This window comes from Lissotriton vulgaris, chromosome 2_1, assembly GCF_964263255.1.
Source record: "Lissotriton vulgaris chromosome 2_1, aLisVul1.2, whole genome shotgun sequence".
Lineage (NCBI taxonomy): Eukaryota > Metazoa > Chordata > Amphibia > Caudata > Salamandridae > Lissotriton > Lissotriton vulgaris.
In genome coordinates, this window is record NC_141687.1 from 241740754 (window position 1) to 241884932 (window position 144179).

A 144179-nucleotide genomic window follows, 5' to 3' on the forward strand; every position below is an offset into this window, starting at 1 on the left:
TGTAAACTATGGTTATCTGACAAGAACCACCAAATGTGCATTATTGGAAATCTCGAGGGTTGTGAGCAGTTATGTAAATTTGATTCAACGTGTTCTAGTAATCTGGTGTGTTGACCAAGTATGGACTACTCTCTCACAAATATTGTTGTAATAACTCTGTCATGGTGCACGGAAAAGTCATTTCTTTATTGTGTGTATTAAAAATAAAAAAAGATAATGTTTTTTTTTTTTTAAAAGGACTTTCTGTTTCTGCCGCTGGAAGCGGGGGGGGGGGCTGGCCCTTCCCAATCTGTAGCACTTTTACCTGGCCACCCAGATTCAGCAATGAAGGGGGGCAACCGGAAGAAGTCGCTTCTACACAATATGACGAGGAGCTAGTCCCTCCCACGGCTTCTGATTACAGGGGTGGGACGGTGCTTCGATCCCATATGTTATCCAGCACACTGCTTCCTTGTGGGAACAGACCGCCAAGATGGTTTTGAGGAGGGCTCCTTTCACAAGGGAATTTGTTTTCTGTGACTTGCCCGCATTCCAGGTTGTTGTGGATGCCATGGCTGTGTATGCCTGCCTATAGGGTGGCTGTGAAATGCTGTGGGATCTGTACCCCAATGAAGAGCTTATAACATTTGAAGCAGCACATAGTTTTTGCCTTGGGTCAGGGCACTTTCTACAACATGCTAGTATTGCAGTTATAATTAGGGACATATGACCCTCCTTCCCCGCAGCCCTGTGCACATCACTTATTTTCCTGGGATTGTTGGAATTAGTAGGGGCACCACCTGGTCTCTCTCCTACACAAAGCCATAACAGCTATCAGTCGTGCACTCCATTCCCTGCCCGTGTGGCGTAGGAGAGTGAACTGGGGAGACATATCGAGGATGCACAATGGGTGAGAATGTGTGTGTTGGTAAATTCCAACTCGAATGATACCAGATTTAAAAGTACACATTTTCATTTCCTACACCACACATATGTGAAGCCCATACTCTTACATGAAATGGACTGTACTGGTCACTCACCTATCCCAGATGCCAGGACCCAGTGGCCTCTTTTTAGGTCTCGCCTGAGCCAGCCCATGTGCTGTTCTGGCAAGATATTTAGTGAGCGGGCTTTAAAAAGCCGACCACAGCTTTTTGTCTGACATAGAGCATGCAGTTATTTGCACAGTTACAAGCAGAGGCCCCAGCTGACTTTCCTCTCGCTCTCCCAAGTGTGCACGCCTCGCTCCGCCTCTGTCTTGCTCGCGCTTCAATGCCGTTCTCCCCATATCTATCGTCGGAGGCTGGGCAGGTGTGCGTTCTCCCCATATCTATCGTCGGAAATTACCTATGATGCTTTTTGGGGGGGCTGATTAACTTTGCCATCACACCGAATAGCACCGGGGTCCCTCGCGTTCACATTCCTCTTGTGTGCATAAAAGGACAGGCACGGATCAGAGAAGCTCGTGGTCACAGGAACTGCACAGGGATTGAGCTCGTGAAAGTCAATAATTCAAAGCCCTCCTCAAGCATCATAGGTAATTTCCGACGATAGATATGGGGAGAACGCACACCTGCCCGGCCTCGACAAAACTCACATTTTTGGGGGGGCTGATTAACTTTGCCATCACACCGAAGAGCACCGGGGTCCCTCGAGTTCACATGCCTCTTGTGTGCATAAAAGGACAGGCACGGATCAGAGAAGCTTGTGGTCACAGGAACTGCACAGAGATTGAGCTTGTTAAAGTCAATAATGCAAAGGCCTCCATCAAGCATCATAGGTAATTTCCGACGATAGATATGGGGAGAACCCACACCTGCCCAGCCTCGACAAAACTCACATTTTTGGGGGGGCTGATTAACTTTGCCATCACACCAAAGAGCGTCGGGGTCCCTCGAGTGAGCTGTCCATCAAGTGGGTAAAAGGCGCGAAGACGGTGCACACCACTAGTGTGTGGGGCCAAAAGGGCAAGGCTTATATGCGAGTTCACAGGCCTCTTGTGTGTATAAAAGGACAGGCACGGATCAGAGAAGCTCTTGGTCACAGGAACTGCACAGGGATTGAGCTTGTGAAAGTCAATAATGCAAAGGCCTCCATCAAGCATCATAGGTAATTTCCGACGATAGATATGGGGAGAACGCACACCTGCCCAGCCTCGACAAAACTCACATTTTTGGGGGGCTGATTAACTTTGCCATCACACCGAAGAGCACCGGGGTCCCTCGAGTTCACATGCCTCTTGTGTGCATAAAAGGACAGGCACGGATCAGAGAAGCTCGTGGTCACAGGAACTGCACAGGGATTGAGCTTGTGAAAGTCAATAATGCAAAGGCCTCCATCATTATGGTCTGCAGTAACTATTTTAGGATGTCGCCGGCAAGCTGCCAGCGCCATCCTAAAATAGTTACTAAATTAGTTTCATCAGGAAGCACTAATAGATAAAATAAAGCAGGTGCTCGAGCACCTGCTTTATTTTATCTATTAGTGCTTCCTGTTGAAGCTAACTTAGTAACTATTTTAGGATGGCACTGGCAGCTTGCCTGCGCCATCCTAACATAGTTAAAAGTTCAACAGGCTTGAACTTTTGCCCCCCAAATCCGCCGCTTGCGGATTTCGCGGATTTTCAGTAAATTCGCGGGAGTTCGCGGATCGTGGATTTACCGAAAATCCGCGAAATCCGCGAGCAGAACGGATTTCCCGCACATGCTTAGTACTGTACGTGGGAAGCGGCATTGGCGGTGCTGCTAAAAAAACAGGCGATAAAACGTGGAGCTTCGACTGAAATGGGACTTACTTATGGGCTCGGTCACATGCCTAAAGCAAAGAGTGCGCAGACTCATCCATGGAGCATTGTTATGTTCTGTTATGTTATGTTATGTTATGTTATGTTATGTTATATTGAGCTTATAAAGCGCGCAGCTACTCAAAGTGTCCCGGCGCTAGCTCCTGAAAGAAAGAATGACCGTGTATCAAATTAAAACAGCAAGGTCTTGAGTTTCTTTATAAAAAGCACTGGGTCTTGGGTGGTCTTCAGGGCAAAAGGCAACAGATTCCAGGCCACACCGGCCCGGCTCACAAAGGAGTTTCCACCAAGTGCTGGCGCTTGAACTTCGGAATCTGCATCAGCCATTGGGCAGAAGACCGAAGCACTCTACCTGGCACATAATAGGCAAATCTCCTTTGTAGGTATAAAGGGCCAGTGTCATACAGGGCCCGGTGAGCAATGGTCAGCATTTTAAATTTCAGGCGTGACTCAACTGGCAGCCAATGCAGGGCACGCAAGTGTGTCCGTACACTATCTCTAGGAGAAAGCCCCATAAGGAGTCTGACCGCCGAGTTCTGCCCGACCTGCAATTGGATAGCAAGTGAAAGACAGAGGAAAGGCAATTTTGGGCCAACTTGACCGAGTCCGCTTTCTTGGGCCAGGTAAACAGCAGCTGGATGTCATCGGCGTAAGCCATCACCTTAGCCCCCCAGTGATTCCGCCAGATACACGAGCGGAGTCACATAGATGTTAAAAAGGAGGGGGCTAAGTGATGAACCCTGTGTCACCCCCGTTGATACCGGCAGAGGCGAAGAGGCACTCGGGGGAGCCAAACTTGCTGCTGCCGGCCCTTAAGGAAGGAGCTGATCCAATGCCAAGCCTTGCCAACAATGCCGATAGCAGAGAGGCGGTTGAGGAGCATGGCTTGGGAAACCGTGTCGAATGCCGCTGAGAGATCCAGCATGACCAACGCTGCTCTCCGCCCGCATCCAAACACTCCCGGATTGACTCTGCAACCTCCAGCAAGGCAGATTCCGTGCTGTGAGCAGCATGGAAGCCCGACTGGGCCGGATGAATCCCCTTAGACTCCTCGATAAACTTGGTAAGTTGAAAAGTGACGGCCTTCTCACACACTTTCGCCAAACTAGGCAGTAACGAAATAGGGCGATAGTTTTCAGGCACTGAAGAGTCCAGACGGCTTCTTAAGCAGCGGAAGGATCAGGGCATGTTTCCTGGCTCTAGGCACGGAGGCTGTGCAGAATGACTTATTGATCAAGAAGTTCACCTCTGGATTAACGGTGTCAGCCAGGTCCGACAATAGTCTAGCAGCACAGGGATCATTGGGAGAGCCAGACTTAAGAGCTTTCAAGATTTTGAGAAAGCTGGCCGAATCCAGTAGGCCAAAGTCCAAAAAGGTAAAGAGAGGCTCTACCCTACTGATAGATGGAAATGACCCTGTATCATGGAGCCCTGGAAAGATGGAAAGTGAAGCTTGGATGCCAGCTATTTTATCCTTGAAGAAGGTCGCCAAGGAATTACACCAGGAGTCAGAAACAGGAGTGACCGCCGACTGCGCACAAGGGGCCAGAAAACTTTGAACAATGGAGAAAATCTCTTTAGAGTTGTTTTTGGCCCGCTCAATACGCGTGGCATAATAGTGACCCTTGGCTTCTCCGATGGCTGTATAGTAGAGTCTCTGTCTTGCTCTGAGAGTGTTCTTATCGGCAAGACAGTAGCCTAAGGCACGCCAGGCACTCTCGGCCGCTTTGCACTCCTGTTTCAGAGTCCTCAGCTTAGAAGAAAACCAGGGCTTAAAGGGGGATTCTCTCCTCAACTTGGACTGGCACAAGGCAGATTGTGCCACAACTGAACCTGTGATCCACTCTGCAAACTGGGCAACATTTTCCTCAAGATCCCCACAGAAGTAGGGACGAGAAGCACCCAGAGCGGTGCTCAAGCCCCCTAAGTCCGGTCTCCTAAAGGTAGGCGGGCGAAAGCAACGTGCCGGGCGAGAGGAGTTCAACAGAGTCAAAGAGAAAAAGATAGCGAAATGGTCAGACCAAGCGACGGGCTTGGTTTCTTCACCAATAAATGGAAAATGGCCCCTATAATATCTAGGGTGTGCCCACCAAGATGGGTGGGAAACAGAACTCTTTGAGAGAGGTTCGGCAGATGGAAGGCGTCCAACAAAGCAGAGGCGTCCAAGGCCTCAGCGTGGTCTAAGTGGATATTGACATCGCCAAGAAAAATTAACCTGGAGAAACGCAGAACACGCTCTGCTAGAGCATCCCCACAGGAGTCCAAAAAGTGCTTGGACGGTCCGGGAGGTCGATAGACCAAAGTGTCCCCGAGCGTGAAGTGAGCAGAAAATTGAATGCTAAAGTTAAGAACCTCACAATCACCTAAAAGCGAGGAAGACTCACAAAGCAGAGTCCATCTGTCCCTAAGCCAGATGGCGAGGCCCCCACCCCTGCCCGACTGGCGATCGAGCAGATGAACTTTATAACCAGCAGGAGTGACCAGAGCAACAATCGGATTGGAATAGGCATCAAACCATGTTTCTGTGACAAACAACATGTCCAAATCATTATCAGAGATAAGGTCCGCCACATCGACATGGTGCCTCCTCACTGACCTAGCGTTGATAAGGCAGGCCCTGATAGTCCCCTCCGTAGTGGTAGACACAGGTATGGCCGAAGTGCGCGGCTCGGCAGAGAATCTGTAACCACACTCAGCGCAAGCAAATTCGCTAGAAGAACCAGGGGACCAAGCACTATGGGGAAAACAGGTCGGGGGCCTGAAGGATTTCAAGCCCCTCACTAGTAAAATGGATGAGGCTTTTACCGGGAATGACTGCGCCGTGTTGGACAGAGTGGCTCGCCCTGAGTGCTGACTTAGCGCGGACGGGCGCAGACGGGCTTGCCTTTGGCACGCCTTTGGCGCGCCATCGGCGTGCCCGCTGCGCTTCCGGGTCGATGGGGAGCCGATTCAGCATATCAAATGACGATTCCTTAAAAAATTCTAAAACAACTCTGCTTAATAACCCATTTGACTCTTGTGTGTTGTCCTCTGTTACTTCGTATTGTACGCTTCTGCCATTGGGTTAGCTTTGTTGAGCTTTGTGTTGGGGGTGAGCCAGGAGAGCATAACAGAAGTTAGAACTTTAAAAAATGTTCATAAATGTTTTAAAATCTAAACATTAGTAATGTAATCATGTTAAAATGCAAACTGGTTAAATGCCATACAAGCCAACTTCTCAAATCTACTCAGTACTTTGACGTCCACGTCACTTTAATGGCCGCACGGCCAATGCTTGTTTACTATGGGGTTAGCATTCCTCCTTTGTACACATGGGCCTGCGATTTTCATCACGTGGATAAACGCCAAATTAAAAAAAGTTAACGCTGAAATTGGTAGCCAAACATGGCCTTGGATCGCGTGGCTACAGTCTACTTCCTAGGAGTCACAGCACAGCCTGCTTCACTACCTCGCATTGCTATCTGGTATTCAGTCTCAAACTAAACTTTCTCGCTGTCAGCCACACATACAATCTGCTACTCTTTAGGAGACTGCCGCACACAGCATCACTCAGCGCCACCACAGCATCACTCAGTGTCACCACAGCATCACTCAGTGTCACCACAGCATCACTCAGAACCACCACAGCATCACTAAGCATAACCATCATATCACTCAGGGTCACCACAGCATCACTTAGTGCCACAACAATATCACTCAACACCACCACAGCATCACTCAGCTCCACCACAGCATCACTCAGCGCCACCACTGCATCACTCAGCGCCACCACTGCATCACTCAGCGCCACCACTGCATCACTCAGCACCACCACAGCATCACTCAGCACCACCATAGCATCACTCAGGGCCACCACAGCATCACTCAGGGCCACCACAGCATCACTCAGGGCCACCATAGCATCACTCAGGGCCACCAGAGCATCACTCAGCACCACCACAGCATCACTCAGCGCCACCACAGCATCACTCAGCGCCACAGCAATATCACTCAGCACCACCACAGCATCACTCAGCACCACCACGGCATCACTCAGCACTACCACAGCATCACTCAGCACCACCACAGCATCACTCAGCGCAACCACAGCATCACTCAGCACAACCACAGCGTCACTCAGCACCAGCACAGCATCACTCAGCACCACCACAGCATCACTCAGCACTACCACAGCATCACTCAGCACTACCACAGCATCACTCAGGGCCACCACAGCATCACTCAGGGCCACCACAGCATCACTCAGGGCCACCACAGCATCACTCAGGGCCACCATAGCATCACTCAGGGCCACCACAGCATCACTCAGCACCACCACAGCATCACTCAGCGCCACCACAGCATCACTCAGTGCCACAACAATATCACTCAGCACCACCACAGCATCACTCAGCACCACCACGGCATCACTCAGCACTACCACAGCATCACTCAGCACCACCACAGCATCACTCAGCGCAACCACAGTATCACTCAACACAACCACAGCGTCACTCAGCACTACCACAGCATCACTCAGGGCCACCACAGCATCACTCAGGGCCACAAAAGCATCACTCAGTATCACCACAGCATCGCTTAGCGCCACCGCAGCATCACTCAGGGCCACCACGGCATCACTCAGCACTACCACAGCATCACTTAGCACAACCACAGCATCACTCAGGACCACAACGATATCACTCAGCGCCACCACAGCATCACTCAGCACCACCACAGCATCACTCAGCGCCACCACAGCATCACCCAGCACCACATCAGTATCACTCACCATCGCCTTTGCACTAGTACACCACCACATCATCATCACTCAGGAAGACCTGAGTATCATTCAGCATCACCTCAGCATCGCCTCCGCACCAGTAACCACACCCACCACCACTACCACCTCAGCCTGCTCTCGGAATCTGGCATCTGTTGATTCTCCGCTAGCGTCAGGCCGCTGCTAGTGTTATACTACAGGTACTAGTTCCCAACCTTCACCCTCCGATTGTTTATGCCCCCTAAAAAAAAAGCGTTAACAAACAACCATTGGAATAGGCAGAAACAAGTTGCCCGCATTGCAAGAACAAAAGTTAAACTGAGGATTTTTTTTATTGTAAATACTTTTTTTAATATGGTCGTTCAGTTGTACATAATGCCTTCTTGGTCGTATATAAGGTAACAAAAATACTTCTGACACTTTTTTAATAAAACTTTTCAGCATGCTGCACAGCAGCCACACTTCTCTACAGCACAGCTTAAAGACATTGGCAAAGTCAATAGCTCTGGCTAAACACTTATAAAGCCCCAAAGGCGAAACCCATTGGCTATGCCAATGCTTGCTTGCATTTAACATAGGATTGCCCGCCTCTGCACACATTCTAGTTGAGTATGATGGCTCGGGTGAGGGAGGTGATTCATATACCCTTTACTGCGGACCCCACTGTTTGCCTGTTAGGTAACACCCTTAGAAAGAAAGGGCAGGAAATGGCGTTTAAGTTCCTGCATTTGTTGCTACTATTGGCTAAGCTCCGTGTGGCGATCACCTGGATTGGTCAGACGGTTCCCAGAGTGGAGCACTGGGTGGCTGATGTGAGTGAATGGGCAGCGACGGAAGCAGCCGCAGTCCGTGCAGGTAACAGCGGTTGGGCCGGGTAAGGGGGGATTTCGTGGTACAATGCAGAGTGAAAATTAAATAAATAATACCCCTCCGTTCCGATTGTACGGAGGGGCTCAATCACCAGCCAGACTCACTTCCGGTCCCTGACACCGGTTAGCGCTCCATACTCACTGCTGCAGCGGTCCCGCCCACTCTGGGATAAAAGAGAGTGCGCCGAGCGAGAAAGTTTAGTTTGAGACTGAAATATCACTACAACATCGTAGGAGACAGAATTGAAAGTTAGCTCTTGACTCTAACCCCTGATTTTAAACTTGCGGCTAAACTTCAAAACTGTATTATTCTAACTGAAAGCAACTTGCAAACTGCACATACCTGCCTACTTTCACCTGGTGTACCACTGGTCCGTCACGGCGTGTGCCGATTGTACGGAGGTGCTCAATCACCAGCCCGACCATCGCCAATCGCCATTCCCCCTGCCAGTTTACAACCAGACCGCCCATTATGTCAACTCTTAGATATACCTGATCGGAGCTCCTCTCATTTAACACTTCTCCACATAATAAAACCAATCAAAACCAGAACCAGACCCCGTTATCCCATCCCAAACAGCTCAATTGCCTGTATGGCAATGCCCATTCTCTCCCAAAAAACTCCCTCGAAATATGGGCACTATTAGATCAAGAAAAGCCCGATCTTTTTTTCATCACGGAAACTTGGCTCCAAGAGACATCTACCCCAGACATAGCCATTGCCCTTCCTGCTGACTACAACATCTCCAGACTAGATAGGACGAGCAAAAAGGGCGGGGGCACAGCAGTTGTCTATAAATCCTCTATGAAACTTCACATGATCGACTCACACATAGCAAGTTGGGGCGAACTCCTCATCTTTTCTCTAGACCTAATTAACAAAGAGTCTTGGAAAGGAGCTTTAGTCTACAGACCCCCTGGTAATAAAACTAATTTTGCCGCACAACTATTAGATATCTTAGCTCCACACGTCCTAGCCTGCAAGAACTTCCTCCTAATGGGGCACTTTAATCACCATGCTGAATTGCGTCAAGATCCACACACCACCGAGTTGATCACTAGTATCAATTCATTAGGCTTGACTCTATTGGAGACCGGTCCTACACATAACGCTGGACATACCCTGGACCTCATATTTACAAATACTCAGGAAATCCAGATCACCAAGCTCTATCCGGTTATATGGTCAGACCACTCTATAATCAAGTTTAGCATTGCTGTAAACTCCACCCAACCATCCCATCGAAAGGAAGTGAAAATGAGCCGGCATTGGAATAAAATTACCCTGGAATCATTCTCAAGTCATTTTTCCTCCCCCCAAATGACCCAACTTACCGACCCAAATCAGGCGGCCAATGATCTTGATCTGGCAATTACTGCAGCCCTAGACTCCATTGCCCCTAAACAGGCAACCAAAAGTCCCAATAAACGATCCCCCTGGTTTACACTGAATTTAAAAATAGTTAAAAAGGCCACAAGAACAGCCGAGCGACAATGGCGAAAAACTAAAAATCTATCGGACAAACAAATATACAAAACTTTACATAAAGACTATATGGACCAAATAGCATCTGCAAAGAAAGCCTATCTTGGAACCAGAATTAACCAAGCTGAATACTCACATAAAGAACTCTACTCAATAGTAAAAGAGTTCACTAAACCTTTGTCATGCAACCCCCCAAGCACAGAGTCCCAAGAGTGGGCAAATGTCCTTTCTATCTATTTCAGAGATAAAATAAATGATATACACAAATGATTCCCCACACAAACCACACCCGCCACCGGCGAAAGGTCAATAACCTTATTACACAAAGAACAACAATTCTCGCAAAATGTTCTACAAGAATTTCACACTCAGAGGTAGAAGTAATGGCCACTATGAGTAAAACCAAATCAGGGTCCCCAGCAGATCCAGCGTCGGCCCAGATCCTGACCAAAATAGCTCCGGCCATTATTACTGAAATAACTGCAACCCTGAATCTCTCACTAGCCCAATCCATTTTTCCAACAATATGGAAAGAGGCTATAATCAGACCAATTATAAAAAAGAATAACGCTGACCCTAAACAACCCCTAAACTACCGCCCTATTTCCCTTTTAGCCCTCTTTGGGAAAATCATGGAATCACAAATAAACAAACAGTTAACCAAACACTTGGAAGACAACAAGCTACTGGATACTTCTCAGTCAGGTTTCAGAGCTTTCCATAGCACCGAGACAGCCTTACTTAAAGTAGTAGACAACATTCATCTGACCATGGACGCCAGACAATCTGCCATCCTGGTTCTACTCGATCTGTCGGCAGCCTTCGACACCATCTCACACAGTATTCTGTTAGAGCGTCTGGTGGTGATCGGTATCGAGGGCTCCGCCCTACGGTGGATCCAAAGCTACCTAACTGGCAGGAAATCAAGGGTTAAAACGGGACCTTTCACCTCAGCCAGTGTAGACAATGAAAAGGGTGTCCCTCAGGGGTCAATACTAAGCCCCACCCGTTTTAACATTCATCTGTCCTCACTGGCTAAGGTGATCAGAGCTTACGGTTTCGATACAGTGTCTTACGCTGATGACACTCAGCTCTGAATCACCTTAGGCCCTAACCCCTCGAATACGAAGCTCAGATTCCAACAGTGCATGCTCTCCATAAAAAACTGGATGTCAAACAACTACTTAATGCTAAACGCAGGGAAGACAGAAATAGTGCTATTCGGAAATGTGAATAAATATTGGACAGAAGAATGGTGGCCTCCGGCACTAGGCCTCTGTCCTGCCCCGAAAAACTCAGTAAGGAATTTGGGAGTCACCATTGATGACAAATTATCTATGTCCTCCCATGTAAACAAAGTAGTGCACGCTATTGTAGGAATAATGCGTAGCCTTAGAAAGGTTTTTAAATGGATACCCCAGTCGTCCCACAAACCCCTAGTGCAGGGCTTAATTATAAGCCGACTGGACTATGGAAATGCATTATTAGCGGATATCAAGGAAAGTTCCCTGACCAAACTTCAGACCCTCCAAAATACAGCAGCAAGATTGGTCTTAGACCTCCCACCTCGCACTCCATCTGCCCCATGCTTAAAGAAGCTGCACTGGTTTCCCATTAGGAAACGCATCAAATTCAAAATCTTCTGCTTAGTTCACAAATCCATAAATGGCCAGGGACCAAAATACCTGGAAAAAAAACTTAAGAAGTACTGTCCATCTAGAACCCTCCGATCCTCAGACAAACACTTGCTAATAGTGCCAAACGTACGAACGGTCAAAAATGGGGACAGATGTTTTTCAAAGATGGGCCCTGCAACATGGAACACCTTACCATTATCTATCAGAGCCGATACAAACCATAAAACATTCCGTAAGAACCTGAAACATGGCTCTTTTGGACCTTGGGCAATCTTTCTATCATATCTCTCTCCTTAATTTCTGCAAGCACTATGAGACCTATCGGTGATTTACGCGCTATATAAATTCAAAATACATACATACATACATTTTCCCTCTGCATCATCCCTCAAAATCCCACGATGCCGAGGGAAAATTAAATAAATAAATAATTTTCCCTCTGCATCGTCCCTCAAATCGCCCCTTACACGGCCCCTCCGCCCTACTGCTGTTACCTGCACAGACCGCAGCTGGGCGGAAGAGGTGCACCTGAAGCAGTGCAGACATGATGGTAAGTTGAGGAGTTGGGGAGAGGAGTTGGCCTAATTGCTAGGAAGTCCTCATCCTGGGATCATCGCCCTCCGCCTGGGACGACTCCTGGTGGCCCCCTGCCCTGGGCACCACTCCCAAGCCAAAGGACCGCGCACGCAACCTGGGCTTCATCCTGGATTTCTCCCTCTCGATGACCAGACAAGTCAACGACGTCTCCTCATCATGCTTCAACACCCTACGCATGCTCCATAAGATCTTCCGATGGATCCCCACCGAGACCAGGAAGACCATCACCCAGGCACTCGTCACCAGCCGACTGGACTACGGGAACACCCTTAACGCCGGAACCACAGCCAAACTACAGAAAAGACTCCAACACATCCAGAACGCCTCCGCACGACTCGTCCTGGACATCCCCCGACACAGCCACATCTCCGGCCACCTGATAGACCTGCACTGGCTCCCCGTCAGCAAGAGGATAACGTTCAGACTCCTCACCCACGCACACAAGGCCCTCCACGACCTGGGCCCCAAGTACCTCAACGACCGCCTGACCTTCTACACACCCACCCGTCAGCTACGGTCTACCAGCCTCGCCCTCGCCGCCGTACCATGCATCCGCAGAGCCACAGCCGGAGGAAGATCCTTCTCCTACCTGGCAGCCAAGTCTTGGAACTCCCTCTCCATCCACCTTTGGCTGACCCAGGACCATCTCTCCTTCAGGAAGCAACTCAAGACCTGGCTGTTCGAGCAGTAACGGCCCCTTCTCCCCCTAGCGCCTTGAGACCCTTCCGGGTGAGTAGCGCGCTATACAAATGCTATAATTGATTGATTGATTGGTTCGACCTTGAATCTGGAGAACTGGGTTCGAGTCTTGTCAACAACGCTGAACATCCTACGATTCTGGACAAATCTCTTAATCTCCCTGTGCCTAATAAAAAATGAATGTGTCCTCATGTAACGCAACTGGTGCTATGTAAAGCGCTCTGATACCCGATACCTTTGGGTCAAGTTTGCACTATATAAAACTCTGTAAAAATAAATGGTGCTGGACAAGCGGGGGTGGGGTGTGAGCAGCACTCCCGGCTGTTTTTCTGGACTCTGGGGGCTCCCCCACATGTATTCCTTTGAGGAAGAAGAGGACTTTGCCACCACTGTTGATGACACATGGTTTGTTGTAAGGAATTTTCTTATTCTGCTGAGTGCTGAACTGACTGGACTTCACTTCCGGTGTTCGTGTAGGAGATCGATTTGGGTATAATTTTGAAATACAGATTTGCTTAGGTTATATCAGCTTGTTCTCTCCGTGACGTGGTTGATGATGGCTATTGTTGACATGTTGGTTTCTGTTATTGCAAAAGAAACCAATAAAGAATGTTGATAAAAACTGTGTCTGGCCTTTGGCAGTGGGCAAACAGCAAAACAATAGCAACCTGTAGATTCGGGCCCCATGTTACCCAACCAGCAGTGCAAAGCCTTCAGCTGTGTGCAGCCAGCTAAGGGTGCAGTTACCAGCCCAAGACCGGGCTCTGTGGCTAACCCACCTGTTTTTTCAAACTCAGAGCCAAAAACTCCTCAGCTATGAGTGAATGTGAGTAAATCAAATTTTCGTGTACTTTTGGCAACGCAAAAGTTGTTGAAGGAAAACGCGATTACTCTGGAACAAGCAATGTAACTCAAACCTTAGCTGACTTTGTGAGATCTTGGCAGTTGTTTGCAGGTCCATAAACATTAAGCCCCTGAGGGTAGGGGAGAACAGAACTGCATTTCACAGTTCTAGGTTTCCCCCACTGCATTTCACAGTTCTAGCCTTCCCCACTTAAACCCTCTTAATATCTCCTCTTTTCTCTCTTTCTGGTCTTTTTTCCCTCAGATGCCGAACCCCCTAGCGCCAAGAAACCGCAAGGTGTACGCTGCGCTCTAGAAATATTTTAAATTAGAAATTAGAAATTAGGTGTTTGTGCGCCAAAAGATACTTTGAAGAGATGGGTGTTCAGCCCTTTTTGGAAACCCGATTTATAGTTTTGCAGAGATTGTACCCTGTTGCAATGGCTACAGAGCACCCTCTCCGCCAATCTGAAGGTCTGCCTGCCTTATTTAGGGATTGGCGGACCTTCAGTTTGCTGACGGCAGAGACTACTCTATCTTCTACATACACCTCGATGGCCTGAAAGAGTAAGGGCGGCCGGAGGTTTGGCAATAGGCAATCAATGACCAGTTTTCACTGTCCGTCACTGCCAAGTAAAACCTTGCGGTAACGGACAGTGAAAACTGTAAAATGACCCCCCCCCCCCCCGTGACGCAACGGAAAAGAAATCCCGTTGTGTGGGAGGTCATTGTTTTTTTTTATTTTTTAAAAAGATAATTAAAAAGATAATCCCGCTTTGTTGTTTTTGGAAAAACACATTGAAAGTTTGCCGCACTGCTCCATCATGTTGACAGAGCCTGTCAAATGATAGCTGCTTCTATATGTTCAAGAGATGTCCGCTGGGCCGGACGACATTTCAAAATTTGGTGGGCGGGCTTTACTCTGATGCCCTGATGAAGTAAATACATGTCTGCCAAACTATAAAGCAGGTCCTAAGGCAGGCACTCAAACTGAAGTCTAAGGTGGCAGAGATGGGAATTTGAAGGCTAGCACTTTGTGTAATGGGAATCTCCCCTCCAATCTTTAGCAATCCTTAGCCGGGGGATTATAAAAGGTTGTAGAATGCCCAATTCATGGACCTGATTCACAAAGTTAAATGTACACTTTTGTGTAAATGTAAAAATTATTTCACAAAGCGATTTACAAGTAGAATCTCTACGAGTGCGGATTCCTGGCACATAAAAAAAACTTACACAGAAGTGTGCATTTCCCTTTGTGAATCAGGCCCTCGGTGGCTGGTAGGGTTTTGGCACTATACCTCTAAAGAGCTTGAAATCTGGGCAGTGAAATAGTACAAAATCACGTCTGCGCTCTACAGGATTAATTTTCGACTAAAGAAGGATACATGGTTGTCTATAATTGCTCAATTGTTTTATAAATCTAAATTGAAGCACTGTGTCTTTGCTGTTCTAATGTTTATTTCCTTCGCATCATATTTTAGAGCGATATGAAAGAAATTAATCTCGCTAAATGTCTGGGTAATGTTAGCTACAGATTGTTATTTTGGCCGGCTGCAGTGCACGCGTCACGTGGCACAGTGTTAATTGAGACTTTAAAAGAGGCAGTGTATACATCACTACGGCAGCGCAATTAGGCCTCTGTGTCGCGCCCCTGATGCATTGCGCGTCAAAATGGGCCTAATTGAATTTCTCAGTATCATTCAGTGGTGGAGAAGAAATCCCTATTTCGCCGAGTGAAATCGAGGTGCCTACTGGGTATTAAGGCCAAAGCTGTATCTGAGTCTACTGTCAAGCGCACTTTCTCCCTCACCACACTGTAAAACAAGTTTTAGCAAAGCCAATAGGTCTGGCTTTAATGTGCCACGGCATTTAAAATCAGACATTCACAAACAATAGTAACGTGTTCCTGTTGTACATAAATTAAGTAGGCAGCAGGACACGTCTTCTAGTAGTTAGGTTGGATTTATTAAGTTACAAGGAATAAGATAAGACAGCAGAGCACAAAGCCTCACAGCTGACCAGACCAACTGCCAGGGCTAGAATCCCAACACACCAGATAGAACAATCCCAACACACCAGATAGAACACAGCTAGGTAAGAAGATAGAAACATAAAGAAAGGACTAAAGAAACTAAGAAGCCATATAAAGCTAAGTATGAATTTACAACAGTTCCATACACAATTACTGCTTTAACACATTAAAACCTGCCTTGTTTGCATTGCCAGTACTAGGGGGAAAGTAGCAAAAAAAAAAATAATCTATACATAACACATACAGGCAGTAAAAAAGATATGGGCCAGGGCTATCGTGAGGAGGCCACTGAAGCTTGCACCACACATTGCCCCTGGTACTCTGTTGTTTTAGTTATCTCAGATAGCGCCCCCTTGTGGCAAACTGTCACAAGCGCTGGTGTTGACAATTTAGTGCTGGTGCCGAGCACTGGAAACCACCGGCTCAAATTAAGCACTGCATAAGGACATAAAGAATTTAAGGTGATAAACAGCTTGATGACTGGGTGTACTTTTCAGTTCTAAAATAGTCTTTCATGCATTCCAATGGCAGCACTTCCTGGAAGGTGGCATGGGACACCAAATAGCCAACAGAATGATTCAATTTAAAATCCTTACTTTTTAGGGTAATATAAACTGTAACAATGTAACAATAAATACACAAGTATGTAACATGTAATACATGATTACACCAGATTTCATAGACATTACAGTCTCACCTAGATCTGGAACTTTCCTAGATGCTTAATGAGCATTAAAACTATCAGGATGGTCATCAATACAGTGCCATAGTATAGTAGTGCCTGAATCAATAGTAAATACAAATCATCATAAACAGCCATTTCGCCAGTAAAAGTTAAAACCACCAGGATATCACAGCTCCTAGTTATTGACAAGCTATGAAATCACCATGACTTGTTGGCAAATATCATCAATAAGATGCATAGTGCTCCTAAAGCCCCACGATCTTTTAAGTAAAATATGATCACACACAACCAATTAACAACATTGAGTCTATTGCTGCATTTGTTCTTTGACCATCCTAAGTTCTTATGGTCCTGCAGATCATGTGTATTCAGACCGAATACCCTTTTCAAACATAATCAAGTATTTCTTCATTTTGCAGCGGAGCTGAGGGTCAGCTGGATCAAGTTCTTTTATTATCGCCGTCCTGCAGGATCGAATACCCCCAAAATATTCCTCAATAATAAAAACTGTGATTATTTTTAAAATAAGGAGGGAATATACAAAATAGACAGATAAAATCCTCCTTCGCAGCACCACATAGTCTACATGTCTTCGGACCATTGTATTTCCAAGATGGTTGGTCAGCCAAGGATGGCAGAGTGTCAAAATGAGTTGCCATCAGTTTCCTCACTATATGCCCTGAGAATGTCATACTTAGGTGCAAGGCCGGTTACAGTTTTTCAAAAGTTTGTGGGACCAACCAAGCATTCATGCGGCTGGTTAGTTTGTTTTTATCTTCTCAATGAGAGTGCATTTTAGCAACTTTATTTACTAACTGGCAAAATGCTGGAAAGGGCAAGATCTTATTCCAAAGGGCTGTTGTACTTGATAGTTTCAACGATGACGGCAGATATTTGCTATGGGACGGTTGAGGATGTTTCCAATGCCAGCAATTGGGCGTTATTTAATAAACTTCTTTGATTTGACCGCATCTCATACCATGTTTTTATTGTGGGGTAGCTTCTATCTTTTGCAGAAGACCCAATTCCAAGAGAATTAGAGCAGGTGAAGCATTGTGTGGGGGGCCCAAACACCCACTTAAATGCATTGGCTTGTAATCTCTCCAAAAGCCATGCATCTTTACCATGCATCACTACACTAGCGTAAGCCACTGTTGGTAATAATTTAGCCGCTATGACCACCAACAGTGGCTTAAAGGAGGGTCCGTCCAGATTCTTAGTACGAACACAGAACACATAAATCAGGGCATTTTCTTGGCAACGTACTGTTTGTGTGTTTGGAAGTTTAATCTCTTGTCTATGTACAATCCCAAGTACTTGCAACTGCTAACCTTCTCTAGGATTTCATCTCAGAGCTTGAGCGGTGGACAAGATTGATTCCTAATAGTCATTATTTTCATTTTTGTCATATTGGTTTCAAGTTTGTTAATCGTGACATATTCTGCTAGTTCGATAAGTGATCTTTGGAGTCCAACCCTTGTTAGGCAAAGAAAGACTGTCATACGCAGAGGAAAGATGTGTCAAGCTTAAAGTGCCCACATACGGGGAGAGAGTTTGTGTGGTCAAGTCTTGGAGGCAGATCTGCCTTAAACAATTTGAACATTTGTTGGGCTAACAAGCAGCAGTTTTGTTTGAGGCCTATTTCTGTACGAAGTGTCCTTGACAATCTTGTGCCATCGGGTATTTTAACTTGAATCCAGGTACGTATGTACAACTGTTTGATGGCTCATAGTATTCAGTCTGGGAGGCCCAACTCCCTTAGTTCCCGATCTACTCTGTGTCTGTTAAATGCTTCTTTAAAGTCTCCAAAGCATAAGTGTAGCTTTTTCTGCAGACGCTTACACTTATCTGCTATTAGGGTAACAGCTAGGATGTTGTAGCTGTTCCAAACCCTCTTCGGAATCCTATCTGATTGACTGGGTCCAAGTTGTTCATGTTGGACCATTCAACCAGCTCTTCAACGATTAGTGATGTGTAGTATTTTGCTTCAGAGTCTATAAGCGCTATTAGCTTATAGTTGGCCAGGTTGGACCGATCTCCACCCTTAAAGACCGTATTTATTATTGACTCTCTCCAGCTCCTGGGAATTGAGGCTGTTGGTTCCTCCTCCTTGTACAGTGAAGACAGTGGGATTGCCCAGTATTCAGGATCACATTTGAAAATAGCCTGCGGAATGCCTTTTGGCCCTGGTGCACTATCTCATTGCCGTGCCATTCTTACTTTTGCAACATTATTTGATGGATAGTGCTGGATCCCCTGCCCGAATGGATAGTCCAGAGTAATACATAATTTGCCAATACCTGTTTTGGTGGAGAAAGTGATATCTTGTATTTCATTATCCCCAGTGTTTTAGCTGCTGTCCCGCTCTGGATTCTCTAATCTATACATTTGGGAAAAATCTTGGTTAGATGGTCGATCCACGCTTTCTCCGGCACACATGAGTTGCTTATTAGGCTTGTGGATCTACTAATACTATTTATGGGTTTCCACAACGCTTTAGTGTTGGTTTACTTAGCATTAAAATAGAGCTTTGTCCAAAATGCATCTGTTTTCGTTTTCTAATCTTCCAAAAGTTGTTTTTTATATTTCTTCCTGTGTTTTTTTAATGTTCTCCCATACGTGCATTGGGCCTTTTTAAACTCCTGACTACTCTTCTTACTTCCATTTTAAAGGCTTGGCATTTGTTTGTAAGGCCTTCTGACTTCTTGTTGACTTGCCTCCTAGTTTGTTTTACTGTGGGAGACTGTAGTAGCAGTTTCATTGTGAACTCCATCTTCATCCGTTTGGCTGCAACTGGGCCTGTTGCTGGACTCCAGAGTCTCTTTCGCCATTCCGGCCAGGTCAGGAATTGAATTGTGTGTCCACCTCAAGCGTTTTAATTTGTTTGTTTTTAATGAGCCAATTTCTACTGGGGCACTCATGTGCCTTGGATTGTTTACACTCCACTCCAGTTGCTGATATGAATTCTCCCTACGCGTGGTGTATTTGACTACATATTTTTTCGGGGAACAGTAGTAAAGAGAGGATTGACCCTGAGTTTGAAACCGTGATATGTGTACCTCGGAGGTGTGCCACTCTGAGATCTGCCATTTACTATTCTCTCCTTTTGCTCATCAGGATCAGGACGTTTTGCTGGAGGACCACAGTGTGGCTGCACCACTCAAATTTGCGTTTTCTGCGGCTAGATGTTCGAGTTGGTCTGGGGTGTAAATTAAGTTGGTGTTGAAATTCACCTGTAACAATTATCTCATAGAATGGGTATGCAAACCTTACTTAAGTTGTCATGGAGATTCGTTTTTTTTAATAGAGCAATATTTTCCTATACATTAGGGTGTGCATAGACATTAATCAGTATTACCGTTGTTGTTGGGTGTTTGTGCCAAGTGCTGAATTTGATTATTTGTAGACCGGGTGCCGAACAAAATAGCTGCTTCGAGGTGCTGTTTGATGCTGTTAATACAAATACTGCAAGGCCCCCCTTTGGTCTCCCGAATTGGTGGGATCTTATGGGCTTTATGTGATGGAGTGTATAGCCTGCCAATTGCATAGGCTCAATTAGCCAGGTCTCTAGAAGAGCTATGATCTCGTATTTCCCTGTTTAGTGGGGGGTACACCGCCCTGAAGTTCATGTTTCCCCCCTGCAATGTTCTAGGAGAGGAGGTTTAGTAAGACCTCTTGGGACTGGCTAATCCCTTGTTTAGAGGGTCACTCTTTTTTTCCCCAATTCTATTTATTAAAATTTTCTGAAACGTATATCCAGCACAGGAAGTACATACTTGTCAGAGAGACTGAGAGAACAAGTAGATGCATTCCATTGCCCGGAGTAACAAGAGCATCGGGAAGAAAAGCTGATTATTGCTCGTATGCAGCAATTCTACAGGTGGCATCAGGGAGCAAATCTGAGCAAGCTTAATACACATTAATGTTGCAAAACAGATACACATCATACAGAGGCGCACAATAGTCAAATATTGTGTTTAACGGCCAGATACGTGTGTAATGTGTATGGCATCAGCAGGGTGTTCTAGAAGATACATCTTCAGAGGGTCCCAGATATCTCGAGGGCGTGAGGCGATAGGGAGAAGTTCTGCATATGTGTACGTTTGCTCCTGCCAAAACATCATATCATTAATCCACTCCTTAAATTTAGGAGCCCTGCGGCGACCCCATCGACATGCTACTCTTCTCTTAGCTAGCAAAAGACCGAATGGAATACATTTCCGATGCGCCACAACCAGGTTTTTGGTGTATCCTAGTAGGGTCAGCATGGGAGATGGCTGGAGTTTTAGGAGAGTCATTTGCTCCAAGGCTGTAAGCACTTGACGCCAGTAGGTTTGGACAGCGTTACAATCCCAGGCAAGGTGCTGGAAGTCTGCCGTCTCTGTCCCACATCTGTCACACTTGCCATCATCTCGTAGTTTATATTTGCGCATTGTGACAGGAGTGTAATATGTGCAATGCAGAAATTTGTAATGCGTAATGCGCAAACGACTACTAGATGAGACTTGTTTTGTCTGTAGGCAGCAATATGTCCATTGCTCGTCAGTGATACTATGACCTAGCTCAGCAGCCCACATTTCCCTAGAAGCACAAGAGGTTAAAGTTGGGGGCGTGGCTTGGGCACCGATGGGAATGGCGGCGTGAGCTCGGAGCTCCGCGCCCGATCCCATAATTATCCTGAATTTACTGACGATTAGACCTGCAGATCCGACCACACGAGTGTCGGAATAATAGAGGAAGGCAGCGCTGTGCCGGCAAGTGACCACGGACCTTCCAGAAGTGGTGCGGAGGTAAAAATAGAACAGCGGAGCTCCGGTGGAGAAGCGAGCTAAGATGGCGTCCGCCCCTGGCTCCAGGGGACAATGAAGCCGAGCATCATGAAACACCGGCATCATGGGGCTCCATTCTGCCAACAATAACAGCGGCGGAAGACGGATCCGCTAACTTGGACTCGCTGTGGCTTCAATGAAGAGAGGTGCCCCTGCTGGGCCCCAGCTTATGGGACAGGGAGAGGAGCTGCAAAACCAATATGGCGGCGATACAACCGGTGACGCAATAAACGGTGGAGAGTAAGGAGGCCGACTGCTGTATAGTGCAACTACCCAGGACGGAAACGTGCATTGCCGAGTCCTGGCGACCGCTGCATAAGTGGAGGACGGTGGTGAGCGCAAACCCCGGAGAAGGCTATGCGGAAGTGACCACGCAGCAGGGAGCAGTGACCTTTGCCATGGTGCCCCATGGCAGCAGAGTAATGGGACACTGAGAGAACGCAGCGGCTGAGGTAGCGGACATCGCGACAGCCGCAGTTCCTGACGGCGAAGACCAGGGTGAGTGGGGCGCAGGGCGCCCAAGGTCCCGCACTGCGAAGGTAGTTGCAGAGCACAGGAGGATCGTGGCCTGCAGGCTGGGGGGCATGGACTATCAGGAGACTGTGCGGCTGCTGCCTACGACTTTAGAGGAGTGGGACAGTATTCGTGAACTTTGAATGACGGCCTGTGAATGCGCAACACCAACGTCACCCGTGGGGTACAGCCATGGAAAACGGGAGAGTTCGCAGACCACCATGGCAGTAGAGCACGACTAGAGCGGCGCATGCCATTACTACAAGTGCGAGCAGCAAGGTGCATTGGAGCTGAGGCTGTGTAACGTGACAATGGCAGAGGCGAGTTACTGGATGGGACCGGACTGTCCTATGATAGGAGCATGCTGTTAGATAGGGGACTGTACAGGGCGCTGTATCTCTGGAAGTGGGACTGTGCGGAGGGAGCTTGCGAACTGCTACTAGTGACACTGGGCTAGTACATACGAGGGTGAGAACAAGGAGAACAGCACTGTAATTACTCCTTACCTCGCGGGGCCCTACGTGCTTCCGGCGCACTGGCACATCCAACAGAGCAGATTGGGGCCTACATAGCTGTGCAGCAGAGTTAGGAAGCGGTTTGAGGAAGGAACTCACGTGGCTGGTGATTGCAAGTGGGGCGTCAGCAGCGGATATGATTTAAGGATACTTACAACCTGCCTCCTTGCCGTACGTTCCTGCTGAATTGGGGGCCTACGGCTGACGACCAGTGTACAAGAGCGTGTGTTGTGCACTGCCACCTCTGCGGGAGCCTGTAGAGCAGAGCAATAGCGGCGAAACCTTCAGCCTGGGTAAACCCAAGGGGAAAGCAGAGGGGACCATGGATTCGGAAGCACAAGACCAGCAGACGCAGGGTCCCACGGATCTGCAGCAGCAGCTAGACCGTATCTTGGAGGCGATCACGGCAGACCTTACATCACACGAGGGAGGCCTTACATCAAGACAGTGCCCAAGTGGCGACGGAGCTGGGGCTCCTGCGGGCGGACCACTCCAAGCTGGTGGATAGAGTGACGGCAACTGAAAACGCGCTTCAAGAACTATCTCCGGCCCACACAGCCCTCAAAGTTAAAATGGAGACTGTATTGGAGCGTATGCGAAGCCTGGAGAAGAGAGCCGAAGATTCCGAAAGCAGAAACAGACGCAATAATATACGCGTCGTAGGCCTGCCGGAAATAGTCGAAGGGGGGGACATGATCGGATATTTAGAATCCTGGCTACAAACAACAGTGGCCCCAGAGGGCTTAACCAAGTTCTTCACGCTCGAGCGGGCGCATCGTGTCCCCGCGCGGCCCCCGCGACCGGGCCAACCGCCGAGGCCTGTGGTGGCTAAGTTACTCCATTATAAGGATAGGGATTTATTACTCCACAAAGCATGCAGCGCAGGGCCGTTCTCAGTAGATAACAGCAAGGTGACATTATTCCCGGATTACATGTTTGAGACGCAAAGGCTCCGTGCATCTTTCCTGTCGGTTAAACGAGAACTCAGAAATGAAGGGACTCAGTACGCCTTGCTTTTCCCAGCCAAGCTACAGATCATACTGGACGGCACAACGCACTTCTTCAGTACGCCTGATGAGGCTTGGACATGGCTGGAAACCTACAAAGCGGGCATGGACCATCAGAAACACCACGAGTTGGCGCTTTTGAAGGCTCCGCAGGTGCACAAATCGCAGAGAATACGCCGAAAACGGCAGGGATTGCAGAAACCGTCATCATCCCAAATAGGCGTGGAGAGGCAGGCGGCCTTGCAGGCGGTGTTGGAGCTTTCGGGGGCATACAAAACTCAATCGACACAGGGAACTGAATCTGAGGGCCACAAAACATGCTCAGAAACTGAATTGTCGGAAACGGATAGCTTCCAGGGCCCAAAGATCACACCGAGGACGGCGGACGGAGTACTTGGTGCTTGACACAGGAGAAGATGCACGGCGAACAGGCCATTGCAGCTGATCGGGGCAAAGACATGCTGACCTCAAGATTATCGTTGACTGGGTATAAGGGTCGAGGTATTCCTCCACGGGATCGCAGCGAGGAGGGCTGTGGGCTGGTGTAGCTGCCTGCCGGGCCAGAGTCACACCCCACTAGCCCATAAGGCATCCCCACAGTGACTACTGCGGGATATAGTTGAGTGTATGGGTTGTTTCTTTAGCGTTTGGATGGGGGATGATACCCTGATATTGGGTCCTGTTCTGGGGGGGCGGGAGGGGAACAGAGTTGGGGAAGTTGTTTTGCGGGTGGGTATGTTCAGTGTGGGCAAATGCTTAGAAGCAATAGAAGGGGGGAAGCTCCATCAGTATGGGAGTGTTACCTGAACTGATTTGTATTTATTGGAATGTGCGAGGCTTACACACGATGACACGGCGACACAAAGTCTATGCATATTTAATTAGCAGGGGAATCCAGATAGCCTTCCTACAGGAAACTCATCTCACAAAGGTGAAGGGGCAGGCATTGCAGCGTAGATGGAGGGGTCAGGTCTTTTGTACATCATACTCAGCATTTGCTAGAGGGACACTGAGTTGGGTGAGGGCTGGAGTTCCATTTCAAGCCACGTAACACGTTGTGGACCCCGGGGGAAGATATGTGGCTGTGGAGGGCAGATTGCATGGAAGAGACATTACTCTCTGCAGTGTATATGCACCAAACACGGATCAGGCATCCTTCTTCGACCACATGTCAGGAGCTTTGGCACATTATTTGACTAACCCGATATTGGCAGGGGGGGATTTCAACTCACTCACAGATGTAGAGCTCGACAGATCTCACCCTCCGCTGGTGGACTCACTGGTACGCCGCCTCACACAGAGTAGGTTTAATTGGCAGGAACGATGGGGATTGGTGGATGTATGGCGTAGTCAGCACCCGAGGGATAGGGACTATTCCTTTTTCTCAGCCCTCCATGAGCTCCATGTTCGCATAGATGCGATTCTGTGCTCACAGGCGATAGCACCCATTGTGGGACGGTCGGAATATCTGGCCAGAACCATATCGGACCATAACCCTTTATTGATATCCTTTAACTGGGAGATGGCTTGGTCGTCCGTTCCTACATGGCGCTTACGCCCAGAAACACTGGAGGACCAGGCCTATCAGGCAGCGATAAGGGACGGCATAGAACACTATTTCGTAGAAAATGAGGGAACGGCATATACTAGAGCAATGGAGTGGGATGCCTTTAAAGTGGTGGTTTGAGGGTTATGCATTAGTAAATATGCGGGAATGAGGAAAATATTGTTACAGGATGTAGATACAGCTGAGGGGAAACTGAGGGAGATGGGACATCAACGCCCAGAGCAGCCAATATTGCACGCACAGTTGCTAGAGGCGAAGGAACAGGTAGAGCGGCAGAGGTAGCGAGGCTGCGCAGTTTCGATTATAAGAATTATGCGGCAAAGATACATGCAGAGGGAGATAAAGCTGGCTCATTGTTGGCGTGGCTGGCGGATCCGACACCGATGGGTTGCCCGATACTGGCCTTAGAAAAGCTCCCTGGTACTGTAGTATACACCCAGCGAGAGATCATGCAGCGGTTCTTGAGCTACTATGAACTGCTATACAGGAGTGGCTTAAGTGTGGAGGACGAAGCGATAGATGACTATCTGGGGAAGGTGCAACTTCCACAATTGGAAGAGGAACAGGCCAAATTACTGGGACAGGAGGTCACTTTGGAAGAGATCCGTGGTGCGATCAAGCACATGGCTCGGAAAAAACCCCGTGAATAGATGGATTGCTGGTGGAATTTTATGCACAGTATATAGACCTGTTGGCTCCTCGTCTCCTCGCAGTGTATAAGGAAGCTAGGGAACTGGGCCGGCTGCCGTCCTCCATACGCGAGGCATTGATCATACCCCTTTTGAAACTGGGTAGGAACGGAGAGGACGTAACATCCAATAGACCGTTATCCATGTTGACGACGGATTATAAAATACTGAGTAGGATACTAGCCAACAGACTATTACCGCACATGACCACTCTTGTACACCCAGACCAAGCTGGATTTATTCCGACTAGGAACACTTCCTCGAATATACGGCGGCTCATGCGGGTAATGGGCACTGATCATGGTGCTCTTGCAGCGCCGACGGTGCTGTCAGTAGATATAGAAAAAGCTTTTGATAGCCTAGAATGGACGTATTTATATAAAGTACTGGAACAATTTCGTCTGGGTGCGCTGTGTGGGGCCTGGGTCAGAGTTCTGTATTCCTCAGCGGTGGCAAGGGTGCGGTTGGGGAGACTGATCTCTGACCAATATCCGGTCCTGAGGGGGACGCAACAGGGGTGTTCCCTGTCCCCGTTGTTGTTTGCACTGGCCATAGAGCCACTGACAGTGCGGGCAAGACTGGGAGTGAGCTTTGACGGGCTATGGCAGAATGCAATACCACATCGTATCTCGTTATATGCCGACGACCTGCTTCTGTATCTGGAGGGCACGGGAAGAGCACTACAGGGAGCGGCTCCAACCCTGCCCCAAGAGATAAAATGGGAACCACGATGCCTCACCTATCTTGGGGTACGGATTTATCACGACACCACAGACATCCTGGAAGGGAACATAGAATGTTGTATACAGGCCCTAAAAGGGAACCTGGCATTCTGGGCCACGCTTCCTCTGTCAGTGCTAGGGAGGATAGCCTTACTTAAAATGCTGGCGTTGCCGAGGCTACTTTATTATTTCCGGACACTTCCTGTCTGGATTCCGCCGGTGATGCTCAGGGAGCTGAGACCGATGACTATAGGATTCCTTTGGGGCACTGGTAGGAAGCGGATAGCCTTAGACAAACTGCTACGTCCGAAACTGGAAGGAGGTCTGGCAGTTCCGGACTTTGAGCTTTATTATTTAGCAGCACAGCTGCAGGTCCTCACACAGGCGATTGCAATGGAGTTCCGGGGCCCTGACCATATGAGAGGCAGGGGGATGCAAAGACACGTCCTCTCATATATAGTGCTACAACAGGCGCTTCTACCCAGGGACCTGACACTAGAGGAGAATACTTAGTAATCCTGTTGGAATCGCAGCCAACGTAGGGCAGGAATCCTCCATCCCTATGCTCCGGAGATCCCGCTGGGGATGCTGACAGCACTTCCCCATGGGAGCAACTGGTCGGCCCTCGAGGAATGGGAAGAACTGGGAATCCAGATGGTGGGGGACTTATACGAGGAAGGGGAGTTGCTGTCTTTTCAGGAGAAATATGACCTCCCGATAGGCGACTTCCTGATCCATGCGGCGGTGGTGGCGGCGATTTGGAGACATTGGAGGGAGGGACAAGCGGAACCCAAGACTACCATGGCATACCAATATGTGGTAATGGCATCAGGGACCTTTAAGGCAATTACCTGCCTTCAATCCAGGATGTTACATGAAGGGTTGCAACCGTTAACCGATCTGAAATCGAAATGGGAAGCAGGGACGGGCAAACCAATACCGGACACGACATGGGGGCACATCCTCAGGAGGGCGTGGAAGGGCACACGGAATGCGAGACTACAACTGATACAGTTCTTCATAGTACACCGGGCTTACCTGACGCTGGGAAAGATTAAGAAGTACTTTCACGCGCAGGACGCAGCATGCCCCAGATGTTTGACAGAGGGAGCGGAACTGGAGCGCATGCTTTGGGACTGCCCACGAATAGGGAACTATTGGGAAGAAGTGGGCGCACTTTTACATGAAGTCACGGGCAGAGATCTCACCTATGACATGGCTGCGTGTATGTTACTTTGGTTTCCCCTCACACCCCAAACAAAAATAACGAGTACATTTATAGATTTGGGGGCTCATGTTGGCAAAGAGGGAGATCACACTACACTGGATGTCAAAATAAGGACCTTCCTATAAGCGCTGGAGGGCGGAGCTCTGTAAGTGGGCAAGGTGCAAGAGCACTGTCCGACTTCGGCAAGCTCAGCGTTCCAAACAAGAAAAGGGCTTGGAGCAAGCAAGACCATGCGAAACACTGGTACTGGCCCAATCGGACCCGCAGATAGACGAAGCAAGCTAGAGCACTAGGAATGCAGGAAAGACATCTAGAATTCCCAATCAGTTGAGCACTCCTCACTGACAACTGTACAACACATGATGCACTCTTTTGAAATGGCATGCCCACATCATTTGGGGGAGGGAGGGGGGGTACGTATTTGTGTTTGACTATGTTGGAATATGACTGAGGACATGTTTGGTGATTGAGGGTGTTGAATTTCGTAATTTTGCAGTATGATAAAAAACCTTCAATAAAATATGTTTTTTAAAAAAAAGGTCAAGGTTATTGTGATATAAAGGCTGTGGTATAACATGGAGACCAAATGTGAGGCAGTGTCAGACTGTAATATTGTGCACAGTGGGGCGGCCTCTAGGGGTTCTAGTGGGTATGAGGGGGTGTATTCTCTGATACCTTGTCTCATCCTGACGTATAGGAATATATCCACAGGGGAGGGCTTTTGCTTTGAAAATAGCTGTTGTAGATTACGGAATTTCCCATTTAAATAGAGATCCCCCCCAGCTGTGATGCTGTGTTTAGCTTTAGTTTTCTTAAAGGCGCCTTCTTGCAAAACTGGCTTGTTAGGATGGCAAACAAGGGGAAGTAGTGGTGAATACAGCATAGGTAAGTGTAGTTGTCTGTCAATGCGTTGCCATGCTTTCGCCGTGCAGGTGACAGAGGACGAGTCAGTCGCCCGAGGTGCGACTGTAGTGAAAATGGTGCCTTCCTACGGGATGGAATTCGCTAACCAATGTTACGTTGCCATGTGAGGTGTGTATCTAGGAGGGTGAAACCCATAGTGGGCATAGTGTGCTTGAGCGCATAGATAGATAAGTTCTAGATTAGGGACATCCAACCCCCCTTGCGAATACGGTCTGGTAAGTGTCTTCCACCTCAGCCAAGGCTGTCTGCCCCCCCAGGTAAGACGGATCAGCTCTGAACGAAGTGCGGAAAAGAAGTGTCTGCCCGGGTAATATAGGATGTTTAAAAAGAGATAAAGTAGCTTGGGGAGGATGACCATTTTTATGAGGGAGATGCGGCCTGCAATCGAGAGCGGCAGAGCAATCCATCTTGTGATACCTTTAGTAATATTCTCCAATGCCCTGCCATAGTTGAGTCGCAATAGCTCTTCAGGGTTGGCGGTGATGTGTACCCCTAATTATTTCACCTCAGTGGCGCACCATTCTATGGGAAAGTCAGGGGTGAATGGCATCACCGAAGTGGTGAGTGGGAAAATCTGGGATTTTGCGCAGTTAATGTGGATTCCAAAGAGGCCCCCGAATCGCAAAAACTCACGGAGCAGAGTGATTAGGTTGTGCTGAGGTTCTCGAACATATAAAGTGAATCATCAGAGTAGAGTTAGATGGGTATCAGTCGAAGGAAGCAGCGTAGTGCCATAGTTGTCTTATTCTGGCCGCTAGGGGTCTATTGCTAGCGCAAAAAGGAGTGGGGAAAGCGGGCATCCTAGACGGGTAATCATGAAGAGGGTGGATGTGGGCCCGTTGATTATAACCCTTGCTAACGGAGCCATATACAGAAGGCTTATCCATGAAATGTAGCCATTAGGCAGTCCCATATTTTGAAGAAAGACAAATAGGTAGTCTCATTCCACTGAGTCAAAGGCATTTGTGGCTTCTAGGAAGACCACCACTAGCGCCAACTGCGGATCTTCATTTTGAAGGATGGAAAAAAGAGTACGGAAGTTGTATGACGTCACTCTGCCTGGAATAAATCCAGCCAGATCTGGGAGGACACGTTTCTTCATCAGGAGACTAAGTCAGTTTGCCAATATTTTGGCGAGGATTTTAGTATTGTTGAGGAGAGAGAGAGGGCAATAGGAGTCCAACTGTCTGCTGATTTAACAGGTTTCAGATGCAAGGTGATGTGTGCCTCTCTCATCGAGCCGGGGAGTATTTCAAGCTCCTGAGCTTCTACAAAGACTAGTTTTAGTATTGGGAGCAAGTAATCGATGTAAGTCTTATAGAAGTCAATGGGGATGCCATCTGAGCTTCCCAGACTTCATCTGCATAATTGCAGCGCGTATCTCGTTGTCTTCAAAAGGTGCTATCGGGAACTCTTGCTGAGAATCTCCTAGCCATCCCAGAGATATCTCCTTCAGGTATTTGGAAAAGTCTGGAGGTTTATTTCTGCGAGTGCTGTATAAGTCGGTATAAAAATCGATGAAGACACGAAGGATATCGAAACTGTCTCTATGTCGTATACCTTCTTTAACTCCAATTTCTAGGATGCAATTATAAAAGCGAGGCTGACAGATTTCCATCGCTAATGCTCAACCTGGCCTCTCACCCTCCCCGTATTTACACGCTACAGCATATTTTCTCCAGAATCTAGTTTTGCACTCTGCAGTCTCTTTGTACTCAGACAATTTTTCTCTAAATGTTGCCCAATGGGAACCAGAGGTGTCCTGCCACAGTACACCCTCTAATTGCTTCAACTCCTCTTCAAGTTTCCGTAGTCTACAGCGGATGTCTCTTAAGACGCCAAAGCTTTTAGCAATACAAAATTCCCTGAGCGTTACTTTAAAGGCCTCCCACATCGTGCTAATGTGTGTAACTGAGACTGTATTTCTCTAAAAGAAATTTGTAATTTCTGCACCTAATTCAGCTTTGAATACGGAGTCCAATAGAGCCTCTGGCATAAGCCACCAACATCATGGGGTAGCGATCGAGCTGGGGGAAAAATCGTAATGCGAACTTGGGCATGGTCTGAGTAGGTTGTGGTTGGGTGTTCAAAAGTGTGTATCCATGGGACAACTCTCTGGGAAACCATCCAGTAATCAAGGCGGGCCCATGTTGAGTGTAGCGCCGTAAAATGGTTGCCTTCCATTCTATCAGGGTGGACGTTCCGCCACGCATCTGTGAGAACATGAATGGTAAACATACTTGTTAATGTGTCCCACGTTTTGGTGTAGTGGTGAGGGAGTGGGTTTGATCTGTCAGCAGAGGGGCATAATGCGGTATTCAAATCACCTCCCCATATAATATGAGTGGATCCAACTTTAAGGATTTGTCCCCACAGAGTAGTGAAATAATCCGGATCATCTACATTCGGCCCATAACAGCACACTAGTGTGACGGATTGTGTACCCAGCGTGCCCTAGATAATGCAGCTGCTACCTAATGAGTCTAGATATGTACCAACCAAAATGAACGGAGTGTTTCTTTTGAGAAGAATTACGGTGCCCCTCGAATAGGTAGAATACGATAGGAAGAGGCCCACTTATTAGCGAACCTGGGGGAAAGGTGTGGGCCAAGGTGTGCCTCCTGTAACATATTAACAACAACTAAGGAGTGACTAAGTGCAAACGAATAAAGAATATTTAAACAAAAAATCTTTTTTGCGTCTTTTTCTTCATATATATCTCTCTTACTATCTCCCTCAAGAACAAAGAAACCCCTTAAAGGAAAATATTCCTAAGGGGAACCAATGTCCCTGTGTGATTTCCAGAAGGAAAGGAAAATCTTATCTTTTTTGTAAAAGGACCCTCACTCACCAAACCCGGTTTCCTAAGACAGAACCTAGCTGTCCGCCACTTTGTTTTTAACCTAATACAGGTTGGTCGGTATTAAAGATTTTTGTACAGGCAACAACCTTGTATTTTTTAATTTTGCACCCACAGTTACACTCACACCTTAATTTGGGCACTGTTGCACTCACCACATCCCGCTCCGCTGTAAATCAGGCCTTGTAGTATGCTGGGGAGGCATTCGGCCACCCCAGCGGGGACCCAATGATGAAGCATGTCACCAACTAGTGGTGAGTGAGGGCCCTTTTACAAAAAAGATAAGATTTTCTTTTCCTTCTGGAAATCACACAGGGACATTGGTTCCCCTTAGGAATATTTTCCTTTAAGGGGTTTCTTTGTTCTTGAGGGGGATAGAAAGAGAGATATATATGAAGAAAAAGACACTACAAAGATTTTTGTTTAAATATTCTTTATTCGTTTGCACTTAGTCACTCCTTAGTTGTTGTTAATATGTTGACTGGGGTACAGCAGTGCCTGCTCATGCCCTTTCTCTCTAGTTGTTATTTGATATACATTGCGCAGCGCACAGCTGTGAGAGTACGAGTTTTCTAAAGTAGCGTAGTAGCTTTGTCTGTAAATTCAATCTACCATGGAAGACCAGGGCCTCTCCTTCTCCAAGGAAGAAGTGGATGCTTTACTAGGTGATAGTACCCTATTTTCTGACCCTTTACTAGCACATGCCATCTCGCAAGCTCAGTGCTGAGTTCACATGTAATTAATGACTCTAGTCTAACCTCAAGGCCTTGCTGGAAGAGCCTAGAGCCGGCTTTTAGCCTTGAACTGAAAAATCCATATGCCAGACACTTTTATAATCATTACACTAACTAACATCGTACACTATGAATTTAGGCATGGTTTAGGGAGTAATGTCTGACCTATAATATTTGAACAATCTAGCTCATTGGGGATTCGAACCGCGAATATAAGCATGATATTAGATACCGGCTTTTAGCCTTGAACTTAAAATTCGCTTGTCGGGCAATATCGTTACCATCACATTAACTAACACCGTGCACTATGAATTTTGGCATGGTTTAGGGAGTAATGTCTGAATTGTAATATTCACACCATCTAGCCCATTCGGGATTTGAACCCCGAATACAAGCATGATATCAGACACTACCTCTTTAAGAGCTGGAGCCTAGCGTAAATGACGTGACGTTAAGCTACCCACGTGATCGGAACTTCCTCGTACTACAAGATAAATGCGATCCCAGGAAAGCATACCTTACTTCCGGGGAGACAGCAGCCCAGAGTGCAGGTACAATTAGGGGAGTCGCGAGTGCTCAAGTAAGTCACAAGCTCTAATCCGATTTAGCGGCAACAAAGAAAAACATTTTCTGTTCGAGGGATAACATTTTCTCTCCTCTTTTTAAAGATAGACACCGCGTGAAGGCATCCCGCGCTGCCTCGACCCACGGGGAGAGTCTTTTGCTCTCGTAACGTGAGTGTTTGTGTTTGTATGTCGCCACTGAAAAAAGCACCACTGAACTCTTACAAGGGTTTTTTTTTACTGGTTTTCCTGATACTATTAAAAGAGGCACTATACCATCTAGGACGAAGTACGATAGCTACATTTCTTTTAATTATCACTTTTGGCAGTGACAGGCTGAGTAAAGTATACTCCCTTGACATTCTGCCTACATTAAATAAAAGCAGCGGTAATACAGCGTTTGAAGTCACTTCTGGGTGGAGAAGTTTTTCACTCTACCTATGGGGGACATCATAAAACCTTGAGGGCTCTCTGCGAATTCTGGAGTGCCTGTGAATGGTCACCTTAATAAAACAATGGCTATGACACCATTCTGACATTGTGCATGTAACATTGCTATGCACTATTTTTTGCTATTGCAATGAGCTTATTCTATGTCAATGTGTGCCATTATATGTTATTGTGTATTGTCTTTTTCTTTCCCTCTCCACAGGTTTTTTGTGCCCCTGCAAATCGCAGTGAGCTACCACGGCTACTAACCGTGAATAACACTATATGGTCTAAACTTCAAAAGAATTTTTCACATTTAGAGCCTCACGGGAGGGTGCGCCTCAGCGCGCGTACACCACCGGAGGACATAATTTAGGTCCTGACGAATGCTGAGCGAATTTGCAGTTGTAGCAGCAGAAACATGTTGACCAGTTGTTTGTTTTAAAGGACACAGGTTTCCGAAGACAGAACCTAGCTGTCCGCCACTTTGTTTTTAACCTAATACAGGTTGGCCGGTTTAAAGATTTTTGTACAGGCAACAACCTTGTATTTTTTAATTTTGCAACCACAGTTACACTCATACCTTAATTTGGGCACTGTTGCACTCACCACATCCCGCTCTGCTGTAAAACTGGTGTTGTGGTACACTGGGGAGGCATTCGGCCACCCCAGCGGGGACCCAATGATGAAGCATGTCACCAACTAGTGGTGAGTGAGGATCCTTTTACAAAAAAGATAAGATTTTCCTTTCCTTCTGGAAATCACACAGGATCATTGGTTCCCCTTAGGAATATTTTCCTTTAAGGGGTTTCTTTGTTCTTGAGGGGGATAGTAAGAGAGATATATATGAAGAAAAAGACACTAAAAAGATTTTTTGTTTAAATATTCTTTATTCGTTTGCACTTAGTCACTCCTTAGTTGTTGTTAATTTATTGACTGGGGTACAGGAGTTGCTGCTCATGCCCTTTCTCTCTAGTTGTTATTTGACCTCCTGTAACATAGCAATGTGAATCTGCTGTTGGTCAAGATATGAAAGGATTTGTCTGCACTTACGAGGATCTCCCAACCCCCTAACGCTCCAGGTAAGAACGTTAACCTTTAACCCCTCTGCATGTGGAGCCATATTAAACTGGAATGTGTTCAAAGTGTTGTGTATTAGGCATAACTCTGTGAATTTATCTCACAATGAATATGTGCATGTCTACCTGCTGCAAAACGAATATGGTACATATTGGAAAAAACAATGCCCATCCCTCCCCCCACAACAGCGCCCCAATTACGCTGGCATTGATTCGCCCACCCACCTCTCAAACAACCTTAGACATAATAATCCAAGTCAAACACCCCTGTAAAAGAAAACAGAACACCTGTGTGGGGGTCGCTAGTGGGTCACGAGAGTCTCCTTTCTCCCAAAGCTGACTAAGCAGCCCCCTAGTGGTATGGGGTAGAGGGAGGTATGACATAGTTCAAATACAGAAAAGAAGGAACAAGATGAGAACTGCGTCCGCCACCCAACAGTGAGCCAATAGTATGTGTATTTATCACTTATCTGTCCACATTGCACCGGCAGGCAGCCAAAGATATCGCCGTGGTGACGGGGCTCATTACATTCGAACGGAGAAAAAAAAAGAGAAAAATTAATTTAAATTAAAAAAAACTATTTGTTTTGTCACCGCTCGGGTCCCACTCAGATGTAACATGCGTTAAGATAAGTTATGGGGAGTTGTCTTCAACTCTGTCCCTTTTAGACCATCCAAGTCATGTAGTTAAAGGAGATGGAGACCTGGAGTGGTTTTCCCTGGGTTCTCGATGCAGCAAGTGTTTCTTGACCTGCTTGAGGAAATTGTCGACTTGTTGTGGAGTCGTGAAAAAATGTTGCTTGCTCTGATAGAGAATCTGCAGCCATGCCGGGTACATGAGTGCATATTCAATTTGCGCCGTCCGGAGTTTTTGTTTGACTGGTATGAATTTCCGTCTCACCTCCTGAACCGCAGCCGTGAAGTCAGGATAAATGGTGAATTCGATGCCTTCATGATGGAGTGTCTTTTATTCCCTGGCTAATCTGAGTGCTGTATCACGGTCCCAGTAGTTAAGGAGATCGGCTACGATCGAGCGCGGGTGCTACCAGGCGGTGGGTGGGGCCAAGTGATCTGTGCGCCCTTTCCACTATTAAATGGGGAGAGAAGGCTTCTGCACCCAAGGCATTGCGCAGCAGGCACGCTATGAATGGTGCTCTCCGGTATTCCGATGACGCAAATATTATTACGCTGGCTGCGCGCCTCTAAATCTTCATTTTTTGCAGCAATAACTTTCAGAAGCTTGTCCATTTGCGACATTTGCAGTTGTATCTGAGATGTTGCATTTTCATTATCCGAGATTCCTTTTCCGCCTTTTTGATTTGGCCATCGTGTTCATCCACTTCTGAACTATAAAATCCATGCGGCTGTTCATGGAGTCCATTCTGCTTGAAATGTCTGTGAGGCTGTGTTTCATAGCCAAAAGGAGAGTTTTGACTTTGTCATCTTCGGTAGATTGTGGAGGCTGCGCTTGGTCCTCGTTGGACTGTTCTGTTTCTTCCGAACTAGATTGCGTGGTGGCCTTTTTGCTTTCGAACAGAAGTTTGGATTGACGGCTATCCGGTTCTCCCATTTTAACACTGCAGGTGGAGTGACACATGGGTAGGAAATGGCAACGTATAAGCGGACCCTCAGGGAAGGGAAAACAGCAGGTTGTCAGGCCAGCAGTACTGTGACCTCTCCTCCCTGAGTGTGGGTATAGTGAGTTAATAACGCATTGATTGACAACCATCTGCATCCGAAGACAAGAGAGGGGTGGACTTTACCCCTCTCCTAGCACGTGCGTGGGTTGTTGACCCTCACATGTTCAAATGAGGATGACTGGACAGAACTGCAGCAGTGGTACATAAGTGTGATGCAATGGAGATGAGTATGCCAAATGTAGGGTGGTTTGTCTCAATATAATAGGTGGGGGATTAGAGCCACCTTGCAAATAAATGAAACGGTGCGCAGTTCTCTGACCCCCTGCAGCATGAGCCTGGTGGTAGAGTGTCGCGGGTCAATTGTCATCTGTGGTGGTGGATATCTGGTCTTCAGTGCCCTCTCACCGCATATCAATTTCAGTGTGGGGGGAGCGCTGTGTAGCATTGTGCAGTAAAATCGTCTTTCTCCAGAGGGGTCAAATGGACTGGAGGAGCGTGGCCTCCCTCAGTACCGCGCTGCGTTGTGCGCTTCTTATGGTGTGCCAGACTACAATATCCCACCAACAGTGATGTGTGTGATGGCCGGGAGGCCTTGCAGCCGCCGGCAGGGTGGGTAAATTATTTAATTTTTTTCTATATATTTTTTTTATTGCTGCTGTCCCCTCCATCAGTAAGGCTTGAAGTCACAGTAATCCAGAAGCAGCTCATTAGAGTTACACATGCGGGACCGGTGTAGCACAGCGTTAGTTTTTACTCCCCTTTAAGTAAAAAGGCAAAGTCTCTAGGGCAATTTCTGCCATTTACCGCCGTCGCCTGGGTGTCACAGGACGCGCAGCATTCCAACTACACTTCGGTGTTGTCAAAAGACACAGTGAGCAGTGCGTGTCAAGCATGGCCCACGCACCTCGTGGTTGCCCCGGGACTTGCGTCGCGGGTTACGCCAAAAAGGTCTCTCGTCGTGTTCCGCGTCAGTCCCCGCTCAAGACACAACACGTCCCAGCTTCTGTGTGCAGCGTCTTCGGTTGCCGATTTTTTAACCCGGGGTTCAGCAGGACGATGATGCACAGGAGGCGGGCAGTTGGTGTGAAAAAAGATGGGTGCTTAAGCCGAATAATTATAGGATAATGCCGCCAAGCAGCAAGAGCCTCACTGGTGTGCAGCCATCATGGACGTGCGCCACCTTGCGCCCCCTTAGAGGATCACTCTTTTCTTGGGGCGTTTAAGGCTGATGCTACCCAGCGCCACTGATCCTGGTTCAGGTCATTTGCCTGTTTGCTTTTTGTCTGTTTAGTTATTCCCATTGTGCTATGGGCACTTTGTAGAACTGAATACACAGAGGTTGGTCCCAATTCAGTACTTAGTCTCCTGGCTGGGATTAGCAGGTGTAGAGGTTTTATGGGGTTTAAAAGTGTTATACCCCATGTTTCAATGGTTGGCTAGCATTCACAATGGAGAGCATCCGCGGTCCGCGCAAGTAACAGCTGTGGGGCGGTGGGGCCGGTAAGAGGGATTTCGAGGGAAGATGCAGAGGGGAAATTAAATAAATAACTAATTTTCCCTCTGCATCATGCCTCGAAATCCCCCCTTACCTGGCCCACCTCCCTACGGCTGTTACCTGCACGGTCTGTGGCTGATGGGGAGTGCAATTTCTCCATTCTCCAGGTGCTGAGGGTTTGTTCACGCTGCTTGTAGTCCTTGTTAGGAATAAATTTGACTGATGACAAGCCTAATGATTTAAGGTGCTTCAGAGTGGGAATTTCAGTGAACAATCTGATTATATGTCTTCTATTGAGGATATCTGCTGGCCTGGCGAAACATAGTAGGAGAATTTCCTGATTTACACTCTCCTTTTGCGAGGAATATGTTGTAGGTAATGGGGAGTGGAGGAGCATCTCCGAATCATTATTTTGCTGGCCTGTTTTTTGGACTGCGCCTCCTCTGGGTACATCTTTTCTTTGCATTTTAATGTCAACCACTGTCCTTTCACTTTGGAAGTTATTGTATGGGTTGCAGCCCCACCGGACAGCTTCATGTGGTTTCTTATAATGATTATTGTTTGTTAATGTAATAACTCGAGCACCAAGTGATTGTCTTGGGTGAGTTCTTTGCTATTATCACTTCAATTATTAGATGTCAGGGGAAAGATAGTCACATGGAGAATTAGATTCACGTTGCGATTTTTGCCATGTCGCAAGGGAGACAATCCTATCTGCTCCTAAACCCTATGTGTGTTGCCGGGCGTGCTCCACCTTATTTATGTATTGCATTATCTTGCCTGGTCAGCTTGAGTCAGGGCCCTTTCAGATGCCTTCGGTCGATTCTCTTTCATATCATCGGTTGTTTGCGATGTATCTAATGATTCCAAAACTGTCAGCTTCTCCTCTATTACCTTGTCCTTGTCGGCGTTTGTTGAGATAAGATGTGCATAATTGCCATGTCATGTTGCTCCTGTTTATGTTTAGCCTGAAGGATGGGGTATAGTCTGTTCCTGCATGGGGCTTTTTTTTACTATACACTGAAGGTTCTTTCTTGCCTCCCCAGCACGTTTTTTTCTGTCTCTTGGTTGGAACAGGGATCATGGGTTTGTTTTGTTAAGAATCATTCTCTGATGACTGGTCAGTGGACTGCAGTGCAGATTCTATCAGCTCCTGATTAGTAGGAGTTTCTCCTGGGATGCTGAGCGGCTTGCTTGACTCTGACATATGGTGTTTATCTGACGTCAGAACTTGGGGGTAGTTACTAGTCATAGTTTCTAACTTGTCATTTTTCCTTTTGTTTAAAATATTTGTAAAAATGGCTGGTATAGTGCTTATCTTATTATTAATTGGGCCACACGTATAATCTGATCGTACAGAAGGTTTTGTTTCTGCCACCCTTATTATCAAGTCTGTCAATTTTCAAGTTTTGCATTTATACCGGTGATGTCAATCTGGATGTCCAACGTACCTAAGTACATATTAAGTGCTATGATTGATGTTTGTAAAATATTTAATAGAGAAGCGTGTAAGTTTGAAATATTCTCCACTTGTACATCTAAAATATAAATGTGCTGAAACATGTTGACCTCCTTTTCAAACACTAGACAGTTATTTGTTACAAACTGTCATTTGTACTGTTTTTAGTTTGGACTGTGAGAGACATTAATAAAAGTAGGGTCTGTCATCGTTCAATTTTAAAATCACATATCCCTCTTGTTATTATCCACTGCATTCATTTCCCACATATGTCACTTGCTCTCTTCTGGTAATTTAGACAGGAGTATAGTTTTCTCTTCTGTCCATAAGACCCAAAACATCCTTGGGCTCCCCGATTCTTATGTTGGGGTTGTAGCCCTTAGTGTCACTAGAGTGACTTCAAGAGGAGACCCAGATGATGAAACATGTCACCAATTAGTGAGTGATGGGAATCCGTTGACTTAAATAGGACTTTCCATTATAGTAGTCTCACTTTAGGGACTTGGCGTACACATTGAGATTTGTTCTCAGAAGTTCATAGTGCTCAGAAAATTATTATTTTAGACCCTTGGATATTTGTCGTTGAATAGATGAGTACTACTGGATCCTCTAAAAATGTGAATTTGCCACTACGATTAATTTTCCCAAATAGTGTCTGTATTGGCGACATCAGTGGACCGCCCTGGCCTTCACTTGCTTTTGTCGTACTGTCTGGCGCATTGTATGTCTTAGGCTTCCTTGTGTTTTCTTTTTTGGTCCGATTGGTTTTACATGGCCTGTTGTCTGATCTTGCCGGATCACATTTTTCTGCAATCTCCTTAAGGTGTTTGATTTATTGTATGTGGCATTTGGAAAGCAGACACTGAGCTCTCAACCACACCCCAACTTGGTGGGCCTGACTCTCGCGGTCAGGCTCAGTCAAATGTGGCTTCACTAACAACTACCCTACCATGATCCATTACAAGATACTTGTACAGGGGCGTCTCCTCCATTAGGGCGGAGGAGCGTTGCCCCACTGCTTTCTCGCAGTGCGAGTAGCAGAAACATAAATTGGTATTTTAAATACCATTTTATGTTTCTGCTTCTCACGCTGCAAGGAAGCAGAAGGGTATGCCTTGTTGGGGGCAGGCAGAAGGGCTAGTCGGGGAAGAGTGGCTTGCCCAATGCTGTGGGCACTAACTGTTTGGTCGACCCTCTGGGGCCGATCAAACCTGTCATGCGTACCCTGTATTTTCTCAATTTTGGCTGCATGCAGCCTACATAGAGAACATGACCTCCCATAGGCGCCCGGCTGGGCGCTGTCCCCACCAATCACCACACTGCCATTGCAGCGTTGTGATTGGCTTAGAGGAGAGGAGGGAGGCTGCCTTCTTCTTGTTCCTGCGGAGGCAGGAGAGCAGGAAAGTAGCAGAAAAAAGCAAGATCAGGCCAGGAGCTGGGGTGTGACGCGACCCGGTAAGGTGAGTTTTTTTATTTTTAAATCCTCCCGCGCAAACCCCCTACCCACAAGTCAAGCAAGCCGTGACTGTACTTGTAATTTGAACTTCACGTTGTTCTTTTTTCAAGACCATGCGCCAGCCCTTGCAAGCAAGCAACAAACAGCAGGTGCCTCAAGGTGTCTCAGGCAGTCACGGTTCATCGCAGTGCATCTCAGGGTCGGCCCAGGTGGTTTGGTAATTTGGCCACAAGCATAGCATGCAGCAAGCTCTCACCAAACACCGAAACACTACCCGTGAGCCTGCCCGTCTTTCCTGCTTCAATGCTTCAAGCATTTCTCTCCACGTTGCTTCTACTTTTGCAGCTACTGCAAATCGTTGAACCCCTTCCCCCAATGCTACCCCTCACAGTCCGCTACTCGCAAGGCAAGACAAACCAAGCTAACCCAGCCAAAAGCAGAGGCGGGAGCGGATGGGAGCAGACCTGAATCATGAAAAGAGGTCCCAGATACTGGCCACGGAGGACTGTGTGCTCACCGTGTTGCCTCGCTCTGGCCCGTTCTGACTACATTTTGTTACTCCCCGGAATATGGGATTGCCACTGGCAGCTGCGAGCATAGGAGAATAAGAGCGGGCGCACTTAAGGCCCTCAGGGAACCACTGAACAGTTGAGGCCCTCGGGCCCTTCGGAACAAAGACCGGTGGCCACAGGAGCCTTGATGTGTTGATGTGCACCGCTCTGCTGGTGCTCGAACATGCCCACCCTATGAACTCACAAGACATCTCCAACAAGCTCCAAAAAACACACCCTCCAAACGGTAGCCAACAGCATGAGGTTAGAGAGTAATACTCCTCTGGGTGGAGCCCATTTTATGTATATTTATAGAAATGGAAACAATATGTCTTACTGACAGCTGCCCTGCTAACCCAGACCCACACAAATAAAGACGGCTCACTGTGACACAGCTGTAGGAGGAGTGAGTTGAAACAATGTACAGGCTGACAATATTTTTCAGTAGCAAATCAATCAATTAACGATTTCTAAAGCGCTGCAAATCACCCTAAGGATCTCAAAGCACTGAGTTGCTAACTGCTTTTTTTATGAAAATGAGAGGAAAGCATGGAGACGACACTCAATAAAACGGAATGTAAAACAAGGAGAAAGCAATGAAAATGAAGGGAATGCAAGGGGAAGGCACTCAAAAACCGGGGGAAACAGTAAGGAGTAAGCAGTGAAAAAGAAGCAAAAGCAAGAAGGTACTTAGAAAACGAGGGAAAACCAGGAGAAAGCATTGAAAACAAGGAGAAATCAAGGAGTAGGCACTCAAAAAATGGGAAAAGGTAAGTAGAACACATTGAAAACGAGGGAAAAGAAAGGAGAAGGCACTCAAAAAGCAGGGAATAAGCAAAAAGAAGACAGGAGCAAGAGCGACGCAGCTGCACGCGGATAGCTGGGCCAGGGGCCTGCTCCTGTATAAATGTTGTCAGGCTCTGTTTGGGAGGCCAGAGGGTAGACAGTGGCTGCTGGGGTCCAGTCATAGTGGTTGAGGTCATTGCCACTGGAGTCCTGGGGTCCGTCCTACTTTGGCTTTGCAAACGGGGCCAAGTACACCTTTTTGCCACTTAATTCTCAGGTAAGCGAGAGCGAACTGTCAAAGGATTCTTCAGGAGGTAATGTGGGTGGCATAAGTTCAGAACTCAACAGACAACCATCAGACACAATAGCATAATGTCCAGCCCAGTGCTAATCTTTATTGAAAAAGAAAATAATATCACAGCAGGATTTAATACCCCTCAATCCAATGGATATTTCAGTTCAGCCTTGTCATAAATTGGGCTTTAACAGTGAGGCACTACTCATCCCCTTCCTTCCAATAATCATACTCGTCTTTGCTATGGTTAAGATCCTGCTATTACTATTCCCACTACACTATCAGCATAGCCCAGGATTAGGCTCAAGTGTAGCTAGTACTAAAGGTTCTCATGAGTTTAATGAGCAACTCATGTAAATGTCCTTTGTGGTAGTTTTGCAAAAAGTCTTAAGTCAGCGTAGCAGACATGCTTGCGTGCCTCAGCCCCAGACCAAGCCCTGCAGGTTACCTGCTAGTTGCAGCAGTTTTTGGATGCGTTTCTGCCCTCACAGAGTTGACTCTTCTTTTACAGGAAACCGCAGCGTCTTGCTCGCTTGGAATGAATGGTCTTCATGGGACAGTTTTTCTGAGATGCGTGGCAGCACCAGTATTCAATAGCGGTGGACCTACAGGTAGGTAGAAGACTGGCACCATGCTGTGGCGCTTGTATCTCTAAGCCAAGTCTCTCACTGGGGTGTCTTTGAGGGAGTTGCAGCCTCCAGGTTGCTCATGGCTTCCCTCTGCGAGGCCAACTCAATCTTCTCCACATAAGCAGCAACAACATATATATATCGACCCCGAGCAAGCTGCCAGGTGGCATGGCAATTTAGACTCTGGTACAGTCTTGTTACAACTCATGCGAACTGCCCAGAGAAACCAATGGGCCATTTCACAGCACAGGTCACAACTACATAAGTCTCTGGTGGCCTCAGTTTGCTCTTGGTGCTCATTACGCCTGGGACATGTTGGGCCTCTCCTTCTATACACTCTCTCCTCCTGCAGGGACGGGTACACTCCTACACTCTCAGCATGCAGGCAGGCTGCTAGACTCTTTAGACACATCCTCAGCTTTTTCAGCTGAAAGTGGTGGTGTTTGGTGATGTTCCCTCACCCCAGGGAGACTGGCTGTCTAGCAGACACCATGGTTGCACAGCAGTTCTTTCAGTTTCCTGTGGCGCACCGGGTTCCTAATGACCCCAAAGGTCTGCGGATAACACCCAGAGATCTAATTTTAAATAATTATCTTGCTTCTATACAAGCGGAGGGAAATTAGGTTACACTGTCGTGTATCATGACAGCTCCTTTTATGATTTACGGGATTCACTGACAGAATATGTTTTTAATATTGATTTCAAAAATATCGACATCCTATATTTATTAGTCTAAATACAAAAATATTGAGAGAAAAAATATTGATGTAAAAAATATAGTACAAAATATCGATTTTAATACATATATAAGATAATATTAAATATTAAATATATAAAAAATGAAATTAACAAACGAAAAAAAATTTGATTTATTGTACATTTTAATCAATATAACAAATAAATTTAATTTAAAAATGTAAACACACGTAAATAAAATGTAATATAATCAATTTTTTAAAACAATTAAAAAACTATTTTATAATTTTATTTATAAACATTTGTAAATAAATATATATATAAATACACCAATAACAAAATCTAATAAAAAACATTATATTATAAATTAAAATATTAAACTATTTAAAAGTCTTTAAAATTTAATTTTCAACTTTAGTGAATGCAACAGTGGATAAAAGGTTGGATAGTGGAGGGATAAAAATTAATATTCCCATTCTAGTGAGTGCAACAGTAGCGAAAGTGCTGGATAGCGGGGGGGGGGGGTAATAATTACTTTCCCCACTCTACTGTGTGCAACAGTAGGGAAAGTGTTGGATAGCGGAGGGGTAAAAATTTCTACTCCCACTCCTGTGAGTGCAACAGTAGGGAAACTGCTGGATAGAGGAGGGGTCAAAATTAACATTCCCACTCCGTAAGTGCAACAATAGGGAAAGTGTTGGATAGCAGAGGGGTAGAAATTACTATGGGTAAAAAATACTATTCCCACTCCAGTGTATGCAACAGTAGGGAAAGTGCTGGATAGCGGAGGGGTAAAATTGAGTATTCCAACTTCAGTGTGTGCAATAGTAGGGAAAGTGTAGGATAGCGGAGGGGTAAAAATTTCTATTTCCACTCCAGTGTGTGCAACAGTAGGGAAAGTGCTGGATAGCGGAGGGGTAAAAATTACTATTCCCACTCCGGTTAGTGCAACAGTAGGGAAAGTGCTGGATAGCGAAAGGGTAAACAAAATTACTATTCACAATGAAACACAAAAAAAAACATATATATATATAAAATCTAAAATATAATAATTAATGAATAAGCAATATCTTAAAATATAAAAATGTAATTTTTAAAACATATAAAAGACACATATAACAATAGTAATTACATATAACAAAATCATACAAATACTATATGTAATAAAATAATACATACATTTACCAATAAATATTAAAATACAAAATATTTACAAAAAAGAATTAATGACAAAATAAATGTTTTTATTTAATTTCGTACCCTTTAACACCACACCAATAAAAAAACACTTCACATTTCTTAATTACATTTATTTACATATTTTACATAATTAATAAACAATTCTTACTAATAAAAACATTATAAACATTAATCTACCACACACATTTTAACATTATAATTTGCACAACAGAGACTAAATTAAACTATGAAATAATAAAACACATTTAAACTTATCTTAAAATTACAATGAAATACTATTAACAACTAATAATTACATTATTAAAATGTATTTAATACCCACCCTTCACCCCTTTTGAAAAACGATATAACCAAAAAAATTAAAAATCACCCAACATGTATCTATTAATTAGCATTAATTAACGACTATATATTAATTAAATACAAATTACTTCCCACCATTTAAACCTATAAATACCACAGCACACACCTACAATTAATTACACAATTACCATAATTAATTAACAATGAATTAATGAAAATTAACTAACAACCAATTATTAATTCATAAATTAAAAATAAATTACTTCCAACCATTTCCCCTTGGATTCAAGATAGCCTGGCTGATGAGGGTTATGAACCCGAAACTGGTCCTAGGATGCTTGTTCCGGTCCAGGGAAGACATGGCTTGGCAGTACGGGCTGGACTGTTCCCATGAGGCACAGGGTCAGACTGATTTGCATATGGCCATGTCTGAACTGGGGTGGTGGAGTGGGCTAAAGAATGATGATGGATTAAACCCAGATCAGTTGACTGGGGGCGAGTATTTGATTTCCTCAAATGCTCTGTCCATCATCCCCTTTGGTATCGCTTTGTTCGACTTAAGTTGGCAGGGTATGCTCAGACGTGGGTCTCTTGCTCACTCTGCCACTGGATTCAAGATAGGCTGGCTGATGAGGGTTATGAACCCAAAACCGGTCCCAGGATGCTTGTTTCTGGTCCAGGGAGGACATGGCTTGGCAGTTGGGGCTGGACTATTCCCATGAGGCACAGGGTCAGACTGATTTGCATATGGCCATGTCTGAACTGGGGTGGTGGAGTGAGATAAGAATGATGATGGATTAAACCCAGATCAGTTGACTTGGGGTGAGTGTTTGATTTGCTCAAACGCTCTGTCCATCATCCTCTTTGGTATCGCTTTGTTGGCCCTAAGTTGGCAGGGCATGCCCAGACATGGGTCCCTTGCTCACTCTGGCACTGGATTCAAGATAGTCTGGCTGATGAGGATTATGAACCCAAAACCAGTTCCAGGATGCTTGTTTCCGGTCCAGGGAAGACATGGCTTGGCAGTTCGGGCTGAAATGTTCCCAAGAAACACAGGGTCAGACTGATTTGCATATGGCCATGTCTGAACTGGGGTGATGGAGTGAGCTAAAGAATGATGACGGATTAAACCCAGATCAGTTGACTGGGGGTGAGTGTTTGATTTGCTCAAACGCTCCGTTCATCATCCCCTTTGGTATTGCTGTGTTCTGAATGATCCGCAGCCTTCTGGTGAGTTTTTTGTTGATCCTGGAGTAAAGGGTGTCCGGGTAATTCATCATGCTTGTGACCAGTAAATACGGTTTTCCAGGGGCTGATTGGGAGCCATTTGAAAATCGCTCTCACAAACTTCAGGGAATGAAAGAAAGAGGAGATGGCAGCATTGACTTTGACAGTCAAATTGAGTTTGTTCTCGATAACGATCCAAGGTCCTTCATGTTGGTGGTGGGGCTGTGTGCCAGACATAGCTTTGTTGGCTGCTGGGTGGAGTCTCAGCTTCAGACAGTTGGGGGTCTATTAGGATGGCGGGCGGATAGCCGCCGTACACGGCGGTGGCCACTGCCAGACAGGCGGCGCCCATCCACCTGCGGTCGAAACACGGAAAATAGCCGCTCCAATTAGCATCGCGGTCGTGACCGCGGCTGTGTGATTTTCCGTCCCCCACTTTTCCACCGGTTTCAGTCCAGAGTTGGACTGCTACAGTTGTGGTGGATCAGGGCCAAGCACCGCCGGCATGATTATGATGCCGGCAGTAGCCAGCCTTTCAGCTGCGGTGGAACCGCCATAGAAAGGCATGCAGAGACATGCTCCGGGGGCCCATTGCGGGCCTCCAATGTGTTGGGGGGAATTGGTGCACTGTGGGGGGGTTCCCATGGTGCCCTCTTCATTTCCCTGTGCCAGGTGACAGGCGCTGTGCAGTGCCTGCCTCGCCGTGCAGGGAGATGCAGGGCATGCTCCTTTTAACATCGCGGCGGTGTTGTTGGCAGCAGCAACCACCACAATGTTAATGGCCAGAATCCAACCGCCGCGGTCTGATTTCAACTGCGGAGCATCCTAATTGGACTGGCGGTCTTGCTGTGTGCCTTTGCGGGCGGTCTTTTATCGCAACAATGGCGGTCAGGGAGGTTTTCCAACCGCTATTCTAATGGACCCCTTAGTCATCATCCAATAGCTGATTTCAGTCATGCCGGCATTGAAAGTGATCCAGGCATTGGCCATCATGTCTGTGTGAGAGAGAATTAGTTATGTGTTGGTGTAGAAGAGGACGTTAATGTTGCGAGAGTATTTGAGGCTGTCTAAAGGGATACTCAATGAAGAAGGTTGACCTCAGGTAGGATCTTTGTGCAACTTAGCAAATGAGGTGGTGGACATCCGAGGTGTACATGCCAGGCTCATTGACTGGGTCCTTTCAGTCAGGAAGGGGCAGATCATTTGAATGGTGTGTACTTGAACTCTGATGTTTTGCAGGATTTGAATGAGGCTGGGGTAGAAGACCATATCAAACGCTGCAGAGAGGTTTAGGAGGATGAGGGACGCCAAGTCTTCACTGTTCAGAGTCATGCAGATGTCATCCGTGGCAGTGATTAGAACTGTTTTCGTGCTGTGGTTGGGTCTGAAACAAGATTGAATGGGTTTGAGGAGTTGGCAGTCATTGAGGTATTCAGGGAGGCGTCTGTTGATGATTTTGTCCAAGGCTTTGATTGTGAGTGGGACATAAGCCTGTAGTTGGTGAGTGTAGTGTGGCTTCTTCTGGGGTGATGATGGGCCTTCTGGTTAGCATTGTTTCTCAGGATAAGATAGGGAGGTATTGGTCAAGGTTTATTAGATCAGGTTGCGGGTTGAAGTTGCTATAAGTAACAGTGATTTTGTTGCTGGAGAATTGAGAGAGATTGTTGCAGAGATCCTGTGAGCGGGTGATTGAGTTGGAGGCAGCCATTGGTGAGGTGAAAACCTTCACAATCCTTCACAAAGGCTTTAGGTCAGGAGAGCTTCAGCACCAGTCTCTGCTTGTAGTATGTGGTGTGCATGATCACTCAACCCCTGTTACAAAAGTGGGAGCCACAAGGCAGGACGGGTCAGCATTTGATCCAAAAACAGGCCACAGTTGTCAGTCCTATTACTTACGACGGCCATCTCAGTTTCTTTGTAGTCATCCATGTCACAGGCACTGTTGATCGCTGTCTTCATGCGATTATTCAGATAAGGAATATGATCTGTCATTTCTCTCTCCAGCTCGTCTAATGCTGGCAAGATGCAAAATGGTAGGCCAGTTGTCACTTCAGGCCCCGTGGTCAGGCCCTAACTCCCAACCTTTACAGTGGCCATTCTCATTTCAAGCGAGTTCTGCAAGAATACCATATTTGGAAGTGTCCCAAAAGTCAAAACGGCATGACAAGTCTGCAGTGCCACCACAAGCAGCCTGCCATATTGCCCCAGGAATTCAGGCTCGACACAAACAGTGTGGAGGACAGATTTCTCAACCCCAGCAAACAGATGCCTCAAGGGTGTGAACACCAGACTGGACATCTATAAAGGCCTTGTCCAATTCAGATGCCCCAATTAGCATCACTAGAGGTCATCAAATGCCAACCAACACACAGTAGGGGCTAGTGGGTCCCAGACAAAAGATATCAAATGTACTATTCTCATATGATGGTTGGTGAAACCGCCAGTGCATCGCAACAACCCCTTTTGCAACACTGGTGCCCCGCGTTGGGGCCAACCTCTATCCCTGTGTTTTGCAAGCACTGGTAAGACTGCACTACTCTTGTTCTCACCTGCTGTCTTCACCTCGCTGTGTTACAGTCCCCCCTCAAGGTCAATGCCTCCCCTCTCCGGATCAATGATTCCTGAACATAGGGTTAGCTGCAACGCTACAGGTCTAGATACTTACTTTGGTGGGGTTTGCCACAATTTCCTCCAGTCTCCTCGAAAGCCCTTAGGACCCTGTTGTCTATTTTTTCACTGTGGCGCACACCAGAGAAGCCGGTAAAATGTGAGCATCTCCCTCTGCCACACAGCCACAGCAGGTCACGTGCAACAGAATTAGTGGGGCCATGGTCAGGGTCAAATTGCAGCCATTTCTTTTGGGTCATCACATAGTTTTCCCTTGATCCCTAGTCCACCATTGCAAAAGACAAAGGAACTTGTGGGAACTGGGCAAGTTAGGTGCAAATTAAGCAGGCTATTAGCAGGACTAATCAGGGTGTGCGCTGGGGTGAGGAGAAACATGCCTTCACTGCATCCCACTTGAACATGCGCCTTGTATTTTTCTTATCTTTTAGTGCATTGGCATAAATAATTCTCTACTACATCTGAATCTCACCAATTCTGAGTTTTGTAATCATGACTGTTGGCAGAAATACTGTCTTCTAAAGTATCTACAAATTAGTATAAAGTGGGAAATCAATAAACAGGAAGGTAACTGCTGAAGTATGGTCAATGCTCATTTCAGTGGCTGTCCACTAGTGATATGCTCAGATTTAAACATGCTGTGGCCCTATGGTAAAACATTTCCCTTCCACCATATAAAACATTTACATTGAAAATAAATCATATGGGAGGTACATCTAAACAGCCTTCAACAATCATAAATGCAAATTATAATAGTGCATTTTCTTTATTAGCTTATATTAAATAAATAAGAAAATTAAATAACAGTATATCACAATAATTATTCTTTGCACATATTCATTGTTTTGTGTAAAAAGAAAAACAAACAAATCAAACTAAATATAAAGAGAAATTCACTTGTGAACTATAAATTGAAAAGAAAACATTCAAAAAATGTTATGCAACTGAAGCATACCAAAATCCAAAATTATATAATACAATAAATAACCTTCGAAGTTTGTCGCTCTCGATGCACAAAATATTGAAGAAATGAGTTTGGCTTGTAGCATTGCTGTACGATATTAATTTGATATCCTCTTTAGCCTGCTAACGTATCTCTTCTATGAGCAATTTATCAACATCCGTCTCAGAAACAATCAAAATACAGCTTTGACAGCAGGAAATGCCGACTGTATTTTGTCCTCAACTATTTTATTATATATATATACATATATATATATATATATATATTTATATATAATGTGTGCGCACTACGGATCCCAGAAGGCCATGGCAGTGGCCACGCCCATCCGGGCAGGGACTAATTATTTAAGTGGGTGAACAATATGGGCTTTCATTTCCTTGACTATGCTGCTGAAGAAGGGACATTCCCGAAACATGTTCGGCATTTTAATTGAGTGAAGATGCTTCTCGTGATGGGGAGTCTGCGGGCATGCTGTCAATAAAATTCTTAAAGCACACTTACTTCTCGAGGCCTCTTTCAAATGGGTTCCTGTTTAGCCTTGGATATATATATATATATATATATATATATATATATATATATATATATATATATATATATATATATTCTCACTGAAAAAACCATAGGTTTCACACCAGTTATAGTTAGCGCCTGCAGTGCACTGCTGATGATGTCACATATTACATCACTCATGACATGGTCAGTGACATCACTCATGACATCACTGATGACACCATCCAGTGAATGTGTGTCTTTCTGAAAAATAAATATGTTTATATATGTATATGAAAAAGGACGATGGAAGAATAAATGTTTAAATAAGTGTCTTAATGGATGTTTTTAAAAAAAAAAAATTGATTGGTTAACTGGCTTATTGTTAGCGAGTATTGTTTAAATATTTAAATGTTTGTATCAGTGTTTCACTTTGTGTATAAGTGGCTGCATGGGTTGGTGAGTAGCTACATGTGTGTGTATATGGGTTATTAGATGTTTTTTTAGTATCAGTATGAGTGTCTGTATGGTTTGGTGGGGGTGTTACTTAACACATAGATGCATCAATGATTGACTCACTGTTTCTATGTCTTTTGAAGACAGCATATGTGCAGGACTGTATGGGTGGATGTGTGTGTATATGTGTGTGTTAGTGAGTGAATGACTGTCTCACTAGTGTCTTTATCAGTAACTACATATGTTTTAATCTAGTATATGTGAGTATTGATGTATATAAGTGAGTGTATGTGAGAGTGAGAGATTGTAAGAGTTCCTGTTTACATAAGAATGTTTTTCTACAAGTGATTGTTTAAGAGAGTAAGTATGTGTAAGTTTCCTTAGAAGTAAGGTGGTAGTGTGTGTATAGCTGTATATGCAAATACATGGATGTTCAATAGTTTATTTGCATATGTGATTATGTGTGTGAGTAACTTTTGGATGACTGTCGGTGTGTAACAGGATGTATAGGTGTATCACTACATATGATGAGTGAGTATATGTATGAGTGACTATATAGAACTGTTGGTGAATGAGTGGATGTGTATCTAGATGGTGGAATTACTGAATTGGTTGTTGTAACTGGTATGGGTATCTCCATTTTTATGAAAATGTTAGTTTCTATTTTTGAATATGTGTTTCAAGGGTTACATTACACTGAAAGGAGGTCTCTCACTCTGTCACAAGGATGGTGTAATCAGTGATGTCATGAGTGATGTCACTGACCATGTCATGAGTGATGTAATATGTGACGTCATCAGCAGTGCATTGCAGGCGCGCAAGCTCTAGTGAGTCTAACTAACTATAACGTGGGAATTTCAATGGTTTTATGTCAGTAAAATTTCCAGCTAACTATAACTGGTGTGAAACCTATGGTTTTTTCAGTGAATTTAATAGGTTTTTTAAATGCTAATTCCTAACTATATTGGATGTGAAACCTATGGTTTTTTCAGTGAATTTCATAGGTTTTCTAAATGCTAATTCCTAACTATAACTGGTGTGGGACCTATGGTTTTTTCAGTGAATTTCATAGGTTTTTTAAATGCTAATTCCTAACTATATATAAGGCCCCAAACCTATGTTTTTTTCTTTGAATTTCAAAATGTTGTTAATAGCAAATGTCTATAGCGATGAAATGTAATATTTTTGAAAATGAATGAATCCTATATTTTATTTCTATTTAAAACAAATTTTTTATGTATATTTTGTTCAAATTTTTTTTTGACCCTGGAGCGCTCCCGGGGCGCGCCCCGGTGAGCGCCCCGGAAAGCGTAGTCTTTTGAAGAGCCCCAGGGCGCGCTCCGGAGAGCGTCCCGTTAGCGCTATTTCCGCGAACGAAAACATCATAGTGACGTATCGCGTAGCCGCGTCCACGTGATACGCACGGCGTAAGCGCACCCAGAAGCACTCGAGCGAATATGATCGCGCAACTTAAACATCCGACGCGCTTACGCGACGCGCCCGGGGGCGCGCCGCGCCGCGTAAGCGCGTCGGTCATGTTACCTGAAAATAACACTTTTTATTGGTGCAGAACAGTTTTGGTTTCATAATGATGAAATCCCTGGTCTTGTGACCTGAAAATAACACTTCTCATTGGTTCAGGCCTTTTTTTTTCCAAATGGTGAAAGACCCCACCTTTTTTCCTTATTCTGACTTTGTCCTTTGACTTAGGAAGACCTGTTCTGCAATCTTTGAGGTATATTTTGTACTTTGAAATGGCTTCAGTAGCAGCAGCAGCTGGAGCATCTGCACCACCACCACCACCACAACCACCAAGAGGACCACCACAAGATTACCTTGGTGGTCAACAAGAGGAGGAGGAAGAGGAGGAGGAGGAGGAGGAGGGGAGGAGAAGGTGGCTGCAAGAACACAATACCCCATACCAGCCAAGACCACACATTGTATGGGAGTTTTTTTCGATCCCAGAGGGCAAGAAAAAAGTCAATGCGGCCAAGGTGACTTGCCTAATCTGTGGCATGGAACTTTCAAGGGGGAACCCTAATAAAATATACTCTTTTGGAAACAACACCATGATTCGCAGCGCAGGCATCCAATCAACTATTCTGCTGCAGAGATGAGGGAACTGGCCAGTAACCCTCCCCAATCTTCAAGCACCTCCTCCAAAAGAAAGCAACCCACTCCATCGGGACCAGAGGCAAGGGAGACGATCCCTTGCATTCAGCCACGGTTTGCAGATTTCCGAATAACATGTATTCATTGTGGTAAGACCATCTCCTATGGTGAACTGAGCATAAAGCTCATCGTCCTTGCTGGGGACAACCACAAATGCCCCAAAAAACCCTAATTTATTTATTTATTTATTTTTTTGCTCCAGTTGATCCATTTTCAATTCCCTGTTTTTTCGTTTCTCCCCATAAAAATAACAAAAAAATATAAAATAGATCATAAAAGCCAAAAAAAGTACAAAATGTTCCAAAAACACTAAAAAAATATAGAACAACAAAAAGAACTACCTCCAATTTATATAAAAAGGCTACATTTTTTAAAAACTCTGTCATTCTTCTTTTCCCCATGGGCTGCTCCCCGGTGCACGTACCGGGCGCTCCCCCCGCGCAAATCAAAAAAAAATTTCTTTTGCACCGTGGGCCCTTTTATAGCCCCCACATCAAACCTAGGGGGTCAGGGGGGTCTACCCTGCCCCCTTATGGTCTTTTCCCCCTTTTTTTTTCCACCTCTTGTGTCTCTATCCTACCGAGACACAAGATGGCGGCCGGTCCGGACTGTTTTGAATGTTTACAGACGCCCGAGAGCCAATCAGCTTTCCGTGCGCACCTCGCGTGTCACGCCCGCTGCGCTCCCCGGTGCGCGTACCGGGGCGCGGCCATAGATATATATATTTTTTTTAACCTATATTACTCAAAATCCACTGGAGCACATATCTTGAGACATAGCAAAGGCACATCGGGCTACCAGTCCCTACAATTTTGCCAAGTTTGGTGGAAATCCATTCAGACGTTCAGGCTAAAAGTGAGTTCGACCACCCTATGGAAAGTAAAATGGAGAAAACACGTTTTGGGACCCCCCTTTTATCTCGGCCCCCGCTTGACGAATCCCCCCCAAACTTTCAAGGAAAGGCCGGACCTCCGCCAGGCAAATGTGAGGAAATTTTCAGGCAGATTCGTCAACCGGCGCCAAAGTTATTCACAATAGAATTTTGAGATTTTGCATTGAAAAAAATCCTAACTATAACTACCTACTGGCGACCGCCAGTATATATATATATATATATATATATATATATATATATATATATATATATATATATATATATATATATATATATATATATATATATATATATATATATATATACACACACACATATATATATATATGTATATATATATATGTATATATATATAGATATATATATATGTGTGTGTGTATATATATATATATATGTGTATATATATATTCATTGAAAAAACCATAGGTTTTAGGCCTTATATAGTTAGGAATTAACATATAAAAAACCATTGAAATTCCTCCTATATAGTTAGCTGGACATTTTATTGATATAAAACCAATGAAATTCCACATACTAACTATATATTTCGCGCATCCGCAATCCAATGCTGATGATGTCACATATTACATCATTCATGACATGGTCAGTGACATCACTGATGACATCTCAAATGACATCACTGATGACATCATCCAGTGTCTGTGTGTTTTTGTAAAGTTTAAATATGTTTTACATATTGAAGAATGAGTGGATGTATAAGAGTATGGATGAAGGATTTGATTGTATAAGTGAGTAAGTATGTGTTAGTATATCTGTGAAAATGTAAGCTGTTCTGTGTTTAACTGTATAGATGAAGAAATCAAAGTGTGATTGATTCTTTACAGGACTGACTAGGTGTGTGAGTAACTCCATGGATGAGTGGCAGTGTGTGAGTGTCTGCATAGGTGTATGAGCGCATATGATAGTGTTGTAATGATGAGTGACTGTATGTACGAGTGACCTTATGGGTGAATGAATGAATGTGCATGTAGACGTAGGAATCAGTGAGTGCGTATGTAGTAAATGGTATTGGTGTGTCAATAGTTTCAAAAAAGATACTGTGTATTTTTTACACTAGGTGTAACAGAGGTTATATTAGAGTGTAATGAGGTGCATTGTATTATCACATGAAGTATATCATCAGTGGTGTGATCATTGATGTTAAATGAGCTGTCATCAGTGATGTCATCAGTGATGTCACTGACCATGTCATGAATGATGTAATATGTGACATCATCAGCATTGGATTGCGGATGCGCGAAATATATAGTTAGTGCAACTAACTATATGTGGAATTTCATTGGTTTTATATCAATAAAATGTCCAGCTAACTATATAGGAGGAATTTCAATGGTTTTTTATATGTTAATTCCTAACTATATAAGGCTTAAAACCTATGTTTTTTTCAGTGAATTTCCAAGGTTTTTTAAAGACTAATTCCTAACTATATATAGTCTATAACCTATGGTTTTTTCTGTGAATTTCGTTGGTTTTTTAAAAGCTAATATATATATATATATAATAAAGGATAGAGACCAAACACACAGTGACCAGATATATTAACATAAAAGACCCAACGCACCAATGGAAATCAAAAAAGTGTGTCGGAAACATAAAATTCCTGTATCTCGCGCCTACCAAGAACATGGTCGCATGACACAGGATGAAAACAAAATCAAGCTAAAGAAAACACAAATAATCTCCATAGGCTCCCGAAAGTCCACCCCATAGTGAGACAATAGTCAAAAAACAAATATAGAGATTATAGAGGCTGTCATACAGACTGTTTAAGTATCAAACCTACCCACAAGAAATAAATCAAGGGCAACAGGTCATGAGCCACAGGTTATGCCCGTCCTGATATGGGATAGTCAGGTGTAAATAACACCCTACCAGGCATTAGGAGCGCATTGCCTGTAAGAAAAGAAATGGCAGGCCCCTTAGAACACTAAGTTAGGAGAAAGAAATGCGTAGCAAACATCCAATAGAACCTGTTACTGGGACTCTCGTAATGACGGTGTACGAGTCAGAACTTAAACTAGAAAGTTGATCCACACCAAGCCAGTATGGGGCTACTAGATGAACGTGGCCAGTGAGGAAAATGCAAAACCGCCGTGTTCCCAAAACGCGGGGAGGGTGTTCCACTGTCATAACCCCCACCGAATGGTATGCATACTAATGTCCTCTGCTGTGTGTAATGTTGCTGTCCCTCTTTCCTCGCTGAGGTCCGTGTCGTGCATTTCTTCTGCACATGGCGACCCGAAAGCGCATAAAAAAGAACCGACTATACCCTGTCTATCTTTGAGCTGCTTTACTGGCGTGATTTCACTGAGTCTTATAAATGTCCTTGTATTCTGTTTTTTTGCAAGAGGATTAAACCCCAAATTCGCACCCTCGACTTCCTTATTAGCTGCATTGTGCCCCCCCCAAGTTTTTTCCTTCCTTCACCTTATTGCGTGCATATCCCACCAGCCCAAACTCAACGCCTCCCCATTAGGTGTTGTTGTGCCCCCATAGAGTCCCCCTCTCCCTCCCCGTGGCTCGGGAGTGGAGACGCACTTTGGAGCAAAGCGTGCCCTGGACGTGTCGCGCGAACTGGCGTCCCCTGCAGAATGATTCATCACGCCCCCCTCCCATCAGACCGGGCATCATAAACTTTCAGGTTAGCGAATCCCACCACTTACGCCTTGCACCGCGGCGCGAGACATTTCTCATTCCCTGCTGCCTCCTGGGGGTTGGTAGGGGGGGGGGTTGGGGGCACTGCTGCGATTTGTAATGTTCTCACAACCTGATGATCGTGTCCGCCTTGTCTGAGCTGCGGCTGCTGATTGCTTTAGCCCCAGGCACAGCGAGCGGGGCTTCTGAAACTAGAATGCGTGGGGGTGGAGGGGGGGGGCGTTAGAAAGGGGCCTGAAGAAAGGATGCTTTGGTTTGGTCCATTACTTGTGAGCTGGTAGGTCCGCTACTGTACCTTCCAGGAGACTGCAGCGTGAGGCTGTGGGGGCGGGGTGGTGGAGCTAGGTGTTTCATTGGTGTATTTAGGTGTGCGGGTTGAGGAGGCTCACAGTCGTGTTTACCTTAAAAACCTTTAAACTGCCTCTGTAAATCCCGCACACAGACCAGATCGTGGAGTTCAGTCAGCTCTCGTATAGTCGCCTTAGATTTGAATCACAGGTGCCGCATTCAGGATGCACTCTCCAAGCAAAGCCTGAATTATGCCACAGATAAAAAGAGGAGCAAGATGGAACCTCGCCTGTTGCCGTCGTTTAGTCAGACCTCATTTTCTCGAAGACCGTCACCCTGCGGGCGAGAGATCTCTCGTAGCTTTCCCCTCTTTCTTACATATAAAGATTTATTTTGGGGGAATATCAAAATCGTTATTAACTCCCTATCATTCGATTTTAGATAGTCTGACTCCCAGGTTTGGTTCTCTAAAAACCACAATGCCGAGGTACGGTAATGAAATTGTACTTCAGGGGGGTGGCTAAAAATACTTGTAGCGGGTGCTATACACATACTTCAAATGGGTTAGTAATTGTGTCAGAGATGAGTGAATCGGTCTCTGCAATAATCTAAAAACACAAAGGCTGTCCCGTCGTTATTTAGTTTTAGCAGTGGACCGCTTCTTTTTTGAACGAGGCAAAAACAAGCCACAAAGCACGTTTATGCTTTGCATTTAGTTGAAGGGCGCGCTGCTCTACTTGTGAAGTCTCCTAGCTACCCATGCGTTAGACACTTAACATGTGAAGAAACCGCAAAACGACACTTGCATGTAAAAAAAAAAGCCAAGAAACAACACATGCGCAATAAAGAAAATTAAACGAGGGACTAAAAATAACAAGCGGCGGGCGTCATGTGAAGAGTAGCTTGATACCAAGGGAAAGTATACAGTATACCTAGTGTAGGGACCGACAACAACAAAAAATGTAAAAGAATCGGTCAGAAGACAAATCTACATAGATAAGAGGACAAAGGCTTCCCCCAGGCAGGGGGAAGCGGAAACCACGTCCTCCCGGCCCCGCCCACAACCAGGCGGCGACGGCGGCCATCTTGAGGCGGCTCGGGCCGCGGCGGTGATTTAGGGAGTAAAACGAGGGGTGGGCACCCTCGAAATTAAAATAAAACACAATAAAATATAAGACAGAAGCCCCCCAAGCCCACCCCCCAAAAAAAAATTCCGAAAATTTGCGGGGGTGCACGCACGCGTGCGCGCTTATAGATATATAATTTGTTTCTCTTTTACTTTTCTCAGGAACCACTGGAGGGATTTACACTATTTTACCAAAAGCGTGATCTGCGTACCAGACACTACAATTTTGACAAGTTTGGTGTAATTCCCTTCAGCGGTTCAAGCTGTAGCCGAGTCTAAAGGTCCTATGGAAATTAACATGGGGAAAACACGTTTTGGGACCCCCCTTTTTTCTCAGCCCCCACTTGACGAATCCCCCCCAAACTTTCAGGGAAGGAGCGGAGCGGAGCGAGCCATCTTCTTTGAGAAATTTGCGAAGATTCATCAACCAGCGCCAAAGTTATTCCCAATAGAATGTTGGGGATTTCCTATGGAAACTAGGTCTTAACTATATATACCTACTGGCTACTGCCAGTAGGTAATATATGTGTATATATATATATGTGTATATATATATATGTGTATATATATATATATATATATATATATATATATATATATATATATATATATATATATATATATATATATATATATATATATATATATATATATATATATATATATATATATATATATATATATGTAGGTTTCCAGTGACACGCTACTAAGGCTCCCGCTTTATCAAGAGACTCTGTGCATGCTGGAACACTGCTTGCAGTTTTGTTCTTCTCCGGGGTACCGGAACCTACAGAGTCCACCACGCAGCGAAGAAAGAAGTAAGACTGTGAGGATGCCCTTGTGCACCACGTCGGGCCGGTTGGATTTCTATGACTTGCCCCCTGTCAGAAAGGATTCCTGAGCTGTGGTGGTTGAAGCGGTATAGGGACTGGAGGAAGCGCAGCTGCGCATATGTGCTTTTGAACATTTGAACGTGGCAACAGACTTTGAAGTACATTTTCCCCTTCCCTCTTCACATATGCGATACCTACCAGTACACTGCTGTTGCATGCTGGACCTTGTAGGCGCTGACCACCAAGCGGACTACAAGAGGTGTATTCACCGTGATGTCAACGAAGTGGGAGGAGCCACGGTCTGTTTGGGAGAAGGCAGGACATATCTACCTCACTCACACCCGTTCACACAAGCACATGCACCTGGCGCTGAAGAGGCAGAGAACGCCGAAATGCATCCGCCATAAGAAGAGAAAGCACTTTTCTTTGTTTGTGCAGCCTATTAAAGCGCTTCCAAATTGTTCCCCAGCTGTGGCCTTACTCTTTTTCGAAAGGAAGGAGCGGAGTGTGATATATATATGTATATATATATATATATATATATATGCTTCACAGTCCTGCTCCGTTCTCTGCCAAAGGAAAAGCTTTCCATAAACAACCAACGGAAACCACAGGTACAGACCACTCCACAGCGCAGGATTAGGAATTCAAAGTTGGTTTATTTTCTCATTGTTCCCCAGCTGTGGCCTTACTCTTTTTCGAAAGGAAGGAGCGGAGTGTGATATATATAACTCAAATGACATCACTGACAACATCACTGATAATATCATTCATGTGATAATACGATGAACCTCTTCAGACTCTAATATAACCTTAGATACAATCAGTGTAAACAGACACTCACAGACTGTCACTCATCCATGGAGTTACTCATACATCTACTCAGTCATGCAAAGAATCAATCACACCTCCATTTCCTCAACTATACAGTTATACACACCTTACTAATTCAAACATATTCTAACACATATTTAATTTCCTATACGATCCCTAATACAAGTTCACAATGATCCATACAGCCACTCACACATTCACTGGCTCTTATGCACAGTTATTTATATATGTCAACTCTCACATGCACTGTGTTTTACATATGTACTTACTTGGACATGTTGCACTGAGATATCCATTCACTCACCAATACACTCATGCACACAGTCAACCGCCCATGCAGCTGTTTCCACACGCACTTTTGAACCCATACATCTAGTGAATCAACTGCTCACACATCTATGCACAGCCACCCACACACACACTCAGTCTCCCATACAAATACTTGGGCAACCAATCAATAACCCATATAGTTACTCATATAGCTACTGATCAACACATGCAGCAGTTTACGAACAACAGACATAATGATGCACAAATTAAGACAGTTTAGTCACTAACCCATGCACTCAGTGAGACACATTTAATCACTCACTCATACAGTCAGTCGTGCACCTACTAAATCCTTCATCCAGACACTTATACATCCACTCACTCTTCAATATGTAAGACATATTTTACCTTTACAGAAACATAAAGTCACTGGATGATGTCATCAGTGATGTCATCAGTGATGTCACTGACCATGTCATGAATGATGTAATATGTGACATCATCAGCAGTGGATTGCGGGTGCGCGATATATAGTTAGTGCAACTAACTATATATGGAATTTCATTGGTTTTATATCAATAAAATGTCCAGCTAACTATATATGGTCTCTAACCTATGTTTTTTTCAGTGAATTTTCAAGGTTTTGTAAATGCAAATTCCTAACTATATATGGTCTATAACCTATGGTTTTTTCAGTGAATATATATATATATGTATATATATATATATGTATGAATGTATATATATATATATGTGTGTGTATATATATATATATATATGTGTGTGTATATGTATATATATATATGTGTGTATATATATATATATATATATATATATATATGTATATATATGTATATATGTATATATATATATGTATATATATGTAGCGCTACGAGGCCTCCCGGTTGTTTGCGCTTTACAAAACCCAATTAATAATAATAATAATAATAATGTAAATATGTATATGTATATGTATATATATATATATAAACCAAATCTTCCGTGTACATACGCAAACCTCCACGCTGCCACACCATCTGGAACGGACCACAGCAAAGATAGTTTTATGAAGTGCAATTTATTCCATAAGTCACAACATGACGCGTTTCGGCCAGGTTACCCCAGCCTTGATCACATGACATGTCAGAAAAAAACACGCCCTTAAATCACATGACGTCTGCTCTAGGTCCTCCCATGGATAATAAACAGTGGAGAAAGGCACAATCAGAAAGTGCAACTGCTCACATTTTCAAATGTAAATATTATCATAATCATTATATTTAACAATTGGGTAATTTTATAATTGTAAACTCCTATATTAAATTGAAAAAGTCCAGGGCAAGTGCCCAAGTTCTATTTAAAAGGATAAATGTATGCAATTCATACTGCACAAAATATAATGGGAAAGAGCAGTCCTCATAATGAGTGCACCCAGTGTAGTAATAATGAAGCATTGCTAAATAAATAGCCTAACTTCTATTAAAACAATTTAAAAACGGATGTGAATACATAATAGTAATTAGAACAGAGATATAGAAACATGTTATAGCCTGCCTACAAAAATACCATTAATCAAAAATATAGGTCAAAGAATCAAACACCATCAATGTATAAAATAAGCATATATATATAATAAAATAGACTGATCACAGTTGAGTTGCTGTTAGATATCTATCAATTCATAAGGTTTATAAAACGGATTACCCCTCCTTCTAAAAAGATTCAATAGTAATCCTAGAAGACTAGTAAAACCAGTAAATAATTTCACAGTATAAAAGATTTTTCTAAAATCCATTACCTACAATAAATAAATACAAAAAGGACCTAAAATCTAATTTCATATATATACACATATCCACAAAGAAAATTCATAATCAATTCACCAATCATATTGAGTAAACATAGCAGCATAAGAGAACAAAGTAGACAAAGATTAGTAAAAATATTATCATCTGAATATATATAAAAATATATATACAATGATCCAGAAAAAAACAACCAACTATTTACAAAAAGTGAACCAAATCTTCCCCTGTATTAAGTCCATTCGGTATTTTTGTATTAAGACGAATTATGTATTAACTCTCTAATTGGCGCACTTTTTTCTCTCTATTACCACCACGAATGGATTTAGGAACAGAGTCAATAACATAGTATTTAAGATCCTCCAATTTATTCTGATGCACTAGTTTAAAATGGCGGGCAACCGGATAAGTTGGATCCGAGTTGACGATTACCCGCAAGTGCTGGAGGATCCTATTAAAAACAGGGAGTTTTGTGCTGCCAACATAGGCAAGTTGACAGGTGCACTCTAATATATAGACCGCATATTCTGTTTTGCATGTGTAATAACCATTTATTTTGTTGGGCATGTTAGAAAAGGGGTCCACAAAATATTGTTTGTCGACTCCAAACTTACATGCCCTACATAAAGTACACTTTACAAAGCCTTTCTTATCTGTCAACCAATATTTCTGATTGGTCACTTCTGGACTAGTTTTCACCAAAGCATCCCTCATTGAGGGTGCTCTTCTAAATGTAATAGTAGGTTGGTTTTGCAGCTCGGGAGATAGTGTGATGTCAGTATATAGGATGGGCCAATGCTTACTAACAATTTTCCTAATTGCCTGATCCTGATTACTAAAAGTAGTAATCAGTCTCAATGTAGGTTTTACAGTAGTATGTTCCAGAGCCTCATCCGGTGTCACACTATCAATTAAAAGATTACCCTTCTTTAATTTATCCAGGGCAGCTTGTAAATCCTTTTGATTATATCCTCGAGCCATGAATCTCTCCTTAGATTCTTCTAGACAAATCTCAAATCCTCTTTCCTGCTGCAAATTCTTTGAATACGAAGAAACTCCCCATAAGGAATACTCCTGATAAGGTGTTTTGGGTGAGCACTGCTAGCGTGGAGAATGGAGTTCCCCGCTGTACTTTTCCGATGTAATTTAGTACAAACGGTCTTATTCTCCACAAAAATCTCCACGTCCAAAAACTCTACCCTACTGTCGCTAACTTGCACTGTAAATTCCAAATTCAGAGAGTTGATATTAAGTTTGTTGACAAACTCAAGTGCCGACTCCTTTGTGCCCTTCCATATGACAAACACGTCATCAATGAACCTCCACCATTTGATGACATGTTCAGAGACGTCATCCGCGTGAGTCTGCATGAGGGCGTGCTTCTCCCACCATCCAACGTGCAAGCACGCGTAGCTGGGAGAGAAGCACGCCCCCATTGCAACGCCACGGAGTTGATGATAGAGTTCTTTATTAAAAATAAAGAAATTGTTCGTGAGGCACAATTCAGTCATGCGGAGCAACATTTTATTGTGTTCGTTATAGCAAATGTTTCTGTCAGACAAAAAATACTTAATAGCATTATATATATATATATCTTGGTAGGTAAAAAAAATCCTGGAGACTTTTTCTTCATTTATGGATGAAAGTGCTTTATTTTCCTATAATAAATATAATTCATATCTTCAGGGTAGACATTTGTTAGATGTTTTACATTTTGTTCAAGATCTTTGCCTGTTTGGTGGAAATGCAAACAAGCATTTGCAATGCAATAGGTCTCGCATTTGCTAGAGTTTAAGCTATTGGCATTGTAAATGACAATGCCTTTTTATTTATGCGTTTTCAAAAGCAACACAAATAAAAGGCATTCTCATTTACAATTCCAATAGCTCAAACTCACAAATGCAAGACATATTGCATTGCAATGCTTGCTGTGTTTTTTTTTTACTAAAATGGGAATAGTTAAACAATATATACTGTCCTCCATCCAATGTGACTAGCATGAAGTGCTGCAAAACTGCAGCAAAAAACGCAATAGTGCACTGCAAAATTTCCTTTTTTGTGCCTCAAAATTTCCTGGAGAATTTTGTGTAATAAACTATTGAAACTGTGGTACTTGCCATTTAAACAAGTTAAAGACCAGGGGTGGGGGGGTTTGGGGGTGGAGGGGATCTGATCAGGAACATACTGTACATAAAACACACTACGCATCTGCCGCACGTCAAGTTCCTCATACCTGCTGGTACCGCCAGGCCCATTGAAGCGATAATCCTCGATTTTACGTAGGACGCTGCAGAGCAACGCCGCTGTGCGGGGCAGCTGTGCTTCTAATGGTGCAACACTATCTATGCCACCGTGCCCGTACGGGGACAGTATCCACAGCGCTCGACGGGGCTGCAGCAATCAATGAAACCCCAGTGTCGCAAAACACACCTGACGGAACAGCACCAGCACTACTCTGCGGGACTGCTGCTATACGTTTAAAGGGGTGGTGCAAGCACTTCTCAGCCGTCATAATACTTGCTATACATCCGCTTAGGTAGTCTCAGCACGTGTCAGCGGGGCTAATGTTGTACATTTAAAGGGTAGTGACAGCACTTCTCAATAGTTATGCTATACATCCGCTAAGACAGTCTCAGCACTTCTCATCGGGACGGCTTTTGTACACTTACAGTGGTACTACAGGCACTTCCCACCTGTCATGCTACACCTTAGATCCCAGCGCTTCTCATCGGACTCCTGCAGTACGTTTAAAGTAGTAGCTCAAGCACTTCTCAGCAGTTATCTTATCTATCTGGCAAGACAGTCTCAGCACTGCACTGCGGGACTTCTGTTGTACCCTTAAAGTGATATACAGGCTGGCACTACTTATTTATATTCCTACATCTCAGGTGCTTTGATAAGGCAGCACAAGCACGCCTCAGAGGGCCTGCCACTGCTGGTGTAAAGTGGTAGTGCAAGCACTTCTTAGCTGTCCTGCTACACTTCAAGTCCTGTTATAAGGCGTCCCCGCTACTTCTCATCGGGACTGCTGCTGTGTGTTTAAAAGTATTAATAAAGGCACTTCTAACCTGCCCCGTTACGAGAGCCTTGCTGCAGAACAGCACAGTTCATAGCCATACACAGATTGCAGAAGCCCCAGTAACGAGGCATTATACTGGCACTTCTAACAGATTCAAGTTTAGCAGCGGAAGTGGAGTTCACCGAGCGGCACAGGTGCCTGTGGTAGAGGAAGGACAGGTGCGCGGACGGCATTTGCCTTCTCAGGTACTACTCGCAGCGCAGGACAAGCTCCTACCTGCTGCCAGACGGACGCCTCCCGCCTGCCGGTCCTAGAGAGAGGGGGAGTCCCATGGCTGCCCCGCGGCTGCTGCAACTTCCCTGCCTGAGCCGCAGTATCACACCTCTGAACTGCCCGAGTCCCAAGGACGGGGCAGGGCTCCAGTAGGAGCCTGTGTGGAAGCCGCTCATTGGCCAGGAACCAGGTGTGGGATGGAATCCAGTGTCTCCAGACGCTTTTAACGGCTGTGTCCATTGGTCGCCTGCACCCGTTCCGCCTACTTCAGAGATTTCATGTTCCCGTTGGCCACTTCCAGCTCCCCACACTGTGTTTTGTTTTGCAGGAATGTTACAAGCTTACCAATTCCTAAACTCTGAAAAGAGTGTTGAAAAGGGCTCATTATATGTTTCCAAAGCCATGATCTTACTCTTGACACGTTGACCGAGACATGGCATGCATTTAAACAGTCACGTAATTGGCCGCTGTTTACCTCTGAAGGGAGTTCCGTATAAACAGGCCATTCTGAGGGTTCCTTCACATGAGGTTATTTAGACGGCGCAGTGGGACGACGATGAGGTGCAGTATGTAAACAAGCAGCATGTGCTGCCCACCAATCGCGCACACCGGCTCCTTGCACATGCGCCGCTGCTATTTTCAGGTCAGGCAGGGATGCGCAAGACAAACAAACAGTCCGAACAGTGCGGACTAAAACTGTAGTTGGTGGCCGCTGCTTTTGGACTACACAGAAGTCAGTTGGACATCAATAACCACTTAAAACAAAGGAAAGAAATGCGAGAACAACACTAAGCCATGGCAAGCAGCAGGAGAAACTACCGGCTGCTTGCCAACATATAGTGATTACCTAAGGTCTCGCTTAGACAGCGCATGCAGGGCATTCGCTGCCAAGGCGAGACCTAAAAGATGGGCATTTCTGTGAAATAATCTCATACACTTCTGTTTTGCTTCGAAAAATATTTTGTAAGGAATCCATGGCAGTAATGAACGATTTTATTTTAAATTTAGCTTTAGAGAAAAGTTTATCAATGATGTCAGATATAATTCTGTCATTAATGCGTTTTTTTCTGATCCTTTGCCACATATTCCACATGTATATTTTACATTTGGCAAAATGTGTGTGGGCTTTTTTCAACATTATTTCTGGTTTCTGTAAATAATTTGGACGAAACAAGTCTAAAGCAAAAATATATTACTCTAGAAAAACTGAACAAACAAGAACTATCAAGATCATGGGTGCTCGCAAACATTTCCCCAAGGTCCACAAACTATGCTGTGTGGTGTGCTTTTGGGTCGCATTAATGGCAGTACGTTGGGAATAGGGGTTTGTGGGAGGATTAAGGTGTGCGTTGGGGAAGCAAATCACATATTTGGTGTGGTCAGTGAGCCATGGAGCTATTTTGACGTTTTCTTTCCATACTGCCCTCTAAAGTCAGCCCTAAGGGCCATATGTATCAAGCTAATTTTTAGTCTCAAATGCTGTGATTCGCAAAAAACAGCGTTTGCAATTAAAAATTCGCTATTTCCAATGTATGAAGCAAAATAGCTTTGCAAAATGAGAAATCGCAAAAATTGCGATTCCTTACGTTGCGAGACTCAGAATTCTGCAAATTTCCTAGTGATTCCTTATTTTGTAATTTCTCAGTTAGCAAAATTCGCAAACGGGAAATCGCAAATTAAGAAATCGCTATGGTATGTATGAAAAAAATCTCAAATTGCAAATTCACGAAAATCGCAATTTAGAGAATCGCAATTACCACCAAGAAGGAGCAAGTGGTAACCAGGTGCAAACTATTTAAGGATTCCCAGAATGCAACAGACTTTTTCCACAATGGCTGGGCTGAACGAGATAGCCAGGAGGCTGCGACTCAGAGCTGCTGCACAGAGGAGGAGACGCCAGGAGAGGATATCCCGTGCGCGCATTACCATCTTCCAGCGCACTGAGGAGGACATCTACACACACTACAGACTGGATGAAGAGAGTATCCTTGATTTAATTGAGAAACTCAAACCCTTCCTTGAACACCCCACACGCAGGGTACAATCCATCCCCACCCACATCTAGGTCCTGTGCTCACTGCGCCTCTTGGCATCAGGTAGTTTCCAGGGGGTGATAGCCTCAGCAGGAGGAGTGTCACAAAGTGCACTTTCACGCTTTTTCCACGCGTTCCTTGATGCCATGGTACAGAGCCTGCATCACCACACAGGCACCCCACAGGCATTAGACCAGACCAAGCAGGTTTTCTATCAAATAGCCCAATTTCCCCACGTCATTGGATGCATAAATGGGACACATGTTGCAATATCCCCTCCCTCCCAGAATGAGTACGTGTTCAGGAATCGCAAAAGCTACCATTCCCTGAACATACAGGTGGTGTGTGATGCCAAACACATCATCACAGACATTGTTGCGAAATACCCAGGCAGCACGCACGACGCGTTCCAGTGGGATACACCATAGACTCACAAGTGGGGAGTTCGGCGAGGGATATTTACTAGGTAAATGCATTTGAACAGAGGCCACACTTGTTAAGACTAGCATGTGCAGGGCAGGGTTTAACCAAATCCATCCCACCCCACAGGTGACAGTGCGGATACGGTCCGGGACTTCATACTGACGCCCTACCTGAATCCTGCCAACGCTGGGGAGTGTTGATACAACAGCGCACACATAGCAACCAGAGGCACCATTGAGCGCACATTCGGGATACTCAAGAGCAGATTCAGATGCTGTCTTGGCAGGGTTTTTGGCTCTATTTAGCAGTGATATAGACTTTAATCTTGCTCACATCTAGGATAGGTATTCTTAGCTTGTGTTGGCCCTTTTAAGCCCTTTCTTCCAGACCTAGAAGAGGCCATCTATTGCCTATTGGCTTTGGCCTGTTATTATTTCTTACAGTAGAGGTTGGATCCTGTGGTCCTGACTTTATATTACACATTGGTATGGTTTATGTAGGTATTCTGACAGAGCTAAGGGGTATTTCATCCCTTTCAGGCCTACAGGCCTAGAACTAGAGGGACTCCATCTTGATGGAACTGAGAGGCTTTCAGAGTAAAGGTAAAGTTTATAGTTAAAGCTGTTGTTCGCTTGGAGAGAACCGGCTCAGGCTGGCCCTTATCGAAGGAATGTATTTTTCTCCACTCCGAAGACACAACTTCAGGCTGGCCAGCTGGGAACGTGTCCTTGGTACGGGGAGGTACAAGAATTTGATGGGCGGCAGGTTACTGGCCGTAACTTTCCATGAAAGGACAAGCTTCCATATTAGCGAGCTACAGGAGAGGAGGAGTGTTCATTCCAGCTTGTGTGCAGTTCAGCTTGGAGCTCAGTTCAGCTTGGAGCTCAGTTCAGCTTGGAGAGAGAACAGGATGTCTGCTGGAGCTGCAGAATAGAGTGCAGTTCTGGAATGGAGAAAGAAGGCAGACGATTGCTGAAGATGAGGAGAGAGAGCAGTGCAGAGAGCAACAAAGAAGGCTGTCAGCTGGAGCAATTGAACCAGAGGCGTGGTGATGTGGTGAAGGAGGGAGAGACAGAGAGAGCCCTAATCCCACCAGAGGCAGAGAGAAATCTTCCTTCTAATAGGTGAGGTAGTCTGAACTAGTCCCCTTTACACTTACACCTTAATCTTGTTCTTATTCCCTAGGCTATTGTATGTCTAATCTTTTCTCTTTCAGCGGTGTGTTAAAAGTTCCTGTTACCCCGCAGATAAATTGTATGTCTAATCCTTTTCTTTCAGCGGTGTGTTAAAGTTACTGCTAGTTATAGAGACCCCATAGTTTTGTGTATGTGTACTGTATCATTGTTACAATAAACTTCCCCAATAATTAGTGAATTTGTGTGTATGAGTTTTTTATGATAAAGCTAGCCTGTCTTCTAACAGAAGGGAGTAGGAGCGCTTAAATCAAGGAATAACTCAATCACATAGTGTGTATATCTTTGTCCCCATACAGTGAGGGTAATCCCCTTTCCTAGTCAGGTATTACTGTTTGAACAGATGCTACCCCTGATCAGGTAAGTAATAGTGAATAATTAGGGAGATAGGAGACCTGCAACTAAGGGATAAAGTTAGTACACCATCCCATAATCCTGTAAACAGCGTCTTCTGTTCCAAAGCATAGGTAACCTTTTTCTCCTAGTCAGATGTTACAGCCAGAAGAGATGCTGCCCCTGATCCGGTAAGTCTGAATAAATAGGGAGAACAGGGAGCCCTTGAGCTAGGGAATTATTGACACTAAGTAATTCGACTATCCCATAATATTATTGTAGTAGCAGACCCTTAGTGAAGAGACAGAAAACTGAAGGTGTTCATAGGAAAGTGGTCGTCGTTGATATACGGCGTTAATGAGAGCGCTGGGGAGGATTACCAGCGTGGAGGTCTGCCAGATTGCGGGCCGTGTGTAAGTGAGAGCGCTAGGGGGGATTACCAGCGTGTAGGTCGGCCGGATTGTAGACCGTTTGGAAAATGAGAGCACTGGGGCTGCAGACCCACGTGTGTAGACACGCCAGATTGTGTGTCATATCTGCCCCAGGGTAGATTAGTCTGGGTCTGAGGGGCCGCGAGACTATAAGGTATGAGTGTGGTGTAAGGCATGGATATCCTTAGTAATCAGTGAGTATTCTTAGTATCCCTATAGATTTAGTGGTGTTTCTGATAATATGAGCTTGTATATTGCGAGTTCCCCATCCTCAGGTAGGTACCCAGGTGCCTGGATAGATGGTCCTGAGGAGGGATGTGGTTACGTTCTGGCTGGGTTGGAGGGGCCCCTAGGGGCTGATCCCATCTAAGCAGAAAATCCGGCCATTACATCTGGCGTAGTCGTCTGTTTACGAATCCTGTGTGACCTGGCCATGTGCTTAGATTGTTTCCCATGTGTTGTGAGGGAGTGCCCTGAGCGCCAGACATTACATCTGGCGTAGTCGGCATCTTACGAATCCTGAGTGACCTGGCCATGTGCTTGGAGAGGTTCCCATGTGTTGTGAGGGAGTGCCCTGAGCGCCAGTTCCATCTGGCATAGTTTGGCAGTTTATGTAGCCTGTGTGACCTATGGGCTTGAACATTTGCAGTGTGAGGAGATTGCAGTGCATCATGGCATTTGGTTTATTCAGGGTGGAAGAAATGGTTTTCATCTTGGTGTTTGAACTGTCAGGGTTGAAGGATGGCATTACATGAGGGAGCCAGTAACATCTTTGTGATGGTCCAATTGTATAAATGTGTGTGAAAAATGCTTTTAAATTGCCCATTAAACTTGCTTGCTGCATCTGCTTATGCTGTGCAATGTGAAATGTGTTCAATGTACTATGACTTGTGGAATTCCTTGTTAATAGCTTCTTGTAAATATGGCTTGTGAATAGCGCCATGTTAATGTGGCTTATGAAGTGCATGTTCTCATTTTGACTTGCTGTGTTCCTTGTGCATTGCGCCTTGGATATATTACTTGTGAAGAGCTTGTCTTGTAAATATGGCTTGTGAATAGCGCCATGTGGTCATGGCTTGGACAGGGCATGTTATCATTACGTTAGGCAGGAGAGAGCTGGATCTCTCTCGGGTGCTTGGGGATAACGTTTTGTAGATGTGCGTACGTGTTATCTGTAAACGTGGAGAGATGAGTTCATGACTTTCCCATGTACTGCAGTCTTGGGGAATGATTGTGCTTGGGCTGCCAAAGGGTTAATATCTTGAATTGAGATGGCAGTATTTATTTTAACATGCTGTTTAACATGCATGGTTATTTGAGCTGACTCTAAAAGTCAGTGAGTATTTTGATGATTGATGGTTTGATTTTGACTTTTATTGGTTCCTGGGTCTGCCTACGTGCTTTGTCAGCTTCTTGACGGAAAGGTAACATCTTGTGCTGAGCGTAGGGCTCTGTTCATTTAACATTCTTTTTGAAATGCGTCTACGAATTTGTGTGGGTTTGCCTTGGAACTGATGACTTCATGTGTCTGGCCCTTTGAGGTCGGTAAGTTATAAATCAGCCAGTCGGATTGAGATAAGGGTTTGCACGGAGAGAGCTGTGTTCTTTTAAATGTGCTACTTAATATGCATCCACAGACATGTGGAGAATTATTTTTGAATGCATGTTTAAAATGAGTGAATGATTGAAAAGATGGCCCAGTTAGAGTGCACGCTACGGGCTGTTTTCTTTAATTATTTCTTTGAAGGTTTCCAACTAGAAAGGTATATGCCAACCGGTGTTTTAGAATGGTCACAGATTGTGATTTATTATTTTTGCCCAACAGTGCATGGTAACATGTGCTTTTAATTAGTGAAAGGCAACCGTGTGCTTTTAAAAATAAATGTGTTCTCATTATTATTTTCCCTGATGCAAGCTGAACCTTTTTTCAAGTGTAGATGTTTTAATATGCAGATGTAAGTTAACCCACTCAGTTAGGAAATAAATGGCTGTTTAATAATATATGAATGTGGCCCTTTTATTAGGTTGGATTGAAAGGCTTGCATGATTGATTACGCTGTAATGCAAAATTACATGTTGCCCGTGGTTGAACAAAATACAATGGTGAAATGTGTCTGCATTTTATGTTGTTTTAAAATTGTTTCTCTTTCAACAGCTGACAGTATATATTTTTATTTTTTTTGGATGCTAGTGTGTATAGTTAGGGTGGAGCAGAATATATTGTTAAAAATGATAACTATAACACACTACCATCTTAATGCATTGTTATGTGTCCCTTACATTAGTTTAATTTGCATTTAGTTACAAGGCTCGCCTATGTACTTTGACAAGCTGTTGATAGAAAGGTAATACCTTGCACGGTAAAAGCAGTGTTCATTAAACATGCTGCCTGATATATATATGTGCAGAGAAATATTAAACCCAACAGTCCATGATAATTCGTTTTTTTAAATGCAAAATGCATAGTCTTGTGTGCAGAAGTAAATTGCCCCTTTTTGTGTGTTGATCTGCATGCTAAATAAATGCCCATGTTTCAAATGTCTTGCCTTTTAGCTGAATTAGTTAGACAAAAGTCTTTTTAGACCACATTTGAATTTGCTTTCGTTAGTTAGAGAATCTGGCCTGGGAACAGAATTGTTTTGGCTTCCAGAAAATGTGTTTGACCTTGGAAAGTTAGCCTGGCTCATACCAGATGTTTTGTAAAGGGGGGCTTTATCCCTCTAGAGGCTCCGAAAACTGCCTGTCTTGTTATGATTGGTTAACATCCAATTTTGTTCCGCGGACGGAGTGTTTATGTAAGGGAGGGGTGAACTCGCTCTTCCTTGCTGTCGGCGCAGACAGCTTCATTGCCTCCAGATAAGGGATCCTCGTACATGCAGAGCAGTTGGAAGACTCTTGGCCCTTGGAGTTAGTTAGATACAGTAGGCCTGGGCAGGCTTCCCTGATTAGAGAAAGAGAGGCTTGAACCGAGTGCTTGGCAGCGCCCTGCTCCTGCTATGAGATCATCACTTGGCAGTGATTCAAATTACTTCACACTGTAGCCTGGCTTCTGCGTATTTTTTTTTTTGGAGCAGATTCAAAACTCTGAGCACGAACATCTTTCTGAAGGGAGGGGCTGTCTTACAGAGGATTAGGGTATTACTAGGCCCTTCTGGATGTGTTTAAAAATTAGATTTTGCTCAAACAATTTTCAAAGTATATGGTTTTAATTATTTCTTGATTTCAGAATAACGTTTTTAATAAATTAGGATATTTTCTTTTCAACAATGAAAAGCACTTGGGGTGCTTATTAAATTGAAATTTTTATTTTGCAAGATTAATGATACTTGTTTTCTTGTCCTAGGTTGCTGGGTTGTGGTGTTGGTGCGTGCGTCGGCCCACCCCCCCTCCCACTCCCGTTATTATTTTAGTTTTTTACTTTCATGTTTTTATGTTAGTTTATTATTTTTGGAGGATGGGACCAGACCGGACCGGATTGGTGGTGGATGGCCGCATCGGAGGAAGTGACCGGATACAGAAGATGCAGGGTGGTGACCTACACTGATGTCCCAAAATTGACTGCCTTGAACCCCAATAATAGGACATTGGACTTTAAATTTTTTTTTTAAGAACCCATCATGATATGATTTCCCGCAAAAGAATTTTGTTATGTAATTCCTTGGCCTGCATTATTCCCATGTTTTTCTTTGCAATCACTACGAACAGGCCCCACTTTAAAAAAAAAAAAAAAAAAAATGTTTTCATGGTTTTGATGTTTATGTAGTACTATCTTTGCTTTTTAGGATGCAGTCACCTATTATAGTTTTCCTGCTTTCTGCAAAACAGTATGGAGGGATGAAAAAAAAAAAGAATGGTGGTGCACACATGTGTTCCACAGTGTGAAGAACCTGGGTGCTAACTGTTTTGTACTTATATATATACATACACCAGCTATCTTGTAGGAATGGGGTTGTCTTTATTTTTCTGTTATTATACTTTCACTTTGATTGATCCAAGGGTGGTTACCCTAGACTTTAAGTTGTCCTGGGAGGTGGGTCTTTTAGTACATTTATTAGTAATGTTTGCCCACACCTTGAGAACCGTTTGTCATGTTTCTTTCTCAGATTTCACCAAATTTTTCCTTAAGTTGACCAATGTTAGTAGGCCTCATTTAGGCCCATTGTTATTTTTATCCCACAAACAAGCCCCTACACCAATAGATTTCATGAGTTATCATTAGCTTAAGTTGACCATAGTAGGTAGGCCTCATTTAGGCCCTTTGTTGTTTTATCATTAGAAGTTGAGGCACATTTAATTCTTAAGTTGTCCGAAGTAGGTAGGCCCCATTTAGCCCCCTTGCTGTTTTCATTCAACACATAAATCCCTACATCACTAGACTTCACCAGTTATCACTAGAAGTTGAGGCACATTTAGTTTGAGGATGCTTTGGATAGTTTCTGTTCTTATCAGTTCACATCTTAGATATGTTTCAGCATTCAAGTCAAGGGTGCTTTGATTTGTTTTTAGTTGGTTGTTAGATTTGTATTCCCTACATTAAGTTTCAGGTGGAATTTCCTTAAGTTGTCATTCATTTTAGAGAGTTTTTTGGTTTTTGATTTGTTGATAGATTATGTTGATGTTTGTTTATATGGATTTTGTTGTTTATAGATGTTCGCAAAATAAAGTCTAAGGGTGGAATCATCCTTCACAGACTGAGTGGTCGCTCCCTGGGTCCCTGCCTGAAGCTTGGTATCGTAGCGCTGCTGTGTTGATTACTCGTTTTGGAAAGCTACTTTTGCCTATAGCCTGCATATTCTGTGCTTTGCTTATTGCTCTGTAGAAATAGCGCTCTATATCACCATTTACATAGCGCTGCTCTGCTGATCACTCGCTTTGCTAGCGCTGCTGTGTTGATTACTCGTTTTGGAAAGCTACTTTTGCCTATAGCCTGCATATTCTGTGCTTTGCTTATTGCTCTGTAGAAATAGCGCTCTATATCACCATTTACATAACGCTGCTCTGCTGATCACTCGCTTTGCTAGCGCTGCTGTGTTGATTACTCGTTTTGGAAAGCTACTTTTGCCTATAGCCTGCATATTCTGTGCTTTGCTTATTGCTCTGTAGAAATAGCGCTCTATATCACCATCTACATAGCGCTGCTCTGCTGATCACTCGCTTTGCTAGCTACTCGCGTTTATAGCCTGCTGTGTGCTCTGTCTAGCGCTTTATGGTATTAGCGCTCTAGCCCTCATTGTATTACTTTCCCATTTTGTTTGCGCTTTCACCTACAGCGCTCCGCTCGCTCTGCCCCTCCCCCCGCCTCCATTTTGGGTGTTTGTTGTCGTCCTCGTGTGCACGACCCGCCTCCCAGCTGAGACGCCCTCCCACAAACTTTATCAGCGCTTCCCCGTCCTGCAGAAGCTGTGACTCACTCATCCTTCACAGACTGAGTGGTCGCTCCCTGGGTCCCTGCCTGAAGCTTGGTATCGTAGCGCTGCTGTGTTGATTACTCGTTTTGGAAAGCTACTTTTGCCTATAGCCTGCATATTCTGTGCTTTGCTTATTGCTCTGTAGAAATAGCGCTCTATATCACCATTTACATAGCGCTGCTCTGCTGATCACTCGCTTTGCTAGCGCTGCTGTGTTGATTACTCGTTTTGGAAAGCTACTTTTGCCTATAGCCTGCATATTCTGTGCTTTGCTTATTGCTCTGTAGAAATAGCGCTCTATATCACCATTTACATAACGCTGCTCTGCTGATCACTCGCTTTGCTAGCGCTGCTGTGTTGATTACTCGTTTTGGAAAGCTACTTTTGCCTATAGCCTGCATATTCTGTGCTTTGCTTATTGCTCTGTAGAAATAGCGCTCTATATCACCATCTACATAGCGCTGCTCTGCTGATCACTCGCTTTGCTAGCTACTCGCGTTTATAGCCTGCTGTGTGCTCTGTCTAGCGCTTTATGGTATTAGCGCTCTAGCCCTCATTGTATTACTTTCCCATTTTGTTTGCGCTTTCACCTACAGCGCTCCGCTCGCTCTGCCCCTCCCCCCGCCTCCATTTTGGGTGTTTGTTGTCGTCCTCGTGTGCACGACCCGCCTCCCAGCTGAGACGCCCTCGCCCCTCCCCCTCCACCATCCATATATGACAGTTGTTCCCGCGCGCAGCGTTCACGCGCAGCGACCGCGCCCAATCCGCGCCGAAGGTGCGCCAAAGGTAAGCCCGTCTACGCCCGTCCGCGCCTGGACCGCGCCCAGCGCCAGACCCCCTGCCCCTCACGCTGCCCAGCCCCCCCGCACTACCTACGATGCCGCCACCCTCCTAGCCCTTAACCCCGGTCGCGCCCCCAACTGCGTCCAAGCCACTCCTGGACGCACCCATGGACCGTTCTCCTGCCTCTCCTGCAAATTCAGCGGCACCGACAACATCTCCGCTACGACCACAACACAGATTACCAACCCCAACCACCTAGAATGCATCCTTCTCAACACCCGCTCGGTGCACAGGCACGCCATTGACCTATGGAACCTACTAGACACCACCTCTCCAGACGTCGCCTTCCTAACGGAAACATGGATGAACGCTTCCTCCGCCCCTGACATCGCCATCGCTATCCCTGATGACTATAAAATCACACGCAAGGACCGCACAGACCATACAGGAGGAGGAATCGCTATCGTCCATAAGAAATCAATCCGCATCTCAACCAGCTCTGACACCAACCTCGCTAATTCCGAACACCTTCACTTCCAGATCCACATCGACCCCAAAACCACACTCAGAGGCACCCTCCTCTACAGACCACCAGGACCCCGCGCAAAATTCAGTGAAGACATCACGGACTTCATCACCCCACACGCGCTCCCCTCCAAAGACTACATCCTTCTGGGAGACCTCAACTTCCACCTTGAAAAGATCAACGACCGCAACACCGCCACCCTCTTGGACAACCTCGCCAATCTCGGACTTAAACAACTGGTCACTTCCCCCACCCACATCGCAGGTCACACACTCGACCCCATCTTCACCTCCAGCAACCATGTCTCCTTCAGCCACACTACGGATCTCCTCTGGACTGACCACAGCTGCGTTCACTTCACCTACAACAAGCCGAAACCCATCATCCACCTCCAACCAACTCTACAAAGAAACTGGAACAAAATCACCACGGAGCAGATCTCCACATCGCTCCTTCAAACCTCCCCAGCCCTCTCTTCTAACGCCAACGAAGCCGCCTCCAACCTCACCCTCTGGCTATCCAACACCGCCAACACCTTAGCACCACTGAAAAAACGTCAACACAAACTTGGCATCAAGAAGGCCTCATGGTTCAACGACGACCTCAAGAATTCCAAGAAACTGTGCCGCTCCCTCGAAAAGGCCTGGAAAAAAGACCCATCCACCAACACCAAGGACGCCTTCAAAAGCGCCATCCGTACTCACCACCAACTGATCCGTAAAGCCAAGAAAACAGCATTCAAGGATCGACTTGACAACAACGCCCACAACAGCAAGGAACTTTTCAACATCGTCAAGGAATTTTCCAACCCCTCGGCCAACTCCAACGACATCACCCCCTCTCAAACCCTCTGCGACTCCCTAGCCTCTTTTTTCCACAACAAGATTGCTGACATCCACAACAGCTTTGACAACCAACCCGGAAGCCAACCCACCCTACCATCAGCTGACCATCTTCCCCTCGTTAACACCCTTAACGCCTGGAACCCAATCTCCACTGAGGACACCATCCGCCTGATGAATTCCATCCACTCTGGATCCCCCACAGACCCATGCCCTCACCACATCTTCAACAAAGCAGACTCCGTCATAGCTCCGCACCTCCGAGACGTCATCAACTGCTCCTTCAACTCCGCTACCTTCCCAGAAGACTGGAAACACGCTGAACTCACCGCCCTTCTGAAAAAACCAACAGCAGACCCCACCGAACTCAAAAACTACCGCCCCATCTCGCTTCTTCCATTCCCGGCCAAAGTCATCGAGAAAGCTGTCAACAACCAGCTCGCCGCCTTCCTCGAAACCAACAAATCACTCGACCCCTCACAATCTGGCTTCTGAGCCAAACACAGCACTGAGACCGCCCTCATCGCAGCAACAGACGACATTCGAACTCTACTGGACAATGGAGACACAGTCGCCCTCATCCTCCTCGACCTCTCTGCAGCCTTCGACACAGTCTGCCACAGCACCCTCTTACAACGCCTCAGAAACATCGGAATCCAAGGAAAGGCACTGGAATGGATCACCTCGTTCCTCACCGGAAGAACCCAAAGAGTCCGCCTCCCACCATTCAAGTCCGAGGCCTCTGAAATCATCTGCAGCGTACCACAAGGATCCTCACTCAGCCCCACCCTCTTCAACGTATACATGAGCCCCCTCGCGGCCATCGCCCGCCAACACAACCTCAACATCATCTCTTACGCGGATGACACTCAACTAATCCTTTCTCTCACCAATGACCCCAGCACCGCCAAAACTAACCTACACGAAGGAATGAAAGAAGTTGCCGAATGGATGAAACAAAGCCGTCTGAAACTGAACTCAGACAAAACAGAAGTCGTCATCTTAGGTAAATCTCCCTCTGCATGGGACGACTCCTGGTGGCCGGAAGCCCTCGGAAATGCACCCATCCCGACAGACCACGCACGGAACCTTGGCGTCATCCTGGATTCTTCACTCTCTATGAACAGACAAGTCAGCGCCGTATCCTCTTCCTGCTTCAACATTCTTCGCATGCTCAGAAAAACATTTCGCTGGATCCCCACCGAAACAAGGAAAACAGTCACCCATGCCCTGGTCACGAGCCGACTGGACTACGGAAACACCCTCTACGCAGGTACCACCGCTAAACTCCAGAAGAAACTACAACGAATCCAAAACGCCTCAGCCAGGCTCATATTAGACATCCCACGCAACGAACACATCTCTGGTCACCTTAAAGACCTCCACTGGCTACCCGTCAATAAGAGGATCACTTTCCGTCTGCTCACCCACGCACACAAATCACTCTACGACATCGGACCAGATTGCCTCAACTCTCGACTGTCCTTCTACACCCCCTCCCGCCAACTTCGATCTTCCAGCCAAGCCCTCGCCACTGTACCTCGCATCAACAAGACCACCATGGGAGGCAGATCCTTTTCATACCTGGCTGCCAGAACATGGAACTCACTCCCCGCTTACCTTCGCCTCACCCAGAATCATCTAGCGTTCAGAAAACAGCTTAAAACGTGGATTTTTGACAAATAACCCTCCCCCCTTCCTAAGCGCCTTGAAACCCTCTGGGTATGTAGTGCGCTATATAAATTTTATGACTTGACTGACTGACTTGACTTGGCAGGGTTTTTGGCTCTATTTAGCAGTGATATAGACTTTAATCTTGCTTACATCTAGGATAGGTATTCTTAGCTTGTGTTGGCCCTTTTAAGCCCTTTCTTCCAGACCTAGAAGAGGCCATCTATTGCCTATTGGCTTTGGCCTGTTATTATTTCTTATAGTAGAGGTTGGATCCTGTGGTCCTGACTTTATATTACACATTGGTATGGTTTATGTAGGTATTCTGACAGAGCTAAGGGGTATTTCATCCCTTTCAGGCCTACAGGCCTAGAACTAGAGGGACTCCATCTTGATGGAGCTGAGAGGCTTTCAGAGTAAAGGTAAAGTTTATAGTTAAAGCTGTTGTTCGCTTGGAGAGAACCGGCTCAGGCTGGCCCTTTTCGAAGGAATGTATTTTTCTCCACTCCGAAGACACAACTTCAGGCTGGCCAGCTGGGAACGTGTCCTTGGTATGGTGGGCGGCAGGTTACTGGCCGTAACTTTCCATGAAAGGACAAGCTTCCATATTAGCGAGCTACAGGAGAGGAGGAGTGTTCATTCCAGCTTGTGTGCAGTTCAGCTTGGAGCTCAGTTCAGCTTGGAGCTCAGTTCAGCTTGGAGAGAGAACAGGATGTCTGCTGGAGCTGCAGAATAGAGTGCAGTTCTGGAATGGAGAAAGAAGGCAGACGATTGCTGAAGATGAGGAGAGAGAGCAGTGCAGAGAGCCTCAAAGAAGGCTGTCAGCTGGAGCAATTGAACCAGAGGCGTGGTGATGTGGTGAAGGAGGGAGAGACAGAGAGAGCCCTAATCCCACCAGAGGCAGAGAGAAATCTTCCTTCTAATAGGTGAGGTAGTCTGAACTAGTCCCCTTTACACTTACACCTTAATCTTGTTCTTATTCCCTAGGCTATTGTATGTCTAATCTTTTCTCTTTCAGCGGTGTGTTAAAAGTTCCTGTTACCCCGCAGATAAATTGTATGTCTAATCCTTTTCTTTCAGCGGTGTGTTAAAGTTACTGCTAGTTATAGAGACCCCATAGTTTTGTGTATGTGTACTGTATCATTGTTACAATAAACTTCCCCATTAATTAGTGAATTAGTGTGTATGAGTTTTTTATGATAAAGCTAGCCTGTCTTCTAACAGAAGGGAGTAGGAGCGCTTAAATCAAGGAATAACTCAATCACATAGTGTGTATGTCTTTGTCCCCATACAGTGAGGGTAATCCCCTTTCCTAGTCAGGTATTACTGTTTGAACAGATGCTACCCCTGATCAGGTAAGTAATAGTGAATAATTAGGGAGATAGGAGACCTGCAACTAAGGGATAAAGTTAGTACACCATCCCATAATCCTGTAAACAGCGTCTTCTGTTCCAAAGCATAGGTAACCTTTTTCTCCTAGTCAGATGTTACAGCCAGAACAGATGCTGCCCCTGATCCGGTAAGTCTGAATAAATAGGGAGAACAGGGAGCCCTTGAGCTAGGGAATTGTTGACACTAAGTAATTCGGCTATCCCATAATATTATTGTAGTAGCAGACCCTTAGTGAAGAGACAGAAAACTGAAGGTGTTCATAGGAAAGTGGTCGTCGTTGATATACGGCGTTAATGAGAGCGCTGGGGAGGATTACCAGCGTGGAGGTCTGCCAGATTGCGGGCCGTGTGTAAGTGAGAGCGCTGGGGGGGATTACCAGCGTGTAGGTCTGCCGGATTGTAGACCGTTTGGAAAATGAGAGCACTGGGGCTGCAGACCCACGTGTGTAGACACGCCAGATTGTGTGTCATATCTGCCCCAGGGTAGATTAGTCTGGGTCTGAGTGGCCGCGAGACTATAAGGTATGAGTGTGGTGTAAGGCATGGATATCCTTAGTAATCAGTGAGTATTCTTAGTATCCCTATAGATTTAGTGGTGTTTCTGATAATATGAGCTTGTATATTGCGAGTTCCCCATCCTCAGGTAGGGACCCAGGTGCCTGGATAGATGGTCCTGAGGAGGGATGTGGTTACGTTCTGGCTGGGTTGGAGGGGCCCCTAGGGGCTGATCCCATCTAAGCAGAAAATCCGGCCATTACAGATGCTTACACAAGAGCGGAGGGGCACTACAATACAGCCCCCAGACCTGTTGCGAGATAGTGGTAGTATGTGCCATGCTGCACAACATTGCCACCAGGAAAGGCACAACGGTGGAGCTAAGTGAATCGGATTCATCAGATGTGGAGGAGCCTACCACAGGACGTATGCCAGCCGATGTAGCTGGTGCAACTGCTGGGCGCCAGAGGCGAGATGAGATTACACGCAACTATTTCTAGGTAAGAAAATATGACACAATGCTAGATATAATTTGTGTGACTGTGTTTTATTCCTTAACTGCAGGATTAATTATGTCACACAGCCTGAATGACACCCAATGTCTCTCCCAATATCCAGCACATGTTATTGTCATTGTGCAAGTCTGTAAACAGGAGCAAGTGTACAAGTCAAGTGGGTAGCTGCACCCATCAAGTGGTCACATTCGCTGCACCTCAAATGCGGCGCTGTCGTGTGGAAACCCCGTGTTGTGTGCCACCTCGCACTGCATGCAGATGCTGCGTCTTGATAGAACATTGGAGGCAGAGGACAGGCGGTCCACTGCCCGTGTGTACAGGTACAGGCGCTGCATCTCTCTGCGCCTAGCAGCACGGTCAGCCTTGAGTTCTTCACGGAGAGCCTCCAGGGCACCTGTCATGCCCCTGAAGCCTGCCCTCACTTCCCTCTGTAACTCTTTGATATTCTTTGCTTGCAGGCGCTGTTCCTGCAACATGTGCATCTCCAGGCCACCAAAGACTGTTTCCTCCCCTGGATCTGCAGCACTGCTGGATGTGCGAGACCTGCGCCTGGTTGTGACTGGTGGGATTGGGTCAGCACGTGCACATTGTTGTCGCTGTGGCTGTGTTGGCTCAGGGTGCACATTGACATCACTGTCCTGGCCCTCGTCCTCCAAAGGGAGTAGTGGTGGGACGACATGTCTCCTGCGGCGCTCTGGAGGGTTGACGGGGCTGTACTCCTCCTCTGTGTCCTCCTCTTGCCCTGCTGCTTCTATGTTTGGGGAATCGGCCAGTCTCCCACTGCCAGTAGGCTGTGTTCCAGATGGTGCTGTGGATGCACACATTTATTAACTGTTCTGATTTGCACTTGACAATTATTAAATATCACTGGGATTACATGTGTCTTGTATTTGCCTTTCCTGAAGTGCACATGCTATTGGGGACTGGCTGGGTGTAAATGCACCTCTGTAATGTGCATGTGACTACATCTCCCATAATGCTTTGCACTGTGTGCTTGTGTACCTGCTCTGGAATACTAATTTTGTCCTACCCCTGGGTTGCTGCTGGGGGGGCGGGGTTGGGGGGTGTCAGGGGTGCGAAGGCATGCTTCTTACCTGGTCCTGGTACCGGGTGCTCCAAGCTGTCTAGGTCAGCCACGCCCATGACACTTTCAGGTAGTAGGGTCCCCTCCACCAGTTTCTCAAGTGGTGTGGAGTCAGTGGCTGTGGAGGTCCCTCCACCGGTCTCCCTGGACTGCTCCAGCCTGGCAAACACCTTCTCCTTAGAGAGCTGGTGCATGTCATACCATCGCTTTCTTAAATCTTCGACACTCCTGTGTGTCACCCCAACAGCATTAACTTCCTGCTGAATTTCAGCCCATATGCGCCGCTTGTGTGTCTCAGGCACCCTGAGTGATTTTTTTCCAAATAGGTGCTCATGGCTGACCACCATTTCTTCGATTAGCACCTCCAACTCTGCCTCAGAAAATTTCTGCTTTCTCTTCTTCTGGCCTTCTCCCTGCCGCTGCTGTGTTTCCTGACTGGCCATGTCTCCAGTGTCTGCCATTCTGTTCACCACTGCCGTGTTCCCTCTCCACCACTCCTTCTCTATGACTGTGAATCAGCAACTCAGGTGCAGCATGGGTAGTCACACTTCCTGGTTGTGATGTCATCAAGCTGCACCTGAGTTTCGGATTAGCAGATTTGCGAAAATCGCAAATTTGCGATTTTTCCTGTTAAGGAATTGCAAAATTGCGATTTTTTATGTTAAGGAATCGCTATTGGGGGCATTGCAATGTAAATAGCGATTTTTACTGAATCTCTATTTTAATGCAATTTCTTACATACACACCATTTTGCGATTCTGATTTTGCGATTCGCTAAAAATCGCAATTTCAGAATCGCAAAAGGGTAGCTTGATAAATATGGCCCTAAGTCTCTAGAAGTGTCATATATTTGACCATATTGTGTTAATCTGTATCTGAATCACTATATCTCTACAGTACCTTGAGGTAAGCCTTCTCTGCTTGCTGTCCCTACCTTGGGAGAGGCAAATTTAATAAAGAAGTAACTTGATTATTGAATTGAATTGAAATGAAATAGAATTGAATAACATGAAAACAGAAAACCTAGGATCAATCCCGGCTTCCCCACTTGACCAAACTGTGTGATCCTAGGCAATTGCCTAATTTCACTTTGCCTCCTTTTTCTTCGTTGTGACATATAAGATCACCTTATAATGCATGAGTCAGTTTATATGCTGTAGAAACGTCTTGTGTTTGATTTAATAAACTACAATGCTGTCCATCGTGATAACTACGCTGACCACCCAGAGTTCAATGTGGCAACTGACTTGCCTCTTAGTTCATTATTGGCATTGTGGAGAAGTGTGGTTCACTGGTTGTGGCGAAGTGTGGCTCACTGGTTAGAGCGGCAGACTCTGAAGCAGAGATCAGGCCCGGGACCAGGGTTCAAGTCCTGACGCGGCAGGGTCTTGGGCTCAATGTCTGCGGACTTGATAATTCTCGCCTCCGTGCCTACTCTAATCATGGGTCCCACTCTGCAACTCTGGGCAATAGCCTGCTTAATCTCCACAACGGCCCCTACAACACTGGGATGCCTGGCTTCACCTTGGGGGTGCCCAGGAGGGGCATCTCACAGGGAGAGCCAGGAAGGGTTCCACGGCGTTATACAGCGCCGGGACGCCCCGTTGGGGCAGCTGTGCGCTTTACAAAATACACTACATTTACATTGTTGTCAGGGTGTGAGGAAGCCTGAATATTTCTACATTAATTTAAATGATCAGATTTAAATAAAATACTTCTGAATGCACTTATCTATTCTGATGTACTAAGGTGTAACGCTTCTGAACGTTAATGAAATACACTTTTTGAATGTTGAAGAAACATTAGCATATTTTTACACATTTGTTGCAAGATGCATTAAAAAATGAATGTGTTCCTAAATTAGGATTTGTGTGACACCTTATTTGCTTTTTTTCTTTTAATTCAGTTAGCCTGTAAATAAACGCTTTTCCATTTATTTGACATATTTTTGAATGTTTAGTGCTTCCTGAAGTAAACAGCAGCCCTGTGCAGTCATTCAGGTGGGTGCCACATGTGAAGGTCAGAAGGGCCGCATGCGGCCCCCAGGCCATACTTTGAGTACCACGGATCTTGATACTAGATACTGGGATACCATTACTTTATGAGAACAAATGTTTCCTGAGGGAATTACAAATTCTAATTTTCCTGCTTTCTCTCAACTGTCAGAAAGTGCTGTTTCCCTAATTGGTCAGAGACTAACTTCAATTAAATTTTAAGTACACCTGCTGTTATTAACAACTTGAGGAATATGAATGATTTAGATATCAACATTAGCATGGGATAATCATTTATGGAGTCCCATTCCTTGGATTTATGGGCTATGACTATTAAGACTTTAATAATGAACCCCAAATGATTTCATACTAAATTCCGGATTTTATAACTCATTTCATTTAATGCGTTTTCTGTTGCCTCATCAAATATATTTACATTTCTGAATTGTACTTGGGTCATGATTGAAGTTTAAAAAAATATTTAATGCTAAGAGTGTCACCACATGTATCACAATTTTCTTCACAGAAATGAGGCTTGTTCTATCCAGTTCTTCACAAATTGGTATCTTCCAACTTTCCCGGTGACAGAGAAGTTAGTGGTTTTAGTACCCTCCTAATGACAACTATCTTTCCCACTTTTGTTATATTTGTAATATTTGTTGAAGAAGATGATGTAGATGTGTGAGCCAGGTGTTCATCAAGTTGATTATCATTGTCCTTGGTGGATGAAGCTTCACCGGAAATGGAGAAAAACAAAAGCCAGTCTGACCGTGAAAAATATAGAAGTATTCACCGTTATTATTTGGAGAACATCAAACTAGCAAAAAAATAGTTTCTCTTAAACCATATAGAAAAAGCAGCAAATTCTAACCAGGAGCTTTATAACATCTTAAAAGAGTTTACGTTGCTTTCAGCACAGTCATCTATTCCTGCCTCATAGAACTGGGTGGATTCCCTTTCTAAATACTTTGATGACAAAATTAAGCCAATTCATTGCTCCTTTCCACTCCTAGAAAACATTAACATCTCACAAAGTCATCTTTCCGTTTCTACTAGTTCCCCTCACATTTTGGAAGAATTCTCTCAGTGTAATTTGGAAGAAGTGATTGGAGCTATGGAAAATTTTTAATCTGGATCACCTGTAGACCCCATACCACCGCTTTTCCTTACAACCATTGCACCTGTATTTTTGGATCACCTCAACGACCTATTTAATAGCTCACTATCACAAGCAGTTGTCCCTAAGATATGGAAGACCGCCAGAGTGAGGCCCATCCTAAACAAATCCACTGCAGACCCTGGTTATTGGGCAACGAAAAGCTTGTCACTCATCTGGAAAGCCACAGTCTACTGGACTCATCTCAGTCCAGGTTACGGGCCGACACAGTATTGAAACAGCACTGGTTGAAGTTACAGACAACATCAGGCTAGCATTGGATGGAGGACAGTCATCTATTCACGTCCTGCTAGACCTATCGGCTGCCATCGACATCATCTCCCACAGCATTTTAGATCTAATACTCTTGGAGATTGGTGTCCGAGGGAAAGCCCTCAAATGGCTGAGGAGCTATCTAACTGACCGAGTCACAACTATCCAGATCAATGACATTGTTTCCAGCAATAGGCCAGTAAGGATGGGAGTGCCACAAGGCTCTATTTTGAGCCTGACACTTTTTAATCTTTATGTAACTCTGCTGGCAAAGGTGATCAGATGCTATGGCTTTGTAAATTGATACTTGTATAGCGCACTACTCACCCGCAAGGGTCTCAAGGCACTTGTACGAATACCGTTGTGGAACCCGTCCTGGCTTTCCCTGTGAGGCGTCCACTCCTGGGCACCCCTAGGGTGAAGGCCAGGCATCCTTAGCGTTGTGGGGGCCGTTGTGGAGCTTAAGCAAGCTATTGCCCAGAGTTGCAGAGTGGGACTCTATAATTGGAATAGGCACCGAGGCGAGAATTATCAGGTCCGTGGAATTTTAGAGCCCAAGACCCGCCGAGGCAGGGAATTGTACCCTGGTCCCATGCTAGACCTCTGCATCAGGGTCTGCCGCTCTAATCATTGAGCCACACTTCTCCACTGGCTTTGATGTAGTGTCATACGCCAATGATACTCAAGTTCTGATCACCTTTCGCCCAGATCCAACTGATACAAAGTTACGTTTTCAAAACTGCATGGCCCATATCGACAGGTGGATGAATCTAAATAATCTACAATTAAATAGAGGAACATCTGAAATAGTCCTCTTTGGCAAATCTCATGAACACTGGTCTAAAGACTGGTGGCCTCAAACCCTGGACTTTGCCCAGTGCCAAAACAATCAGTCGGGAACCTATGCATCCACATAGACATTCAACTGTCAATGAAAGAGCCGGTCAACCCCCTAATTGGTTCCTGGTACGGCATTATGCGAAACCTACGCAAAGTTTTTTAATGGCTCCCGATGGAAGCAGGAAGCCACTAGTCCAAGGCTTGATCACCAACCGTATGGATTACGGTAATGCTTTGCTGTCCTCAATAAATGAAGATCCTCTTACTAGGCTTCAAGTCCTGCAGAATACTGCCTTCAGATTGGTGCTGAATCTCCCTTCGAGAGCCCCTTCGGCTCCTAACTTGAGACTTCTTCACTGGCTTCCAGTCAGGAAACGGACTCATTTCAAGATTATCTGCCTAACCCACAAGAACTTACACGGCAATGGTCCAGGAGACTGGAAAAAGAAACTCATCTGGTACCACCCATGCAGGACTCTAAGATCCAGCAGCGAATTCCTTCTCACACCCATCAAACTTCGTGCCACGAGAATGGGGGGGGAGATCTTTTTCTTTCCTCATATCCGCCCTCTGGAATAAATTGCCCTAACACTTACGCGTTATCTCAGACCACAACTGTTTCTGCAGGGAACTAAAAACCTGGCTGTTCATTTCCTAACTGGCTTCTGTCTAAACCAAACTCCTGAGCCTCCGCAAAGCGCCATGAGACTTTGGGGTGATATGTTGCGCTAAATAAATATCCCTGATTTGATTTTTTAACTACAGTCAAATAACGGTCAACTTCAGACAAACTGGATTTCTTTTTCGTTCTCTCTTGGAGCCCACTTTCAATAGCTCTCTTAATTTTTTAACCTAACTAACAGTTATTTTAAGTATAAACAATCAAAATGTGGCCAACATGTGCCGTTGTTATGTATGGCTCTCATAGAGAGCCTCTATCGTTTATTTTAGTTTCTGAATCTCATAATCCACTGCCATGACATAGCAACGGTTGACAACTAAACAGGTTACCCACTGTTGTGATCTCACAAAGGCCTTCTAGGCCCGGCTGACAGACATCCCTGAGAGCCTGTCAGTGCATCTCAGCTTGTCTGCTTTGACTGAAAGCAGAAAGCACAGCTGCAGGAGGTGGAAGGAAGGCAGGGAAGGTGGTGGGAGTAGGTCAAGGATGGCAGGTAAGTTTTTTTTAACCTTTGTGATAGAGATATATAAGAGAGGCCATGTTATTTATGGCTCCCCCCCCCCCCCCCTCCCCGTCCTCCGTTACTCCTCTGCCACTGCTCAGCAGGTAAAAGCAAGGAGAGAAGATTTTGGGGTCTTCGCTCTTGCTGTCTATTTTAGGTCACTCAGAACTCCTTGATGAAAAACATCCCTGTAATTCATTTTTACCCAACTATAATTATATATGTTGTACGCAATAAAAAAGAAATAAGAAACAAAAGTAGGATTCATTTGTATGATATTAATATAAAACTAATACTACTTACGAGAAATAGGAAGATAAGGAATGTCCTTTTTTTACTTTTATTGCAAGATTCAAACCTTTTTCAAACGTGCAAGTATTTTACAATGCTGAACCGTGGTTTATTTTTTTACATCATCTCACTCGGGCTCTCTATTTGAGATTCTAGCTTGACCCTTAGTTTGCGCCATCTTCAAAGCCGATACTAGTAAACACCCTGTTACACACTGAGAACCACTGACGTGATGCAGCACATCACAGCCCAAAATGCTACCCAAAAACAATGTTCTACTATAGCCAAGCGAGCCCCTTGAAGTGGCAACCTGTTAGCAATTAACAATAATAGTCAAAACCAAAACAAAATTAACACAATATACCTTTGTGTGGTGTTTGTTTACCTGTGACTATATACAAAAGTATTTTTTTTAAGTTGGCGTGAGGCTCCTCCTAATGTGAAGCCTTAAGATGTATCTTGTTTTGCTAATATGTAAATCAGGCCGTTGACACGTGTCAACAATTGGAAACAGTTAATATGAACATTTTTAAAACTTTCTGGGAATTTATTTCCCAATTGACTTCCATTCAAGTAGTGGCACTTTTAGCAAAAAGAGAGCCAAAATAAAGCCTTTTTTCTTTTAACCCCTTTGAATCTCATGACGACCTCAGCTCGTCATGAGCCACGGTGCTCATGTGCTCATGACGAGCTGAGCTCGTCATGACCTTCAGAACGCTCGCACGCTGGGCTAATTCCCCTGCTGTGCGAACGTTCTAAAGAAACGGGTGTGGTCACACGACCACCGTGGCTCATGAAGAGCTGACCTCGTCATGAGCACAGGGGCGCTGTGCGCGCCCCCCGACCCCCAGCACAGCATGGGAATTGCCCAGCTGCGAAGGGGTTAAAAAACGTTAGCTTCGCACCTGAATCGTGTGTGTTGGCATGTATGTATGGTTCCTAATAAAGCTACAGCGGGGGTGGGGCACTGTATGGGCGTCTTCTGTCTGCAACTTGGGAGACAAAGGGGCATATTAGCTGTCCCAGGCCAGAGACACTAGGACCCTGGGGCAAAGGGCAGAGGCCAGAGGACATCCAACACCGCTTCCGGTTAGGGGAGGGGACAGGAAGGGACATTAGCAAGAACCCTGCGTAAAATTATCGCTGTTTTATCGGCAGGAAACTGCCAATAAAACTGCGATAATGGGCTTGCTAATATGTGTTACAGAATTCTAATAGAAGCCCAGGTTAGATGTGCAGGACATCTAACCTGGGCTTCTTGGAATTCTGTAACGCATATTAGCAAGCCCATTATCGCCGTTTTAGCGGCAGTTTCCTGCCGATAAAACTGCGATAATTTTACGAAGGGTTCTTGCTAATATACCCCAAAATCTCATAATTAACAGTAGGGGGGAATTTAGTGTCAATAGAAAAACATGCAGGAGCAAGGAAACAAAAGATGCTACATAGAAAAGGGAAAGAAGGATGACATATTGAATAGACGAAGGGTTAAAGGAAGAATGGAAGGATGATTAGGCTGATAAATGTGTTAAATGATGGATGAATGGGTAAAATAATAAGTGAGTGGATGGGGGATAGACAAGTGACATGATGGTGTATGAATGATTGAATGAATCAATGGATAGATGGATGGACAGGTGAAAAGATGGAAAAATAAAGGTAGGGATGAATGGATGAGTAGGTGAAAGGATGAACAAATGGATGACAGAGTGGACGGATGAGTGGGAGAATGGCAGCGTGACTGGATGGATGGATAGCAGAGTGAATGGAAGGATGACGGATGGCAGGGTGAATGGATAAACATCAGAGTGGATGGATGGATGGCAAGATGGAAGGAGGGCAGAGTGAATGGATGGATCAGTGAATGGATGGAACAGTGGATGGATTAATGGATTGGGGAATGATTGACTGATGCGTGAAAAAATGAATGGATGTAAGAATGTAAAGGTGAAATTGTGGCTATCAGTGGGTGAATGGAAGGGTGAAAGGATGAATGGATAGATCTCTGAATGTTCCCCGACGAAAACTATTCACCAAGAAGTCTACTGCACCATATACAGAAAGGAGCGACGGGAAGCAGAGTCCATCTCGTTTTGTTTTCTTTTAAACTGGATTGTGCTGGAAAACATTGTCTTACTACATACAAGCACCTTGAATATCATTGTTCTTTTGATTTCAAGAACTAAAAAGCAAAAAACCCAACAAAATCACATTTCAATTGCTGAAATAAATTGATATATTGAATTCTACGGCTCCCGCTTGGGAACAAGAGAGAGAACCGTGTGGCAGTGGAATTAAGAAGGAAACAGAAGACATAAACTCCCCTCTGATCATCAATTATTAACAGCTCCAGGTCCACGTGGGGCGCAGAACACGTCCAGGCCTGCAGGTAATCTCCCAGCCGCTCCCGGCGTCGCGCAGGAGATGGAACCGAAACTGCATGCGCAGTTCCAAATGAAATTAGACGTGTTTGCATGATTGCGTGCCAAGAAGAGTCTGATATTGTGTTCCTAGGGTTGCGAACTCTTCAATATATTCTTCTTCAATTCCTCGATGGAAGCTGGCCACTTTGTGAAACCAAGGGAGCGGCTGAGTTCTTATATTGGGGTGAGAAAGTTTTGTTTTTAAATTTTTCTTTTTGTACTCTTTAAAAAAGAAAATCATAATTTAAGTAAAAAAATGTAGTCCAGAAAAAAAGCAAAGTTTGAACATGCACAAATTATGAAATTGAATTTACAGTCAACATGAGTGCTAATTCTGCAGATGAGGTGTGCCAAACGCACACGTCCGCAACATCCCAAAGAGTTTGAAAATGTGAAAACGCAAATGCAATTCAAATCTGCTTTGCACCCACAAGGCGTAGATTCGGGACCTTTACCTCCATCTACTACTGTACTTTCAGCATTTATCGAAGCTCCTATTGTACATGCAAATTGCCCTAACATAGGTTACCTAGAAAGTTTAACGTTTTCCAGATGGCTGTCTAAAGGGGTGGGTAGGGTAGAAAAATAATTTGCAAAGTAAAAAATATGAAAGCCCAAAAATTATATTAATTGCAGGATTCTCATACACCTACAAGTGATGCATAATGTGTGCAATGCACTGCTGTCTATAAAACTCAAAAAGACAGGTGGTCACACCCCTTTCTGGCGCAAGCAGAATCCAGTGACAGATGCCATGCATCCCATGACCACATCTTTTTAAATCATGCCTCTTGACATGCCACGCCCCTTGTGGACCAATCTCTGCTCATGGGTCAGAAAGACAGCACTATTCTGGGATTTTCACCCTACAATCCATTTGGGGGATTCTGCACCCTAGACAATTGCATCATTTTTTTGGGGAAGTCTTTAGCCTGTAAAATCCACTGTTTTGGGGAGTTGGTTGGATGCTCTAGCTCCCCTGAAGCCGAAGATCAGGAAGATGATCAAGATGTCTGGATGTGAACTCTCTGACGAAGACCTGGATCGGAGAGGCTCTGGCAGAAGCATTGCATAGACTAGACCCTTCGGCCTTGGGGAAAGTAACCGTGCACTCCATGCAGGGCGGGGGGGGGATCTATACCTTCACAAGTGTACAGACAATAGTACTGGGAGAAGTATTCTGCGATAACCAGGATAGGAATAAGCAGAATCTGTTTTATTTCATGTGCAGGATGAAATCAAGGTGATTTGTATGCGAAAAAACACATAATAGCAGCCCAGCAAGTTGCTGTTAGAAGCACTGCCCTCAATGGCAATTGCATAAAGGTAATTACATTGTCCAGCCCTTGGCAGAACTGCATGGGCTTTCAGATCAGTTTGAGAAAAGTTTGCTTTTCTTGAGTCATGGCAAGTTGATGACGATCCTCTGGAATTGGCGAATTTTCCTCAACATTTGCATCCACTTAACCATAATGGAAAAAAAAACGCGACTAGTAGTCACATTGCAATTAGTAGGGAAAGTACTGAGGCGGGAACACAATTTGTTGGTGACCCGGTATTTTGAAATGTGGCTTTCTATGTGCCTTGCTTGAACTTCCTACAGTTCGTATATCAATGTCTGTGGAAAGAGCAATTGGGAACAGAGGGTGGGGTTGGGAATGTCAATTGAGATCCAAACACTAGGTGACACATTTCTAAAGACTGTGACACTCTAAGGCAGAAAAAGCCAGGGAAAGCTTAATTCTCCCCTGATAATGGTGCACATTGAAGGTAAGAGGGATCCCCGCTAAGAAAGGAGCAAACAATACGAGTCTGGGGGAGCTTGCAGCTAACATCTGCCTACAGCAAGAGACACATCTGGTTAGTAGAGACTAGTGAGGTCTGAGATCCTGTGGTTCCCCCAACAGTTCCTGCCCTCAGATAAAAGGAAGAAGTGATTGGCGGCCATTCTGCATTTAAGGAACTTCTCATGCAGATGGTAAAAGAAGAAGATGTTCCCAAGAGTCGATATGTTCTGCTGATTCTGGAGTTGACATGCAGAATTATACTGGAGAATTGATCTACGTACCTTATTTGGGGCAGTAACCTTCTCTGAGGGGCATAATCTTACATTTCCTTAGGAACATAGATGGAGGGTGATCCGAGGGGCAGACTTTAACACCATCATATATGGGAGAAAATATAGGACAAGCCAGAGTGGGAGGGATGGGCTCGCTATTGCAGACTGGGAAAGTGCTACTAGGAATACATAAAAAGACTCAATGGAACACACCTTTATTCAGTGAAGCACACATTGTATGGCCACCAGCAATACTTCCCCATTAGCATTCATTTCTAAATATGGTGGGAGAGGCTTCTAGGTCAACTCACACTTCCAGTCCAGGCTCCGTAAATCGAAAGCTTAAATGTGGGGAGCCACAACCGAGACATAGGGCTGGATAACCTGTTGAGCAAAGTGGAGACAGTGACTGGGGTAGGAGAAGGGATAAAATATTTCTCCCTGGAAAATGGCCCAGACAGCATGCACCAAACTCTCCTGTGGGACTCCATGGAGGTGACCATTAGAAGCTGATCCCTGGAGGATGTAGTCCAGCTGAACAGAATGCAAACAGCAATTCAGTCTAACTTGGGCAAGTATCTGGTCTATCTTGGGGCACACAATAAAGCCACTTCATCCCAGAAGAGATGTAGGAGTATCTTGGCACTTAGGATTCAGACGAGAGCATTGAGCTTGGGCAAGGAAGGATGTCTGCAGCTGTAACTGAAACGCGACTGACTGTGATGGGGAAGACACATCTGTGAGACTTTTGTCTTACAAGTTATGGATGCAGGTCACCCACCTAGGACCAAGAGACAAGAGAGAAAAGCCAGGCAGCCGGGCAGAGGGAGCAGAGAAGAACCTGCACGCCACCCCAGCCCAGCAGGAGCAGGTGCAGGAGCAGCAACAGCAACAGCATCCATCAGTCCATTCTGTCGAAGACAGAAAAAAAGAACAGGAGGTCTGCTGGGTAAGTACTGCTTATGGGGGCAGTATTAGTGTCCCAGCATTCCTCTTGGGTTTTTTTTCTGTCTGGAGATGGATATCTCCACTTGTTAGTATGAAGGTGTCGAGGACGGAGGGACCTGGGGGTAATATGATGGCGACCAGGACACGAGAATAGATTCAAGAACTTCTGCCAAGAGCTTTATACCAGTGGACAGTGCTGGGGCTACAATGGCCCAAAGGGGTTTAGAACGTCATGATGACCAGGGACCTCAAGTCTACATGGGCTTACATCCTTCCCATCATCCTCTACCCCAATTGGGAGTAACCAAGACTTTAGCCCACCATAGCTAGAGTTTTTTTTTTATAGGAGAATGTCCAGCCCAGGACGGACATAGTGATCTATTATAAAATGGACTTGTTAAACTTCTTGAAGAGATGAAGAGGGACTTTGGCATGCCAATGACTGGAAGGTGTAGATACAGTGAAGTCTGTCACTGAGTCATATAAGCATTCACTAAACCTGCTGTCACAAAGCAACCAGCTGAGTTGAGAAATGGATCCAAAGAAATAACGGTGACAAACTAACTATATGAGACTGAAACCGCCTAATACCTACTACCAGCACATCAGAGAAAGCCCTCTTCAAAGTGCATGGGAGAGAAAGCTCCAAGAAGAACTGACGAAAACTGGAAACATGGTCAGCAGACATTCTACTTATAAACTCCTCCCTCGCTGGTACTACATTATTGTCAGATGACATTAATGGGAAGAAAGGAAATCAGACAGATGCTGGCGAGGAGCGTTGCTTAATACGTTCTGAAGTGTTAGGAACTGGTAAGTTACTGGAAAGAAGTGCTTGCATCCCTTAACTGGACATATGAAATCTCCCTATGTAAAATTTCCAGAGTCGCCCTAAAGTTAATTTGTCATGTGTTTCTGCTATACTCCAATGTGTTGCACAATATAGCACAGGTGATGCTGGTGGCACCGAAGTCCTAGAGATTGTAAAAAATCCAAGCATGACACAGAAGAAGTGTAGCCAATGAGCCACGCCCATTCAGCAGTCGAGTAGTAATGGTGTGGTGGTATGTAGCGTAGCCGGTGGTGGATTTTGGAGCACACTCACGCAATTATATTAATATTGCAAGGCGTGGAGCACACTGCTATTTACAGACAGTATATTTTCCATTAAAATGGCTACTACATTTTCATAGACTTTTAGTTTTACCGATAAAACTGATAAGATCATAATTTGTTTTGATCCTATTCAAAATCTTTGCTTCCATCGCATGTCAGCATTACAGAAACAGTGCTTTCTTTGTGCTTTCTTAACTGCTAGTGTATTTTTCTAATGTGTGTACAATACATTTATATGTATTTAGATTTTATTGTGTTAGAAAAAAAGTGACAACTCTGCAGCCTTTCCTTTCACACTCCAGCAAGATTGCCATATAGTTCACTATACAAAATACTCACACTTTGAGGTAGAAAAGTAAACTCCAATCTCAATGTTAAATAAATTAGCAGCAATTTGTCAGAAGACAAAGCCTGACATTTGACCTATGGTTTGAAAGCACAGCAGATGTAAAAGATAAAGATAACATTTCAAAGCATCTTTATTGCTCATACACCTTCCGAACTCTGGCATGATTAGTTTTGGGTGTGCTGCAGCACCTCCGCACTCCTACCTCCAGCACATATGACACTTCTGAGCCAAGGGAAAGATGACACGGGAGGCTATGGGTTGTCAAATAGTTTTCACACAAAATGGGACCCGATGCTATCTATCATGCTACGCTGCAGTGGCGGCTGGTGACATTTGAAAGTGGTAGGGCGTAAAAGGATTGTTGTACTGCACCATGGTGAGCGAGCGAGCGAGACAGGACAACCTATGGGGAGGTTCAAAGAGTGGGAGAGGGGGGAGTTTGCCGGGATTCTGGTGTTAGCCAGGCGCACTATCTTAACAGCACCAACATGCTCCACTGCCACATCTGGTCTCTCAGAGACAAGGCGATCATGCAAGAACCCAGAACACAAAGCAGCGCCGATGGGAATAACAGTGGCTGTAAACAGTGTCATCACAGTGCATCAGTGGTCTCAGTTAGGGTTTGTCTGGGGCCCTAGATTGTTGTAACTCCCCAACACCAAAATACACAGATGGCGATGGATAGCATTAGCAGGCCTGAAGTCAACCATTACCACACCTGCTGCCCCACTGAATTCCTACCAAGGGACCAGCGGTACCCTGGCTGGCCCGCCAGTGTCTGCTTAGTGACGGTTTGACATTTCGACCAGTCTCGCTTCTAGTGTTGTTGACTACTCCTGGAGACGAGTTGAGGCATCCACTGCCGAACCATGTGTGCATCGTTTCTGTGGTTCAACGGAATTTGGTGAATTGAATGGACTTTAACATTTTTATATAGCAAAGGGTGGTAAGTAAATTAATTTTTTTAAGTTCAAAATGATTTTATTGAAGTATTTTGTAAACAGAAGAAATAGACAAATACAATACAAAAAGTAAATTTTTTAATAAAACTGTTTGTGGAGACCACTTTTACGAGTGCCAGTGCTCTGACCGCCACTGCGCTACACATATTAAATGCATAATCAGGCTTTGCCCCTTGCCATGGCTTGTGTAGCGCAAGCTTACTTTGCTTCGTGCTGTCATTTGAAAATTATCTGCTACAGGGGGCACCTCATGGGCTTTACAAGCAGCATCTTTGCACATTCTCAGCTTGGTTGTGTTGTGCCTCGCACAGGAACGAAAACGCGGCGTGCTTTTAATTGGAGAGCTAGAATGCAGAGTTTCTGGAGGAATGCCATCAGACTAATCACTGTGACACAGCACGTTGAGGGCTAACACAGCACTGTGTGTACTTTTCTGTTGTGACTGTGAGTGTATTTCATCAATGTGGCATGTCAGGGCTTGCGGCGGCAGCTGAAAACTTTAGAAGTGTGACCAGAGAAGGGTGCGTGACCTCTCTCGCAGTTGGGGGGTCACGCAGGGTGGGTGGCCGAGGGACAATACCTGAAGACCTGGCTTTTTAATCTTTAGACTGTTCTTATTGTTTCAGTTTCAGTTCTTTTTCTCATTCTTTTTGCTGTGTTGTGTTATTTTTATTCTGAGCTGCAGGTGGAAAGCGCCGGGACACTCTTTTCGAGTAGCCGTGCGCTATACAAGAACGCTGTAACATAACATAACATAACAATACCATTTAGAAAACTTACATGACCACATGATCTTCCTGATCTTCTGCGCCCCTCATTTGCCAAAACAACTTATATAGTTTCTCGTGCGTCATTACTAAATATGTAAAATTACCGAGCACATGCTTTCAATGAAAAGTCACCTTTTTCAAAACAAGTTAACAGCAGTATCTTAGAATGCAATGAGGTTAGTGTCAGACAATGCATTTGAGTGTCGCAAACATGGGTTGAGTTGGTAATTATAAACTGTTCTAAAACCGAACCCTAAACATTGTTTAAATGGATTGTGTGTCATTGTGACCTTCTAAATAAGAAAAAACGCACGGGTGTCTCCATGTTATCAAGCAGTCGCAGCCGGCATTACGGGCGGGTGGGTGGGTGGAAATGGGGTTGTCGCGCCGCGGGGGATGGGGGGGAGAGGAGGCGGGATAAATAGTAAAAGTAAAACTTACCTTCCCGCTTTTCTTAAGTCCCGAGACTCCAGACTGCCGCCGTCCTGCGTTTCGAATTCCCAGGGTGCTCGTCATCAGGAAGGCTGCAGGCAGCCTCCCTCCCCTCCACCGCAGCGTTTTTGATTGGTGAGGCAGCTGCCCCACCCACGTCATTTTCTCTCTGTATGCTGTAGCATGCAGAGAGAACAGGGAGAGTGGGCGGTGTTACTCGAGGGAAGGGGGGAATGGCTTGCCCACTGTTGTTAATACTGTCTGTGTGGGCGGCCTCAGACCACATAAGGCTACCACTCTCCAGAACAGACACCCAAGCACCCATCCAATCCGAGACACCGTACAGCACGCCCATACATTCCGCAACTTAACCCACCTCAGAAGTCACCGCTCCAAAACAGTGATCGCCTTGCTTCTGTGCCATGACCAACATATTGATAGCAGGCAGAGAACCTACCAAGTCTGTAACAGCCACAAAAATTAGGCCCTCACGATTCACCCAAAGACAATCCATCATTATACTGTGCCATGCTGGCAAAAGCTGCACTTTCCGCACTCCTCTGGCCTCTTCCCTACCAAGTGTCTCCCTTTCACAATCCACCCATATCACCAGCTCTAACCCCCAACGATATATATCTGGACCCTGAGCCGATTTACAAATCATCGTTATCTGTCTACGAGCAAGAATCAGGGCCAGGGCCAGAAACCTATCCGTAACCAACTAAGCCGCAGCAGGCTAGTGAAGTCCCAGAAGACACAGCTGAGGACTAAGGGCGAATTTCCTATCCGTGGCTCGATGAACCCCCTATAGGACAGGAATCCAGTATGGTGCTGGCTGTTATATTTGCTTTTTCACTTAATAATGCTTAAAAGCATTTAAACATAAAAACCCATATCTGGCATGGCATTAGACAAGGGCACATATATAACCAGGTTCATTAGAATAATGCCGCAGTGGAGGACCAAATCATGAGGTAGTATTGACAAATTTATGTAGCAACCAAACTAAATTTAAGCAGCATTATAAATCTACATTTGTAGCAGTATTACTTCATTATTTTGCCATTTCAAGAACTATTTATACTGTCTAGGCACAGTTGCAACCCTTTAGTACCAGTTTCACACCTGAATGTAGCAATCAGCAGCTAAATAGTGATCTGTTAATCTTCCGAAAGACTCTGCCTGTGCGTGCAGTAACACGTGGCACTATTCTATTCTATTCTTTTCTATTCTTGGCTTTTCTACAGCGCACGTGAACGTACCAGATGCCAATTCCTGATGCTGAGTAGGGGAAAACTATTTGAATAGAAAAGTCTTCAACTGTTTCCTGAGCCTAAGCTCAACCTTATTGTTTCTTAAAACTAGTGGGAGCGGGTTCCAGAGCTTAGGCGCTAAGAAGAAGGAGGAAGGCACATTTAGCTCAATATCTTTTAGGGACAAGAAGACTTTTGTCAGAAAACCAAATTTTTTACATAGTTTGGGCATTTTACTGGGATATAGCCTATTTTTGCTACTTTTTATGCTTTCTACCTCCTTCCAGCTAGTGGTCGAAATGGGTGTGAAAGCAATAATGGATCCCAGAAAGCTATACGTTTCTGAAAAGTAGACAATTTTCTAAATTTAGCAAGGGGTCACTTGTGTAGATCCTTCAAGGTTTTTTTATAGAAACTAACAGTTGAAAATAAGAAAAATTGAAAATGAGTTAAAAACAACAGTCATATGTGCCAACGTTTTCACCTATCTCTTCTCCTAGGTATGACAGATATTTTAAAGCAATATACCATTACATCCGTTGGACCCTTCTGGTTGTGGGGATATAAAGGACTTGTAGGTTCACCAAGAACCAAAGGTACCCGGAGCCAATAAATGAGCAGCGTCCTTTAGGTGGTTTTTCATTGTGTACCGGGTATATAGCAATTAATTTGGTAAAATATAAAGAGTGAAAGTCAAATACATGTATGTATTTCTGAAATAGGAACAACATATAGAGTTTAGAAACAGTAGCTATTTGCACATCTCCGGAATTGTGTTTACTCATACTAGCCTGTGAATTGTAGGACATTTTTCTGATTGTTTTCTTTTTTACACATTGTCTCACATTAGGAAGGCAAAAATGCATAGAAAGTCAATAGGTAATAACAGTTGCTCTACAATTCTGAATTCCCATAAGTCTTCTGATAAAAATTATACCTCACTTGTGTGGTTAGGCCTAGTGCCTGTGACAGGAAACGGCTCAAAACGCAACATGGACACACCACATTTTTACAGTGAAAACAGACCCTTTTTTTGCAAAGTGCCTAGCTGTGGAGTTTGAACCCTAGCTCTGCCGGCACCTAGGAAAACCTAAAAAACCTATACATTTTTGAAAACTAAACACCCAAGGGAATCCAGGAGGGGGTGACTTGTGTGGCTCTCATCAGGTTCTGTTACCCAGAATCCCTTGCAAACCACATTTTCCTCATATTTCTGTGTTGAAAAGTTCTGCGTGGGTCCACAAAATTCCACCCACCCCTCTTTTCCCCAAAGTCTTCCGATAACAATGGTACCTCACTTGTGTGGGTAGGCCAAGAGCCCGCTACAGGAAACAGACCAAACCGCAACATGCACACACCACATTTTTACAGTGAAAACTGACCTTTTTTTGCAAAGCGACTAGCTGTAAATTCTGAACCCCAGCTCTGCCAGCACCTAGGGAAACCTAGCAAACCTATGCATTTTTGAAAACCAGACATCCAGGAGAATCCAGGAGGGGGTGACTTGTGTTGCTCTCACCAGGCACTGTTACCCAGATTCCCATCCAAACATCAAACTTTGTAAAAAAAAAAACACTTCCTCACATTCCTGTGATGGAAAGCTCTAGAATCTGCGTGGATCCACAAAAGTCTACCAACCCCGCCTTCCTCAAAGTCTTCTGATAAAAATAGTTCCTCTCTTGTGTGGGTAGGCCTAGTGCCTGCAAAAGGAAATGGCCCAAAACAAAACATAGACACACCACATTTTTACAGTGAAAACTGACTCTTTTGTTGCAAAGTGCCTAGCTGTGGATTTTGAACGCTAGCTCTGCCGGCACCTAGGGAAACCTAGAAAATCTATACACTTTTGAAAACCAGAGAAATCTAAGGCGGGGTGACTTGCGCGGCTCTCACCAGGTTCTGTTACCCAGAATCCCTTGCAAACCTCAAACTTTATCAAAAAAACACATTTTTCTCATATTTTTGTGATGGAAAGTGCTGGAATCTGCGTGAATCCACAAACTTCTACCCATCCCCATTCCCCAAAGCCTTCCGATAACAATGGTACCTCACTTGTGTGGGTAGGCCTAGAGCCCGCAACAGGCAGCGGACCAAAACGCAACGGGGACACACCACATTTTTACAGTGAAAACTGACCCTTTTTTTGAAAAGTGCCTAGCTGTAGATTTTGAACCCTAGCTCTGCCAGTATCTAAGGAAACCTAGCATTCCTATACATTTTATGAAACGTAGACGCCCAGGAGAATTCAGGAGGGGGGGGACTTGTGTTGCTCTAATCAAGCTCTGTTACCCAGAAATCCCTGCAAACCTCAAACTTTGTAAAAAAAAAGAATCCTCACATTCCTGTGATGAAAAGCTCTAGAATCTGCGTGGATCTACAAAATACCACTCACCCCGCGTTCCCCAAAGGCTTCCAATAAAAAATGGTACCTCACTTGTGTAGATAGGCCTATGCCCGCGACAGGAAACGGCCCAAAACGCAACGTGGACACACCACATTTTTACAGTGAAAACTCACCCTTTTTTGGCCTAGTGTCTAGCTGTAGATTTTGAACCCTGACTCTGCCGGCACCTAAGGAAACCTAGCAAACCTATTCATTTTTTTAAAACTATATACCCAGGGAAATCAAGGAGGGGGTGGCTTGTATGACTCTCACCGGGTTCTGTTACCCAGAATCCCCTGAAAACCTCAAACTTTGTAAAAAAAACCTAATTTTTCTCACATTTCTGTGAAGGAAATTTCTACAATCTGCTTGGATCCACAAAATTCCACCCATCCGCATTCCCCAAAGTCTTCTGATAAAAATGGTACCTCACTCGCGTGGGTGGGCTAAGAAATCAAAGAAATCAAATCAAATTTTTCTCAAATGTTTGTGTGGGATAGTTGTGGGATCAACGGACTGACACAAATTTCCTACCACACAGTGTTCCCCGGTGTATCCTGACAAAAATCGTACCTCACTCACGTGGGTGGGACAAGTACCCGCGACAGGCAAGGGCCCAAAACGTATTAAGGAGACATCAAAATTACCTATCACAAAACAACCTGATTTTGCAAGGGGGGGTCATCTGGATTTTTCGGGCCCGTGCTCGCAAGCATTCTTGGGAAACTACCAAACCCACACATTTCTGAAAACTGGACACCTGGGGGAGTCCAGCGAGGTATGGCTTGTGTGGAACCCCAACGTTTTCCTACCCAGAATCCCCTGCAAACCTCAAATTTAGCTGCAAAAATCTAATTTTTCTCAAATTTCTGTGTGGCAAAGTTATGGGATCAGCGAGCTGACACAAATATCCTACCACCCAGCGTTCCCCCAGGTCTCCTGATAAAAATGGTACCTCACTCGCATGGGTGGGCCAAGTACCCAAGACAGGTAAGGGCCCAAAACTTATTGAGAAGACATCAAAATGACCTATCACAAAACAACCTGGTTTTGCAAGGGGGGTCACCTGAGTTTTTGGCCCCGGGCATCGTGGGAAACTACCAAACCCACACATTTGTGAAACCTAGACACCCGGAAAAGTCCAGCAAGGTATGGCTTGCGTGGACCCCCCAACATTTTCCTACCCAGAATCCCCTGCAAACCTCAAATTTAGCTGAAAAAACCACATTGTAAAACTGAACTGAGCCTATCGGCTTATTTCAGTTTTGGTTTCTATAAAATGACATCAGCGCAACGTGCACGCTGATTTTCATTTCATAGAAACCAAAAATACAGCCTCAGGAGCTGGGGAAGCTCTTCCCCAGCTCCCGAAGCTGTTTGGGGGAAAATGGAATCCCTCTGGTGCCCACACCAGAGGGATTCCCTGTGCCATGGCGTTGGATGCGCAGCAGCCGTCCGAGGCACATGAGCACTTATGAGCGTCCGACGCATGGAAAGGGTTAATGTTATGGTTTGTACAGATGCACCTTTAAATATTATTTTGAAACAACCCTAAAGGCCTTAAATTTACTTTTTGCTAATGTTAGACTCACACACGTGGCATACTTGAATTTCAAAGGCCCTTTATTAGAAAAATCTTGGGTTCTGCCATGGAGGTACATTGTAAACATCTGGAAAACCATTGTATGCCTCTCTAAAAGAGAACTCTCACTTTAGATTAGATAAATAATACAGATGAGATACAGGTGAGACATATGATACAGAACACCAGCATCTTGAAGACCTACATCTCATGATTAAGGTGTATGAGGAGAGGATGCTTGTGTAACACAACTGGTGCTCATGCAAAGTGCTCTGATACCTTTGGGTCAACTTTGCGCTATAAAAACTACGGGAAATAAATATGTATATACATATATAGGTCATTCATGCCCTACACATTTAGCAAACACTTATCGCAGAAGACTGGTACATCCTGGGTCCTAGGAACAGCAAGTCATAAAAGTAGCTTACTCAACTGACCCTTTATAAGATTCACAATGTAGGAATACCTTTTTGAGGATTTTTTATCTATACACAGCAAGCAAGGGAAGCCCGAAGCTTGGCAGTTTGGGCTGGACTGTTCCCATGAGGAGCAGGGTCAAAACTGATCTGCATATGGCTAGGTCCAGACTGGGGTGGCATAGTGAGCAAAAGAACAATGGATTAAACCCAGATCTCTTGACTGGGGGCAAGTGTTTTACAACTTTCAGCACTCCTTCCATCATCTTATTGTGTTTGCCCTAAGTGGCCAGGTTTTTGGCAAGATTTGGTTCTCATGATCGCTGTGCCAATGGATTCAATGGGGTGGTGGATATGGGGTGATACCCTGAAATCGGTCCCAGGATTCTTGTTTCCGGTGCAGGGAGGACCTGGTTTGGCAGTTCAGGGTGGACTTTTCCCATGGGGAGCAGGGTCAAGACTGTTTTGCATATAGCTGGGTCCAAACTGGAGTGTCATAGTGCATAGGTACAATACAGAAAGGCTACAGTACTGAGCAGTGTGCACAGAATGAATGTGTTTGCTGAATGCATGTGTGTTGGTAGTGGCACAATGCATGGAGGTAACAATATTGAAGAACAAGTGTGTTGTGAATGTATATTGAATACAAGTGTGTCTGCAATGGTATATTTCATTGAGGACCCTGGGTTCCCTTTCAGGAAGCCAAGGACTGCCTGGTGAAGACGCAAGGGTTAGATGATTTCCCCAGACAGATCTGTGTATTGCTGCATTCCTGTGAACTGGGTGGGACACACCATGGAGGAAAGGAGGGAGAGACTCCCCCATTGCACTTAAAAGATTGCTCTTTGGTTCTGTGCTAGATCACAAGGAAGGGGCCTGGTTACATCTGTAGAAGGATATGGGGATGATAAGGGAATCATAAAGAGTACAACTGTGAGCCTGAGATTAACCTTTTGTTGCACATTTCACCAGGGGTCTGCTAGGCTCCAAATCTGACAGCCCTGAGAGCAGTGACATCATCAGCCTGGCAAACCCTTGTGAGATCTCCCCCAATGATGAGTGGGCCCGTCACTAACATGGTCAGTCCTGGGTGCTTCAGTTTTAAGTCCTGAAGAGCCTAGGGCTGATTGTCTATATGATGCCTCAAACAACCCTTTTGAAACTCATCAGATAGTTGGATGGGATCAGCAAGCCTCACTGATCCCACCACAATCTGATGAGTTATGAAAGATTCCCCCTTTCACTGGCTAACCAATGACACGTATAGCTGATGAGAGGAGGTGGCAGGATCTTCCGCTTTTTCCCTTCCCTCCCTGAAGAGTTTGTCTCTTTCTTGGGCAGTCGTGCTTCTCCCTACCTCACCCGTTGGTCCTACTTTTACCATTTCAACCCAGTTAGTGCATTATTTAATATTTGGGCGCATGTGCATATGTATGAATGTATGTGTATTTGTGTATGTGGGCTGAGAATGGATGTGTGCAAATGTATAGGTTTGTGCTTGTGACCAGGTGGGTGTAAGTTTGTGTTGTGTGTGCTTGTGAAAGGATAGGTGCGTGTGTGCACTTGTGGATGGGTGGAAGTGAGTGTGCTTGTGGGTGTCTGCCCCTCTGTTCCTCGTATTAACCAGCCACTACTGCTATCACCGGAGAACAATGAAATCATGGTTTTAAACCATTGTCATTAAGAAATCACAGCAATTGTGAACTGTGAAGCTGTGTCTCATGGTCGATGCGCATAAAACAAAATTATGGGAACTGTGAAGCTGGGTATAATGGGGCAGCTTCACTGAGGGTGATGGTGGTGTCAGACAACTAGCTAAAATGAAAAACATATTCTGTAACTATTTTTTGTCCTTTCACCGATTGGTCATTGCATACAAAATATTATGCAAACACTTTAAATAAAAAATAAATGTAAGTTAGAATAATCAACTGGAAATACATTGTTCTGGTAGGAAAGCTCATGTGGTTAATGGGATTAGTTCACCTGTATGTATGTGTATGGGTGTATGTAACCAGACGATCTCAGATTTGGATCCTAGTTGATCCAGTGGGGAAAACTGATGTGTATTTATACGTCTATGAGGTCCCAATCTGTAACAGAGAACACTGTATTTAAGTTATTAGTTTGAAAATGTATTTCACAAAGTTCTAGGTAGGATGCCACAGTTACAAATGCGTTCTAGGCTATTCACTAATAGGCTGCCGTAAAATGTGGAAAAAGATTTAGGGCCTGGTTTCGAGTTTGGTAGGTCCATAGACCGCCAGACTCAGGGTGGCACAGTAGTGGCGGTGCGGCCACCGCCACACCGGCAGTCCGACCACAGCATAACAGCTTTGGTGGTCGGACTGCTATGGAACTCCTGAGGATCCGCAATCCCTCGGCGGTGTGCAGCGGTCTGGGGCAGCAATTTTCATAGTATGACTTTCCAGACCTTCACACTTTTCATGGCAGTGAGCCCACCATGAAAAGTGTGGTGTAAGGAAAGTAAGGGGGTCCTACAGGGCCCCCTGATGCCCCTGTACATGGGGGTGCATGCAGGGGGGCCCATGTTGTGCCCCCCCTATTTGTATGCACCCCTATTCCTGCATGGCATGGTCTGTATAGTCCATGCCATGCAGGAATGGGCTTTGGCGCTCCCTCTGCATTACAGTTCTAAGGCTCACATATGGTTCTTAGAACTGCACCGCCACAGGACCGTCACACCACTGCCCGCCAGACCACGAGGGAACTCGTAATCTGGTGAGTGGGATGTGGTGGACTTTGGTGGTGTGGGACAGGACGGTGGCTAGCGGCCCACTCTCACACCACCAAAGTTGTAATTAGGCCCTTAAGGGGCTTATTTACAATCCCCTTGTGCCAGCGGTGTATCACTTTTTTTGACAGACCGGTGGCGCAGTGTGGTGGCCCATATTTACAAGGCCAGGCAAAGCCACCCGCTGATATTTACAAAGCCACCCTGAGTTGATTTTCAGTGCCCCTTTTTAATGATCACTTTGTGTGAAAGGGACGTACCATGGGTGTAGCTATGGGTGTTCTCACGCAACACTCATGGATTATGCGGCATTCGCAGATTTACAACATTCCGTAAAACTGGGAATGCGACAGAATCCTTTGCCTTCCATGGGGAGGAATAAGGAGGTGCAACGAGGAGAAATACTATTTCTCCACGTTTTTTCCTCTTTGTATGCGTGATGCGTTCTGCAGCACATATAGAAAGAGGAAAACACCATCAATGATTGTTTTTGTGCAGGAAGGTGTCCCTACCTGCACCAAAACAATCACCCCCGCAATGCAGGCACGCTTGCACCTTGGTGCAAGCGTTGGCGCACCGCAGCCACTTGTGTGCCAGCACTGGGGAAAGCCCAGGGATGCGTCATATTGAAAATGTAAATGCCATTTGTAATGCGCGCAGCTACCTCCAACGGAGGTGTCCCGGCGCTGTCCGTATACCGCTTAGGAACCCTTCCTGGTTTTTCCCTGTGGAATGTCCACTCCTGGGCACCCCCAAGGTGAAGCCAGGTATCCCAGCGCTGTTGGGGCCGTTGTGGAGAGTAAGCAAGCTATTGCCCAGAGTTGCAGAGTGGGACCCATGATTAGAATAGGCACTGAGGCGAGAATTATCCGGTCCAAGGAAATTGAGCCCAAGACGCACTGAGCAGGAATTGAACCCTGGTCCCAGGATAGACCTCTGCATCAGGGTCTGCCGCTCCAACCATTGAGCCACACTTCTCCACAAATATGATACATCCCTAAACTTTTAAAATGACACCGCTCGGCTTGTGGTACCGTGCTGTTTTGTTTTATTGCAAATGGGGCCCTTAGCGTTTAAGTGCTTTCAAATGTTGTCATTTTAGTAGTACACACTAGGCAGTTCATAGTGCAAGTCTGTTTATTCATAGATTTTCATTTAAGGAATGAGTTGCCTAACTGGTGATTACCCCCTTACAGTACCCTTAAAAAATATATATCTTTGTCACCAAGAAGCTTCATATTATTCTATACATTAAAGTCTGCACCGGATCCCAGGCACTTTCAAATTTGCTGATTAACCAATTGCAGACATTTACATTTATCCTGGTAGCAGGCACTCCGGTGAGGATTGTTTCTTCTTCAGCCTTCTGTCCCTCCTCCATTTGCTCCACTATGCAGGAGACTCCCTGATTCTCTTTCAGCCTGAAGCAACTCACGGTCTGCATTAATTGTTCAGAAATGGTTGTGTTTTCTAACCAAAAAAGTAAGAAAACTATTTGATCAAATTTAAAAAGATTGGGAATATTGTTTCCAATGGATCCCACCCACTTCCACCTCTTGGCTCTGTTGCAACAACCCAGCCCTCTTTATTCCACCCCCGGGGTAGTTTTGAGATCTGTCAAGGCAGTACTCAACTGGTGTCGGTGGTTACAGGTGGTTAGTGCAAGCGCTCTTGTTTTTACCATCAGACTTTGACCGAACGCAATAGAAAGAAAGGAAGAAAATGGAGAAAGGAGGAGGAGAAAGAAAGGAAAACAGTGACATAGGAAGAAAGTATGGCTAAAAAAGAACCTGGGAGGGTGTGACAAAGATACATTAGTGTATGGTGGTGGGATCATAAACAGGCAGCTTATTATTGGCAACCCCCAAATAAAAAGCCCTCGCAAAGGGCTGGTCGGAAAACCCTTTTTCCCATACACTTATGTTTTTATCATTTTTTTTTACCAATTAGGCGCTGAGTTCTGGAGACTTTATGCTCAGTGACCGGGCAACCACCACATTAGGTCAATCACCAATCCATAGCTTATGTATAGAAGAGGTGTGCCTGTCACTCTATCCCCTTGCCCTGGTCTGTCCGGCATAGGTCATAGATGGCCGGACCCATGTCAGACTGTCAGCAAATCCAGTTAAAATACACATACAATGAATCTAAATGGAAATCCTTTACACAGTCAGTGGTTATCCTGAAACCCTGGCACAGATGCCGCTCTGGTGGGCACCCCTGGCCCAGCCTCTGGTCCCTCAAGGATGCTCCTTCCAGTAGTCGGCCAAGTCTGTCCCCTGCCAGCCTCCCCCAGCCTCCACTACCACCACCATCCTCACAAAACTCTTAAATCTCTGCTGATTTCTAATAATTAGCCCCGCTCGTTTTTCCTGATGGGTTTATTACAAAGGCGACACCATGTGTCTGACAGGCCCGCGGCTGCCAGGGAGGATAGCCTGTATTAATGAGAACTAACTCTGGGAGATGAGACGGGCTCTAATGAGGTCTGGACGTAAATGAGAAGGGCGGGGCCTGGGGGCTGGGAGGGGGGATTAACATGGTCTATTGTTCACGTAAAGGAATGAACCGCTCTCACTTCCGGTTGTCACCTCCCGCCATGCCGACGGGACACGGGATTTCTGGTCCTAGGTGCTGCTGTAATAAATCATTTCCATCGGGTCTGCCAGTTCAATGTGAGCATTGGATGCAAGCCAACAACTGCAACTCCCAGAAGGCATCAGGTTGCCAAATGAAAAGACACCCATTGAAAGGATAAACCCAAATTCCCTGGTTCTGTCCCGCTCAGGCGTCTCAGTTTATTTAGAGTACATATTCCTATCACTTGATAAAATGTACACCGCGCGGCGCGTGCCCATTCTCTCTCATGTACCTCTGAAAACATTCACATGAATGACTATTAATAAAGTAGACGAGTAGAACCACCTTCCTGTGAGGGGCGCTGGTTTCCTACTGCTGTTCTTTTTGATTAATCTCTTTTTCTTTTCCCTTTAAAATTTGCTACATTAATAATTCGGTGGATGGCGCACAATTGAATTGGTCCCAAAATCATTAGGGTGCTGCCCAGATATAAAACCCTAAGACCCCATAACGTCAGGTATTTTTCAGGTAAGGCGTCACTAATGTTGGCATGATAGGCTAGGTGCCTTCTGCAGAGATCTGTGTGTAACATGAAGTTCACTAGTATGAATCCTGTGCTCACTCAGCCATTCATTCTTCTTATTTAAAAAAAAACAAGCCAGCTTAAATTTGGACTCCATAGAGTATTTACAGTGCTTCTAAGGTAGCATTATAAGACTAAAGCAGAAAGCACTGTAAAAGGAGTGTCCAACGTTTGAGCAGAATGGCTAGATCCATGTCAATTTTGAGCAAATCCAAGTACAATAAATGTGCACGTAAGTGGTCTTGGTAGAGATCAGTTAACTAAGCAATGATTAACCTGAAAACGCAGCATGGACCTGCCCCTCATCCCAGTCTGGATCCTATGAACTATTCATGTGCATGCTATAGGCATTCGTTATTGTAATACAACAATTTAAAACATGCTAAAAACCAACCATGGACATGTGAGAAACTAAAGCAAAGGGAAATAGATGGAAAGACCTTCCCAAGATCACACATTGATTGTAGAACCAGGTTGTAAATCAGAGAGTGTGATGCTGAACATAAGAGCCAAAGTCACTAGGCTGAGTATGTCCAATGTAGGTCCAGGATGGTTGGCTCAATGTAAATGAACTATGTGTATGAACTCCCTTTAGATGTATTGGGGCCTACTCAAGAACTGCATTTTGTAATATGTTTAGCAGTCCTACATAACTAGTACTACTAAATGTACTACAAAATACTATTCACGTACACTATTCAGCTCTGCACCTCTGCCTCTCATCTTTTTATGTGCGAAATTTCCGCCCGAAATAAAAAAAAAAGATTAAGAAACATTTTAGTGGTAAATGTGAGAGGAACTGATGGGAGTGGCTTTAAAATAAAGAATACTTTCTACTAACGAGAAGGAGTTAAAAGAGGACTAAGGAGGATTTTAGGCAGGGCTATGGTAGAATTTTGGGTGGCACAGGCACCCACCCACAAAAGAGTAAGTCCATTGCCATTAATAAACTGCCCTTTTATAGTAACTGCAGACAATAAAGTCCCAAAACAGTTGTAAAACTGCTCTCCAGGTGCAAGCTGGAGTAAGTCCAACAGAACACATACCCAGCCACCGGTACTGCAAGAACCTACAATAGAGATAAGGATTTAAAATAAATCCCCATAGGAAGTAATGTTAAAATAAATGTAATTGTGGAAAGTATTTAAAAATATAAATAAATTAAATTTGATGTTCAAATAATTATCCATAAATAAAACATATCTATTGTTTTATTCGCAAATATTTGAATAACCTTTTTAATTAAAAAAATTAATCTAATATTAATTTTATATTAGAACAAATATGATTCATTTTAATTCGATAACTCACTTTTAATAAATTTTAATACATAATAATTTTTTTTTACGTGTGACGTTTCTTTTCATTTAAAGTTCTGAAAAATAATTTTATTTAATTTAACATACATTTTAATTTAAAATGAAGGTATTAATTGAGTCAAATTGATTTATATTATTCTATATTTGAAATTCAAATATAAAATTATTAACATTAACATTTAAGATACAAATATGTTTTCTTTTTTTTTTAAGTTTACTAAACTTTTAAACTTTTCTCCATACTTTGTCATTAGGAGATCTCCACCCAAATGTGTAGGCCTGCGACAAGTGTAGGGACTATCCACAACAGTTGTAAAGTCACTATTAATAGAAAGTTTATGGTCATACATTACTTTTTAGTCACTTCACACTCTATTTCAGGGGATGGGGACATGTAAGTCTACACTTTTGAGTAACTTTACACTTGTAAATGGTGAATAACCAAAAGTAGTAAAGTTACTCAAACGTGTTAGAGTAAATGTACTCGTATTAAATCTGCACATGTAGATTTACCTTTGTGACTAGACTACCTATATGAACATTTATGTTATGTGGTTGTCCTGCAAATCTGGACCTATGCTGGACTCTCATTCACTAAGCTACATTTTATGAGGAGGCCAAGCAACATACAAGAGAAGAAAAAGATACCAAGGACTGGACCAGGAGTTAAAGCAGCATCTTAGATTGTTTTAAAACTAGCCCTGTATTGCACCGATCGAGGATAGTGTTCGTCTCATGTTGGATTGGGTGGAAATCACTCTTCAAGATTTCCTTAAGGTGCTCAAACGATAGGTTTTAGATCTTACTAGTTAAAATGACATCAGTTTTACAGACATTTCCAAGGCCCCCTTGAAATACCCAAAGGCATGTACAGTACCCATTATTTCTGTGAAAATTGAGGCTGCCCTTGTAGGTAATCCAGCAACTTGGGACATCATTGCAGCACAGTGCAACTCTTAAAGCTGCTGGCCGAAAAGAAGACAGGAGACAACTATGTTGTAAGGAGTGATACACTATGAAGGGAGAAAGACAGATCATATAAGTGGTGAGACACATAGTGTAGCAAGGGTGCCACGGGCCTAATGCTGGCAACTGAAATGCCCCCCTACCTCTGGACGGATAGCTAAAGGCAGCTGAAGTCTGGGTGAAGTAGGCTCCTTAGACAGTTGGGCCCCGGTGCCACTGCACCTATTGCACAAATTATAAATATGCCTCTGGTAAAACATTTGCCATCAAATGTAAACCTGTATATATGAGGAGTAAGATTGATTGATTGAGGGATTGTAGAGTACGTGCTGCAACACAAAGGGCGTCCCCCGTCTTCATATAAACACAAACTTACATCATGGGGAGCGAGGCGTTCTTCAAAGGGGAGGGATGTTCTCCATGGGGACTAATAACCCCCGCACTCTGCCCCATTCCCACATGTATACCACCTTCGCCCATACTGTATTCCTTATACGGACAAGAAAAGCCAACGTACACATTTGTCACATAGTGGTCATTTGTTGGCCGCAGTTTATTAGGAATACAAAGAAACATGTATATACTTTGCATATTTTGCATGTTATGTCCTGACAAAACTTCCTTGTTATTGTCTCTTGGCCCTTCTGGGTCGTTCTCCTTGATAGGTTGGTTTTTGCGCTCACTTTGCGCGGGGAGTGGGTAGCTTCTGTCCCGGAGTTAGGCCCCCTCGCTACCTTGTCCGACTCTTGTTGTGCCCTGCCTTCAGGCGGGGGCTGGGCTGCGAGCGCCGTCTCCGTTTGCTACCCCCCCATCATTGGTAGGCCAACTTCCTTCCCAGCCGTGAGGCATCCCAGAGTGAGTGGTCCTACACACCTGTCCTTAGGCCAACTCACCCAGCCGTGAGGCATCTGAAGGTGAGTGGACCTATTCTGGCACACCGTCCTCCGGTGTGCCTCCGTACCAACCGATATCAGCGTAGTTCTTCGCCACGCTTTGCCTGTTCCTCAGCCCTGCGACATTGCTGTTCCTTAGGTGTGGGTGGGTGGGACAAGAATCTGTGCTCCGCCGCCGGTGCTGCTCCCCCGCTCCGATAAGATAGGAGCTTGCCTGGGGAAGCAGCGCTTATATGCCTCCCCCATTCGCCTTCCAGGCCAGGTAGGCCCCATGCCCATTGGATAGTTCGTAGCCCGCCTCGGCCTCCATTGGCCGGGGGGGTCAGCGCCTCTTCGGCGGCCGTTGCTGGGGGAGGGGCCGGCATTTCCTTAGCTCCTGGTCACTTCGCGCGCCAAAAAACCGGCCCCCACTAGTTTGTTTGTGTCCCGGGGCGCAGCGCTGGTTATGGCGCCGGCTCTCGAGCCCCCTTCGGGAGCAGCCTCTGCAAAATAGTCTTCAGAGGGAGTGAAACAGTCTAAGTAAATTTCATTGGAAGGAAGCTTCTTTACTTAAAATTCACTCTTTAAAGACAGTGAGGCCCTCCTTACAGATAATGAGAAAAACATAATGGAGATTATAGCACTCTTGATAGAATTAGAACCTCTGTAGGGGGTGAGATACTCTTCATAAGTAGTGTAAAAGTGTACATATAGCGTGTACTGCCTTCATAGATGGTGAGCATTTCTTCATAGGGAATGAAACACGAGAGTGAAACTCCATCAATAGAAATATAGCCCTGTTCATAGTGAAGGACAGCCTTACCACAAGCAAGTATATGGTGTGTGGTACACTTCCCATGGGGAGCCAGGTATTTTCCAAACTTGAAAAGGATTGAGTACATATGAAAAGCAAGCCTTCGTTCCTAGGGAGTGGGGCTCTGCCCAGTATATCTGATGCATTTATAAGGTAAGGAGTGAGACACTTCATATAGAGAGTAAGAGAATGATTACATTTTGTAAGACTTTTTTACAGAAAACAAAGTAACATTTATACTCAGTGAACCCTGTTCCATAGGGTGTTAACCCCTGTTCATGTGAACTTCATAGGGAGTGAAACATTGTTCTTAGAGAGTAAGACAATCTTGAAAAATATATTATTTTCATAGGAAATTAGATACTCTTTGTAGATGGAGACACTTTATGTAGGTAGTGAGAGGCATGTACAGTTAGACACTCTTCCCAGGAGAAAGGTACTGTGTAGAAAGTGAGAACCAGTCCCCTTCTCAGATGTGGGCAGTGAGACGCAACATACACAGAGAAATACTGTTCAAAGGAAGTGAGAACCTACACAACCAATTGTAACTAAGGGGCAGATTTACAAGCCGCTTGCGACAACTTTATGCCGCCTTTCCATCACTTCTGTGACGCAACGGCGTCGTAAACAATGCGCAACGTAGTGACATATTTACAGCGTGACGCATTTATGGAGATGCGTCACGTTGTAAAGCCCTGCGCTGCATTATACCTGCGTCAGGTATAATGTATGCATTGTGGGCGTTCCCATTTGAGAAAGCCTCGTAAAAGTGATGCAGTACAATCTACGAGATTTCACAGAGTCCCTTTTCAACGCCACTGCGTCAAAACCTTGCGCCTGCTTGAAGCAGGCGTAAAGAGTGACGCAGCATTATAGGAATAGTCATTCCTGACCATTGCTGGAGTTACGTTGTGCTTGCGACACAACTCCAGCAATGCAATGCCTTTCCACCTGAAGATGCGTCACGCATCTGTCTATCCTTGCGCCACGGTGCGCCGCATTATAAATGCGATGCATCCATGCTGGTCAAAGCCTTTTTTTCGTCACGCAAATTCACTTACGCATCTCTGCTAATATGCAGAAATGCGCCAGTTCTTCTTAATCTGCCCCAAAGAATCATTTTTGGGGAAAGAAACACTCTTCATGAGGAGCATGCTTGTCATTCGAATCGAAATGTGGCACTCTTCACGGTCTAGTCTTTCTTCAAGGAGTAAGGCGCAATTTCAAGGCAGTGACAGACTTTTCACAAAAAATGAATGAGCTGCATATTATAGCGCTCAGTTTTCATTTTATATACAGCGCTTAGTACTGGTGTTCACCCTGTTTCTGAGACCTCCACATTTTGAAATACAAGTGAGCGGAGGCTTAGGGAGATCAAGTCACCATTGCAGGATCACATTCTGTGATCCGATAAGTAGGAGTGGCGCAGCGCTTGAAATGAGTACAGGCACTTTTTATTTTGAGAGGGAGAGTACCGGCACTTCTTAAGAGAAATGTAATATTTTTAATTGGAGAGTTCCGGCACTTCTCAGAAACGCACTTCTAATATTTTATTTCCAGCAATGGGGGGTGGAGGAAGCATGACCTAGGCGCAACATTACTGAGCCAAGTGGCGCGGCCAATGTTAAAATTAACCTAGGACGATAAAGCGATGTACCGCTGCCATCAAAATATTGCAGCATCAAGGTTAGGCCCATTGCCAACTCACGAGCAGTCAGCGCATGCGCGTTCCCAAGAGCTGTGGATAGGAGCAGCTGCCTTACTCGCCACCCCTCGCATATTCAACATATTCTGCCTATATCTGGCTCCGTGGGCAAAGCTTATAAATACATATCGATTTCCCGTCCCATAACACACAGCATTACACGGTGAGCGAGCGGCAGCGACCGCATCTCTTCTTTTCATTGCTCTGTTCCGGCGTGCGCGTGAGGCACCGAGGCATGCGGCAGGTGCAGCCAGTGACCCACATATGGCCACCGGGCCCGGGGCAGTGCGTTACATTCCATCGTTCGATACCACGACGAGACGCGCTGCAACTAGATCAAAGCGCTGTAAATCGATTGGAGTCGCACAATTATCAGCGTCTAAATGACACTTCGAGGCCCGTGATGGCTGGAGCAGGAGGTGCCTGCGGTCAGCAGGGCCGAGGTTTCTGCGGATACCCGTCAGAGCCTCACGAGGGCGGGCCCTAGCAAGGGCTAGAGACAGAAATGGACGGTGGGTATATTGGCCGCACCACCCCATAGGTAGTGAAAAACAGCCATAAATATGGTGCAGTCCAGGGCACAAGTCCTAAAAAAAGAAGTGGGGGGACTCTCCAAGGTAGGCGTGGTCACAGGAAGTGACATCACGACAGGAAGTGACATCACGACAGGAAGTGACATCACATGTAAGGCAGATCTATCATTTGCATATATTGCAACAAAAGTAGAATTAGTGTGTTGAAAAAAGCCGAAGAAAAGCACATACTAGAAACTACAATAGTGCTTATCAAAACTATAAAATTTATTACGCTACCTAGAACACGAAAAACTCACAGAATGAGACAACAGGCTTTTGTTGTCTTTCATTCCACCCTGGCCCTAAAGCCTGTCCTGCTCTATCACAAGCTTTACAGGACCTTCAGCTATTTTCAGCGGTGAACAGCTCAGGTGTGAAGTCCAGGCCGGATTTCTCCAGAAGACGCAGCCACCGCTCCATTCAACATGGAGGTTGGCGTGAACGAGGTGATGCTCACTTAGTCCATAGTAAGAGCTGCGTACAGGAGAATGAGAAGACAAGTAGTGTAACAATGTACACCATAGCGTAATGTCATATCCTGGGCGACTGAGCATCTTGGATCAATGGGGAACATTGGGATGAGGCCTCAGTTATCTCTACTTTCCATAAACATCTGTCTCTCCATAGCCCTGTGCTCTAGCTTTGCCCTTGGAATTTGCCTCCATCGTACCCGTCCATCCCCATTGGGAAGTGCTAAAATAGCTCAAAGCAGGTCTCTGAAATCATAGGCTCAGCAGAATGCAAAGAGTGCAACATGGTGCCCTCGCATGAAGGCTGGTGGTAATCAAGATGCTAGTGACCCTTATCTAGGCAGCAGGGGACTTCATATCTTACAGTTGCCACACCATCACCACGTGTTCATAGGCTCACAATGAGGCATGACACTGACGAGGTACAAGGTAGGTTAGTCCCATATGGAAGGTATTTAAAGGTGAAGCAGCTTCAACTTCATTCATATCTAGAAAGCAAGTCTGGCTCCAAGATTCTGCAACGGAAAGGGCCATGACTGTGCTTGGAGGCGAGATTAAAATATCAATAGCAGCAGGCTGTGGGAAACATCTGCGGTTTTAGATACTGACATAATCTGTTCACTCTTTAGTAAATTAAACCTTCATAGCTTTAGTATGGTGGTTCACACGTATAGTACCGCTGGCCGTGCCCATTACTCAATCGCTACTACAACTAGAATAGGTACAAGCAGGTGGAGACTCAATCTACTCTGATTTGTACAGCGCAGATAATCACCGGTGAGGGTATCCAGGCACTAGGTTCTTGCTGGAATCAGTTGAAAAGCCAGGAGCGAGGATGCTGTTTGGAGTTGAGGGGACGGTCGTTCGAGAGCTTGACGGCGAGGTGGGAGAAGGAGCGTCCTCCACTGAGGCTTAGGCAAATGCAGGGAGGGCAAAGGAAGGTGCCATGTAAGTGGCTGGAGGGTTTGTGGAAGTTCAGGCAATGCTTGCTGCTTGGTACAGCTGTAAGAGAGCCATGAGGGTCGCTAAGTATATCCATGTCAAGTGCCCCAGAGCTACAAAATACATTCATAAATGGATGAATTATTAGCAAAATCATGGTACATATTTCAAGGAATTAAGCAAAGAGTTTCAACTCGCCTAGCATAAAGAGAGTTTGCCAGCTGGAGCGCTCCCAACAACCCCAAAAATGTCACGCGTCCACTGGGTGTGGTCATAATCCTGCTGAATTATCTGGCATTACGGAAGCAACAGGCATGTATATTAAGAACCACAGGAATTATGCAGCAATAGAGGACTAAATTATGCAGCAAGGTGGACTAAATTATGCAGTGAGTTTTATTAAATTATGCTACAAGAAAAGGCAAATCAAGAGGAAAAATGTAGCTTATTCGCCGGCAATATCAATTAGCTATTTTACGTTACAATAATCTTTCCTGGCCAAAATTGTCCTTTCTTTTGTAACAGTTTAACGCCTGATCACAGCAATCAGAAATTGAAAAGTGACCAGTTAACCTGTGCATAGCTGTTGAAATCAGCAAATTATGCATTAGATGAATGACGTGGTAAGTGTTGTAAAACCATAATAAAGCAAAAAAGGTGCAGCGAAAGCACATAATGCACCTTCATTATGTGAAATGTACAAAGTAGAATGGAAATTAAATTGCAAGACCAACAGCTGAATCATCTTCCAAAGATATGCAATCTCTTGCCTTGAAGAAGCTCTGTGCTGTCAAAGAGGAACGACACACATTGCCTGTTATGTGTTACTTAAAGAAGAATAACAAGAAATGTTATTTTGGAATCTGCACTTTTTGTCATTTCATTACATTTTGACGTGTGCTATTCCCCATTTGGATATATATATATATGCACATGCTTGCAGTCGTATTCCCAGCAGCTGAGTACCGGGAGAAGGAACACCTGGGGACAATACTTATGTAAAGGACTAGGATGAGGTGTGTTATGGATTTTCGTATTGGCCACAGCTGTTTGCATAAGGTATTTTGTATCTCTGAGACACTACCCACAAAAATCAAAACTGTTCGAGTTGTTTCCATTCTCAGAGTGAGAAGTATCTTAACAGCTTCTCTTCTATCGCTGTACCAACAGTACCAGCACCACCTAAAGACCAGTCTCTACCACAAACGGAGCCTTTCTACGCCTCTCATGTTGGCGCCATTAGTTTCTCAGAAAACGCCAACAACTGAATGAAAAACAAGTTTTGTAGTGACAGTAAAACGCTCAGAAATAAAAGAGTTAAGTAACAAATAAATGAAAAACAAGATTAAAACGTCGAAAATGAGACTTCAATAAAAGCAGACTATGTAAAAAAAAAGTTGTGAAAATGCATATGTTGGAGTAGGGTTAAGGGAAGTAAGGGCGAAGCGGAGGCAGGTCAGGCAGCAGGCAAAGGGGTCACTCGCTCCGAAAAAGCAAAGGAGCAAATTGAAGGAAAGCCCGAAAAATAAAGGACATGTTGCGGGTGGGCGGGACTGCCGAGTTGCAGACCCACCCATTCATTGGTTGAGGTCGGATCCTTCCTTGGCGTCTATTGGGTACCCTGCCAACGGTGCACCTGGTAGGTGCAGGGGAGTGGTGACCGGCGTGCTTGGACCCGGGGGCCGGAAATGCTTTGTTTACTTTGTGCCTCCCATTTTGTAAGGTATGATGGACGCGGTTTTGATTTAGCAGGGTGGACGGCGTCCACCCTGAAAAACCCTCGGAAATAAGTGGGGGGATGCCGTCCACCCGCGTGGTACCCCGACTCGTGCCCTGGTGCAGTCAGAGGTCACCCCACTTCCCAGAGCCTCGGTGCCACTGTGCCTGCTGCACTAATGAGAGAAAAGCCTCAGCACCATGGGTGTCTGGGGCCACACAGTCTAAAGTGATACTTATGCTCGTCTTCACTTTGGTCCTCTGACCTTGTCTATGACCTTCATTCCACATCATAATTTTGAAGCAACTGCTCTTAACTAATCTTCGGCCCTAATGGGACAGGTGCTTTTTAGGGTCGAGCAAACATTTATTAACACATGAACACATCATCTGCCGTGATTAAATGGTGCCAGTGGTTGCAGCTGGTGGGTATCAAAACTTACTTTGGAAGCGGAAACTTATTTTATATCTTCAAGCTTTGACCCAGAGAAAGAGAGAGAAAGGTAAGCAAGCATTTACAAAGCAATCTGTTTTGCCTTTGGGACCTAATATGTATTTAGCTATGCAGCACATTAGCCTGGGTGCTGAAACAAATACTGTTCTTTAATATGGAGGGAAAGTAAGCACTAAATTGCGTGACACGCCAGGTATGGAACACATTGAAAGAAATATTGCCTTTCAGTGGGAAATGGTATAGTCCAAGCTCTGTTTTGAATATAAAATCAGGGCATTCGGTGGTTAAATCACTGAAAATACAAGATTTGAAAACATATTATTGTCTATGGGTGCTCCTGGAAGTCAATTTCTATGGACTGGAATCTAGAGAATGCTAAAGTGAATCTGGTATTTTGCTGACTTCTGCTGGTCGTTTTCTATCAAGATATTTAAATAGAGGCAGTTGCCAGAATTTTTTTTTAAAAAGAAAGTCCCTCAGCAGGAAGCAGTTCTGGTATTTTACTGGCCTCTGCTGGTCGTTTTCTATCAAGACAGTTAAATAGAGGCAGTTGAACAGAAAAAAATGTCTCTAAGCGGAAGCAGACAAGTTCTAGGGCTGATCTATAGAGCCCACAAAGTACATACACATATAAGTATATACTAAAGTATATAAGTATATACTAAAGTATATGCAAGAGGTCTTGAATGCTCAACCTAAAAAGGGGGAGAGGAGGAAGAGAAAGATAGACAAACAATGACAAAGGGAGAAAGCAGGAACGAAAGTGATCCTGCAACAGCGAGAAAGAGGCAGGTAGTGTTTGGAGGTGGAAGACAGAGAGCGGCCTGGATAGAATTAAAGACGAGGCGGGTTTTGTACTCGGCAACCGCAACATTCAGCAGTGCTGAGTTCCTATGGACATATTTGCATCCCTATACCCTTTTTCTTGCACTCACTAGACCTGTGTTCATATGTCACAAAGATATCTTTATGACACTAAACCACGGGCGCAACTTGAATTTAAATGCATTTGAATGGAAAATAATTTGAAAGGTCATGGCAGGAAAATAGTTGTATGTAACTAAAGTAGAAGTGAAAAACACTGGCTGGTTGTATTGTATCATTGCCTGACCACTTTATGTAGCTGGGCTCTTATTTTTCGAAAAATTTTTAGGTCTTGCCTAGGCAGCGCTTACACTGTCTCTTTGAGACATGCTGTATTCAGGATATGGGCTTTAGGCTCGGCTTATGTTGCACCAATGTATTTTTTTGGCTCCTTTCAGTGCCTTTCAGAATTGTTTGTATTTTCTTGGTGTATTTATTTAATAGTCCCGCCTTCTCCCTCTATAGTACCTCCTTCTCTTCAGTTGTAATCTCCCATAAGGACAGTCTCTTAGATGTGACTTTACTCGGAAAGTGTTATTTTCACTTTCTCTGCAATCTTTTGTTAATGGCTTCTTTAGCTTCCCCGACCACACTACCCAGACAGGTCCTCTCTTCGGGCTGCAGCTGCCTTCTCCTCCTCACTCCTGCTTGTTAATAATTATTTATGGATATGGGGTTTAAGTTTTTATTTTAAATATTTATTTTTGATAGATATGGGCTTTAACCCCTTCCATGCGGCCGCGATTCCCCTGGTGTGCTGTAAACAGCACGAACAGGGGCGGGCCGTGACGAACCCCAGCCGTCATCAGCACACGAGCACCGTAGTGCATGACGGCTGGGGTTCGTCATCAGCATGGAAGGGGTTAAGTTGGAGTTTCTTTTTTATTTATTTTATTAGCATTTGCAGCACGCTGCGCGTTAGCTTCACACATTTCAGCTAAAGCACAGCTTGCTGCGATTGCTACCAAAGTAAGTAAATAGAATAAACAAGCATTTACAATGCAATGGTCTCAGCATAATTAAAGTAGGAGCTATTGGCATTGCTCATGACATTATTTTTATTTATGTTTTTGTTTTTAAAACATATAAATAAATGGCATTGTCATTTACAATGCCAATAGCTTAATCGCTCGCAAAAGCGAGACCTATTGCATTTTCACCCACACACAGAGACACACACACATAAAGCCACCCACACATACATACAGAGCCACCCACACAGAGCCACCTACACAGAGCCACCCACACAGAGTCATTCACATAGAGCCACCCACACAGAGCCACCTACACACACACATAGCCACCCTCACACAGACAGAGCCACCCAAACATAGAGCCACCTACAAAAAACGCTACCCACACAGAGCCACACACACAGAGCCACACACACACACACAGACACAGAGCCACACACAGAGCCAAACACACACAGAGCCACACACACACACACACACACACACACACTCATACACACACACACAGACAGAGCCACACACACACAGACAGAGCCACACACACACACACAGAGCCACACACACACATAGAGCCACACACGCAGACATACAGAGCCACACACACAGACAGAAAGAGCCACACACACACACAGACAGAGCCAGACACACAGACAGACAGAGCCACACATACAGACAGACAGAGCCACACACACACACACAGACAGAGCCACACACACAGACAGACAGAGCCAAACACACAGACAGACAGAGCCACACACACAGACAGACAGAGCCACACACACAGACAGACAGAGCCCAACACACACACAAAGCCCAACACACACACAGTGCCCAACACACACACAGAGCCCAACACACACACAGAGCCCAACACACACACACACACACAGAGCCCAACACACACACACAAAGCCACCCACACAGAGCCCAACACACACACATAGAGCCACACACAGGGAACAGAGGGCAGAAAAACAATCACAACGAGGGAACAGAGGGCAGAAAATCAATCACAACGGGGGAACAGAGGGCAGAATCAGAACGAGGGAACAGAGGGCAGAATCACAACGAGGGAACAGAGGGTAGAAAAACAATCACAACGAGGAAACAGAGGGCAGAAAAACAATCACAACGAGGGTACAGAGGTCAGAATCACAGCGAGGGATCAAAGGGCAGAATCACAACTAGGGAACAGAGGGCAGAATCACAACGAGAGAACAGAGGGCAGAATCACAATCACAACGAGGGAACAGAGGACAGAATCACAACGAGGGAACAGAGGGCAGAATCACAACAAGGGAACAGAGGGCAGAATCACAACGAGGGAACAGAGGGCAGAAAAACAATCACAACGAGGGAACAGAGGGCAGAATCACAATGAGGGAACAGAGGGCAGAAATAAGCGCTTTGACACGGCCAGCATTTCCCATGCTGTTGTTCAGGTTGGCAATAAATAAAATCAATAGTCTTTGAGTAAGCCTTTGACTCAAGGGAGGTGGTCTCTGACGGCAGTCTGAGGAGGGCTGGCCTTCACCCCAAGAAACGAGGCACTGAGGACCATTTGAGGGCTGACTGACCCTGGCTCTGACTGTGGACTTGAGGTGATCTGGTCCTGGGTCCGATGGCTGGTCATGAGTATGTCCTTAACGCCTTGCGGGTGGTAGTAAGGGCTGTCTCCCAGATGGGGCTGGAAGGAGTCACTAAGGGCCGCCTTAGAGGGGGCTGGCGCCGGAGAATGTCTCAGACATCTAGCCTTGGCCGTCTTGGGGTGCACTGGTTTGGGATCAGGGGTCTGGCTGGTAGTCACATTACTCAGAGGTGTACCTTGGCGGGGGCTTGCACTGAGACTGGCCCAGCTCTGGGGTTAGGATATGAGGGGGCGGTGTCACTGTGGGCTGGCCCTGCATCCGAGGGCTGGCTCCAGGGGGCGGCGCTCTCGGTGTACACATTGCTCAGTTTCCCGTGTGATTTAGAAGCTCCGCCTGTACTGCTTTGTGTCGCATTCACTGACAAACTCAGCACCTGGAAGCAGAGCCGCCTGAAAGAAATGCCCGTGAGTGACGACGGGGATATTTGGGAGGAAATGGAGGGGAGAGCAAATGAGGCACCAACTTGAGGAATTAGGGGTCAGGAGTGTGGCTGTGCATTCGCAGGGCTGTTATGGCACCCCACGTTGCATGTGTTTTCCTTCACACTGGCCTCTCAGGTGACCCAAACTCTTCAGTGTTCGCCCCTCACTACAGCTGGGCATTCCCACAGACTGGGGGGGAAACGTCCAGGAAGTTAACGTCTGTTATTTATTAAACTAAAAAGCCTCCATCTAAAATAGTATTTTAAAACGTCACGTTATCAACATGCACACCACCATCTCACTCCGAGGCCATGCAGAAATGCCTCGGAGAAAGGCACCATAATTTTGGGGATTGAGGGGCGTGTTTTTTGTTCTCCACCCTTCCCATTGGCTGGAATGTAAAATTCCAACCAATGGGAAGAGGAGAGAAAAAACCTAAAAAAAAAACGCCCTTCAATCCCAGAAACACTGGGCTTAAATGGACAGATGCTCCTCTCCTCCAATGGCTGGCCTCCGTTTAGGAAGCCTGCCAATGGAGAAGAGAGGCGGGTTCAAGCCCCACACTGAAAAACATAAGATCTCGCCGGCGATACTGCGCAAGCGCAGCCTACGCAGGCCGAGACCTAAAAAGGTGAGCAGCCACTACCTTTCTTTTCTATTCATTTATTTGCTTTTATAGCAATCACGGCACGTCACACTTTAGCTTTAACTGTGTGAAGCTAAAGAGAAGCTTTTGGTGAATGCTACAAAATTAAATAAATAGAAAAGAAGGCGTTGGCTGCAGCCCACCTTTACTTTCTATTTATACACTTTGCTAGCATTGATGGAATGGCACGCTTTAGCTTTATGATCACTTCTTTGTTTTATTGCATCTTTGATACATGCTGTAAAGCGCTCTGATATCCTCGGATACAGCTAGCGCTATATAAAACTCCCAAATAAATAAATAAGCTTTAAACATATAAAGTGAAAGCACACCATACCACAAAGACGAAAAAAAAATCATGCTTGCTCTCAAGCTCATGTGGTCCTCCGTTATTAGCTCTTGCCCAGAGCTTAGCATTCTGTGATTGGCTCCATTATACCCATTACCCCAAGGTAACCTCTTAATCAGCCCCGCCATCATTGTTCATTCGCCGCTGCAAGAGAAACGTCTGCCACCGCCCAACTTTCTAAGATAGAATTTGCATCTCTTAAGACTGTAGCTGGGGGCTGGGCTTCGCAGCGTACAGGAATAGACAGAGTGAGGGGCTTGGGGGAGCGGGCTAGCGGGGTATTGATAATTAGTGATTCACTTCAAAACAGGTCCACTCAAACCTAAAAGCATGGTTTATTTATTTTACAAAATCTTCAGGTCATTTCTATCAAGTTAAGTTTCACGCTGAAATCGAATATGTCTGTCTTCCCGACTTCACATCTTTGCGCAATTCTATTTCCACATTAAGTCTGAAGGCAAGGGTGCAGTATCACAGGCTGTTACTAGGTTGTCCCTGTGGAGTTGTAAAGTACTGCATCCTTAATGCACATATACACAGATATATTACAGCTGAGCATAGGTTTCCATTTGTTTTTATTAGGAGTAAAATTTTTGTTAGATTGCGTTTGAAAAATGCGCCACTGTAACAAAAATCGCACTGCCAATACAAACAAATAAAAACGTATGCTCAACAGCAATCTTGCTATTTCTAATTCCATTAAGGGTGCAGTACCTTATTTGACTAATATAGGTTCCTTTACAACTACACAGGGACACCTAGTAACAGCCTCTGGTACTTCACCCTTTCCTTCATTCCTGAAAATTCAGGTACTATTAGTTATTCAACTACTGGGATATAAAAATAAAAAAATTAGCATTTGTAATGCCAAGAGCCCAAACTTTCACTAATGCGAAGCCTATTGCATTGCAAACGCTTGTCTCAGGTGTGTTGGTGCATGTGGTCAGGCGCGCAACACCCATTGGGCTCATCGGGCTTCAGCCCCCCCCCGTCGCCTCCTCTGCCCGGGCTAAGATGACACGCACTGAAATGGTGCAGGAAGGCTGCGCATCCGATCCGAGAATGTGATTGTTTTAATGATTTCTGAGAGGCCCAGCAGCCCGAGCCAGACAGCGAGCCTCTGAAAAGTTTCAGCGAGTGAACCGACCCCCCTGCCCTGTTTCCTTTAGAGTGGCGCAGAGGTGAAATCGTTGCCTGAAGGCAGGGATTTCACCTAAGCACTTGATGGGTTGTGAGCATGGGGTGTGAAGATGTGCACAGCAGGGGGAAGGCATGGCCAGTTAAGGTGATGCTTTTCCTTTGTAAAGGAATTTCTGCTGGCATCTTAGCACAGGGTGTGCTGTCTGTGCACTTGTATAGATGTGTATTCCATACAAGTGCACAGACAGCAAACCCCGGGCTATGGTGCCAGCAGGAATTAATTTACCAAGGAAAAGCTTCACCTGCACTGGCCATCCCTTTCCCCCTGCTGTCTGTGCATTTGACCCACATTGATCTACACAGTGAGACCTTCGGGAGGGGCTGGATGCCAGGACACAGTGCTGCTGATCAGCCAGACTCCACAGTATAGTATCAGAAGAGCAGGCAGCAGTTTTTTGTGTAAGTTCCAGTAACTTTAATGCATTTTTCAGCACAGCATTACCTACTTCCTGCATATCTAGGTTACTGTGAATGTTGTTCTTGACTTACATACATAGAAACGTCAAAGAGGACAGTCCCCTCCAAATATGCAAATGTAGTGTAAGTTTGTAGTGTTTATTTTTTTTTTGGGGTGCTAGTGGGTAATTTTAGAGTTCAGGGTGGGTGTGGGTTTTAGGGTGCCAGTGAGTAATTTTATGGTTCAGGGTGGGTTACGGATTGGGGTACCAGGGGGTAATTTTAGGGTTCTTAGCGGGTATGGGTTTTGGGATTCCAGGGGGCAATTTTAGGGTTCAGGGTAGGTATGGGTTTTGGGGTGCCAGGGGACATTTTAGGGTTCAGCGTGGGTATGTGTTTTGGTGTGCCAGGGATAATTTTAGGGTTCAGGGCAGGTGTGGGTTTTGGGGTGTCAGGGGGCAATTTTAGGGTTCAGGGTGGGTATGGGTTATGGGGTGCCAGGGGGGAATTTATGGTTCAGGGTGGGTATGGGTTATATGGTGCCGGGGGAATTTATGGTTCAGCATGGGCATGGGTTTTGGGGTGCCAGGGGTAATTTTAGGGTTTAGGGCAGGTGTGGGTTTTTGGATGTCAGGGGGCTATTTTAGGGTTCAGGGTGGGTATGGGGTGCCAGGGGACATATTAGGGTTCAGCATGGGTATGTGTTTTGGTGTACCAGGGGTAATTTTAGGTTTCAGGGCAGGTGTGGGTTTTGGGGTGTCAGGGGGCAATTTTAGGGTTCAGGGTGGGTATGGGTTATGGGGTGCCAGCGGGGAATTTATGGTTCAGGGTGGGTATGTGTTATGGGGTGCCGGGGGGGAATTTATGGTTCGGTATGGGGTTTGGGGTGCCAGGGGTAATTTTAAGGTACAGGGTAGGTGTGGGTTTTGGGGTGCCATGGGATTCATTCTAGGGTTCAGCGTGGGTATGTGTTTTATAGTGCCAGGGGTAATTTTAGGGTTAGGGCAGGTGTGGGTTTGGGATGTCAGGGGGCTATTTTAGGGTTCATGGTGGGTATGGGTTATGGGGTGCCAGATGGGAATTTATGGTTCAGCATGGGTATGGCTATGGGTTTTGGGGTGCCTGGGGTAATTTTAAGGTTCAGGGTGGGTTTGGGTTTTGGGGGGCAAGGGGGAATTTATGGTTCAGCATGGGTATGGTTTCTGGGGTGCCAGGGGTAATTTAAGGTTCAGGGCGGGTATGGGTTTTGGGGCTCCAGGGGGGTGATTTTAGGGTTCAGGGTGGTATTGGGTTTTGGGGTGCCAGGGGGTAATTTTAGGGTGTGGGGTGGGTATGGGTTTTGGGGTGCCGGGGAGGGATAATTTTAGGGATAGGATTGGTATGGGTTTTGGGGTGCCAGGGGTAATTATAGATTTCAGGGCGGGTATGGGTTTTAGGGTGTGAGGGGGTTAATTTTAGGGTTCAGCGTGGGTATGTGTTTTGGTGTGCCAGGGGTAATTTTAAGATTCAGGGTGAGTATGGGTTTTGGGGGGCAATGCATCAAGCTAAATGTGTGCTTTAATTGTTGTCCAGTTTCAAATGCAGAATTCACCACATTTTTTTCTCAGCTTGACCTGAGCATTAACCGATCCTGATTATCTGCCATTTTAGCTCCGCCCCATTGATTTACATTAGCCACGCCCCTTCATCTGCCATGTTAGCCCCCCCCCCCGAAATTAAGACCTAGTTGCGCCCCTGCATGTGGTACACTTATAGGGAAGATGGGAATAACTCCAGAATGGATGGAATTGTTCAAAATTAGCGTAACGACGTAGCGGTTCATGATTTTGCTATACACCTTTAGCTTTTTATGAACATATTTAATGGCTGACAGTGGTTAGGTAACAATTAGCAGTGGCAGTGATTATATTGGATATGCTGGTAGAAGTTACAGAGTGGTGGGGTATAAAAGATGGGGGACGAGGCTTGTGAAATGAGCAAGGCTGACCGTTAAATGGGAGTTTTGAGGGATTCTCCCCCCTAGAAAAGTTTGAAAAAAGAATGAGCAAATGGTGCATTCTAAAGCAAATTTATGAATGTGCAAAGGTTTATAAAGCAATTGTGAAAATGTGTGGACTTGAAATATTTAAACATGAAAAAACTATCTGTACCTGACTGAATTAAAATTGTTCAGCAGTTACTGTAGTTTTCAAATTATATAATTGGCAAGGTTTTTGATTATCTTACCTGCACACATGGTTGTCTCTGTACTGCATCTGGTTGGCAAAGCTAAAAACCTTCTGCAATATGGATTTTCTTATAACAAATGCTAATATTGATAAAATCAATGCCAATGTTTAAAATGAAACACTCGCACGTAAGAACGAAATTAAAATGTACATTGTTTTTTTAAATTTTAAACTCTTTTTATTTTAAAGACCAAACATGACATTTCAGTGACAACAAAGAGTCTGTTACTCATCAGTAGAACACAGTGCAACAAACTATTTCCATTAGCTTCCAAACCCTCTACATATTCCCATAGGTAAATTATGTTTTGATCAAAAATGGTAACATGCTGCACTTAACATTACAATGATGCTATGCCAAAATCTGTCATCTACAGCTGCGCGGTTCTTGCCATGCAGAGTCAGATGTGAGTTGCACCCGCAGAGCCTTGCGTGCAGTCTTCAAAGCGCCAGAGCAGACATGCACTTTCATTGTAAATATAATGGTTAGTCCGTCAAGATAATAAGTTTGAATCATGGCGGATTTTTAAAATTCGGGCAATACCATGCTTACGGGTGCCTAGCAAAAATAAAACAGACACTTTTCAAAATTCATGCCAGGGTTTTAGGTTCTTTGTTAAATTAGACTGCCAAACGACGTTGAAAACTGAACCAAATTTACTGGGTTTCACGTTTCAAACGGGCACTTCTTAAAATTAGGAAGAAATCATGAAGAGCAGTGTGCTTGTGCCAGTGCCTTAGCCACATGTTTCTTGTCACCGACATGCGCAGTGTGAAACATGTGACGTGAGTGAGTCGCAGATGACGCAGAGTTCTGATATTTATGCACCGCGCGCTTGGCCTTCAAAGCACGGTGAGCAGACATTCATTTTCATTGAAATAATAGTTAACTCCCATTGATTCGAGATCATCCGTTTGAGACACAGTAGATGATTTTTTTTAATTCGGGCAGCACCGCGGTACCTAACAAAGATAACAGCCACTTTTCATGTCAGCGTGTGAGGTGAACACAATATGAACTTTTGAAATATGAATGAAGACGCTCCAAAGTAAAACTGGGTTATTACTGAAGAGCCATAAGTTGACCCTACATTCACTTTCACTCATTGCTGCAAAGGAGGATGAAATAGCGAACATGGACTTTCTCAACTTTCGGCATGGGCAAGAAGCATGCATTTTAATAACAAGTGATACGAATGCATTTACTTAGTCAAGAAAAAAGTTATACATGTATTTTTCGATCGGATTCATCAAATGCTTGTTGATCAATAAACTGACTTGTAATTTATATTTAGTCTACGACAGCACAGTTAAACACTCTGGGGTATATGCACAAGAACGTGTGATAACTACCGCAAGAGTAGCGTAAAACAACTTTCAACATCACAGCCTATCGTGGGAACATAACCCCCGGTCAACGTGGAATTCACAACGCCGCGGTAGCATGCGATAGGCACCAGATAGCGTGTCAAATATCCGTGTGAAAATCAACGCCACGCCACAAAAATGCGATACGCGGACGCTAAAAACATGCGATGAGGCCAACCGCGGTACAAAAAGTAGCGAACTCCAGCCACAGGCCTGCAAATCCCATGCATCTGGCGGGACAATGCAGCATAAAAACCACAGAAAAAACACACCAGAAACAAGTTAAAGCACGTAGCAACATGGATGCACCCTGACCCACTGTAGAGGCTATCTTGAACCCCACAACCCCCACAGACTATCAGCAAGTAACAACGGAAGGCCAAGGAGAAGAGGGAGATGAAGACGGGGTGCAGACCACAGGAAAACAAGACAAGCGTCACAGAGGTGACAGAACACTAACAGCAACTGACCCACTAGCAGACCACCTGGAATGCCGTCGGAGTGCCGAGGAGTCCAATAGGCGCCAGCATGACGTGACAACCGAAACCAGGCACAAACCCGCTGCCAACAGGAAGGTAGCAACGGCGACAGGAGGTGGCAGGCCGGCTCCACAGGAGGGCCTGGAGGAAACCCAGGCCACAGTCATTAGTGTGGAGACGGTGCAAGGAGTAGGGAGTACGGACACAGCTCGAGAGGACCTGACACAACATCAACAGGGAGTGCAACAAACAGGGACTGGGGGGACGGGGGGAGATGGACACAATGACACACATGCACAACGAGGTGTAGCACACTGCACACCCACAGTCACGCAGGATCATGTCCCAGATCCCCTTGGCACACTGCAGCACACACACATAGCAAGAATAGCACACCCAGGGACCAGGGTTCAATTCCCCGCCTCGGCGGGTCTTGGGCTAAAAATTCCACGGACCTGATAATTCTCGCCTCGGTGCCTATTCCAATCATGGAGTCCCACTCTGCAACTCTGGGCAATAGCTTGCTTAATCTCCACAACGGCCCCCACAACGCTAAGGATGCCTGGCCTCCACCTTGGGGTTGCCCAGGAGTGGACGCCTCACAGGGAAAGCCAGGATGGGTTCCACAGCGGTATTCGTACAAGCGCCTTGAGACCCGTGCGGGTGAGTAGTGCGCTATACAAGTATTAATTTACATTTACATTTACATTTACATAGCCGACACTACAGAAAAGAGGACACAATTGGCTTTGCACAAGCACAGAAACATGCCTACTACATCTGACAGAGCCGGAAACTGTGAAATGGAAATGTAAGCGTACCACCTCACATCCGTCATGTAGTCCAAATGTACACTGTCCCTCAGAAGAATCCAGCACCCCCAAACAGTCACAATGTACATTGCCATACAGTCTGCATGCAAACCAGCACAATGCGCCAACATATGTGTCAACACAAAGTCAACATGCATCTCCCCTTCACATCGCAGAGGGGCACTCAACATCTTCAGCAGAGCACAGAATACAACACATCTGTGATGCCAGAGAGGACCACCACACCGTCGACACCGATGCCCTACAACAGCCCATTAATATCCCACACAATCCCCCACCAGGACCCGGTCAGCCAAGCTACTCAGAGGAGAACACCGAGCCTGCAACAGACCACACAGCAGGAAGCACCCGCAATCACAGCTGGCTCACAACATTTTACCCACCCACACATGGCACCTCATTCCTATGTGTCAGCATGCCAAAAGGAGGTGGCCCAACAGGTGTTGGTGGGGGCCGAACCCATGGAATGCAAACTAGGACACATACGTAGGTGTCTATCACCCTTCAGGACCCACCCACACCCCACTATGGAGACCCACACTGCCGTAGAGAAACACGCAGAAGCATGTTCACAGTACAGAACCACGCCCAGGGGCGCTCAAATAGCAGTCACACACCCATGTTGACTCTGTGTACGACGGCCCTAGCCACTCCCCTTTTTAATTGAGTGGATGACGACAAAACTACATGTCCAAACTCCAACCCCCTGCCTGCGGTGACATGTTTGCATCCGATGTACACAGCACAATGCAATGTCGTAGGGCCCAGGCCCTCATGCATACAAGACCACAGGGACACACTCATATATCATGTTGAACTGGCTACGGGCACATGCACCCTGCCCCTTTATTGGCAGGGCCACATGTACAGTGAGGCCTGTGCTGGATGTGTGTGGGGTGAGTGTAAGCCATTCCGCACGGAATGTCTGGTGCTGGCAACCATTTGAACATTGGACACCAGCGCAACGGAAACAGAAAACACATGCATAACGGAGTCAACTGCTGAGCAACATGGAGTGAGCCGGAGAAAATCCAGAGGACAGCCAACATGCAAACAGAAGTGTCCGTGAGTTGCAGTGCAATGGGGTTGGGACACTAGAGATGAGCGCGCTCATGTGAAGAAAAAGTCTTGAATTGTGTCCCTTCGATATATTCCTGATGCAGATGCAGTGGGGTGTGTTAGACCCACATCATCTTCACCATCAACGTCTCAGGGCCCCCACACTGTTTGAGGTGACATAGCTGTGCAACCGCTCCACGGCACAAAACACAATCAGCAACGGACAATGGCCTGCGGTGCACTGAGTCACTGGCACCTGGAGTGCAGAGCAGGGTATCAGACCCATTATGTCATCCACGACAGGTCTGAGCAACTCCGTAAGTCAGTCAGGACCACCTTTTCGACTCTGGAAGATGGCGGTTGGAGGTGGTCCTTGCGGTGGTGGCGTGTGCCTCCTGCAGTGATGCGACATCCGGGCAGGTCTGGACTCGCTTTGGTGTGTGAGCCCTGGTGGGCCGTATTTGGGCCCAGAGGCTGCGTACAGCGCAAGGCCACAGAGAAATGGCGTTGATGACCCCAAGGACAACGCTTCAGGGGCATCCAATATCTCAGAGAAAGGAGTCCTGGTCCAGACCAGCACAGAGTTAGGGGCCCCGGATGCACTGCGCCGGGCACAGGCACCCAGCAATGGGACAGTGACTTGCGGTGCAGTAAGATGGGCCATGCGACCTGAGCAGGTCCTCATCAGTGTCCGAGGTGTATGTTGCTGAGGGTTGCGGTTGACACTAGAAGGTGTCCTCCAGAGCATAATGCGGAAGGTTTGATTTTATACGGAAGCAGCAAATTGTGAGGAGGAAAGCACAAGCCTCGTTTTCACCACCAATTCGGTATCAGCTACATGAGGATGAAAACTTGCCCCTAGTCCATAGACTCAGACGCCACCAATGTATGACCAGTGAGTTTCCATGAATGTCGGGGAACAGACTTAGTCGCACCGAAGCTGAGAGGGGATGCAGTCTGCGATGATGCTGGTACACTGATATGAACTCCGCCATTGCTAAATCAAGACTCGTGACCTACTGGACTGCAGTGTAGGCCGGAGGCAGCAGTCAGGAGTGGACCATAGCCATGTGTCGTTGGCTCGCGATGCACAGAGTTAGTGACACCAGAACAGTTGTCGATAGTGTACGATCACATCCGTAACGATGATCCTTTTTTCCTCTAAGATGCAAAGCGTCATCCTCTTACACCTATCCTTGTGTGCAATGATATATAATCTGCCTTTGCATATCAATGTTCAGTTTCAAATCTGTGACCTACTCGAGCGCAGCCTAGGCTGACAGCAGTGTAGGCCGGAGGCAGCGGTCATCACGGGCCATTCCCCAAGTGTCGGCGGCATAGGTTTGTGGCCCCACCAGCCTGCGTAGTTCAGGTTTAGTCGCACCCCGTGTTCGGTCACCTCCGTGACTGTGACCCGGCTTTCGTCCGGATTGAGCCGCATCTTCCTCTTACTCATCCCCGTGCGACCACTGGTGTGGACTCTGATATTCATGATTCGCGAGTAGGTGCTGGATGGGAGACCTACTGGTCCGCAGGGGAGTCCTGGGTCCTCATCCACGTGTCGCTGGCTGACATTGAACAGGGTTTGTGGCACCACGTGTCGCCGGCTGGTGATGAACATGGTTTGTGGCACCACTTGTCAGCCGGCTGGCGTTGAACAGAGTTAGTGGCACCACGTGACGCAAGATGCCCATATGGAACTTTGCCTCACTGATCGGGGGATCTGGTGCTGTGGCCTGGATTTGGGATCACTGCCATTCAAGACCCAGGACACAGTTTCACATATGGGAGCTAGTTGGCAGCAGAGGACGCCGGTAGAGTATGTTAATGAGGAAGGAGTAATGTGGGCCAGCATCGGGGGCCAGTGATGGTCTGAGAGGCTGGCTCGGTCGTAGGCCTCGGGCTTGGAGCGTACACAGGCATGTGGTGGGCCCTCCTTGACACACGCCGGTGTCAGCAGGTGATAAGTGTGGCATGGCTGCATAGAGGCAGGCCTGACGGGGTCGTGGTCCAATGTGCCTGGGTACGGCCGGCAAACAGGATCGCAGGCAACTCCGCTCACGAGGACCGCTTCAGCCTTGTGGCGGGGTGGGAGGTGCTGCCCTGGCAGAGACGCGGGGCTTTCCAGAAGAGGACCACGCCTAGGGCTATGTGTTTTTTATTCACACCCCTACACTATCCTGGCATATGCCGGGCCATCCCACTCTACTCACGCTTTAGGGGGCATAACAGGCAACATTTCCGAGAGGACCTCCACTGGCTGTGGTGACATGGTTGTGTCCACTGTCCACTACACTCCATGCACTAGAGGTGTATGTCACCATGGGTATGGGTGTGTTCTGCATACTGCGGTCTGTCCAGCACATCGCCACCACTCTTGGCATTGTGTACTTTCCCAATCATGGTTCTACTGCATCCTTCACACATGCCTGGTTGCCACCTCTCCCCACGTTCAACTATTGTGTGGCTGAGGTGCCATGCCGCTGACAGCTCATTTTCACGGTTTGCCCACGTTACCATTGTAAGTTGTTCTGTAGTGTCTGGTGGGTGGGCATGTTGTTGTGCATGTTGGTTGTGATTTTGTGACGTGTGCATTGCCAGAGTTGTGGATTGCATGGTTATGGAGTTGAGGTGAATGGGGTGTTAATTTGGAATTTGCCAAGGGGCTGTGCATTTCCCTTGGTGCCATCCTGGGAACGCTGGTTGCTGATGGACTGTCGGAGGATGAAGGGACCATGCACACTGGCTGTGTATTTGGAAGCAACATTGATGAAGGTCCCACAGTGTTCTGATGTTGCGTGCACATTGATGTGTGAAATGTGCTTCCCATAGTTGTGATTGTGTGCTGTGTCAACAGGGGGCACAGGTAGGACATGTGTGCTGTGGATTGCCCCCAACACGTGCGTGCATCCGGTTATGGCGTATGGTCCTTGCTTGGTCTCCAGCAGTTCCTGCCCATTGTGTTGGATGTATGGGGACTGGGGTGCCAGGGTGATGGTTATGTCCAGGACAGGTGTGGGTGACTTGGATGTGGCTGGCTGTGAGATTCCTCCGACTGTTGGTTGGGGTGTGCCAGAGCCAACAGGTGCAGCAAAGCCAGCAGCTTGGTGTGTGGTGGGATGTTGGATTGTCCGCTGTGTTGGTGCTGTAGGCCTGTTAGGTGATGATGGTCAGGATGCGTAGGATGGTTGTCCCTTTCAGCCTGAAGTGGACAGTGACATTGTCAGATGTTGGGTCTGTGAGGCAGGTGCGTTTCCTGGGGGGCCGCTGTCTTTGTCTGAGCTACCTCTTTGGTGGTCCGGGGAGGTGTTCCTGGTGGGGGTTGGGGTCCTGGGGTGATGGCGGTGGGTGTTGTGGCCCTCTTGGGTGTCCGGGCTGCAGGATTAGTGGCTCCATGGCATCTGTTGCCCTTCCGAACATCATTCGAATTGCCTCACAAGGAATGTCATCTATTGCATAGAATGCCCATGCAAATTATTGTACATAGGCAAAACCACCCAAGAAGTGAGGAAAAGAATAATCCAACACCAGTCCCGCATAAGGTGCAAAGTATTAACTGCCCCATTAGTGGAACATTACATACAACAATCTCATGGTCCTAAAGATATGAAATGGTATGTATTAGAGATTGTTAAAGGTTCTAAAAGAAGGACCAATGTGGATCGTCTACTTACATTAAAAGAGAACAGATGGATTTGGACTGGAAGGACAGTGGAGCATGGTTTAAACCAATGTGTTGAGTGGCACAATTTGGCAACTTTATAAGGTTGAAACGCTTGACTTTCTGACTCTATATATATTTTTTACAATATTTTTTTGCAACCTGTAGTAATAGTGCGATTATAGCGAGCTGTAGGTATTCTTTGACTGGTCTTGGTCATGATATCCACCCTTTTTGTTAATTTTTGTTAATTTGTGTTGTTCCCTTTAAGGATCTTTAGCCTTGTTAAATTGTCGGTATGCAGCGGTTATTGCACTATTTAAGGTGATTTTATTCCTATTTACATGGGTATTTTCATAGATTACACTCCTTTCTAAGATGGCCGCCACACGCGGTGATTCTAGCGCTACGATGTGCGCATGCGCATAGACTCGACAGAGTACATTGACGCGCACTAACGAGGTGTACAGACGCTGACGGAGACTTGAGTAACACAGTCGCGTCTGTGGATAAAGCTTTCCAAGTAAGTCCCTTGCCCTGAATTACGGACATTAGAGTAGGCTTCCCCCGAGGGATTGAGTTGAGGGGTTGAGTGACTCGATATTTCACGTTTGTTCCCTCTACAGTTCGTATGGTTGGCAGGCTATTGAAGAGCCGATTTCTACCTTGGTGCACATGATTAAAAGAGAACCCTATATATGTCAAGTGGAGTTACTATGGAGGTAAGCTCCAGACCCGATATTGTGCAATATCTTTGTCTGTTGGATAGGATTTCAAACTGATCTTGTGTAATTTGTATCTAGAAGTGGGGCCAATAACCCTGACAAGTAGTGGTGGATTGTGGCTTTGGAAGACATCTTGTCTAGTGAGTATAGATGAACCTTATTTGAGGTGTTAAGGAGTTAATGGTTGTACATATGTATATATCTTGTATAGTTTTTGGCACACACTGGGTGTGGTGATGGTATTTTAATGTAAGCAGACGATTATATATTGGACATAAGTAACTGGATCCTTTATACTGATTGTATATATTGTATATGTTTTTGTAGATTCCTTGTGCAACACTTAGTCCTGAGGATGGTCTCGGTGAAAAGTAGATAATAGAGACCGAAACGTCGACGCATATACACCGTTTGGTTCATAATTATCCAAACAAGGATTTGTATATATTGTATTTTTGGATTAATTGACTGCATGTACAGTAGCACCCTATGTATATATTTGTATATTACATATTGTACCAACGGTGTACTACACTACAGGAAATGTACAGGAAATTGTAGTGTTGTTTTTGTTGCCTATTATTTGAGCCTTTAGAATCTTGTGAAAAATTAAAACAGTATTTTCTAAATAATATAAAAAATTTTTATGAAGATGCCATGTTGCTTATGTTTTCTTTTGAAGTAAAGTACTTGTATAAGACTTAATATAAATTGTTGAGACATTGGAAATAATTCCTCAAGGAGCCTCTTTCTATTTAAACAAAGGTCATTTACTATAGGCACAATTCGTCAATAATCACTGAAGCATTGTTGCATTATCGCAATAGATGGACCCGATTGCTTGACAACAAAACGCAGACATGACCCCATCTATTGATCATACGACTGGGGTACAAACTTATAATATATGTGTTAAATGTTATACATTTGTTTTGTCTACCCTGGTATGTGACCCCTTCCTTTCTTTTCTTCTCCTGTTCCCTTACAGGTTTTTTTCCCGATTAAGGAAAAACGCACCCTTTTACACGAGACCACAATTTGCGGTCTCTTATTTGGACTAGGGCAGGACGCGCCTTAGCGTGTGCGGACCACCCAGTTCAGAATCTCATGGTCCTGACGAAAACCTTTGAATGTATATAATGGTTGAAACATGTAGACCTTTTTAATAATTAGTTTTTGTATATTTCACTTGTCACATAGCACACTTCGCTATTTTTAAAACACTTCTTATGACACCAAAGCCTTCCTAATTAGGCACAGGTGCCACATCTTTTTAACAAGGTTCAAGCACTCAAGAATAAACACTTGGAGTGAGTAGTTTTGAACCTTTTTTAATACATGTCTTGATAGTTATGCACACATAAAAGAAAAATACTTACCAGCTCCACTGTAGTCAGGTGTCGCAGCACACCCTATAGGCACTCAGCCTATGGGGTGGGACCCCGATGATGAAGCATGTCACCAACCAGGTTGGTGAGTGAGGGGTCTTCTATAAGGATATGCATTATCCGATAACAGGTTGGGGCAAACTGTGCTGACTAGAGTGCACAAGCCTAGATCCAGAGAAACATTTCTCTGCCTCTGAGGGGTTACTCCTCTTTTTGTTTTTTCATAATTAGTTCTGGGGACCAGGAGTTCCCACCTCACATAAATCTCCCTTATTGGTATTGAGAACTTTGGCAGAACACCTTGAGATCTCGGGTCAGAAACTTTATTAGCTAAGTCTTCCTATTCTGTGCAATGAAGTGTAGTCTATGGGCCACATCTACATAAAGTATAACCCCTTTCTTCCTTTTTCCTCAGAGCACCACTCGAATCCCTGTTCCAGGGAGGAAAACAAAGGAACCGTAAAATTTTCATAGAGAACCACTGCTTTGGTGAGGTGGTCGCCGGAGGAGATTGAGGCGCTGTACAGCTGCGTGCTGCAAACCCAGAGAGAGTGTTTGTTTACTGCTAGCTGCACTTTGTCCTGAAAATTAGCAGACCATTCCAGATCTGAATGTGCTCGTCGGCCCTGGCAGATAATTGGATGGGTCGCTACTTCATATTCTTGGTGCTGAAACCATCAGTTGAGTAGGAGTGGAGGAGAGATTAACTACTTTCAACAAGACATATGCGGAAATACTTTTTTCTCTTTTTAAGCACCAGTGACTTTGCTTAGGAGACCGCTTTGAGCCCTAAAATAAAGACCTCTGTGCTTCCTGATCCAGCTGATGTTGGGATTTCCTGCAGGAGTTGCCTGGGGTTGATCTCTGAACCCTTATATATTTTACCATTCTTCTCTGCTGGGATGGAGGAGAGGAAGCAATGCCATGAATCACACAGCATTCCTCTCTTATGGTCTTCTGATGAGAGGAGATCAAGCTCTCAACTAAAGAGATAAACAAAATGCAGCAATGAGCATTCTGCAGCTCATCCTTGCTCCGAGACGCATTTCATCTCCCTGCATCCCTCAAGCATGCAATAATTCCTCCTCAAGTTCCTGACTCCACAATAGTAACACTCATGAGAGAGCATTAGTTATAGGCTATGATTGAAGAGACAATTAATGCTGGACTTGGAAGTAGACTGCCAGCTCCCCAGCTGGTAAAGTTCCACGTCCTGAAGGTGTTTCTGTTTCTGATATTGTGGATGAGAATGGAGCAGTCCCTGAGGGTTGTCTGGAATTTGACTGTATGGGAACATATATTCAGGGGAGTTGTTTCAGTACATTGTGTCCCTTGTTACGTTGTACTGGTATTCAGCCAATATGTGAGTGGACATGTCTAGTCTCGCCTGCCAAGTCCGAAAAGCCCAAGCCCAGCACCACGTGCCCCTACCCAGAGTTTCCATCAAATTTAACCAGCTTGAAACCTCACTTGGTTTGGTTGGAGATTGTAAACATCTCAGCCCATATTTATTCACACTCCTTACACAAAATGTAGTAGTCAGATAACCACAGCACAGTTCGACATCCTACATGAGTTTACACTCAGTCCAGTGTTTAACAGTCATCTATACATTGAGTCACCTAATCCCTCTACCACACCTGCAATTAGTTTTCAGTGAGCTTGTGGTTGACTCATATATGGATCCCTCTTGCACATTCCAGGGTCTTCCTGTAAATCCCAAAAGCCTCTCTTAAATGAGGCTCCTTTGCACTAGTGGATCTTAAGTTAATGCAGCAGGCCTACTCTCCCCAGAGCGCTTGCACCCCGGGTGCCCCCACAACCATCATAGAGCCAGCCTGTGCAACTGGACCATGCTTTGGTCCCCTGGCACAGACTGCACTCTCCAACCCCCAAAGGCCAGTATCCCAAAAGTGCCACCAGGCATCGGTTGAGCTAGACTGGGGCCTGGGACACAACCATCCCAATTCCTCAACTGACAACTTCTGTACCGAATTCTGAAATCACAAGATCAAAATGCCACTCAGAGCCTATGGATGATAGAGTGACCAAAGACCCACACCTCTTTGATGGGCACAGCACTGCATACAGAGGAAGGAAGAGAAATACATACATTACCAGTCAATGCAAATACAATTGAACGTATCGCCTATAGCACTCAGAACGCCAAGTCCTAATCTTCTGAACATGTTTTCTGTCCAGACCCTCCCAGCCGCAAAGGTTTTGGCCCTATATGGAAAGAGTGTGAGCCGAAAAGAGAACGGTTGTTCCCGGTAGGCTATACGGCGATCCTCAACACCCTTGAGAACTGAGATGTGGAAAGATGGGGTCCATCGCTATGGAGGAACAGTGCCTTGGCATGACATAGCGGTGAGTGGGGCTGTGGCACGGCCCTCTAACTGCTTGGCGCTGTAACCTGCTGCCTGAGCATTTTTAAACAAACAAATTTCATGTATCTGTTTTTAACTGTGGGATCTTTATCAAACTGTGCGTTCTTCTTGAGGAGAGTGTTGGGGGCAGTAGAGGGGTTTACCTTCTCTGGAGGCCAACGGACACCTGGGCTCAATCTTGACTCCTTCCCGCCCCGGTCCGATGCAGTAACCAGTACTGTTGCACGGAAGGCGGAGTAGGGAGAGCCAGGCACTTCCGGTCGACCAGTTAGCAGTCTAGTGGCAGGGAGCAGGTAGCTATAAAACCACATGCCGCAGCGACCGTGTGCGCCGCTGGCTCGTTGAAGGCGTGCCAGAGGCAAGCCTGTCTGCGCCTGTCCTCGGACGGATGCGGCCCGGGTTAGAACCCCTGGTTGTGCTGGAGTAAAGCTACAGTATAGCTCTCAAGAATTGCTCGCTATATGCCCCGCTGTAGCTGACCTGTGTAGACACAGCATGGCGGGAGGTAGTAAGAGCTGGGACTGTAGGCACTGTTCATTTAAGCCTAGTGTGGGGAGGGAGGTGAAGGGGGCAAGCCCTCATTTGAATTGCTGCTTGCTGAACTACCTGTCACTCAGGAAGCATAGACTGGAGATATACGACCAGCTTTTGGATGGTCAGGTAGACGTGATGTTTCTTTCTGAGACTTGGCTGGTCGAGGACTCTGTGCCAGAGATCCTAGAGGCACTACCTAGGGGCTATGCGATCACTAGGATAGACAGGGATTCTGGCAGAGGGGGCGGAGTGGCAATTATATGTAAACACCACATCCAATGCGCCCTCGAGCCTATCACCATTGCTGACAGTGAGGTTGGGATCTTTACAATTAAGGTGGACCTGGACTACATTGTGAAAGGGCTTCTGGTCTACAGACCTCCTGGACCCCACTCGCTTTTCTCCTAGTTTGGTAGATTGCCTTATTCAACCGGCACTACGGTATGATAAATTCTTAGTGCTGGGTGATCTCAATCTGCATTTTGATGATGCTTGTTGTGTGGCGGCGGGTGAGCTATGTCAGGAAATGGCTACTTTAAAACTCAGGTTAATATCTGACTCCCCTACCCATCTCTGGGGCCATCTGCTTGACCCCATCTTTGCAAATTGGGAGGACATAGTTGTTTATCCACCTCTTCCTGTTGTATGAACAGACCATTTCCTGGTCCCTTTTGGTATGAGGCTGCCTGGGCCAAAGACACTAGAGAAAGAGGGGCATAACGTGCCAGAAGTGGTCTGGCTTCTCGCAGGGAAAGTTTAGCAGCGCCCTTTCTCAGGGGGACCTACCTGGAGGTACAGATGCCGAAAGTGCGTGCATAAACATGGATAGACGGATTACGGAGGCCCTGGACACTACCACCCCCTGGTCTAAAAAAAATACCAGGTAGAGTCACAAAAATCTGGTCCTTGGTATACCACCGCCCTGAGAATGTCAAAAACAGACTGTAAACGCCTGGAAAGGGGGTGGAGGAAAGACTTCTCGGACCAAGGGAGGAGGGAGTATAAAGAGGCGCTGAAGAGCTATCATGGGCTCAATAGAAGGGCAAAGGCAGCATACTACCTGGAAAGAATTGGGTCGGCAGGCAATTTGACAAGGGAATTGTTGAGGGTCTACAAGGAGATATCTTCCCTGGCTACGTCGACTGCTCCGGCTCTGGGCTCAGAAGAGCTATGCAGATTTTTTCTCAGACAAAGTGGAGAAAATGTATTCCACCTTTCCTGACTCCACCGGAGTAGGATACGAGATAGTGGAGGAGACAGAGTCTGCCTGGAAGGATGAAGAGTTTGAGAGCTTCACCGCCCCCCCGAGCAGCTAACTAAAATTTGTATCAGCATTAATTTGGGTTCCCCTAGAGACCCGGCCGCCCCTAAAATGCTTGGAGGGAGCTTGAAACTCTGGAGCCATATATCACACATCTGGTGGAGGTCTCATTTAGGACATGCACAGTGCCAGGATGCTGGAAGGAAGCAATGGACCTTCCGCTATCCAAGAAACCTCATCTTGGCCCCGACCAACTGTCCAATCTCTCTTCTACCGTACTTCGCAAAGGTCGCGGAGAAAGTGGTAAATATGCAGCTGACGGCGCATATTGGGAAATTCAATCTCCTGCATCCCACTCAGTCTGGATTCCGGGCCTGTTACTCAATGGAATCTGCCTTGCTTTTTGCCACAGAAACCATCAGGCAATATGCAGATGCGGGTCAGACGGAGGCCTTAATCCTGTTGGATATAAGTGCCTCCTTTGACACTGTTGCCCACCACACTCTGGTGCAGTGTCTGAGGAAAGGAGGTGTGTCCGGTAGTGCCCTGAGTTGGATGAAATCATTTCTGTTTGAGAGCAGCTTTCAGGTGAGGCAAGGCTCCCAATGCTCGAAAGTTGTCAAACTAAGACAGGGGGTGCCACAGGGATCAACCCTGAGCCCGACTCTGTTCAATCTCTACGAGGCTCCTCTAGCGGAGATTGCTGATGGGTTTGGGATCAGGGTCGTGTCCTACGCAGATGACACTCAGCTGGTGGTCTCCCTAACACAGGCACATGATACAGCAGCCTCCAACTTCGTGGCATGCCTTCAAGAGCTGGCCTCATGGATGGCTAAAAACTTCCTGAAATTGAATGGTAATAAGACAGAGGTGCTTGTGTTGGGGAGAGCCCCGTCGGTGTGGTCATCGGCCTGGTGGCCCCAGTGCTTGGGGTCCACCCCTGTGCTCAGGCGAAGAACCTGGGGGTGTGGCTGGACACAAGGCTCTCCTTTGAGTACCAAACCAGACTGGTGGCAGGCGCCTGTTTTGGAGTCCTGAGTGTTCTTTGCAAAACACTGGACATTTTGCTTACCGCCGCCAGGAAGACCATGGTTCATGCCCTGGTGGCATCGCACCTGGATTATGGCAACATTATACCTGGGTGCAACGACGAAGTGTATGCTTGGACTCCAGGGGGTACAGAATGCAGCAGCATGTCTGGTTCTCAAGCGCCCTTGGAGGGCCTCCTCATAGACAGCGCTGGCTCTTCTCCACTGGCTAGAGGTGAGGCAGGGCTCCCAATACTCAAAAGTTGTCAAAATAAGACAGGGGGTGCCACAGGGATCAACCCTGAGCCTGACCATGTTCTATCTCTACAAGGCTCCACTAGCGCAGATTGCTGATGGGTTTGGGATCAGGGTCGTGTCCTACGCCGATGACACTCAGCTGGTGGTCTCCCTAACACAGGCACATGATACAGCAGCCTCCAACTTCGTGGCATGCCTTCAAGAGCTGGCCTCATGGATGGCTAAAAACTGCCTGAAATTGAATGGTAATAAGACAGGGGTGCTTGTGGTGGGGAGAGCCCCGTCGGTGTGGTCATCGGCCTGGTGGCCCCAGAGCTTGGGGTCCACCCCTGTGCCCTGTGCTCCGGCCAAGATCCTGGGGGTGTGGCTGGACACAAGGCTCTCCTTTGAGTACAAAACCAGACGGGTGGCAGGCGCCCGTTTTGGAGTCCTGAGGGCCCTTTGAAAAACAGTGGAGATGTTGCCTACCGCCGCCAGGAAGACCATGGTTCATGCCCTGGTGACATCGCACCTGGATTATGGAAACATTCTATACCTGGGTGCAACAACAAAGTGTATGCTTGGACTCCAGGTACAGAATGCAGCAGCATGTCTGGTTCTCATGCGCCCGAGGAGGGCCTCCTCAAAGACAGCATTGGCTCTTCACCACTGGCTGCCAATAAGAGAGAGAGTCCTGTTTAAGGCACTGTGTGTTTGCCATCGTATTATTCAGGGAACGGCTCCGTCCTATACGTCTGAGTTACTCACCCCTTATGTCCCAACGAGCCAACTAAGATCAGGTGGGGCGGGCTTGGTGTGCGCTCCCGCTATTAAGAGATCGAAGATGGGCGGACGCCCCTACCGCCTGTTGGCCGCCCAGCAATGCAACAGCCTTCCCCTGAGTCTCCGGATGGAGGGCCGGGAGGGCACCTTCAGGAAAAATCTGAAAGCGCATCTCTTCCCCCCGGTTTAGTTAGGATTAACTAGGCTTAGGCCGGGGCAATCTGGGCAGTTACACCGCAGCACGAGGACACACTGGCCAAGTGTAACCATGCATTTTATAAATGTGCCTATTATTATTATTTATTATTATACAGGACTCAGTTCTAGATAATCTAACAGAAACTGGACCAGTCAACAGTGGGAGCCTTGGGTCTTATGCATTACTATATGCTCCACGCGGCCCAACTGGTCAGTTTTAGAAGACGGCATAGCTACGGGCAAATCAGGCCAACTCAAATGTCCCAGCTGAATGCCTCCATGAATGTCCTGCCTAGACTGTGCTACCAGTTCCTCAACCATGAAAGCCCTATACAAGGCCAGGCAAAAAGTTGCCTTAAACAGCAGACCTCGGGCAACTCCGAAACTAGGGCACTTAGTCTCTGAATGTCATTTGGCCTTCTCTTCTCTTTATGTACCCCCTCAACCTCTGCCAGCCCAACACAGCTTTTTTGATGGAAAATGAAGAGAACTTGTGCCCCACTCCCCAACTTTCCAAGGAAAGAGAGAGCTTCTGTATGCCTCTTAACCTGCTGACAGCCCCTCCTCTTTTAGTTTAGCCAAGAATGCTACACAGAAGGATTGCTCAAAGATGCCCCCCTGCTCCCCAGGCTCAGGAAATGAAGGCATCTCTGAAATACTCCAGCATAGGCTCTCTTTGACTTAGTAGCTCAGCTTCCTCCACGAGGTCTGGTAGAATGGGGCATCAGCCTCTAAAGATGCTGCGGGAATGGTGTGGGGTGTGCTGCTGCCTCTGGATGTTAGCACCTGAAGTCCTGTAGCTTTGAACGAGACAAAGCATAAGCAGCATTATTGAGTACCACTGGAACATGCTTCACCCTAAAAGTAATGTTATTCAGTAGGCAAAACAAAATGAGCTCTTCTAGCAATCTTAAGACCATGAAGCAGCTCACTTTCTGTTGATTTATCACCTCCACCACTGCCATGTTGTCTGACCAAAACACTCCTGAGCAATTGCTGAACTGGGTAGACCAGACAGTCAGTATAACCACAATCAGGAACAACTCCAGAAATGCCAAGTTTTGCACCAATGCTTCCGGGCACCACTTGAGCAGTGGTGTGTGCAGTCATGACTGCACACACCACTGCTTACCAAGCATAGCACCAAACTCAACGCTCCCTGTGGAGAAGTGTGGAGAAGTGTGGCTCAAGTGGTTGGAGCGGCAGACCCTGATGCAGAGGTCTGGCCCGGACCAGGGTTCAATTCCCCGCCTCGGTGGGTCTTGGGCTCAAATTTCCCCGGACCTGACAATTCTCGCCTCGGTGCCTATTCCAATCATGGAGTCCCACTCTGTAACTCTGGGCAATAGCTTGCTTAATCTCCACAACGGCCCCTCGCAGCGGGATGCCTGGCTTTCACCTTGGGGATGCCCAGTAATGGGTTATCTCGCAGGGGAATACCAGGACGGGTTCCCTAAGCAAGCGCTGGGACGCTTCCGGGCAGCCATGCGCTCTACAAATCAAATTTCATTTCATTTCATTTCATTTCCCTGCTGCATCTGTGAAAAGACCCACGTCAGGGCTAGCCTGAGGCTGGGGATACCCATGGTACAATCCTAATAAAGTACTGAAGGAATGACGCCCAAAATCTCAAGTCCTGCCTAACTCCCTGAGACAGACACACCCCGTGGTGCCTCTG